The 121,896-nt window shown below is 39.8% G+C and overlaps 5 protein-coding genes across 13 annotated transcripts in view; 3 read left to right on the top strand and 2 right to left on the bottom strand.

The window, feature by feature from the left end:
- Nucleotides 1-1,563: 1,563 nt before the first annotated feature.
- Nucleotides 1,564-41,362, top strand: MTMR10 (myotubularin related protein 10). 3 transcript variants are annotated; one of them, XM_057399063.1, is made up of 16 exons: nucleotides 1,564-1,617; nucleotides 7,839-7,899; nucleotides 20,145-20,281; nucleotides 21,424-21,496; nucleotides 23,370-23,512; nucleotides 30,657-30,747; nucleotides 33,160-33,319; nucleotides 33,743-33,830; nucleotides 33,999-34,087; nucleotides 35,505-35,635; nucleotides 35,761-35,830; nucleotides 36,025-36,095; nucleotides 36,823-36,992; nucleotides 38,190-38,360; nucleotides 39,228-39,410; nucleotides 39,946-41,362. In XM_057399063.1, exons 1-16 carry the CDS (start codon nucleotides 1,564-1,566, stop codon nucleotides 40,543-40,545), a joined length of 2,292 nt encoding a protein of 763 aa, XP_057255046.1. In that variant the 3' UTR covers nucleotides 40,546-41,362. The 3 variants fall into 3 exon arrangements, with proteins under 3 accessions (XP_057255046.1, XP_057255032.1, XP_057255040.1); XM_057399049.1 differs by lacking the exon at nucleotides 1,564-1,617 and adding an exon at nucleotides 6,335-6,492; XM_057399057.1 differs by lacking the exons at nucleotides 1,564-1,617; nucleotides 7,839-7,899 and adding an exon at nucleotides 12,839-12,925.
- A 3,853-nt stretch (nucleotides 41,363-45,215) lies between these two features.
- FAN1 (FANCD2 and FANCI associated nuclease 1) lies at nucleotides 45,216-66,427 on the bottom strand. The gene is made up of 13 exons (XM_057399038.1): nucleotides 65,029-66,427; nucleotides 60,345-60,485; nucleotides 59,213-59,408; nucleotides 57,348-57,581; nucleotides 56,710-56,841; nucleotides 55,480-55,588; nucleotides 54,935-55,054; nucleotides 53,846-54,010; nucleotides 52,699-52,867; nucleotides 47,793-47,896; nucleotides 46,766-46,960; nucleotides 46,290-46,418; nucleotides 45,216-45,457 (listed from the first exon to the last, which is right to left on the bottom strand). Exons 1-13 carry the CDS (start codon nucleotides 66,308-66,310, stop codon nucleotides 45,320-45,322), a joined length of 3,114 nt encoding a protein of 1,037 aa, XP_057255021.1. The 5' UTR covers nucleotides 66,311-66,427; the 3' UTR covers nucleotides 45,216-45,319.
- Nucleotides 66,428-67,223: 796 nt separating this feature from the next.
- Nucleotides 67,224-74,624, bottom strand: MPHOSPH10 (M-phase phosphoprotein 10). 2 transcript variants are annotated; one of them, XM_057399018.1, is made up of 12 exons: nucleotides 74,491-74,624; nucleotides 73,178-73,820; nucleotides 72,253-72,395; nucleotides 71,672-71,846; nucleotides 71,247-71,388; nucleotides 70,765-70,832; nucleotides 69,940-70,077; nucleotides 69,650-69,760; nucleotides 69,308-69,415; nucleotides 68,535-68,765; nucleotides 67,660-67,805; nucleotides 67,224-67,357 (listed from the first exon to the last, which is right to left on the bottom strand). In XM_057399018.1, exons 1-12 carry the CDS (start codon nucleotides 74,565-74,567, stop codon nucleotides 67,339-67,341), a joined length of 2,001 nt encoding a protein of 666 aa, XP_057255001.1. In that variant the 5' UTR covers nucleotides 74,568-74,624; the 3' UTR covers nucleotides 67,224-67,338. The 2 variants fall into 2 exon arrangements, with proteins under 2 accessions (XP_057255001.1, XP_057255010.1); XM_057399027.1 differs by lacking the exon at nucleotides 67,224-67,357 and having other exon boundaries at nucleotides 67,602-67,805.
- Nucleotides 74,625-76,104: 1,480 nt separating this feature from the next.
- MCEE (methylmalonyl-CoA epimerase) lies at nucleotides 76,105-84,714 on the top strand. 3 transcript variants are annotated; one of them, XR_008970856.1, is made up of 4 exons: nucleotides 76,105-76,249; nucleotides 80,896-81,236; nucleotides 81,623-81,760; nucleotides 84,518-84,714. XR_008970856.1 is itself a non-coding variant. In XM_057399000.1 (3 exons), exons 1-3 carry the CDS (start codon nucleotides 76,219-76,221, stop codon nucleotides 84,668-84,670), a joined length of 525 nt encoding a protein of 174 aa, XP_057254983.1. In that variant the 5' UTR covers nucleotides 76,105-76,218; the 3' UTR covers nucleotides 84,671-84,714. The 3 variants fall into 3 exon arrangements, 1 of the variants encoding a protein (XP_057254983.1); XR_008970857.1 differs by having other exon boundaries at nucleotides 81,623-81,766; XM_057399000.1 differs by lacking the exon at nucleotides 81,623-81,760.
- Nucleotides 84,715-91,519: 6,805 nt separating this feature from the next.
- APBA2 (amyloid beta precursor protein binding family A member 2) overlaps nucleotides 91,520-121,896 on the top strand; it is an 87,583-nt gene continuing 57,206 nt past the window's right edge. For 2 of the 4 annotated variants that reach the window (XM_057398958.1, XM_057398947.1), the window contains exon 1: nucleotides 91,585-91,711. Coding sequence is in view for 1 of the 4 variants with exons in the window: in XM_057398967.1 (XP_057254950.1) it covers nucleotides 91,535-91,711 (177 nt within the window). In the remaining 3 variants the exon portion in view is untranslated. Of the gene's footprint in view, nucleotides 91,712-121,896 lie in introns of all 4 variants that reach the window. The other 2 variants (XM_057398967.1, XM_057398953.1) reach the window with 2 other exon arrangements.

Below are 121,896 nucleotides of genomic sequence, written 5' to 3'. Positions count from 1 at the left end.
CATGAGTTACACTTTTTTTATGTTGCATTATTCTGGAACTAGCCTGACATTGCTCTTACAAGCCTTTGCTATTGCATAATCATTCTTTCCATTTTAGACATTGGCTTTTGATACTTGAGAACCAAGAAAGTCCATTTTCCATATTATTAATGACTTAAAGTAGCCATTGAAACCTTCCAAGTATGGTTTCTCCATACTGCTTCTTTGGGTGCTTTCCGAGGTTCTGGGCTTGGCTATCATCTTTGGCAAAATGTCTATCTGTCCTTCTAAATAAAAAATTAAAATAACACAAATATCTGAAAGGCCTGCAGAAAACAGAAACATAAGCAAGGTGCATGACCAAGGATTATTTCATTAAACCTGCAATATCCACGAGACTGTTCCATTAGGGGAGTTGTGGGTCGTGAACCCACTGAAACAAAGCGAGTTTGCAGCTGAGCACTAGCTATGGAGGAGGTAAGTTTTCACGGTGTCAGCAGCACATGGACACATTGCTGGTGTCCCTTCTAGTAGTGCCATTACCAGCACAGCACTTCTTTACCACTGTCCTTTCTAGTCACTTGTAGTTGAACTAATATTACACTTAAAAGCTTGTTATGAGCAAAAAGGAGACACATCTTGTATGTAAAATTCAGGAATTTATTGTTAGTGTAACATTTTAACAGTCTAACATATGAATTATTGTTAGTTTAGATCTAATTACAAGAGAGGAGAGACGAGAGGACACTACAGCTACACTGCTACAGGAAAAAAAAAACAAATCCCAACAAGGTAAAATGAATCTATGCACACTTCCTACTATTTACCCCCTTTTTTTTAATGTTATGCTCACATTTGCACTGATACTCCAGGTCTAATGGTCAACGGCTGCAATGGGGGTAGTGAGGAAGTTCTGCCAGCCATCAACATCCCAAATCCCTCACTAGGATGAGCATGATGTTGTTGTTTTCTTTTTCCTTATTTTTCTTTTCTTGGGGACATTTTTATGTTTGCTACCAACTTTCTATCTTGTTTTTCTTTATGGGCCTTCAAATCCTACAATTACACCTGAATTTCCTAGTCATTATAAAAACTGCTTTCACAGCTAAACAAAGGGACAGCTCAAGGCAGATTAAGGCAAGTTCAAACAAAGCAATCCTGACAAGCCTCAGCCCTGAGGTATCACAAAATCAGCATAAAGCCTGCTGCCTGTTACTGCTCTATTCTAGGCTACCTGACTACGTTACCCCTACAGGTGTTTTCCTCTCACTACAGCCACATGCTCTGCTGTGTCACCTGAGCTGAGTATTTTAGCCTAATTGTGGATTTTGATCTCCCATTAGGATCCAGCATCAGACAGAAAGTCAAAACAGATTTAAGGACCTGGCTGATAATAGCCATTTAATGCCCATTTCAGCTGGTGGCAGGGTCTAGGGGGCTTATGTAGTTAAAAACCAGTACACAGCAGGCTGACAAAGCATAAGCCTTGGGAGAAGTGAGACAAGAACTACAGTTTTCCTTAAAACCCCAGTCTTATTTTGCTTTTTTCAACTTTTAGCCTTATCTGCAGAAACAAAGTGTGATATGGTAAATTGGTGCTTTATGGTTGATGCCCTGTATCCTTACAATGGATGTAAGGTATGTCTTGATAATAGGCTTCAAATTATTCTTTGCAGTTGTTCAGCCAAAATATTAAGTGCCTGTACCCACCTTCCCCTTGGTGTTAATGGAAAAGGAGTTGTCTAATTTCCTCTGCCTGCTCTTCTTTTGTCTCTTCAACATTCAAATCCCTGTGAAGCCACAGTGTTTCATCCTGCATGATTGTAGATGCACGCATATCCCTTTTCTTGCACTAAGTGGACTGCTGTGCTCAGCAAGCTATTATCTGAGCAGGCCAATGGCCCTCAAAATGGCCATGAGAAAGTACTGGATTCTGGTTTAGGAGCACTGGTAGTCTAAAAGTCATTGTCAGAATACCTATGTAAAATAGCCCAAGCTGAGGTGAAACATTGTACCAATGAATAGCTCCAAATAACTCTAAAGAAGTAATATCTACATATTGATTAACAAAAAAAGTACCTTTAGGCAACATCATTAAATTCCCACACAGCGAATATGACCTCCACTCCTTGAAAAGGAGGCTTTTTCTGACATACCGCAAAAAAACTAAAACCTTTGCATAGCTTAACTTCTTCAAATCTTTGGCCAAGACTATCGTAGTTGCTGTTTTATGTAAATAACCACATTTTAAATATTTCTGCTGTATTTTCATCAAGGACACTCAGGAAAGACATTTTTCTTTCCAACTACTTAATAAATATAAGGCATAATGTTTCTCTTCAATAAGAGGTAAACTGGCTTTCTCAGAAGTCCCACATTTCTGAGTGCAGTCTGAGGCAACTTGGGTGCACAAACTATTGAGCGCACAAGCAGGGAGGTGTCCAGGTAAAGCTAAATGAACTGTAATGCCTTCAGTGAGAAACAACAGACTTTCATGGGTGAATCCCTGATTTGCAGACTTGCCACATACTTGATGTGCTCTGGGCACATAGCTGTGAAATCGGACATGAATGACTTTTGTGTGTTGGAGTTCAAACCATTAATTGAACTATTTTTCAGAAAGCTATGAAAACATATAGTTACCATAGAAATACGAGGCTGGAAGAGATCATCTACACTGAAGCACTTTTAGCTATGTTGATAGCATCAGTGACAGATGGTGGTCTAACCTATTCTTGAACATGCCTAATGAAAGCTATTCTCTTATTTGCTGAGAGATCAAAAGGGATCATTATGAAAATGTGTTCTGATTTAACTCCAGTCCTCGTGCCTTGCACAAGTCAGTGGTTCCCCAGCCACAGAGCTGTCTTCTGAGGTTATACCAGAACTCTTAGGAAGATACCTGATCTGACTGCAGTCAGTATGGTAGGTTATGCGCCATGGCTCAGCAGATCATTATCTCCACTGTTACAATCTGCATTGTGTGTAAAAAGAGGCCCCAGCATGTGTGGGGAGGTGATAGCAGCAGGAGAGCAGGCCAAGCAGGTTCTGGAGGGCCAGGCAGTGGACAGTGTAAGGATCCTGGTCAGTCTAACACATGGGAGGTATCACTGAATAACTTGTCAACAACTTGTCAACTAATAAATGTCAAGGCAAGGAAAAAACTGCATTGAGTAAAAAGTTGTATTTTTAAAATTAATGAGAATCAAAATAGACATCTGCAGTCTTTCCAATTCAGCTGCCTTCGTTGCAGGCTGTTCCCTTGTTGCTTCGTTCCCACTGTTCTTTCAAGACTTTTCATAGAACAAAGTCATTGTTCTATGTTCTGCTTTAGCAGAACTGTTTGAAAACAGTGCACAAGTGAGGCAAGCTGGGGTGGCTGGAGATGGGCAGGAGGTTGGGTGCATTGCCAAAAAGGAGTCAGTGGATCCAAAGGATTTCCCTGCTCATCGTGCCGGCCCTACCACTCCCCACCCTTAGCCTCCTCTCCTGCCTGCTCTCTTCCCTTGTCTGCCCTGCCCTGCCCGCCTGCCCTGCCCTGCCCGCCTACCCTGCCCCACTTGCCTGCCCTGCTCTGCCTGTCTGTGCTGCTTGCTTGTATCCCACTGCAGGTTGTGACAGAATTCATTCGCTCCTCCAGAATATTTACGTCAATTCTGCTTTCTCCTCCCACTGACAGAAAACTCTTCCAGTGGCAACCTGTGGCTAGTTCCTTGTGATTTTATATTCACTGAGAGCTTAGTTTTGATAGTGTTCGTTCCCTTTCGGACAAGCACTGCAATTTATATGTGTCAGTGCAGTTCTTACTGATAATTTGTGCTATCCTGTGCTCATTCCCTGAAGAGCGAAATTGGATTTACAGCCTCTACTCAGAAGGCTCTGTGCTGATGCAGAAACACTCCTGTATTCTGATCTAGTACAAGTAATTGTCAGGTTTAATATCTCAGGCAAATTTGTTACATGCAATTTCAAACCTAGCTGATCTGGGCAGTTTCTGCCTTCCTCGCCCCCTTGCCGTCTCTTTCCCCTTTTCTGATTTTAATTTCCTTTCAGCAATGTCCTGAATATGAACAAAAAAAACTTTAATGATGAGGGCAAGTCCTGCACTATTTCTCACTTCTGAAACATTCATGGGATTTACCTTGTGAAAGGGCTAAGTCACCAGCAGGAGAGGTGCTGTGGCTTGCTCTCAACAGCACTGCTGGGCACTCAGCATTACACCACCAGCAGCTGCTGCAGCACAGTGCAGTCTAAAATGGGCATGGGTTGAGCCTGAGACAATGCCAGGCTGAATAATGCCACTTAGATAATGTTGTCTGCAGCATAAAATAAAAACCTTGTATGTGGAAATACGGGATAAAGGGACAGGAACTGTCAGTCAACACCAAGTAAGATTGGACCCTTGTGCAAGGAGGGGCACTGGTTTTAAACAGACTACACAGTGGGGTTGTTATCTTCTCCACCTGCAAGTCCAAGAGTAGTGCACTGTTATGGAGGTGTTTGCTCATGTTCTCCCCTGGGCTGTAGAATAGCTTTAAACATATGGCCTCATATTTAAACCTAGGCAGGTGCCAGGGGGTTGTTTCACTCCTCACTGTTCAAATCTCCCTCCCTGCTGGCGTGAATGGGGCATCTCATCTGAGTTGGAGAATCCTGATTGTGCCCTGAAGTCTGTTCTTTCATTGAGCATTCACCCTCTGACTTCACAGGAAAATCCCAGGGGCCATAGTGCAATGTAATGTGCTTCCTATTAATGATAGTAAGCGAAGATCCTGACCCTGCAGATGATGCTGGGTGCTGCATGTTTCATTTTGTGCCTAAAAATGTGTTGTTTTTCTGGACTTTTGTAGTTCTTTGGTATCTTTATGTCATGGTGATATTACAACACCACTGTGCTGTAGAAAGCCTTTACTGATGTTATCTTGCATGTGACCTGTTATGGAAAAATGACAGTATGCTGACCAAAACTGTGCTTTTTAATAAGCTGAGGCTGCAGCACCCAAATGCTAGCTGTTAGTTTGGCAGGTCCTGGCCTTCAACTCTTGCCCCTAAACCATGGGCCTTGCAGTGAACTGTGCTTGGCTCATAACTGGGACCATCACTGCCGTGCACCAGCCAGCACAGAAACCAGCAGCCCTTCTTACCATACTTGACCACCAGACTGGGCCACAAACTCTGGAGGGGCCTGGCTGGTTTTACCCATTTCTTTTGTGCAGTGGCCACCAGCAGGAGAACCAGACTCTCCCCCCTTTTGTTGGTCTCACAGGCAGTGGACCTGTGCGGTCTCACTTTAGGGCTCTCGATTAAATTGCATTTCCTTCCAAACTGTTGTTTCTCACAGGTGTTCCTGCAGTGGAGGCCAGACCACATTCATTGTGGTCAGTACTCCCATCTGCAGTGTGGAGCTTTAGGGTTGCCAAGGGCCACTAAACAGACATAAGCTGTTAGTCAGTTTCTTCCTCACTAAAGGAGAGAGAGAGCAGTGTTCGATTTGGTAGTTTAGGTGGGTAGCTGCTTTATTTCCATGTTCTAGAGAAGCTCGAGGGAGTGAACCAGGAGTGCCTGGAAAGATGAAGGAAAAAGGGAATTACTGGGATGTTGGATCTGCATCCACCTCCAGCAGGCGGTAGTTAGACAACCACAAGGGTGGCCATGCACAGCTGTAAGGTGACAGGCCTTGTGTAACAGGTGACAGCACCGCTCGGCAGCAGGAGCATGTTCATGCCGGAGCTGGTGCACGGCAGCCCCGGGCGCAGTGAAGACCTGCCGCTGCAGACCCCGAGCGGGCTTTCACAGTCCGCCTGCGGCCCAGGACTGCAGACATCCCGCGCTGCAGTGCCCGTCCCGGTACCCCGGAGCGCCGCCGCTGTCGGTGTCGAGCCTGGGGGCCGGGCCCTGGCCCGCCCTTGGGGCGGCGGGGCCGAGCGAGGTCTCCGGTTCCCTGCCCCCGCGGTGGGTCCGCTGGGCAATAGCTGTGCTGGCGGTAACAGCCGCTAAAAGCGGACAAAGCGCGAGCTGCCGGCCACACGGGGCCGCGGCCCCTGTGCTCTCTGCGCCGCCGCACGAGGCCGCTCCCCCTCAAACATGGCCGCCCCGGCAAACCCCGCCTCACTTCGCTGCCGGCCGGCGCTGCCGCCTCCCGGCCGCCACCGGCGGTAGAGAGGTGCTGGGCCGCGGGCGGGCGCGCTCGCGGGGAGGCGGAGGGAGCCGCGGGGGGCCCATGAGGGGCCGCGGCAGCCGCAGGCCGGGCCAGCCCAGGCGGCTGACTCCTCCCTGGGGGCAGGAGGGTGCGCTGGGGCCGCCTCCGCCGGGGCCGCCGCCGTGTGACTGGAAGCGCGCAGCCCTGAGCTGCCGCGGGGCGTCGGCACCCTGCCCCCGCGGGACGGGGCCTGCTGGGCCCGGCCCGGCCTGCCGCTCCCTCCCCGCCCGCCGGGGTCCCCGCCGGCAGCGACGATGTTTTCTCTCAAGCAGCCCAAACCCACCTTCAAGTCCTACCTTCTGCCGCTGCCTCAGGTAACAGCCTTTTCCTTCCATTACTGACCTGCTCGGCTCTCCCCGCCCTGGCCTTGACCCTGCGCGCTGTGCCTCCGCTGGGGCTTGCCCTCCAGCGCGGCGGCTGGGCCGGTTCGGGCCGGAGGGTGCGCCCAGCGCTGGGCCCGGACCTTCTCCGCGCTCGGCTCGGGGTCCGTGGCTGGTGGCGGCACGCCAGCCCCTGTAGCCTCGGGAACCCTCCGCCGCTCGGGGAGACAAAAGCCGGGCAGCGGGTGAAGTCGCACACAAACATTGGGTGAGCAAACGCTGGTGACAGGGCCAGGCTTCGCTCGAGGAGCAGAGCTAACTCAAAATGAGCTCTTGTGCTGGTTAAAACCAGCCAGCGTGAGATTATATCGGAAAGTTCCGAATAATGCCTCAGGTGCTCACGTTCCTTTGGGTGGGATCGGCGTTACCCGCGGTCGCGCTGTGCAGTAGTTTGGGAAGAGAACAGGAGCGTGCCTGTTGCGCAGAGCTGAATTCTCACCGGCGGTGGTTTCACGTTTAAAACACCGCTGATTGCATGAGTACGAAAATCAAGTGTCTATAGCAGAATGCTCTATGTAGTGTGTATCCCATCAAGAGTATCTGATAGAGCTACCAGGGCTTCTTGGTGTGGTCCGTGTGTGCACTTGACAGAATGATTTTAATTGATGTATTTGAGACCAGGCAGAACCTTTTCTAAGCAGCGTGTTTGACATGTTGACTCACGGTTACTTTTTCAGTTTCTTGGTAAAAGTGAAATGTTGATGCAACATACTTCTGGATGTTCCTTGTCATGGGAAATAGCAGTATCACTCTCAATGTAGGAACCATAGGCATTAAGGTTATTCACTGCAGATTCCAGTCTTTCTAAAGAAGTATTTTTATTTTTAAGGTTTGACATTAGATATAAGAAGGCATGTATGTGTTCTAGGCCTTGGGTTTGGGGAGATTTTTCCTGTGCCGGAAAGTCATGCATATGAAAAGTTGAGAGTTTTGTGCAAACTGGAGCATCTGCGTCAGTGTAGATCTTGTTGTAGGACCTGGGTCTCCCTGGAATGTCAGTCCAAATTGGTTTTCATTTGACCGGAGGGGGGGGGGTTATAGCCTAGGTTATACAGTTAAACATTAGCAGTTACATACATTATTCTTCTGGTGAAAAGCTGAATGTACACAAAAAAATGTTAATACCTTCACAGAAAAATGTTGCTATGATTGGATCCTAGTTTTTTTAAGATCAGCTTTCTGAGTTAGAAGAACTTTCTTTGTTGCCCAAGCAGATCAGACTTGTGTCTGGATGTAAAGTTCTGATTCTGAAGTAAATCATCTTTTTCTTTTACCTTCAGGCTGAAGACCATATAGCATCAGAACCAAGGATTAAAAAACTGGAACCAGTACTTCTGCCAGGTAGGCATAAATCAGGAATTTGACAGATACCTCAACAAGGGTATATTTAAGCCAATTGTTTATTGTAATAGAATTGATAAAATGTAATTAAGTTTTCCCTGTCTTACTGTGATTATTGACTTTGGCGTATCTTAACCTTAGTGCAATCCTTCAGGAAATAAAATGTCCAAGTAGGAAAATCCAGTGATGTTTGTGTCTGTAGAAGATTGTTTGAACCTGCCTGAAACACTAAATAAATAAATCGGCAGTTTTTCAGTGCTTTAGTATGTGCAGGATAATGTCTTGGTTTTGTTGTCAGTGTTTGCAATGAAGCCACTGTAAGTTTTATAGCATTTATTGAATACCTTTTGGAAGGCTACTGATCAGATAGACAGACCTTTACCTGCGTGCAGAACCCACTGCTATATGTGGTAATCTTCCTTTATTTTAAAGGCAAATAGTCATAGAATTTCAAGTAGGTAGGTACGATTGACTTGTGTATTGGAAAACCTCTGGTGGCATCGGAAAATGCCACCTTTAGTCACTTACTCGTATTGAAGGTGCAGCTGTTAAGTAATTTTGGAATTTTTAGGTGGCTTTAAGCCTATGCAGAATAACCTTTTCAGTGTGTAGATGAGAAAAACAATGTTTTTATTATTGATCATAATTACATATTTATTCAAATGTAAGATACTCATGTCTTCCATATTTTAAATAAGAAATAATCTTTGGTAAATGACACTTTGATCAATGAGAATTTCTAAAAGCCTTTTTCAGATACAGCAGGAATAATCTACTGTGCTCAAGATTACTTTTGTTGCAAACTCTGCATCACAGTAATAAATTTGTTTTGACCTTTCTAGAGGTAATTTTGAGTTTTAAACAGTGGTATGCTGCATTTTTTTTTGTTAGCATTAAGATTGTATGTCAGCAAACAAGAATTTACACACGTACTAATGCAGGAAGCTATTGCTATCATGTGGACTAAGTTGATAAAACATGTTAACTTTCAAAGTGATCCACAAAATAAGTTGCTGTTAAAAATCATTTCTGTTACTGTTTCATGTGGGACTTTTATTAATTAAGTAGGACTAATTGATACATGATATGGTCGCGTGAGGTACCTTAAGCTTAAGAGGCTGAAATATTGTGGAAGAGGTTCAGCTGAAAGAGTAAATAACAACTGACTGACGCTCTGTGTGAGACAAAATAATACAGGTTTTGCTTGAGGCATAAATACCTTAAAATGCATTGCTGAGTTTGCTTGGTATTTGAAATACAGATATATCTTTAAGCTTGCAAAACTTGTACTTGCCACTTGGCATCTCATTGGTTATGTTGCAGTTGATACTCATCCAAGGTCTTTGACTCACAAGGAAGTGACTGCATGTTCTCTGAGACATTCCACAGAAAATGCAAGGCAGAATGGGATTGTTTTTCTCAGAGTGTAACACATCTTGCCTTTGCTGTGAGACGTGTGCATGAGCAGTTACAGAAAACAACTTCTGTGCAGTAACTTTTTGCAATGTGATTGGTGCTTTATTTGTGAAACTCCAAAGTACACTGAAAATGGTGCTGACTGGGTCTTTTTTTTTCCTCAACTGGCTTATATTTATCCTGTGTTTGCATCATTTCCCTTTTCTGTGCTATCTTTGAAATTAGCATTTGGTGGCTTTTGAGATGTTTGTAGTAAGTTGCCTCAGGATGCATAGAAACCAAGTGAGAGAGTATGACAGCAGAGAATTCAAATTTCCACCTCCATATCATTCTAAGGTGTTATTTTGAACTGCTTCATAATAAAACTCACTGCTTTGTACAGTCACGGAGTAGGTCTGACAATCTCTTCATTTTTGTGAGCATCAGTCAGTATGAGGGTGGGGTGGAGTTTAGAAGTGACTTATTTTAAATTACTTAAATGCAGCTCTTCTTGTTTAAAGTTAAGCACTGGCCTAAAAACTTGTGGTTTTTTCTGCCATCAAATGGTGCAGCAGCAAAGTGTATAAACAAGTACACATTGTACTGTTGGATAGACTGGCTTTGGATTTGTCATAACCCAAGTTTCTGGCCAAATTCCAACTCAATTATATTAAGGCTGACTTGTACTCCCTTGCAAGAACAGTTTGACTGTGGTATTTCTAACATTCTATCCTTAACAGTTGTATAAAATTGCCTTTGCTCTCAGGAGCAGAGTTAATCCCGAGTGGCTGAATGTTTATTATGCTGGTCTAATTGGTAGAGTTTTTAAGGAGTTCTTTTGGAATTGAATTATGTTAGTAGAAGCTTTAAAAATTGCAAATAGGTGTATTAAGCTTTTGATTCCTAAAACATAGTCACTTTGAGGGAGTGACTAATTTTTGACCCTAATACCATACTACGTAACTGTGCAGTGCAGGTTAGGAGAGGGAGTTCCAGACCTAGAAATAATGCCAGGTTACAAAATGGTAGGGGTTTATTTTGTGGGGCAATAGGCACAGGGGAGCATGGGGGGAATTTACATTGGAATTGACTTTTAATTTGTAGAGTTTGTCTTTAAAGTTTCCACTGGTGCCCAGAGGAATGGAGATGCATCTCTTCACATTTTGGAACAAAAGCCTGTATTTTCATGGAGCTGTGTGCTCTGCGGACAGTGATATATTAGGAAAAGAGCAAACATCATTTTAAGGAAGTAAAAGTCTTGGTTGTAAGTGGCAACACTGATAATGCTGTAGGGAAAACCAAATAATTTTCTAGAACTTGGTTTATTTTCATTCTAAAGCACATGGTATGGTTTCAAGATGGACTTATAAAAATGTTTTCTTTTTCTTTCTGCAGTTCTGTTCTCCTAGAGTAGCTCTTCGATGAAGAGTTTTTGCAGTTAGTTGAAGAGCTGGCCTGAGGAACAGTTTCACTTATTTTAGCTTTGTTTCCATGCATAGCTTGTTCTATAAGCATGTCAAAGAGGAAATACAGAGAAACAGCAGGTAGGCTACCAGTCAGTCTGTTAAAGTGCCCTACCTGGCTAGTGGGAAGTCAGCTTGTGTGCTTGAGGGAGAATGAAGTTGTTAAACTTGAAGTTGTGTTTTGTTCTGGTAATCAATTGTAGCTTGTGTCCACAATAATGTCTGTGGCATTTTTGAGACATCAACTTAAGCATTCCAGAAAAACTGTACAACAGAACTGGGGTGTAATGCAGTGTATGCTTTCATGATGTGATTGGCAATGCAGTGTGCAGGGAGGTGTGTAAGGAGCCAGTGCAGTGCCTGTGCTGTAAGCAGTGCTGTGCCATAGTTTAGGAAGGGTCGGACAGAAAGGTCCTTCCTCCCTGTTGCTCACCAGGATATTCTGCAGGAGATATGTAACTAATGGAACATCTGATGAAGCGTGAGAAAACGATTGTTCCTCCTGGATTGTAATACCCACTGGTAATTACTTTGAAGTGTTGCTCAGTATACTAATTTGCTAGTAGATTGAGTTAGTAGTTGTTACCTGTAAGTCGCCACAAACCAGTTATAATTCTAGAGGTATTATTATAAAATTATAGAAGTAAACTGAATTAGAATAGCATTTTTTTTTTTATCTTTCAGACTGGCTCACATTAAGGCAAGTTAAAAATGTGTGCTGCTGTTGCGAAGCAGTTACTCATGGCCTCTTGTGTCTGCATTATGTTACATGGGGAGTTCGTAGAAGTCAACTTCAGCACCACCATTGGTGTGCAGTCACACCCATGGTGAGTTTATAATGTACGGGTCATAAGTATTGTTGGACTGGGTCAGATGTCACCTCTTTGCTAGCATGTAGGAAGACGAAAGAACAGGACAAGGAGTCCTCCCAGCTGCTTGTTCTGCCCCCCCCCGCCCCAGCTTCCTTCAGCATGTGGTATGGGGACTTCCCTCTGAGAGTACTGTAATGGGGGGAGATCCAGGTGACGAGTTACAGAGCATCATAGAGACAATGCTGTCATACTTAATTTCTCTTGCTGGATTTTTCTTACATGACTTTGGCTTTGTCCATGTCCATGTAAACATCAATCGCCCACAGCTTCATCTAGTAATAAGTTCAGCAATCTAATTGTATGCTGTTACTGACTGCCTTTTTTTGTTCTGGACTTAACTACCATCTAGTTTCTGTGGATAAATCCTAGTTCTTGTATGACACAGCAAACGAAACGTCACGCCATATTCACCCATTCCATGTGATTTGTGATTTTTCAGACTTGTGTCATATGTCCACTCTGTTTTGCTTCCCTCTAGCTTAGTTGTCTTGGTCCTAAGAGGGAAGCTTTCTATTACTTTAATCATCCTTTTGCCTCTGGACCTTTTCCAGTTGTGCCGTATTCTTGCTGAGGTGGAATATTGTGTTCGAGACTTCTGCCATTGGATATATTGGGGGTTTATCTATTAATGACAGCTTGATTGAATTTACAGCCTGCTTTTGGGGGTTGGTTAATTTTTTTCTTTTGTATATATGCGCCCTTAGATAGGCAAATGACTGTAGGAATCGACCTGTGAGAGGTTTTAACACTGTACGCAGTCTTAGAGCAGTCATATAAGCCTGTCCTATAGCAGTGTCTGATTCTCTCGTGAGTTAGCTTCCAGCTCTTTTTCTACAGGCTTTTTTTCTCCACTGTCTGCAAGTCGTTCGTCCATGAAGTCATGTGTTCCAGAGCAGCTGCCACGCGTGATAAGGGGAGGAAAGCACACTTTTTGACGAGGCACCCTTGTACATTAGGACTTCAGGTGTCTTCACACCTGCCTGATTTGAACCCCTGTATTTCTTGGCATTTTGTTTTGGTTTGTGGTATCCCCGAGCAGAACAGAGGTCATGGTGCTGTGAGTGCATGATGCCAGCACTGGGGTGGCTGTCTGTAAGAAACAGGGACCAAGTCCAGGAGTTAATGTGTAACCCCAGAGGCTTGTCAGGTCTGCCTTTCTTGTGTATTAGGAATCATTTTGGTTTAACACCTCAAAGGGGAGACTGGGATTGTTCCATTGCTTGGCACCAGTAGTAATGCTGTCACTGTCAGTGCCTTTTTCCATCTGTGTTTCTGGGAGGAATTGTCGATACCCAAGTAGGTATTGCTTGATCTGTTAAGAATGCTCATTTGTTGATAGTGAGTAGGGATAGCCCGTCAGTTGTAATAATAGAGTAGAACTTGGATAGAAGTTGGTTTTGGATTGTTTACAAAGCCTGTTCAGTTGCTGGGTCTCATTCCCCATGTTGTGGTGTGCCAGCCAAGGCGCTCTTACTGATTGCACAGTGGATTGAGACATCATATTGCAGGGTATGGGTTTCTTCCCTGCATCAAGTTTCCTACTTGAAATTGAAATGTTACTGTAAAAACTTGTTTGTTTTTAAAGTTAGTTTGTGAGACTAGACAAGTAAGCCTGGGCAGAGAAAAGATTCAGAGCAGCCCTGTGGAGAAGGACTTGGGGGTGTTGGTTGATGAGAAAATGAACATGAGCCAGCAGTGTGCGCTTGCAGCCCAGAAAGCCAACTGTATCCTGGGCTGCATCAAAAGGAGCGTGACCAGCAGGTCAAAGGAGGTGATCCTGCCCCTCTACTCTGCTCTTGTGAGACCTCACCTGGAGTATTGTGTGCAGTTCTGGTGTCCTCAACATAAAAAGGACATGGAACTGTTGGAACAAGTCCAGAGGAGGGCCACGAGGATGATCAGGGGACTGGAGCACCTCCCATATGAAGACAGGCTGAGGAAGTTGGGGCTGTTCAGCCTGGAGAAGAGAAGGCTGCGTGGAGACCTCATAGCAGCCTTCCAGTATCTGAAGGGGGTTTATAGGGATGCTGGAGAGGAACTCTTCATTAGAGACTGTAGGGATACAACAAGGGGTAACAAGTTAAAACTTAAACAGGGGAAGTTTAGATTGGATATAAGAAGAAAATTCTTTCCTGTTAGGGTGGTGAGGCACTGGAATGGGTTGCCCAGGGAGGTTGTGAATGCTCCAATGCTGGCAGTGTTCAAAGCCAGGTTGGACGAGGCCTTGGGTGATATGATTTAGCGTAAGGTGTCCCTGCCCACGGCAGGGGGGTTGGAACTAGATGATCTTAAGGTCCTTTCCAACCCTAACGATTCTATGATTCTGTGATTCTATGTGACTAACAAAGTCTTACACAAATGGCAGTGCCAGCACAAGGTTGATGTGGGAATGAATGATGGCCATGGTTTCCATTTTTTGGGGTAATACCAGGTGCTAGATTAAAGCAACTCCGTAAGCGTGGTCAGCTTTTTAATCTACTACAGTACTTTGTTTTGGATGCAGTGGGTAATGAGAGCCTTGCTCATGATGGATGTTCTCTTCTTGCCGTGAGACCTACCAGTTGCTTGCTCCACGTTCTTGAGTCCTTCACTGTGTTTCTGGGGTGTGGGAGAAGCTTTTGCGGAGCATCCCTTCCTAGTTCAGAAAAGCTGTCATCTTTCTATGTGCCTCTTGGGGTCAATTTCTTTTGCAGGGTTCACGATTAGCCGTTACTGGACAAATACTGATTCTAATCTTGTTATTGTGCATGGGAAAATAATAGTTGTTCTACTGTTGTTTACTTCTTTGCTATTTTTTTTTCTTACTGAGCACTTCTAAAATGTAGCTAAGCTCTTGTCATGCTCTTTCTCTTTTTCTGTTTGTTGGCACACTAGAAAAACTGTACAGTATTGATATCTGAAAATTTAGTGGCCATTTTTTTCGATCAGATTGGCAAAACAAGCTCTTTTGGTACTGTGCATTTAAAGCATCCCACTCTCCGAGCAGTGGTTAGAGTTGTTCTTTTTTGACAGATATGCCAGGTTCTTCTATTAAAAATTAATGCAAATGGAACATATCCAAATTGTTTTTCATTCCCCATTCAATTTCAAGGTATTAAGTTGTCCTTTTGGAACAATATTTTTACTTTGTTTTTAGTTTTGTCCTTTCTGCAGATGTACAGAAGACTGAATGTAGTCCTTCCTTTAACTAATTGTCAAAGTTTTGCAAAATAATTGAGGGGGAAAAACCGATGGGTGCAGCTTTTTTTGCCTTCACATACCTGAATACATTGTGCAGCACAAGGAGATCAGAAAAGAGATAAGAAAGTTAATTTATGAGCTTACAAATACTTCTAAGTTTGGAAGTGGCTGAGCACACTTGAACAGAAGATTCATTTAGAAGTGGGTTAGAGACGTTTACACCTAAATGCTTGGTGCATACTAATAAAGTCATACAATTTTGGTATTCTCTCTAGGAGAGAACAGCTAAGAAAAGGCAGCTAAATGGGTGAGGATGTTCTGGATTTCAGTTACTTATTAACAAAGGTTTTTTTTAAATTCTCACTCAGAAATTTACAGAAGTTAGTTATTTGCCAGTCATTTTGGAGCAGTTTTAGACTTAGACCTTTCTAAATGCAGGTGAACTCACTAATGTACATTTTTAGATGGTTAAATGGCTACTTGAATTAATTTAGCTTTTCTGTTGTGAACTTTTTAGACTTTCACACAAGCTGTTTTTCTGTTGGATAATCACTATCAGCATTATAAGTGATTACCCAATGTTTTTCATTGAGTAATCGCTGTCAGCATTATAAATGAGGAGCAGGGGTTTAGTTTCCTAGAGTGTATTCAGGTGCTATTATTTTATGAATTTAGGTAGCAATTATGTGACTGCGTAAAGTATTTGATACTCTGTTGTCTTTATTAGACCTTGAACAAACACTTAAACATATTCAGATTTTAATTTAGAACTTCAGTGCTCGTTCGAGAAAGTTTATACTAATAAATCTATTCCTTTGCTTTAGTACAGCATTGAGATACTTCCCTTAGCAATATGTAGGGTACCTTCAAACTTCTTGAGCCTGTAGGGTTTGCATTATTCATTTATGGAGTCTGATTTCAGTCAGAAAATTGCCTCTAGCAAGTATCAGGTTCTTAATGTACTGTATGTTAGCATTTTAACACACATTTAGTACGTGTGCATGTGTTCTCCCTGTGTGTACCAATATGCATGTGTATATAAACAGTACAGCATAAATGTCTTCTTGTAAACTGCCCGGTTACTTTATTTCATTTGTGCAGCATTGTTGTATTCAATTGGCATTTTTGGAAATGGTTCGGTTCAGGCTGGAAATGGAATCGACCTTCTTCCCTGAAAACTAAGGCATTAAGATAGACCCTTGTGCTGTCTCCCTCCTATGCTCATAGGCAGCAAAACTGTGCAAGAAACACTTCTGGCTGGAGGCATTTGGCAAATGCATCAGTGAGCAACTGAAAACCTGGAAATTACTTGAGCTTTCTGTGTTTCTTGAATTTTAAGCTAAGATAATACAGAATCTTAAAATAGCAAACGTGAACTGTCTGTACAGGTGAAAAAGGGTTGTTTATGCATTTCCTACTGCTGCAGAGAATCCAGACCCTTGTCTCCAGAGAAGATGCAGAAATTTCCAGTTAGAAGTTCTAATGCAGTGCTAATTCTAGCAATTCTTGCTTAGTTTTTCAGATCTGTCAAATTTACTTATTGTCTGATTGCCCTATTATTGATAACAAATGGTTATAAAAGGGACACACAATACACACAAGAGCTAAGAAAACTTTCAAGATATTTTTTGTGATCTGCATGTGTGCAGGTTATCAGATCCAGCATTTGTAAGTTACAAATTATTACCTTCATAAGAGAAACAAATTAAACTTGATCCTGTAGGGCATGGCACCAAAACTTGCAAAGGAATTGTTCAGTAGCAAGCAAAATGGTGCAGAGCATCCTTTATTTTAGGATGCCACTGATTTGGGATTGCCTTTTCAGATTTTGCTGAAATCAGTTGCCCTATTGCCCAGACCAGACTCACTTGGTGTGTCTGCATGCTGGGGAGACAAAGCTGGTGCTGTTGCTCAGCAGCTGTGCTCCCTGTTGATCCCTTGCTTTGCCCATCACTGAATTCAGCATTTTCAGCTGTGCTGCTGTTGTCGCCAGTTCCCCCATGTGCCTGCTCTGCCTTCTGAACTTCGTTTGGATTGTAGCAGGTTATGCTACATATTATGGTGCACTAGATACATGCCGTGAATTCTCTTAATGCCCAAAATATGAGACAGTCAAATTGCATGTGTCTGGGGGAGATTTAGCAGAATTTTTCTGACGTTTACCAGTTTCTGAGGCTGTGTGTGAAGTGGAAGGTGTATTAGCTAGATAGATTCTTCAGTCTCTCGTGTTATTTTTATGATTCATGTTTTTTTTTATGTAGAAATTTTTTTATTAAATGTTCGGCTTTGTATTTAAGGGTGGCAACCTTCAATTTTTCTTCTGGTTTCCTGTCAGAGTTTAAACAAGCTGCTCTTGTCTCCTGAGATCATTCTTTGACTGCTTACGTCACATGGAAGTGCTGACTGCTGTTCCATGTCTGGAACAGCTTGTGACTGTTTACTGGAAAAAAGCAGCAGCTACGCTGTAAAAATGTGCAATGTAATATCTCTGAATAGCTCTGTTGTTGACACTTGTATAGAAAAATCACCTACTCAACTACAAATGCAAGAAGGTTCATTGTGCAAGACCAACACATACTAGTCAGATTGTTTATCTACTCTCCTAAATGTGGAAGGTTTGAACCTTTTCATATTACTCATAGACATCCAAATGAGGTATAAAAGCCAGGTCAATAGGAAATTCCAAACCTGCATTAAAAAGAAAAAAACAGTTCAGTTTATGCAAGCTTTTGAAAACTGCCTCTCTTATATTTGCATTGCAAACTTTACCATGCTTCACTGTAAATGTTCGAACCTTGCTGCTGAAGTAGGCATGCATGCACCCTGCCTTGACATACTGTAGCACTCAGATTCAAAACTGACACTTCTGTTAGGCCTGTAAACTTGAGTGCAAAGGAGAAGCTAGGCCAAAAAACCCGGAATGTATGTGCTGGATGAAATGAGAATACATGAAGCTACTCTAAAATAGGGTTAGTATTGACTTGTTATAGTGCAGCCACACAAGTATGAGGAATGTAGGAGAGAAGTAAAATGACTGCCTTGTTTAAAGAGAGTGATGTAGCAGCATGTCTTAAGCTGTAGTAAGTTCAAACTGAAGAAGTTTGCATGCATCTCTTATTTCTCTGTCGTTCTGTAACATCACAGACATGAAATACTGAAATAGTTTGTGCTTATAGCAAGATTGTCTCCAGTGTGTTACTGAAAAATATTACACTTGCTGTCAGATCAGAGAATGGCATATGGGGAAAAAATATGCAAGTTACACTTCATTTAATGGTGTCTTTGGCTCTCCATATCTTTGTATTAGAAATGCAGGTCTTCAGAAAGGGAAGAATAAAAGCCATCTAAGTTTAGAACTAAGGTTAGACTTTGGAGAGGGGAAGCCTCACAGGCAGAATGTGACTGAGAACTTGACATCGAATAGTTGAAGATTAACACCAGTTGTAAGAAGGAATTACTTTAATACACAGTTTGGACTTTTGCAGTTGCTGAAGTCGACAGCTTAGTTAATAAAATGCTGGGCATTAAGAAGTTTCATGCTCTCCTAAAAGCATTGAAACGTTTTCATTACCGTGTTTGCAGAAGTAGGGCTTGTCATTCTCATTCTCTATCACAAGACATTGTTTTCAGTTGCTGTGGACTTGGCTGAATTTTAACAACTTGAAGCTGTCAGAATCAGAATTTTTTTTTTTTTTGGTTTGGAAGCTTATTTAACCACAGTTTGGTAGTGTTTGGGGAAAAAACTTTAAAGCTCCAGCGCATCTGTCCATAGAGCATTTTCACACTTCTGGCATAGATCATGTATGTATATGATAACCATGGGTCAATGAAACTTCTCCTCTTACCTCTTCAAATGGTCCTAGAACACTCAATTCTGGCACCTCAAGGATAAAGATGAGTCCAAGACACTTGTGTAGCTGTTTATGACAACTGAACTAAAAGTAGGGACTGTGCTGCTGCTTTAGTGACTTCCAGGCTGATGCCTGATCATACTGGGGCAAGAGAGCTAGTAGAGCAGCTTAGCTAAGTAATTTAGCTTGAGCATGTGCAGAGACTGGGTCTTGAGGATAGCAAAAGGTGCGTTTCTGCTCCAGTATTTGGAATGCTCAAAACAGTTCTTTGAATGTGTGGTTACGTGGGTGCAGTGATCACTACCTGAGGAAAATGCTGTCTCACAATGAGGAGACAGATGGGAGACTTTTTCAAAGCTGTGTCCATACTCACTGGGCATACAGGCAGCTGCTTACTGCTATTAGAGTCACCCAGAGAACCGTGTTCTTGCAGAGGGGACTCTGAGATAACATTTTGGGCAACTGAGTCTCAATATGCCCAAGCAATTAGAAGCAAAGAAGGCATTAGCAATCTTTAGTCCTTAGTCTTTTTGAAAACAAAACCCTCCAGCTAGTGTAAAATTACACTTTTCTTGAACACACATCCGCTCCCAAACTATTTATGGTGGATAGCAGCAGAGGGAGGTGGCTGATGTGGTGACAGAAGCAAAAGCCCTACACAAGAGTGGCATAAATAACCAAGTTCATTTCCTGAAGTATGAACAAAATTACTACTTAGATTTCAGAAACCGGTGTTGTGGAACTAAAAAGTAATATGTAGTGATTTTCTTTTTCTTTTTAAATGGTCCTCAGTCTCATTTGCCTGTATGCTTTTTATAGCATAGTCTAGCCCAGACGAATGAGCATAATTTTGTTTCTTCATTTGGATCTTCTGTTTTATGAAAGGAAATGGCTGGTCTCCTTTAGATGGTCGCAGTAGAAACTTTACAATGGTGAGAACTGTTTGGTATGTTTGTGTTCTGGTTTTTCTTTTATGAACTCACCTTTAAAATCTACTTATAAATGTGAAATCAGATGTGGACTGATTATCCTGAATTCCTGAAGTTCATAAAAGTCTCAAAAGTACTTAGCAATAGCAGTTTATTTTGTTTTTTAAAGTGAATACTAGCTGAAGTACACGAGGATATGCTTTTGTTTAAAGGACAGTGGTTTCCAAACACATCAATTTTCAATAGCGAAGAATTGCAGATTCTGTTCTTTGGCTCTAAGGAAAATGGCATGTGGGGGTTGTGATGGTGGGTGGTTTTTTGTGTTTTTTTTTAACTTATTATTATTTTTGTTTTTAACTGCTGCACCGTATTGTCTGCTTTGGGAAATGGTAGTTTTCTTTTCCCACCCCCAGGTGCTGTTGGTTAAACTCCAGGTTTACCCAGAAGAGGTGTATAGCATGAAACAGATAAAGGGTTAAGGAGGTTTTTTGGTACTACAGGTTTAGAATTGCTGTGCCTACAAGATTTATATAGGCTTCTCTCTTTCTGTTTTAGGTGAAATTGTGGTAAATGAAGTAAATTTTGTGAGAAAATGCATTGCGACTGATACAAGTCAGTATGACCTGTGGGGCAAACTGGTTTGCACTAACTTCAAGATTTCCTTCATTACGGATGACCCAATGCCATTACAGGTTTGTTATTACTCATATTGCTACATCATGACAGCAAATGTGATGGATGAAATGGATTGAATTAGAACACAGTGAATCTGTCTCATATCTGATATAAATACGATGTCTTCTAAAAGAAAGCAGGGTAAAGGATGTGGTTTCACTGTCTTGTTCTGAAGGTGTTGCTATTCCATTCCTTCATTGAGGGTATCAGAACAGTGCAAGTTTGGTATGGAAGTACAGCCAGCTGGTTTTGCCTTCATTTATATGGAGGCTTCATCGGGAAGTGGTTTTACAAAAGGCAAAGCAGAAATTGCCTTCTTCGAGGAGGAACATGTTTTTATAGGGCAGATGTTCCTGTGACTAGACAAGCATCATATCAGCAAAGCATTTAATGAGTCCAAGTTCCATTGGCATTACTGACAGTGGACAAAATAACCATGAAATGAGTTTTCATTTTAGATGAAGCAACGAGAACAGGAGAGAAACAAACCAAGCCTTTGTCAAGGCAGAACACATTCCATTCAAACCCCCCTCAATCAGCTATGGAACAGCACAACATACAGTGCTGTTTGGATTTCCAAGTTGTGAGCTGTATGGTATTTTCAGTAGAGTTTTCACTTTCATTTGGGGCTTTTAAAAGAACCACTCCGTTAACTAGGCATGTGTAAAGCTCTAAAAGTAGATAGGTACTTACTAAGTAATGCTTAGTAACTATGACCAAATCTACTTAAAAAATTAACTTTTAACATGAAATAGTTGATAAACATGACTGAAAGCTGAATTACTGTTTGTTTGTTTGTTTATTTAAATTCCTTTGGTTACAGTAAGAGATTTTCTTATATTTTATATATATTTTTTACACTTCAGTTTGTATTGAATTTCTACCAGCAATTTTTGAGACTTTGCTAGCCTCAGTTCAGTGCAGGTCGTGGGGTTATTTTGCATATCCCATTGGGGTTCCTGACCAGTTTGGTGTGCAATTCACCAGCACAAGAATGCTGTTTACACAACCTGTAACTGCCTGCAAATGGGCAAGGGTGGTACATGTCAGTAAAGTCTAGGCATGCCTGATTTTTATCATAATTTATTCAAAGTTGTGCTGTATATCTGGTTGTCAACTGAAGAACTGCAATTAATAGCTCTGAGTTCATATATTTCAGAAATTCCATTATAAAAACCTCCTCCTTGGTGAACATGATGTCCCACTAACATGCATCGAGCAGATTGTCACAGGTATGTCAAAAATAATTAAGTATAATGCAGGCTCCAAACTTAGTTCAAAGCTGTTAACTGCTTGTTAGGTTGTGCAGAATTGTTGATGCTTAAGGCTTTATGTCATTAATTTTCCCTGATTTGAAGAATTTGGTTTATCCAAAATTAGGATTGAAGCCTTAGATGAATAAAACTTGAGGTGCCGTGCAGGAGACATTTATTTGGGTTTTTATATTGGTTTTAAATTTAACTACAGTACTGAGTTAACAAGTGTTGTAGTGTAGGCACTTGTTATAGCTGTACAAAATTTTGTTAGCAACTTTTTAATATTCAAGAATCTGACTTAAGTACACTAGATTGCAAGAAGCACATCACTTACACAATTCACACATAGCTGGAATATCTGGCAACGTAAGTGCTTGAGTTTTTAATCTTGCCTAGTTCTTAGCAAGCTAGTAGCTAGTGGTCCTCAAAAATAATACAGATCTGCAAATCACAGTAGACCTCTTAATCTGAAGAAATAACTTATAAAATACTTATTTTGAGGAACCAGTTTTTGGTGGATACTTTAGGCTCACCTGTTTGTTAGAAAGAATATGTTAATATCGTAATTGAAGAGTTTCATGTAACTGATAATTTTTCAAGTCTTGATTATGGCATGGGCTGTTAACTATTTGGTTTTCTGACTAGATAATTTAATCCTTTACTGATAAATTTTCAGTGGCCAAAGTTATCCAGTAATCTGTTCCCACCCTGGTAGCTGGTTTTAATCACTAGGAAAAGATTCATGTGTATCTGAGGAAGCACATTCTGAAGAAACGCCTTTTTCTAAATGAAGAGATATTAATTATGTCTTCTCTCACATGATATGTGTTGTTCCTAAATGGGAAAGGACTACAGACAGCTTTTACTTTGAAACTCAAGGGCTGCCAGATTGGGAAAACATGCACGAAAGAGTAATCTACAAACTCTCAAATAGCATGAGTACCTGCAGTTTCATAGAAGAATGGTGGAAGTTCTCTAGGAACCCTTTCTATTTAGCTTTTCCAGGGAGAGTGCAGTGTTTCCTGCCACACACTTGAGATTATTCTTTGTTCCTCTGTTATGCAGGTTTACTCTAAATTTAGTGGAGCATAAGCTTTTACTAACAGGAATTAAGGAGAGGTTTTTACCCACACTGGAGAAGAGGCTGCTCAGTGGCTGTTATATTGAAGGTGAATTCTTGGAGGGGACCTAAAACGCTTGTCTTGAGTTCAGTGGAAGTAGTTCAGTTTAACCCAAGATACCTGCAACCAGGCAGCTATGTTAGTTAGTCACTCAAATAGGGCTATGTGCCCCAGTTCTTCGAGTTACCACATATAAAATCTGTGTGGCTTCTGTGATGCTTACATTTTCTAACTTAACTTTCTCTGTTTGGAAAGGAGATACAGAGGCCAAGAGACACAGGCTGTCTATGCAGGTCTAGACCAGCTGGCAATTTGCTATACTTACATTCTTGAGTTTTGTGTAAGAAATAGGGAGTTAATCGCAGTTGTAACTCCATTTATACATGCGAGTAAAACAAAAAAATCCGCGTATGTGTCAATTACTGTGCATCAGAAGGGCACTGCAGCATACCCAGTTAACTGGCTGAGAGCTCTTGGAAATACTGCATATTCCCTGTTTGTGAAGTTGTTGAAAGACAGAAGTAATCTGGGCATACAGGAAACAGTAATTCAGCCACTTGTTTGAAAGGAGGTTGATCAACAGGAGGATCTATAGATTTTTTCTACCTTAATATAAATATACTATTAAATGAAAAACTGCTGGTAACAGCATTATTGTATCTTTTTGAGCCAGTCTTGTGTTGTATGCTTACAAAACACAACCCAATAACTTTGTCTTTTCTTTGCAGTGAATGACACCAAGAGGAAGCAGAAGGTCCTTGGTCCCAACCAGAAACTTAAATTTAATCCAACTGAATTAATAATTTATTGCAAAGACTTCCGAATTGTCAGATTTCGTTTTGATGAAGCAGGTCCTGAAAGCGCAAAAAAGGTATTGTGTCTTCTTATGAAATCTTGCCACATGCAATGACTAAAGGCAACAGCTGTGCTAATAACATTTTGGTTTATGTTTTGATAGAGAAGTAGGAGGGAAGAATTGCAAATTAATCACATTCTGCTAGGAGAATATCTAGATCTTGAGTCAAAACAATTAGGTATAAAGTGTAGTGTGATGTGTTAACGGTTTCTGTGCATGTAAGATAAACATTTCTTGTAGTATCTGTTATGCTTTTAAAAACTAATAATTTCTGAAACAAATCTTTTTAAAGACTACATTGCAGTTGTGCAACAGATGGGTACATGTTTATGGAAAATGTTTGAAGCATTATACATTTTTCTGAAAGTCGTAAGCTTAATGTACCCACAGGTGAAGTGTACTATCTTATATATGCCCTTTTTTACTTCACAAGGCAAGTTCTCCAGAAGCTCTCCAATGACCAGTTTGTTTAATCTGCATAAAACTATGTGCTCTTTCTCAGAAAAGACTTACAGACCTCTGGACAAGTGGAATTACTTCTGTCTGTACATTCCTAGAAATGTCATTCCTTCCCCAGTTCTAACACTTGCTATTGTAAATCTCAATAAAATTGTACAGTATTATTTAACCTGGTAAAATCTAGGTAAGTTTGTGCTAACTGGAGATGGTTAGTCTGTATAACATTAGCTCACCAGGTTCCTGGTTGTTCTGGGTCAGTGCTGTTGGTTATTTGAGTAACAGCTCCTCTGATCCCCATGGCACCAGGAGAGGGCCAGGCACAGCACAGCAGTCATTTTGTAAGGAATGACCCAGTCTGCTTACAGAGCTTAAGAATTCCCCTTCTCAGTAGGATAAAGTTTGAGCTTAACTCTGTAAGTTCTAAGAACCATCTGCCCAGACATAAATCTGTTTGCAGTTATCATCTGAGTAACTATAACTGAAGCAGTTCATCACTACTTCACCTTTTACCCTCTGGTAGAGGTCCATGGGCTGAAGCCAGGTAATAAAGCAGACTGTTTTTTCCTTGCTGCTTTTCTAGGTTCCCTCCTGCCTGCTGCCTTTACTGTTTATAACCTTTCACTTTTGGCAATCTTTCAGCAGTCAGTTCCCCTTTCACAGCTCCTCTGAAATCTCCCTGGAGCAGCCTGTCTACTGCAATATCTTTATAGCAACTGTTTCTAATTGGCTGTCACAGCTAAGAAGAGTGATTAGCCTGGAGGAGGAAAGCATAAACTCAGCATCTCATTAACACTTTGTGCTGCATTTACTTAGGCAAGAGCAAAAAGTGAAACCTTTTTCTGAAGGTGCTTGCTTCATGCATTTATAATTACATGGTCAAACGTGATTTCTTTTGAAAGGAAGAATGGCTAGATCTAGAGATCCAGAGGATCTGAATCTGTCTGGTTATAAAGATAGTGCTTGTGGTGACCAAGAGTTGCTGTTATCGCATAGCAGAATGCACTCACCAAAGGAGTGGAAAAAAAACCCCTTGTACAAAAAAAAACCCTTGTACAAATTATCCTGTCAGCTGTGTGGCTGCTGTTGCAGTTTTGATGTGTCAAGTAGGTTACTGCAGCTTTGTGGGAGTGTATCACAGAGCACACTTGTACTGAAGGGAAATAATGTTACGTTAACCTGATGTTTCCAAAATAACATTGTTCTGCTAGCACTAAAGTATGAGTGTCTAACACCATGAGGTCCTTAGATCAGGTTTTATCTGTCTGGATTATGCTTAAATTATTTTCTGATGCTGGTGAACACAACTAGAATGGTCTTACACAGTATATTGACTGGATTTAATTTGTTCTTTCTGGCATTTAAATGGAATGCCAGCACCACACTCTTGAAAGATTTTATCTAGTTTCAGTTTCTGCCCTTCAGTACATATTAGCGAGGCTGTCCTGATGTCTAAAACCAAAGGAAGGTGGTCAGGCCTCCTGAGTTCTGATGGGAGGGAATCCCTGCTCTTCTCTTGGCTGAGTGTGCTAGCATAGTGTCCTGACCAAGAGTATATTGTAGTTTTTTCACTTGTTGTTTTTACAGTAAGCAGAAGGGAAGGTGACGTTACAGAGAGCACTACAGTCTGTTCTGTAATGCAAGAGACCTGCATTTTAGTTCTTTATAAATCATAAATGGCTTCCTTTAACTTCACATAAACACACGCAGCTATACCCATTGGAGCAGGGAGATTTCTAATTAAATGTCCTAGTAATGCAGAGGAGTATCATCCTGTGAATGTAGCACTGATAGGTCAAAATGAAATAGCTACCTACTAAAATAGACACTTCAAACTACGGGTATATAAATGTCTCTGACTTGTTGCCAGTTGCTAGCAAATGTTCTATTTCGAGCAAAGATTAAAGAAATAAAAACTGTACACTTTAATTACTATTTTAAAATGAGTTTTAAAATGTATGGAATAGTTTTGACAAATGCTAACTTTATACAGTTTTTTGTTTTATTTAGAGTTCCTTGAATGTAATGGAAATACTCAGCAGCAGTTACATAAATTGTGTTGGCAGAGAAAACATAACTTGTTCCTAAGGAGGTGTCTGTATTTGCTTAAGAGGTCATAAGGGGGAATAAGCCCTTATTAATTAAGCTTTCTTACCAGAACAGAGAGTGTTCTGAGTCTCTTTTTGGTAGTGGGTACAAAAAGAAGGATCCAGGTTTGAGAGCAGTCAGGCTTTGGATGTGGACAGCCTGATGTGATGACATACAGGCATGATGCATGGGTGATATTGGTAGAACTTTCACAGGTGTTTTTCACTATCTTTAAGCAGAAACAAATTGGAAGAACACATTGATATTTGGGGTGAATTAGTTTGTTTTGAGGTAAACTATTATGGAGAGGCTTAAAAATCAGTTCTGTTGGAAGAAATACCTTCGACATTAGTTGCAGCCAATACATGCTGATAAAATAATGTCTCAAAGTTAATCAGTCAATCATTTTTTTCCTTGTTTTTATTAATGGATATTTGGGAGGCAAGAGTTAAGGAATAGCAGAGGGAATGGAAAATTGCTCTCATCACTACTTAGCAGTTTAATTCTGTTTTGTCTCTGAAATAAAGCTATAGAGTCTCCAAAGGAAGGAAAGCCAGATGGGTGTGGGAGGAAGTGGAAAATGGTCTTCTTCCAGTGAGTTCATAGGCCAGGTAGCCTGGCTTAGGGAAGGAGGTGAAGTGCAGGGCTGTGCTAACTTAGCGCATCTTAAATATGACTGTTCAGAACTCTTTTCCAAGGGCATTAGCAATATTTTGAAGCTCTTGGCCTATGTGAAAATTCCTATTGGAGAAGAGGAGGGCTTGCCCTGAAAGTACAATTTATTTTTCTCAGACTGGGGTTGAACAGGGGACACTGACACAGGAAAATGGCCTTTGTACTATGAAATAATTACAGCCATTGTGTTTTCTGCTTCTAATAAATGAACTTTCCAACAAGCAGCCTATTCTCTTGTTATTTGACTGAGCCTAAATATCTTCAGCTTTACACAATTGCAAATTGGCAAGAATACCAAACATTTTTCAGTTTGATATGAGAACATTTCCTGTAAAACGTGTTTGTCTTCCAGTTTAAGAGCTTTCTACTTACGGTGATAATCTGCTGCGATCTGTGGAATGTGTACTTGTCTTTTGAAAGTTTCAGTCAATAAAACTACGGATTTAGTGAGTAATAAACTGAAAATCAGTATGTCTTTAATACTTGTGTAGTGTATATATGAGTGGAATTTGTCTAAAAGGGAGAAATGAGGACAGTAGCAGGGTAACTATGTAATTTTATTTTTTTTTTTAGTAACAGAAATAGAGGTGCTGTGTCTGTACTGTAATCTACAGGTGGATTGTTCCAGCCATGCAATACCTGGTGTTGGGTAAATGTCTGCGCTGTGGAACACGTAGGAGCGTTTTTCAGCTGCTGGGCTCAAAAGCACAGCCCTGGTCTCATGCCTTTTGGGAACTGACTGCTTACCATTTTCAACCCAATTTTACTCTCAACACAGCACACACATACTCTCTGTCAAATGTGGCAAGCAAATGAAATAGATTTCAGCTGGTGCTTTTAGAAATAGGTTATACTATATTTCTGTTGTGCTACTTGGCAGCACAACAGAATTTTTTAACATCTTGTGGTTCATCTTCAAGCCTTGAGAGTAGATTAGTAAAAGGCTCTCATCCTTCACTCCCACAAATGAAGGTGAGGAGTAACTCTGTTACTCTAGTGAAAAGTTATGTAGAAACATTGAAGTCAAAATGTGTATGTACACAGATTTCCATTTTGTTTCCTTGTGAACGATAGGCAAAAGTAGTCTGTTAGAAGCAGTGAGTATTTTGGAATAGCTGGCTTTTGGTGCACAGCGCACTGAAATCACAAGATGTAGTAAAATGTGCATAGCTTCCAATTACTCCATGGTACTTATGAAAAGTTTTACCAGATCTTAGAACTGAGCTTATAACTGTTCATTTGAGAAGCCATTCTAGACTGTTTCCCAGTGACAGGTTTACTGTTTGAGTTGTCTGGGGGGTGTTGTCCCACCCCTGGAAATGTCCTGTCCTCTCTTTTCCTTTGTACTTTCATTGTAGAACTGAAAGTGGGAGAAAAGTTAAAGCAACTGTTCTTCTAAGACTCGGTAGGATTTTTTTTTTTGTTGGGGAGTGCTTGTGAAAAAACCCTTTCAACTCAAATGAGTCCACAGTCATCACTGGGCTTATAAATAGTGAGGAATGTCCACATCAAAAGCCAAAGTAAATAAAAATATGGCAAAAGTTCCATAATGCCATATATGTTGTATACAAGCTAGCAAAAGTGCAATAACTTTATCCATGCGGAACTTGGCCTAAATGAGCTCTCAACTTTCTTCGCTGTGGCACAGTGCTGCCAGTGGTAGTGTTCCTTCAGCTGTGTGTCATGCAAGTCTTCCTTTTATGTCCATGGCAACAAGAAAACTTTCCTTCACTGACAGACAACAATTTTGTCTAAAAAAATAAATACCCCAAACTGCTCAGCAGTGAATAAATGGTGTCAGCATGTTGCCAAGTATAAAAAGTCAGAGAGTTGAAGGGAATGAAAAAAATGGAAAAATGTAGGAGGTGCTAATGTGAACTTGTGCTGTGGCTTTGTCCCTAATTAAAAACTTTGTCTCATGGAATTTCTGCATCTGAACAAGTAGAATAGAATTTTACATTTTGTAACCTCCTTTTTATTAAATACTTCTTTTCGAGATAGGGCAGGTGTATTGTAGTAAGAATGGAAAGTCCTGACAGTTTAAGTGCCAATCTCTACTTGAAAGTTGGGGATTTTTTTTCTCCCAGAATTTGAGTCATTTAGATACTGTAGTTGGGTTTTTTTGTCAGATCTTTTGTATTTGTTAGTCAATATCCACAATTAAAGAGACAAAGGTTAGCAAATTTGACTGTGTTTGAAGTATAGTATCTAATCCTAAACCGTGTGCTGCACTCTTAATAATCTTAGGATTCTTACCAAAATGAGCAATTTATATGGGTAGAAAGCCAGATGCTTGTGTGGTGCTGGTCCTGAGACCACTGCAAAGAATACGAAGACTTAGGCAAGACTCTTCCTTGTGTCCCAAGTTAATCTCTGCTGTTCTGAGGCTGCATCTCTCTCTCATTTTACCTCTCTGCTGAATTTCTCTTCCCAGGGCAGGGCTTGTGACTCAGCCTGGTTAAACCTGATTAATGTGTCAGATTGCCAGAGACAGTGTTGGAGCTTGCTGTAAGCCTGTAGGCATCTAGAAGTTAGGGATGGGTTTCTTTTGTGGATGAAATCCAGTCATCTGGGACAGAACCTGCAAGGGCTAGGCCAAAATGTGACCAAGCTGACGTCTACCTACCCTCGGAAAGTTTGGCAGATGTTTCAGTTCTCCAGATCAGCTGGGGGCTTGGAAGGGGGTGATTACTGGCATGTTTAATTAACCGTAGATCCTCCACACTTGACAAAAGGAACCCTGAAACTTGCCTTCTATTGAAGTTGAACTTTGACGGAGAATCTTTAGCTTGTCATTCAGCTGTCAAACGGACTACAACTGTATATCAAGAAAACATTTCCCACTGTGAATAACTCATTTCCAAGTGACTTTGGGGAAATGCTGTTTGTTATTACCAGACAAGTTTCTTTTCATTTATATTCATCAATGCCCATCATAATTTTGGAATAGAACTTAATGAGATGCAGGATTGACATAGGTTCTAGAAATCTTCCTGAGAACAACCAACCTCTTGTCCCTTCCCAGGACAGGAGGTTTTGAAGGTTGAGTTTTGGTAGCACAGACTGGTAACCCTGATGCCTATGTGGAGCAATGGGTGCAAAAGATTCAAAACCAATAATTAGATACAAATTTTGGTTAAATATGATACTTTAGGGAAGAACCAGCAGGGCTTTTGTAAAGAGAAGTTGCACTTCAAAAATCTCTTGGTTCAGCTGACAGCTTTGTAGAAGACCTATCTGTCTAATACTGTTGAATACTGATACCAGATGTTAGTTCAGGAGGTGCTTGAACTCTGATGGACCATTGAAAAACATTCTGGTAAAATGCCATTATATGCTTTCTCTGTTTTTTCCCTCTGAGGGTAAGAAATTGCTCAGGGACTAAGCATCAATTGCTGGCTGCTGTCAGGAAGAGTGCTAAGTTGGGCCTCCTGAACTGATTCAGTATGGCCATTCTTAAGTACTTTTAATTAAAAATAAAGAAAAAATATCAAAGGATAAACTACAAATGAGGTTTTGCAGCACTGTGCTTACCTCCTCTGTGTTGTGCTCCTTTCTTTTTTCTGTTCTCCTCCTTATTTCTCTGTGCAGGTGGGCAGGCACAGCACAGTAGCTCCAAGTCCTTGCTTGTCTCAGCTGATACAGAATCATGTTTAGGGATGCCTGTTAACAGTCTGACCTTTCTTGCAAAAACTTAGTCCACCCTCATCAGTTAATCACTCTTGATAGATGGTCATGAGCTTGCCTACTATGACTACAGTAATGGTCTCTTGACAAATATGAGTATGCTTAACTATAGAATTCACTCCTCAAATAAAATACAGAAATAAAGCATCAAAAGACTGATTTTTAACATTTATTTTGCATATTTCATGCTGTCACAATTAAGGACAGTGAATTTTATGTCTGTAAATAACAGTAATAAATACTTCTGTCCTAGGTGTGCCTTGCAATAGCCCATTATTCTCAGCCAACAGATCTTCAGCTTCTCTTTGCATTTGAGTATGTTGGAGAAATATATCACAATCCAGGTAAGTATGAAAATATTTTGATAATATTTTTCCTATATCATGATATAGAACTTAAGTCAGACTTTCATCTAGAAGCAGTGGCAAAAAGCATATGAGGCTTTCTCCAGGGGTAATAGAATTGGCTTGTCCTGCACCCAAACTCTTACTTCTGGTTATAAGTCACTCACTGCGATAGACATTAATGACCAAATTCAAAAGAAATGTCTTTCCTGCCTGAAACAAAACCAAACTCCCTATGTCAGCACTTATATCAGCATGAATACTCATATTTCTCAATTCACACTTCGATCCTCCTATTGTATGTCTATATTGGTACTCTAGGTACCTAGCTAATCTCCCATCAGGCAGGCTTGTTCACCTGCCCTTCTTTTGGGAATAAGTTTCTCTTCTGGTGGTATTGCAGGAGGATTTGTGCAACTTGGGACTCCATACCTTCTTTCCTAGAGGCTTACTAGGCAGTTCTTACCACTCAAAACCTCCACCACCCCTGCTGAGTTGGAGCACACCCTCTCTGCTCAAGGCCAATCTCCAACTGAACCTTGTCAGTTAGGTAAGCGTGAAAAAGATGCCTTTGGAACTTGATTTCTAGTGTAATGCTGTGCGGTCACTGCTTAGTGTTCCCCAGCCAATACACAGCTGAAAACCATCAATTCTAGTGTAACAAGCCTCCAAATAGTGTAAGTGCCATTGATGGAGTTCTGTGGTGCTGAAATACTTCCTCAGCGCTGGCATTAGAAATAGCTCATCTGCCTGTTACAAAATTTGAGTGTTGTGGAATTATGAGCTCAGGCCTTCAAATTTGCACAGAAATGCATGTTTTTCATGCAGGTGCCTAGATGACTGCCCTGTGCATGCACAAGACTAAGTGTGCATGTGGCTATGTTGCACACATAATTACTTACACTATTTCTTACCTGATAGAACTTGGGCGGTTATCAAGGTCCATATACTTTAGCGTTACAAGGTACTAGGGAGGAAGCCCATCTGCAGATGAAATTATAATAAAATGTGAAAGTGGAGTGTGAACAAAACGTTAGCCTGTCACGAAGCTGCCTTTGCCCCGTCCTTAAAACACCATTTGCTGTATGGAAAAATACCTAGTGGAAGAATGACATAAGGTGGGTAAAAAACACTGTTCCTCTGGAGCAGCAGACTGGAATGGCAAAAGATAGTTGTTCTGCTGTGCTGTGGTTGCTGGAGAAAAGAGTTTGAAATACTTTTGGTTTGGCTTGTTTTTTTTTTGTTGTTGTTAACCCTGGTGTTTGTAGCATAGACCTCTGGCTCTACTCTCACAATTCCAGCACTGCTTTTTTGACTCTATCCCTGCTAGTCCCAGTACAGTAAAAGTTGAAATACTGTCTTTGTGCTTCTCGAAGAGCAGGAAGAGCCTGTATTGCTCTGGTGTGTATGTACATAATTTTTTTTCCAGGCTATATTTTATAATTGTATACCCTGCCACTGAGCAATGAAATTACAACATTTTGGGGCAATTGTCAAATTTCTCTGTATGCTGTCTTTGAACAACTACTTCAGTTTGACTTCAGTTTTCTTCTGAAAAACACAATAGTCTGAGTACTGGTGCAAGGATTAGGTTGATAGATAAAGAAAGTAGAAACCACACCATCATTGAGGTGACAGTAAAGCCATAAAGCCATATTCTGCTTTGTTTGGTCAGGCACTTACATCTGTACAGGCTCTTGCTGAAGCTTGGAGCTTTCATGGGAGGTAGTACGGTTGAGTCTCAGTTTATTTCACTTTTATCTAAAACTTACTTCCAAGTGTCAAGTTACAGGCTGCCTCCTTGGCACATAAAGAATGACCAGCAAAGGAGACCCTTCAGTATTAGCAACAGTCTATAGAATTTTCTTGGGCCTTAGCCACAACATGGTAGGCCATCTTTCCGTGTGGATAAATGCATATATATGTATGTATGTATGTTTCTAAACCCACATATATATTTTAACCTGGCCTTCCAATGATTTTACTTGATGTTAATGCAGCATTCCTTTAAAGCTGTTGAAATGGTACAGTTTTTATTTTGCTTTCCTCACAAGGTCCCTCATTACAGGTTAGCCTATAAAGGGTTCATGTTTTTAAAACCTTGCTAATTTTGGCATATTGAAGAGAGAAATCCTGTGACTGAAGATACCAGTTGTTCCCGAGTGTATGTCTTGCCCTCTATCAAGCAGCACAGCATACCAGTTTTATGTTGCTTCTCTGTTGAAAGTGCAGGCAAAAGCCTTATGTCTTCGTGGATCACCAAGTGTCATTCAGTCACTGATCTGTTGCACACAAGTAGGTAACAGTAGTTCTGATGCTGGTGCCTCGTTCTTGTCAGTAGGAAGGTGAAGAGTTTGATAATTTCTTCTTCTCTTTTTTTTAAATGCGCATTGATGAATTTTCTTTTCCTAGCCAAGAAGGTGAATGGAATAGATCCAGGAGGTGGTGGTGCCAGTGGTCAGCAGACACCTTTGTTTGAAACTTACTCTGACTGGGATAGAGAAATCAAAAGGACAGGTGCATCAGAGTGGAGAGTTTGTTCAGTCAATGAAGGTTATATGATATCTACTTGGTAAGTTTCTTTTATAACACAAGTAGAAGAAAAGAAGGCAATTACACTGTCTTTTCCTGTCTCCTCTACCAAACTTTCCATTCTACCTAACTGTGCACTTCACTCCTTGAATGTGCCATTCTCTGGAGAGGCCCTTAGTTGGAAGATCCTTCTTACTTGCAGTGCTGTCACTGAAGGAAATGGCCTATTTTGGTATCTGTTGCTTTCATGCTTTTGTACTTCCCTCTGAAGCATGTACATTTCTGAACAGGTAGATCTGAGCTGTAGGATCATGCAGACACGTGGGACAGCCAGTTAGCACTGTGGCGTTAGGGGCTGGTATGTTACAGTTTACCAGAGTTGGTAAGACAGCATTGCCACAAGAGAAAAACTGATAAAATACACAGGGAAAAGTAACCTTTTGTATCCTGTTTTTCCCTCAAGCCTTCCAGAATATTTTGTGGTTCCATCTTCCTTAGCAGATCAAGACCTTAAGCTATACTCCTACTCTTTTATTGGGAGACGAATGCCAGTAAGTATAGTCTTTATTCTGTTACTGTCCTTGGTTGATGTACAATATTATCTTACATGTCTGCCAGTTAACATAGCTTTATGTTAAGTGTTAAGAAAACAATGTCTATGGAATAACACTAACCTGCATTGTTTTGTTATTTCTTTTCTGTTTTTTTCCCCATATTAGTTGTGGTCCTGGAATCACCCTAATGGGAGTGCCCTCGTTAGGATGGCCAACATTAAAGATGTCTTACAACAAAGAAGAATTGATCAAAGGTAATAGTTATGTTATTCTTTAATCAGATGTGTAACAACACAAGTGGTCACTCTAACACACAACAGCAATTAGCAATTGAGGGGATACTTGCTTCATAATGTTGTAGTGCATTAGCTTTTGAGAAATTTCTCTGAATATAGTTCTGGCACAATTCCTGTTTAAGTCCTGCCACTTCAGTGTCAAATCCTGTGTAATTTTTGAAATTGTAAGGGATGTTTAGTTTTTAGGCAGCTGGTCATTTAAGTGACAAAATTTACTGATAAAAGGGTCAGACAGTCTTTTCTGTTGATGTTACTGTAATACGACTTAGGTTGGTGCAGATGGCAGACTTAGGTTGGTGCAGATGATAAGGGGCTGGAGCACCTCTCATATAAACATAGGCTGAGAAATTTAGAGCTGTTCAGCCTGGAGAAGAGGAGCTGTGTGGAGACCTCAGAGCAGCCTTCCAGTATCTGAAGGGGCCTACAGAAATGCTGGAGAGGGACTCTTCATCAGGGGCTGTAGAGATAGCACAAGGGGGAATGGGTTAAAACTAAAACAGGGGAAGTTCAGGTTGGATATAAGGTAGAAGTTCTTTACTGTGAGGGTGGTGAGGCACTGGAACAGGTTGCCAAAAAAAGTGGTACACGCTTCATCCCTGGCAGTATTCAAGGTCAAGCTGGACAGAGCCTTGAGTGACATGGTTTAGTGTGAGGTGTCCCTGCCTATGGCAGGGGGTTGGAACTGGATGATGTTAAGGTCCTTTCCAACCCAAACCATTCTGTGATTCTAAGATACAGTAGAAACTATTCAGTTCATTTTTGGCATTGGGAAATACAATTTTATAGATTTAGTGCCACAAAGCACAGAGTATTTCTGGGAGATATTTGTCATGCACTGTCCTTGATGAAAGGTGAATGCATCTAGAACCTTTCATAAGTAGTGTACTAACTGGGTATTCTTTGTCCTTTAGTTTAATTTGTAAGATGACTTTTTGTAGTAGACAAATGCTTGCATTGTGTGTGTTAGGCTGGAGCAATGAGTTTATTTGAAGCCCTGTCAGATTTCATGGCTTTATAAACTTTATACTGTTCTGTTTCTATAGCATACCTAAGTCTTACTAAAAATTGTGGAAAATTAAAACTTAAATAGAGCTATTTAACTGTGAGTCAGCATCAGATTTTCATTTCCCAAACATGTTGTTTTAATGACCCAGCATTTCTATTTTTTTGTTCTATAACTAGCAGATACCAAAAATATGTGAGTCAAAAGCTTTGTGGCAGGAGCAATGTACCTCCTGAATATAAACGAGAAGATAAATCAGGTGCATGTTTTATGTGGTTTCAGTTGTTTGCAGCTAGAGGCTGTGGCATGTTTCTTGAAAGATGGTTTATTTCCTCTCCAATACAAAATGCCTGATTCTTTTTTCTTACTTAGGATTTGTAATGCGATAACTCGAAGCCATCCCCTTAGAAGTGACGTTTATAAATCTGATCTGGACAAGAGTCTCCCCAACATCCAGGAGATCCAGGCTGCACATGTCAAACTCAAACAGCTGTGTGTTAATGGTATGCAGGACTGTCCTCCTTTCATGATGGTTCTTTTCCTGAAATACAACAAATTCTAATAGGTCTGGCTCACAGGAATGGATGTTTGAAGTTATTCTGCAGTGTAATTATTTTCCTTGTTGCAGAGCCCTTTGAAGAAACTGAAGAGAAGTGGCTGTCCTCACTGGAAAATACTCGCTGGTTAGAGTATATTAGGTATGTACCATTAATAGATTGATGATGGTTAACAAGATGTGAAAAACTTTCACCAGTGTAAATAAGTAGTGAATCAGTTGAAGGATTCTCTGAGTTAACATATGAGTGTGGTAGATCTGGATATCCCAGATTTTTTTTCCTTTAGAGTGTGACTCATTGTGTTAACTGTTGTATCACTTTCTTTTTCTGTCTAGATCCTTTCTGAAACATTCTGCTGAGCTTGTATATATGATGGAGTGCAAGCATGTTTCTGTAGTTCTACAAGGTAACACAACCATGGCATGCTGTAATTGTTTGCATTAGTACAATAATGTAGATAAACGTGCTAAGCATCACTTCTAAGTGGTTTAGGCATTTGAGAAACTAGAAAGGAAAAGAGTTTTGTTGTGCATCTGAACTATAGTATAGTCCATAGCATCGAAGGAATGTGTCATTTCGTATTTTTTTAGTCTGATATCAAAACTTTAGGATGAACTTTTGTTCTCTGTTAATTGGGCTCATGCTCCCTGCATAAGCAGTATCAGTTTCACTCAGAGGACCTATATACAGGAGTATTTCTCTGAGAGTGGCTGCTGTTGGGTAAGTATGAACATGTTCCAGAAGAGGCTTCCTCCTGCGGTGATCAGAAAACTCTGATTCCTGTCATTTTCACAAGAGCCGCTCAGCTGGTGTCGCTCACTCTGCCCACAGAACGGCCTTCCAAAACCTGCTTCAGGGGGGAAAATCTGTTGACAGTTTCCAGCAACATGAGCACCCTCCTTGTCAGCGCATCTTGGTTTAAGTACTAGGCATTTGGTGGGTTTTTTGTTCCTGATGAAATCCCTGCTGTGCTGGATGCTGCAGGATCCAATTACAGCAGCACAAAGCATGTTTTGAAAGAAATTCAAAGAAAAACGCTGGAACTAGTTGCCACTTTTTGCTGTTTGAGATCTAATCGTGTGTACATGTATCTATACCTTATGTATTTCATGCACTGTGTACGTTATTCACAGAGGAAGAGGGCCGGGACCTGAGCTGTCTTGCTGCTTCACTCATTCAAGTCATGCTGGATCCCTATTTTCGAACAATTGTTGGATTTCAAAGCCTAATCCAGAAGGAATGGGTCATGGCAGGGTATCAGTTTTTGGACAGGTGTAACCACTTAAAGAGATCTGACAAAGAGGTAAAAAGGAATTGTGTTTGTATGTGATAACAGTACCTGGTTAATACTGGCTTGAACGTTTATTCATGCAAAAAGCTAAAGTAAAAGTATTTTTTAATTATTTCAGATCTCATGAAACTGATGTCAGAGAAAATGAGTCTTTGTTCAGGATAGAGATCTATTTTCTTTATCCTCTGTAGCCAAGTGAGAACCAACACAGCATCCAGTGTTGCTGGGTTTTTATGTTTTCGGTGTTACTTGTGAAGAGGTCCCACTGTTACAAATGCTAGCACAGCGTTTCAAATTGAAATAGAAGGGGGTAAGGAGTGGGGTTGGAGGTGGTGGTTTGCTTTGTTTTACCAAGCAGAGGAAAAGAGGGTAGCATCATGCTTGATTTTCAGTATTTCCAGCTAATCGTATTTGGCCTCTTCATTGCAAAGGAGAAGCTTGTAATTGTAATTGGAAGACTAGAGGAGCCCAGGTCAGCAGCCCTCTTCAGGGACAGTGCCCGAGGGAAAAAATGATAAGCGGTATCCGCAGAGTGGAGCCAACAGAGAGACTGAGGACACAGCACTAAGCAGAGAAAACAAATGAAGGGATGAAGAAACTGAAATACCAAGGGGGGGAGGATAACGAGGAAGCAGGTGTTTTGACCCTAGGAAAGGATATACAGGAGAGTGAAATGGGGAAGAGGAGAATATTTCTAAAGCGTTATGTAAATGGTAGCTTAGGCTTCTGCCATTCATGGGCCACAGGGGAAAGAGTTACAAAGTGTAGTAAGAAACTAACATGGTTGAAACGTAAGGTCTCCAGTCATGTCAAACAAGAAGGAAGTATATACATTGAGTAAGGAGGGCCCATACAGCACTAATGTGGAAACTGAGGGATTAAAGCAAATGGCAGAAAACATTTTTGCAGCTGCTTGGGCAGGAAGAGAGCCCAGGAAAGAACTGACAGGCTTCTTAGAGGCTTCTTGTTGGAAGGTAAGCCTGAGGGAGCCAGATGACACAGTTGCTTGTGAAAGTGGCTAAACAGAAATACAGGGTATTACAGGTGCATAAAATCCTAAGAAATGCAAGACTCCAACTAGTTTACTGTGTTGAGGAATGTACCAGAGGAATAGCTGAATACCCTAATGGAGCACTGACTGCAGAGAAATCAGTGTGCCTTGGGAAAAGCTTCAGCCAAATCTAACAGTTCTCTCTTCTCTTTTCCCAGTCTCCTTTGTTCTTGATGTTTCTTGACTGTGTTTGGCAGCTGCTAGAACAATACCCAGCAGCCTTCGAGTTCTCTGAAATTTACTTGACTGTACTGTACGACAGCGCACGTGTATCACTGTTTGGCACTTTCCTCTTCAACTGCCCTCATCAGCGAGTAAAGGAGAGCACTGTGAGTAGGAAGCATTGCACCTCCTTTTGAACCAGGGGACTTCAGCATGCCCCTCTGGAAATAACATCCCCTCTAACTGCTATTCCTGTGCCTTTTCCAAAATGTCAGACTGTTCGGGGCAGAATACTCAGCTCCCCAGGTGAATATGCTGAGAGTGAACTTTCAGGTGATCTTTGCATAGACTAATGCATAGACTAACTATCGAAGAAGAAAGTCTGCAGAAGTTTTTTTACTCTTTACCAGAAAAGCATGGTTGTAGTACATCATTATTTGTACTTCCCTAGGAAACAGATTTGTGTCTGGGACTGATGAAGTAGAACAATATGCAATAAATAGCATTTCATGCTTCAGGTGGACTTTGAAACCTCTTGACATAATTGTTTCAATGGTTGAAAAAGACCGTGTGAAGCTCAAATAATAATGCACATTGAAGGTGTGTGGAAAACTGAACACTTTGTTTTGAAAACTGGCGTTTATCAGAGCTGCATGTAGAAAACATTTGATGTTGATAAAATGAAAACTTAGTTATTTTATTCACTGTTTTCCCTTGAGAGTTTTAAGTAGCTGCCTTACAAAGAAATAGAGCACTGGGGGGGCTGCTAGTGTTTGTCTCAAAACAAGAGTTTGTGTGGTTCAGAGTAAACAAACAATTAAGTATCATTGAAAAGTAAATTGTGCTCAGCGAGCATTCCCTGCCTCTGCATTGCTCAAATGAAACCCAGGGTACAGCCGTTTTCTCCAGCAGCCACCTCTACATTATATCCCTGCTCTTCTTTGCCCAGTAATTATGCCCTGCTTTGTAATGAAGATCTGTGAATAAGCCTCTTTTCTTTGATTTTAACATGCCTGAATGTTAACTTCTTGCAGGAGTTTGCCATAAGCAAAAATATTCAGCTGGGTGATGAGAAAGGCCTCAGATTTCCTTGTGTTTGGGACTGGTCTCTTCAGTTTACACACAGGGATCGCCTGCTCTTCCACAACCCTCTGTACATTGGAAAGAGTGCACCCTATGTACAGAATGGAGCCGTGAAGACTTTTAAACGCTCAAAGGTAACTATAGTGATGTCTGCCTTTGACTGGAGTGTTTCTGTGCTTAACCATAATACTCTAACATTTACAGTTCCATGGTGTTGCAAACCCTTAGTTTAGCACTAGGAACACTAATTCTCTTAGCTTCCCAGCCTAAAGAAATGATTTTCTGCGGAAGTAAAGATGTAAATTGTTGAGCTGTGTGTTCCAGGACGTGTTCTGATACAGCTGAGCTCATTGCCAATATCTGCATTCTTTCACCTGTGGAAAAGTGCTGATGTGCCACTTTTTTCCCCCAGGGTTGTCAGTTTTTTTCAGTGAACACTGATCAATTCAGTGATCCAGTGTTTTAGAAAGTCTAGAAAACAGATGTATTTCTATGCAGAGGCCACTGGTGGCCCCAGTGCTTGCCCCATGAGCTGTGCAGTAGTGACTCAGGCTCAGAACTGTGGAAAGGTCACATCATTTCTCTGGATGGCGCATCCTAGCAGCTCAGGGAAATCTGCTGTCCTGGAGACCATAAACCTGGAGAATTACCAGTGTTTATTTTCTGCAGAAAAACTACAGCTCCACATTGCGAGGGGTACCCCCAGCACTAAAGAACGGAATCATCAGTGAGCAAGAGTTCCTTCCAAGAAGAAACTCTCTGATACTAAAACTGAAACCGGACTTTCTCCAGCACACAGAGAGTCCGACTGGCAGTATGGAACAGTACTTCAGAGACTGGTTTGCAAAGCCTGTTGATTTGCACGGTGTGATCCTACCCCGTGTCTCTGGAACGCAAATAAAACTGTGGAAACTCTGCTACTTCCGCTGGGTTCCTGAGGCCCAGATTAATCGTGGTGGTTCCATCACTGCTTTCCACAAAGTGTCTTTGCTGGCAGATGAGGTAGACATGTTAAACCGGAGTCTTCGGCAGTACAAAAGCAACTCTTCTTTGCACAGCAGCTGCTTGGAACTGGATCAAAGCAGGATGTACTTCAGAGCAAATGGTTTAAATGACACCTCTGGGGCCCCAGACTTTCTCTCCTCCTCATTCCCATTTTCTCCTGTAGGGAACCTCTGCAGACGGAGCATTCTGGGAACACCTTTAAGCAAATTTTTAAGTGGTGCCAAAATCTGGCTATCCACTGAGACGCTTGCAAACGAAGACTGAGATGTTGTGATGGTTTAAAGTTGTAGGGAAAATAGAGCCTATCACTTTGTCTTTTCTAAGTTAACACTGCTAAATGCGGCATTGAAAGCTGTAATAATTTTTCTATACAAACATTACGTAAGTTTTGCACAGATATTTAAAAGCAAAGCAGTCATGCTTCAGATCGCACACATTCATCTTCAGTAGTTGTCACCTGCTAGGGCTGCTGGTCCCGAATTCCTCCGTGGTTTTGTGGTTTGCCTCATTCTAAGCGGTGGAGCACTTCATTAGCTAACTGAAGGGCTTGGTATGGTCATGCATGAGGGTTCTGCTCAACAGATCTATTTTCTCAGATAGTGACTGATGTGACCGTAGTGTCAACAGCTCGGCAGGTCAGAGAGTTCAGTGCAGGGGTGCAGGGGACACAGACTGACAGCTGAAACCTGGGAATAGACTGTTTTATCAGACTGCCTCTTCAGGAAGAACACTTCCATGTGGACATACATACATATCCACTAATGTTCTGTGACTTGGTCACCCTACATAGGTGTTGATGCAGTGCGTATCCAGGGATTGTGCACTCTTTTCTTTCTCCCCCCAAAATGTATTCATTAACAATCACTCACATTTGTGGTCTTTCTCATGAGCTTGACTTTAGATTATAAGAATCAACTTCAGGGCGATGCACTGTTAACCTTAAAACATTTACTGTAGAGATGGTATTGTAGTAGCTTTAGAAGTGCCTTTAATTGGGAGGAGACAGCAGCAAGGTTACTCTAATGCAGCTGACACACCCCCAACTTTTTACAGTAGGTTGATAAGGTAAGTTTTTGTTCCATCCCCCTCCCCTTTTCTGGAAATACCAGAAGGGCAGATTCTCCAGCAAGATTTTCCTCTTAAAGGTTAAGCTCTTTTTCTGTATAAGCACCTCCAATACTCAACAATAAATCCCTGCCGACCCTCTCCTCATTCTGTAGTAGGACAGATATGCTTTCAGCAGGATTCATACTGAAGCTGTGCTGGGTTCCAGGCAGGCTCCAAGTGGAGCTGTTGTCACTTGTAAGCAGGTGCTGGAGGAAGAGTGATTAGTGGTGCCTTCTTTTTGCATACATGCATGTCCATATGGACAAAGCAATGGGCAAGCACTGTTTGAGGAAATTAAGTCCAACAGCCTCCCTCTGCTTAATGCAGCAGCCTCGTCTTTGCTCCAAAACCTTTTACATGATACCTCCCCCCTGGATGCGATGTCAGAAGACCCCTCAAGTTTCACAGGGAGAAAATCAAGAGTGTAAAGTATACTGGGGGTGGGGGGGGTGTGTGTGGACCAGCAGTGCTGTATTTTCTGTACCTGATTTCTGTGTAAAACACAAATGCTATTGAACCAACACTGAGCCACCATTCAGATGCTGACTCACAAGTTAAGGCACTGAGGACCTTACGTGGTGAGCTAGAAGCTGTTCTCAGCTATCAGGGGAAACAAAGAGGCTGTATGATGATAATGCACAGTATGTTAGAGTTAAAAAAAGGCAGGAAGGGGTAGGATGTGGAGCTCTTCCTTCGTACAACCAGGCTGGTCTGCAGCACAGCCTAAATTGCAGTGTAGGGTTTTGACATCTAAGATTGCTCAAGTCCTATTTTAGAGGATGTGCATCCGGAGTGGCCTCAGAGGTGCAAGCTTTGTGCTAGAGGAGCCCAGTGCCTGCAGGACCCTGCTTCCCCAGGCTTCATGCCTGCCCTTGCAGAGCTGCAAGGGCACCAGGTTTGGCAGGGGGTGAACGGCAGGTTCATGGGGGAGGGGGTGACTTCCTTTTTAACCAACCCCCCAAATTTGTTCTCTATGCAAAGCAGCCTTGTGTGCACGTCTGCGCGTGGACTCACACATGTATGTTACAACAACGCCAGGTTGGTTCTGATCAACTGCTTGCGAGGAAAAACCATGTATTCGCCTCAGTTGCCTGCTATGCTGCAAGATGGTCTGAGCATGTGAAATGGTCCACAAACCAGTTGTTCATTTACAAGCTTGCTGGAGCAGACATCTGCTTGTTCAAGTCATTATTCAACTGTTGATATTAGTTTGCTTTTGTGATTTCTTTTTCCCCCATTAGCTTCGTGCATTCCCTGGCCTGATACTTGACTAAAAGACCTCAATGTGTGTGCTCAGTGGCTTTTGGTACCAAATTTTTCCTTTTTAAAATTACAGTCAAAAATATGGAGTCTTTATTTTTTTCCCTCCTCCTTAAAACTTTGGTTTAAAGGTACCAAAACTGTGTAAATAAACTGCTCCTCACAAGCAGCTGGTGGAATACAAAAGTAGAATGAATGTTTGTAGGCTAGTACCTTTTGGGGGGAAATGGGTACTGTATTGAAACAGGACTGTCTTTTGTAAGAGATTTCAGACATTTTTACATTTCAGTTCTAAGATGTGTGCAGATGCTGCAGATGGTCTGTGTATTTTATATAGAGTATGGGAGTGGGATGAAAATAATATGCCTTTAAAATAAAACCTGTCTAAATATCAATTTACCAAACAGACTTACAAAGAAATTTTACACAGTTCAAAAAGAGGAGTTGGAGGAGCAGAGGCCATGATGGCCACACACTGCGGGGGGACAGGGAGGATGGGGAGCTGTCTGCCTTGCCTTGGGAATGGGCACCAGATCCTGCTTCCCAGAGTCTGAGGCACTGCCCGTGCCTCTGTGTGTGGTTCTCCTCTGAAGTTATTGACTTGTTTGAATTTACTTTTTGAAAGACAGGTACTAGATGTTAATTCTCCAATCTGCACAGTTGCCTTATCAATAGTCAGTAGGACTGCTCTGAACCGGTCTTTGGTCACTTTCAAAAGCAATTTTGGGGTGTGAGTATGTATGTTTAACTTCTCTGTACAGAGTAATGACACACAAATGTATATGTATGTGTGTGTGTATATATGTACACATGTTCAAACTTTAATTTCTATTCACCATTTAAAGCAACATCCTGTTAATGCCATCCTGGTGTTGCAAGAGTAGAACAACTACCAAGAAGCTTCTTTCTTTTGTCTGTGTCTAGAACACGTGCACTATTTTGGCTGTTACTGGCTGTTCTATCATGACTTTTGTACTACACTGTAAATCACATGGGGGGGACACGGAACACTGATTAAGGTGTCCCTCCAGTGTCATTAATTACTGCAAGATAGAGCTAATTGTAGACTGCATCCTCATGGTAGTGCAGCTATTTTCACCATGTTCTGCCATGCATCAGAGACACTGCTTTCATTCCAGAAATGCGTTGAAAAGTGTGTGTTGGTGTATGTATGCCCAGGCCTGCATGTGTGTTCACTGTGCACTGCCTGCAATACCACTCTGAAATCAAATGCCTTGTATCTTTAATGAAAATGTAGCAAGGGGGGCAAAGGTTTTGGCAAACTCTCAGATGGGAAGACATTTAAGACCAAAAAATTTCTAACTCATATTTAAGCAAAGGACAAAATCTTAAATTTGCCTCTAACAAAGAGACAGAAATCTGTACCTCAACTCACTCTAGGCAGTAGGTTCTAATGCTGTTGCTGTGATGGTTTAGAGTTCACTATTTCAACTGAAAACTAAAACCTTTGTGCCTGATAATGATTTATTGAGTAAAGTAGCAGTACCAGGAAGATTATAAAATCCTGATGCTGACTTGTGAATGTGAATTAAATTAGACTAAATAAAAGTTCATACCTTTCCACAGTGAACTTCAGGCCATTTTTTTACTTCCTCTAACAAAAAAACAGTTGGGGGGTGTTTTCTTTTTCCAAGAAAAGCAGGAACACCGTGCCCTAGGAAGAGGATTCATAGAAAGTGCAAAATTAAGATCATTTGCACAGCTTATGTTCTATTACAATGTCTGCTGTTTGTGTGGTAAGCAGAATTTCTGCTACCAGGAAAACTTACTCAGTATGAGAATGAAGACTGCACAGAGTTGGCCGTGTGTTAAAACTGAGACAAACCCACAGGATTTTGGTGTCTTAAAAGAGAACTGATCCTTTTAGTTGCTGACTGGCTTATTTCTGAATGAGGAAACACAGCAATTCATGTGGGGCAAAACTGACTGTAACCAATACCATGATGTACAGGGGTGCAGTGGTCTTGCACTGAACAACTCCTGTCTACTACCGGAAATATTTCCCCTTTCCACAGGAACTACAGATGTTCATGGCAGAAGGGGCTGTTAAATACATTATCCTTTCATACAGAGCAGCACATTAAAACAGCGTTTAAGAAAATAACCCAGGGTTATGCTTTACTCCATGCCATCACTGACCAGCTCTGTTTTTTATATTAAACTGACAAATTGAAATGCAGAATACAAATCAGGGACAGCTGGAGAACAATGCTGGTCCCGAAAATCCTGGAAAGGCAACTTGCACCTTGCAAGGGAACTTGGACAACATGATGAACTCAGGCTCCACAGGTGATCAGGACTTGATGAAGCCCAAGTTTTGTTGTGGAGGATGTTCTTGGTGTGTGACTGCAGCTGGTTTTCTTGTTCCTGGGCAAACCCCCAGGTTACAAAGTTAGTTCTTAATAGTGAATAGAAGAGAAAGGCTTTGCTCCTCTGACCACAGTGACATAAGTGGTAATACCTACAGTAAGTCACACTGACGGTCTTTGCCATTTCTAGAATGTGTTGTACTAAACCCAACTACAGGAATGTTGCAAGAAACCAGATTTTCAGAAGAAACTACTTTTAATAAGCAGCAGCCAGTGGTGCGTGTGTGATGCCAGGTCCTTTAAAATCACCCAAGTTACCCAAGTGCTCCAGAGCTCTGTTACTACCCAAGGCATTTACTCTTGCCTCCAGTGGCTTGCACATGACACACTTCTACTGTCGCACCCAGCTTCTTCAGTTCACTCAGCCATATTATCTGCTTGTGGGACAGGCGATCATTGGGCCCCTTCACTTCCACCAGCTACAAAGGAATATGGATGATTGGTTAGTAGTGTGCCTGTGGAGGAACTAAAAGATCGTTAGCTCCTGCAGGCTTATGTAAGTATTCTTTTATGGCTGTTATTTGCAACAAAAATAATATAGATTTGGCACAACAGAAATCCTTGTGAGGGCTAAACTAACTATTAACCCATGTTCCAAAGTTTAACTGTAAGAATGGAATTTATATGGTAAATATCTGCCAAAACAAAGGCAAAGGCACTAGTGAATGAAGACAGATACCACATGTTCAAAAACTTATCCTCTGCAACCTCACCTGTTCCAGCTGGTACTGACAAGCAGCATAGATGTTCTAGAGAACTAATTCCAGCTACTCAGCTCTGGCTTACAAATCCATGACAAGTTGCTCCAGCAGCTGAGATGCACAGTAGTCTTCTGGTACCTGTTCCACTACCAGGCCAGACACAATCCATGACTGGTTGCTCAATTTCTGTGGCAGAGACACAGTTGTAGTCTCATATATTCAAGATTCTATGTAAGTGGAGGCATGAGTACCCCTTGTTAACAGCACCCAGAACATTACAACTGATGGGTACAGCTGCTTTCAGCAATTTTAATTAGACTTATTCTACAACAATACCTTGCCACCTCGTGTTGTTTCTCATTACGCCCATTAAAGTTACAGCAAAATGTGATGACATGGCAGATAAACAAGCACCCACTGTGTGCCACAGCTACTGGGCAGATGAGCAGCAGGTTCAACTCCACCACAACAGGATAATACAGTTTGGATGGGTCCAGGTTTTACACCTGAGGTAAGATCACGGACACGGTGCTCAGCTGATCTGCCATACCTTGAAGTGCTGGGTGTGAGTGCTCCACACGACCAGGTCAGGCAGCCCCGCGCGGCAGTGCCGCAGATCCCTGCACAGTCGCCGGAAAACACCGCTCAGAAACCTTCCCCCGAGGCAGGAGACGAGGCTCTGTAAGAGAAGTGCTGGACGCTGCCTTACTTTTAACTTTACTTTCCTGTACAGCCACTTCCCGACACTCTCAAGAACATTCTAGGGCCCATCTCAGCTTTTTGTTTAGTCTTGTGTGACAAGAGGCTTAAGTAGATCATATCTACAGCAACTTCCCTCCTCTGTTCCCAGCTACTGTTGCAGGAAAAGTGACTGACATATCAGAAAAGTCACAGTATTGTGCTTACGTCCCCAAGCAAGTCCTCCCTTTCCCCATCAGTCATGGCTCAGTGCCTTGCTATAAACTGTGAATTAACAGCGAGCCCAATCAAGTGACTGAGTGCCCATTCTGGACCACAGTTCCTCACCTGAACTTGCTGGAGGGAACTAAAACGCCCCCAGCTAACCAGTGCTGCTGCTTTTCCCTCCTGTGCCGTCCAGACGTCAGCAATCAGCTTTGCCAGTGTCTCTGAGGAAGCTGTCTGCAGCTGATGAAGGCTGGCCTCAATGACATCCCTCCTGTTCTCGTAGAAGCTGTCAGTGTATAAATCCAGGGGGAAAGTCTGTATAAAAAGGTGAGCACATCTCTGAGGAGCTGCCAGCGAAGCAGTGACTCCAAGAATGACAATGCCCTACTTCGTAGTTTCCTTAACTACAAATTCACTCTAACAACCACTGACTCAATTTAACGTCAACATGGCCACCACATAACCTTTATTAAATGGGAAAACATTTGCATTTATTTTACCATCCAGTGCCCCTGCAACAAACGCTGGCCACATCCTAGCCCCGTGCGCTGCTGGATTTTAGTTAAAAGAAGCCGCAAGTCTTTTGCGGCTTTTGGAATCATGAACCTGACGGTACACGACAGGGAGCTGCTGGGGTGAATGCAGTGCTATTTGCTTGCTTGGGTCATTGACAAAAAAGGAGGGAAGACCCCAAAAGCATGAAGGTGCTGGGGTGGTGCAGGAGGGATGCAAACAAACCTGAGCTCAAAAATGGGAATTCCCCTCAGAGGCTCCTGAGAAGATGATAGGTATGTTTTTTCTTTTTTTTTTTTAATGAAATACATCATCCTCAAATGAGCTGAGCAACGCTCAGGTACAGCAGTATTCTTCTACTGGAAGCTCTGCCTAGGGACTTCAGATACAGGACACAGGCATTTAGCCAGATGCATCCCACCCTGACAGTCAATCTGGACCCACAGAGCAATTAGTTCCCAAGGAGCCCTTCAGCAACAAGCCCAATATAACAAATAATAAAACCAAGCAAACACGAAGATCTGCCCGCAAAGACCTTCAGAATAAAATGTTAATCTAAGCCCAAATACAATTTCCACATGGTTTCAGTCTTTAGCAATGGGTAAAGAAATTCTCTAAAGAAAGCTTTACAAACCTGATAGGAATTTCTGAAAACATCGGGTATGCCATCCATGAAAATGATATCCCACATTAGAATACCATAGAGTGTGATAAACGTTGAGCCTTCTCCATGAATACCTAAAGGACAAAATTTAATAACAATGGAAACATTAATTTCTACAGCAGTCTCATAGAAAGAGGCACTAAATCATCATGATCCAAACACAAACATACCAAGCTCAGCTGCACACACACCTGAAGTCGATACATCCTAATGTTACAGCATCAAGTTCCAAATGCACTTTATTACTCCACAATTTGCTAATGCTTTATATTTCCAGGCTAGTGCCCTTCCCTGACAGGATGAAATTACTGTGCCCTGTCACAAATACAGTTTAACAATTTTTAATACACAATTTAAAACATTTACACTAAAAAGTAATATATTAGTAACAAAATGTTTATATGAATCTGTTTTATACATAAACAAATGCATGCATACATACATGGAGCTGTACATACATCTATACATGTATGTGCTGCAAAAAGCAATCACTCACTGCCAGGAGACCAATGCCCAGCCAGTGTACTAAAAACGTAATACATTAGTAAAAAACTGGTTGTATACATAAAAACATTTTCTAATAAACCTACATATATAATACATGTACATGTATTCCTGTATGTGTACTTACACATATATATGCTTACCTGTGTGTATTGTACGTGTAATACAAATATTTATTTATAAGCGCTTCAGTAACACTGGCTGAGCATTGCTCTGCTGGTGGTGAGTGACAGCTTCTGCACCATCTCTATTTTTAACCCTGTTACTTAGTAAATTGTCTGTATATCAGCCCATTTTTTTAAAATGTATACAATTAACTAATTTATATATGTGTACAGATATACACACCTATATATATATACATACATATATAAATGTAATTCACATATGTATATGTACATCCGTGTGTATGTACATGAACATACATAGGTATCTGTACATATGTATACGTGTATATAGCCACATATACATGTAAATGTATACATATACACACATATAAAAATTAATTATATACATAATATATAAACATGCATATAATGTGTATTAACTAATTTTTTTTTAATATACTTATGTGTGTATATGTATATAAACTATGTATATAGTTTAGTGTGTGGTGTCCCTGTCCACGGCAGGGGGGTTGGAACTAGATGATCTTAAGGTCCTTTCCAACCCTAACTATTCTGTGATTCTATGTGGCATATATATAGGTGTGTGTAGATATACACAAGTGCGTATATAGAAACACATATATAAATTAAATACATTTGCATATATACATATGTATATGGAATATTTATTATATAATAACATATATGTACATGTATATATATACATTATAATACATATGTACATAAATGTATATATAATATATACATACATATATAGAAAAATAATCTATAACCAATATATTAACTAATTTATACATGTATATATACATATTTTTATATACATATGTAAGTTAATACACATTATATTGGAACAAACAAGAGGAATTAGAGATGTGGGCACGTCTACGGGGGTATGATATAATAGACATCGCAGAAACGTGGTGGGATGGCTCCTACGACTGGAGTGTTGGAATGGAAGGTTACAGGCTCTTTAGGAAGGACAGGCCTGGCAGGCGGGCAGAGGGAGTTGCCCTTTATGTTAGGGATAGGCTGGAGAGTATGCAACTCTGTCTGGGGACAGGTGAGCAGTCCACAGAGAGTTTGTGGGTCAGGGTTAAAGGGAATATAACTATGGGAGACATTACTGTGGGCATCTGTTACAGACCGCCTGATCAAGGAGAACCCGCGGATGAAGCACTCCATAGACAGATAGGAAAAGCCTCACACTCGCAGACCCTTGTTCTCATGGGTGACTTCAACCACCCTGACATCTGTTGGAAGGACGGTACGGCCCGGCACAAGCAATCCAGGAGGTTCCTCGATTGTGTAGAAGACAACTTCCTTCTGCAAGTAATAGAGGAGCCGACAAGGAGAGGTGCCGTGCTTGACCTCGTGCTCGCCAACAGGGAAGGGCTCGTTGGAAATGTGATGCTCCAGGGCAGCCTTGGATGCAGCAATCACGAGATGGTCGAATTTGAGATCCTCAGGACAGTGAGAAGAGCGTGCAGCAAGCTCACTGCCCTGGACTTCAAAAGAGCAGACTTTGGCCTCTTCAGGAACCTGCTACGGAAGGTTCCATGGGATACAGCCCTAGAGGGCAGAGGGGCCCAACACTGTTGGCTCAATGTCCAGCTGGAGACCAGTAATGAGTGGTGTCCCTCAGGGATCAGTGTTGGGACCGGTCTTGTTCAGCATCTTTGTTGCTGACATGGACAGTGGGATTGAGTGCGCCCTCAGCAAGTTTGCCGATGACCCCAAGCTGTGTGGTTCAGTTGATACGCTGGAGGGAAGGAATGCCATCCAGAGGGACCTCAACACGCTTGTGAGGTGGGCTGATGCCAACCTCATGAAGTTTAACCATGCCAAGTGCAAGGTCCTACACCTGGGTCAGAGCAATCCCAGGCACAGCTGCAGGTTGGGCAGAGAAGAGATTCAGAGCAGCCCTGCGGAGAAGGACTTGGGGGTGTTGGTTGATGAGAAAATGAACATGAGCCAGCAGTGTGTGCTTGCAGCCCAGAAAGCCAACTGTATCCTGGGCTGCATCAAAAGGAGTGTGACCAGCAGGTCGAAGGAGGTGATCCTGCCCCTCTACTCTGCTCTTGTGAGACCTCACCTGAAGTATTGTGTGCAGTTCTGGTGTCCTCAGCATAAAAAGGACATGGAACTGTTGGAACAAGTCCAGAGGAGGCCACGAGGATGATCAGGGGACTGGAGCACCTCCCCTATGAAGACAGGCTGAGAAAGTTGGGGCTGTTCAGCCTGGAGAAGAGAAGGCTGCGTGGAGACCTCATAGCAGCCTTCCAGTATCTGAAGGGGGCCTATAGGGATGCTGGGGAGGGACTCTTCATTAGAGACTGTAGTGATAGGACAAGGGATAACAGGTTAAAAGTTAAACAAGGGAAGTTTAGATTGGATATAAGAAGGAAATTCTTTCCTGTTAGGGTGGTGAGGCACTGGAATGGGTTGCCCAGGGAGGTTGTGAATGCTCCATCCCTGGCAGTGTTCAAGGCCAGGTTGGACGAGGCCTTGGGTGATATGATTTAGCGTAAGGTGTCCCTGCCCACGGCAGGGGGGTTGGAACTAGATGATCTTAAGGTCCTTTCCAACCCTAACGATTCTATGATTCTATGATTCTATATCTCACGTCATGTATTATGTGTTACAGATTAGATTACATATCTTCTATATTACCATATGCTACAATTATGTATTAGTAATGATATAGCAAAACCAGAACACATTTATAACATATAAATACATCTTGCATATTACCTATATATTATTATGTATATTATTGTGTTATATTTATTGTGTGTATATATATATATAATTATATATTATAGTAGATTATTTGTAATATTACTTAAAACATTTAACATGTATGTGAATGTACATATATAAGTATGTTGGTATAAACATATATGTATATATATATATACACACATATAGCCATATACAGACATTTATAGACATATATGTGTATACATATACACACACACACACACGTGTATATATACCATATACAGTCTCTGTGTGTGTGTGCTTATATACACACAGACACACTCCAAGGAGGTTGTGGAGATCCTCAAAAGCTGCACACATCCCTCAGCAACGGGCTCTGGGTGCCCTTGCTCAAGCAGGGAGTCGGACAGTGTGACCTCCAGAGCTCCCTGCTAACCTCAACCACTCTGTGACATATGTTTAGTATAATATATGATTTATATGTACTGTTACACATAGATAATACAATATATGCTACATGTTTGTTATTATACTATATAGAATATATAGTATGGGGGGAGAGGGCGCATACACATGTGTGTGGTTAATGTGCACAGTGCTGGAACAGGCATGCCATTCCCGTAGGCCTACCACTAAATCACATGGGGCCACTGTGCGCTCCAAATGTGTACTGAGCCACTGAGCCTGGATGACTGATGGTGAGTGGGTGGGAGTGAGGCATCGAATGGGGACTTCAGGACAATTCTCCCAAAGTCTAAATACTGTCACCTTCCCATTTATCCTTTTCTGATATGGCCACTTTTCCTGCAACAGTATTTGGGAACCTATCAGTCATACAAAATCACACTAAAATATTTCATCTAAAAATACAAATTTTCTCTAAAAAAAAAAAATAAAAATAACCTGCCTACCTTTTTGTATTTTGCCTTTTTCCTATACAACAACAGACTTATATATTCAGGAGCTATATATATATATGAAATATATGAACAACTACATACATAAACAATATATATGTGTAAAAATCTACATTTTATACATAGTAAAATATATATACGTATATATTGGATGAAAAACATATATATTTTGATATACAGATATGAAAATACATGAACAACTACTTATAAAGCTAAAAACCATGCCTTTTCAAACGAAGTTGCTAAGTAAGTGTCTTGCTATGGTGTACCTTTCCTTAATGACACTCCTTAAATGACATTGCTACCCTAACAAATAAAATAGCAGTTCACTGATAAGAAAGGCAAAGTGAGTGCTTTTCTATGGAGATACAGAAGAAACACTGGGGCTTTTTTTTTTTTGAAGCATTTCAAAACCACCTTAGGTACATGAAGGCAGCAAGTAAAGACCAGAAAGCAGGTTAGGTTGAAAATACGTATTAGAACAGAATCAGATTAAAAACTAGTCCAATGGAATCAGCTAGAACTGGTCTATTAACTGAATTGCTTCGTAAATTGCACTGTACTGCCACACTTATTTCTCTGGAAAAACAAAAAAGTTACTCTTACCCTGATCATAACCATTCTGCCTGTAATGAGTTAATGCCAACTCCTCAACTGAACACATGACTGTGGATACACTGATGCCTTTGCCTCCTTCTTCGTCATCGATATCCTCCATTAGAAATACAGATTTTCCCATTCCCGTCTGAGGGCACATCTTTCCTTTGATTGTAACCTGAACATGTTAAAAGAGCTAGTTACTTTCCAGCATCACATTTAAAAAGCTTTGGCCTAGGTAGTTGAATCCCTCCTAAAATACTCTCCTCCTTTTCAGTTTTCTTAAAATCAGAACTAGACTTGTTTCCAACTGTCAACTGAACAAAATTCAACCTGCCAGTCCTTTGAAATCGTTGTTTAGTGGTAAGAAACTGGCAAATATTTCAGGAAAAAAAGTGTAGCAAAAATGATGAGCAGATGGAAATATAGTACTGTGATATGTAGGACCAGGAAAGAACAACACAGATGATGGAGGAGACTCATGCTGGACTGCGAAAAAGAAGGGCTATAGGGAGATATGTGATGACAAGGCCAAGACAGTGAGGCTCTGCTCTGACTTTGCCCAGAGACAATTATCTTTGCAACAGGAGGGAAAAGAATGAGTTCAAAAACCCCCATTCCAATACCATGCAAGTGCATAATTTTGTGTATTTGCATCGTATATATTTAGAGTGCACAACTCCCAAAGGCAAACTTTGCATTTTTTGAGCCATTACACTCATGATGACAACATGCTCAGGTTACTATTACTTTTTCTAAAACATACAAAACCCTTGGCCTGAAGACACCACAGGCAGTGCACTGATTTGACCAGACTGTTCATACAGAAAAGTTCTGAGTGTTACTGGTAAATTAGTAGAGTTTAGAGCTGATCAGATTCATAACACATATTCAGTAAAGCAACGCAAATTACATCACTGTACAGCTGACTAACTCCAGCTAAGAAGCTGACCGTTTATTAATGAAGTACAACTATTTGTTTACAAGAGGCTTTTGTTTTAGAAACACATTTGTATTCATTTTCCTGCAGCACAAATAAGTCAGAGACTGGTACACAGCACGTTAACAACAGTCTCTCAGATAATTTTTTACTGTCAGGAGAAAAAAAGACCTCATGAATTGTTATTTCTTAGAAACTACCAGCAACTGCACTTACGTGTGTCACATCCTGCACGGGTATGGCTGGTAGATCATGGAGCAGGCATCTGAACTGCTTGCAGCTTGGTGAGTCTCTGATTCTTAGGCCCCGCTGGTAGAGAGACAGCCGATGCCCAGTACGTACAAATGGGTCTGCCAGGCCATTTCTGATGCAGTCAATGGCCTAGCAAAGAGCAACGTAACAAGCAATTATTTAGAAAGACCTATGCACATCTATCTGTCCTTACTAAGCCCGAAAGACAAAACTGATTTAAGAAGCACAAAAATGTGAAAGTAAGAACCAGCATATAAGACAGTGCCCCCTTTTTTATGTAGGAATTTCTAACTAACATTTTGCAATAGCAGGCTTCTGGATTCACATTTGCACTGGTACAGTAAAAAAGGAATTACTACCTACTTGTACTGATCAATGTAAGATTAAGGAAATGTAAATTCTACATAAGTGACCAGAAAAAGACAGTTGGTTCTAAGATAAATTAGTTTAATATTTTTAAGCCAGTTCCCTAACAGCACATAATATGGAATCAGAAGGACCAGATCAGTTGGGTATGTACATAACGAACAAATTTTAGACCAATACACTACTGCACTGAAGAAAATCTGGGGTTAAATATGGACTCCAAAAATTAATTCAAATCATGGTTCTGACGTACTCTCTGTGACTTGAGGAAAGCACTTTGTCCCAGTTTGTAAATAAGGAATGAGTCCTTCCTTTGTACAAATTCTAATTCCAAAATTGTAAAAAAACTTGACATGGGGCTGTAAGATGCAGAAGAGGCAACTGCAGACACTTGACAGCTTATGGTATTATTTCCTCTTAACAGACGTAGAGAATTAAAATGCAAAGCAAAATACAAGCATTTTAATAGTTCCCTCGCATACTTCTGTGCAGGCCAATCAAGGATGAGGGTAAACTCAATATTCAACTTCTTAGGAGAAACTGGTTGCCTGACCTTGGAATTCCTACCAGTACCTGCATTTTTAGGAGAGCCCACCCTTCTGTTCTTCTCATACAAAGTATTTTTAAAACTGTTTCAGACAATGACTGCAGTGTCTCCAGCTTTACAGCATGCAGTTGGGAAGGTACCTTCTTAGTGTTCTTCAAGTGCTGATGTAAATTCAGAGCTAGGCGATCCCACCACCGCCCTCTGCTGTCAGTGCAATACACATCCTGAGACAGAAGAGACCGCAGCTCCTCCACCGCTTCCTGCAGCGACAAGACTGTATCTTTATTAACGGAGTCAGAAAACCAAGTTGCAGTGTCATTACGTAATTAGCTTACCCCTCTCCCTTCTAATTACTGGATACTGTAAAACTTTATCTCTGCACAATTCAAACCCCATTTTTACTTCAGCACTCACTGTATTCAGGTGCATGGATATATCTTAAAAACTCTAGATTATGTAAACGTAAAGGTTAGCTGCCAAAAAGACAATCTTTTTGTCCTTTCCCCTATTTCTTACTGTATATGAAAAAGACTGGAATATTAATTGTTGCCTTTGCAGGGGCAAACCAAGTCCTGATTTCAGGTGTAACAGTTATTTTTTATTCCTAGTAGCTGGTACATCATCAATATAAACAGCTGAACCATGCTACATTAAACACATATTCCTATTCACTTCACCACTTTACCTTATACATATGAAGTCTCTGCAAAATTTCAACACCTTGAGAAAGGATTCTTGTATACACCCAGCCAACTGTGAAATGTCTCAAGTACTCAGGTAAAACTCTGTGATAGCTGAAAGGTAAGAGCAGCTCAGATCAATTTAATGATGTCAATTTAAACTCTTAAAATTCTCTTACTAAGAATGCTTATACCTAAAGGATTTACAAGAATTAAATGCCTTATATACTACAATTGAACTGCAATGAGTATCGCAGCTCCCATGTCAAGAACCCAAAGGTAAGAAAATAGTTTAGCTAAGGTAGCAGGTGCAAGCTGCACCTGCTCAGCTTATTTTGGTTTCAAAAGCAGTGGAATTATCAGTAAGTTCTACATCAAACAATAACCTATTACACCGTGTTCTGTTAGTGCCAACTTTTCTCGTAAGTCAGATGGCTAACCTCAGAAACACAACTGAACAAAAGAAAAAAGCTAGAACAGGAGTTTTCTGCTAAAAAATGAATAACATCTTTTGAGGTGGCACCTCTACATTTCAAGACAGTCTTTTGAATGTTTTACTGAAATCAAAATAAGGTTTTCCAATGTCTTTAGTGTGAAATGGAACAGGCCTCCAATTGACCTTCTATGAATATTATTTTTAATCAGTTGCCATGAAAATGAACATAATGCCAAAGTGTATCATACTAAAAGTAAAACATACTTTTAGTGTATCATTAAACCAGAAAACAAAATAATTGACAGAAAAACTGATGAAGAACATTTAAAAACAATACACATTATTTCAGTTCTCAGATCTTTAGTAACATTTCCTGAATGACACCCACCTGGAAGCCTGAAGAGATGAATAACCCAGTATATTTTTCCGTATCATTTGCAACATCCTTTTATTCACAGTGTATTTTAAATTCTGATTATTGCTATTCTATTCTATTTGTCTAAAAGCCAAAAAAGAAACCGTAACAAGGGAAAAATAAGGCTCTTGTTCTCCTGCACTGGCACGAAGAACAGAAATGCTTTAGTGCTTTATCCATGCTTACCAATTCATTCCCAAGGCTTTATGAAGAAAGCCTTTTCATACCATAACTTAAAAGCTAAACAACCAGGAAGTTCAAAGCTTTCAAAAACATTAAAGCTTCTAAATTTATCAGGCTTAAATATGAGCCTCTCTCAAAAGTACCAAAAGTAAGAAAATACACTTAATAGTTTCACATGAACACTAGTTTCCAACTTAGTACCTCAAAGAAGGGTGATTTTTCAGCTTGTTCCAGGTTTCTTTCGCGCACATATACAGATGATTAGCTTCTTCCCAGTTCCCATTTACCATTGCAGTGGCTATATCATTTGACAGATGAGCAGCAGTTGCATACCTAAAGGAAAAAAACATAGTAACTGTAATAGGCTCAAAAAAAAATTTATAGCTAAAAGAAGAAATCAATTCCTCCATACAGTAGCTTTTAAAAACACCCTTTCAGTCTCCAAAGACAATGAATCATGCAGCCAGTATTCTTAGTCTCATAGGATCAGTAGGGTTTACAACAGCCACGTACATCATGTTTCAAATTACTTATAAACTAGAGAATGTATTATTTTTGTTTGGTCTATTCTAATAATCATCACAACAAATGAAGAAACAACTTTCATCAGCAGATGATCACAAAGCAAATACATATGCTATTTTGGTTCAAAAGGTAAGCCTCTGCGAATTATGAGTCCCACCTGGGTACAAAACTGCATTTAAAATAATTGCAGAAGTGCACTCCTACATATTTACAGCTGAGGTTCTGCATGACGAATCTTTATTTGCCTACAGAAGTACTGCAGTAAAGCTTTTCTAGAAATAAACAGTTTTCCAAACTTCCAAAGCTCCCCCTACCTGATAAGATCTTCTCTGTCCTGGAAGACCTGGGTTTTCCTATTTACAGTGTAACTGGGGAATACCATACGCCCCATGTTTACCATAAGGACTGTGAAGAGCTGTCCTTGACCAGCGCTACCAGCTTCTTCATCCTCCATTGACTCAGACAGTGAAAATAGCAGCAGAATTCGAGAAAAGACATCTCGAGGGCCTTTACAGACCCTGACAGATTTTCCAGCCAGGTCCTTCACCCTGGAAGGACAATTATCATAACAAACTGGTTTTTACCATCACTTATAAAAATTCAAATATACTGAAGTATAAGAGCAATATTGGTTTTGAGCCAGTTAATGCGTAAACTTGATTTTCCTTGACAGCAGCAGCTTGAGAAAGTATTTAGTATATGTAACCTCGAGTGAAAAGCCGAAGAAATGCATCTTAAGTAATAAAAGGTTTAAGGGCCAAAATTCAGGCTCAATAAAATTGGAACTATCTGTTCTTTGGGTGCAGCCACTCTTATTGCTATGCCAGGTAGTACCAACAACGTGCAGTTTGCTGTTAGGGCGATGTTTACGGACCACAATTTGAGATTCCTTATTTTAGGGTATCTCCATTAGCACATCTTCATCCAGCCTTTTCATACAAGAGAACATTTCTGTTACTTTTCTACAGGACAGTACGGATTTAAAACAGGATCTTCGCTGATCTCAGTGCGTAACCAGTATTTCAGCTGTCTGCTACATCAAAGAACATCACATTCCTAAAGCATTAGCCCTCTCTTTTGGCATAAGAAGACCTTGCTGACTCACGCAACAGTAATTTTTAATGGAGGGATGATTCGCCTTCCAATACTAGGCCCCTCTGAATACAACAAATTTTGTGGGGAATCACATGATAGGCTTCAGGGTGGGAGTATCTGTCCAATAAACATAGCTATGCAAAACTTGACAAAGCTTTACATCTCTCTCATTTGAAAAAGAACACCACAGGAAAGATAAATGATGTTACTGAAGCAAATGCAGCACATACTGTATCTGTCAGCCTTCTACCCAACCTGCATTTTGTAAAGAAAGCATTTCACAGTTCCTCAGTTCAGACCCCAGTTCTCCAGCCTACCACACAAGCTAACTGCTAGAGAAGCAAACTTTGTTTATATGCACTATTATTCTGCTACTTTTTGGTAGGTACTAACAGAGGCAACTGTGTAAGTCAAGAACGGACTTGTACTCTAGCACTAGTACGCTGGCAATTCACTTCACATTCCTGGACTTTTTGTGGATGTTCTAGCTACAGATCCAACTCCAAATATCAAGAATGGTAATGCTGTAATCACTCCTATTAGGGCAGAATGACATCTTAAACCCGAAATCTGCACCCCAGAAGATGACGTGGAAGTCAAGGGCATCTGATAAACACAGCTGTGACAGCCACAGTGAAAAAATTCACATGACAGAAAGAACACTTTGTCAAGTAAACAAGCTTTTTGCTTTAAAAATACTGCTGAAAAAGAGGCTTTATGCTGATGTACGAGCTCAATCACAGTGATCGTTATTGCTCCCTTCTAATTCTACTAAAAGAGCTCACCCAGCAAACAAACATCAGTTGCTTTAACAGTCAACAACTTTCCCTGTTTCATCCTAGACGTTTCTCTGTATCACTGAATAACTTTGGCGATAACCATGCCCACAGCTGAAAAACATGACATAGTTAAAAAAAAAGCCAAACATTTCCCCTTATGTTTGACCCACTGCGAACCAAAATTTATTGCTGCCCTTTTTATTCATGAATTTACTAAATGCGTTTGTCTCTTCCAAAGGCATCTGGATTGAGTCTTTCGAAACACAACTTACATTCACCTGCAAAATCTAACTACAAAGAGTTACCTTTTTAAAATCACTGTCCCAATACCAGCCTGGCTCCTGCTGAAGACTGAACGTTGTTTAGCCAAACTCAGAAAATCATCCACAAGTTGCTGTTTCTGACCATTTGTGTTAGGCAAATGAAAGATCTTTGCCAATGTTTTTAGCTCAGGGGCTGAAAGCAAATCCAACCCTTCACACAGGTCTTCCAGTTCAGATTCTGAAAGTAAAATGACCCACGTATAGTCATTAGGGGCTATACATATACACTAAAGCAACAACTCACATAACCTAGTAGTAATCTCACGTCTAAAGATTATTCAAACATGTATTACAGGTGCTAGCTGGTTCAGCTTGAAATTAATTCTCTTCATAGGTCCAATGTGAAGGAATAACCAGAAAAAATATCCCTGCAACTTCAAAACAAAATCAAACATGAAGGAATTCTGCCAAGGTACAGTAAAATGCTGTTCAGAAAAACTTGTCTTCCTCATGATTAAACTTTGCCCAAAGCAAAAAAAAAACCCACCAAAAAAGTGCTGCCAGGGAGCAGCAAGAGCAGAGCTGCTGGGCAAGGGGGAATGAGCCAGGAATCAAGAGTGACCACAGCACCGGCAGTGTCCTCACCAACCCTGGTGCAGTTCCACCATAAATGGTCAGAGAAAAGGTCCTGACAGCAGATTCCACTGGCAGCCACTGAAAAGCCTGAATGATGAGTCAGGTCCAGGGGCAATCTGAGAGACAAGCCAGACATAAGAGACAAGACTGGAAACAAACAGCTGCAGCACTGGTTGGAGGTCTAACCAGCCAGGGTGTGTAAGGCCTGAGACAAGATTCCTGCAGGATACCTCAGGGCAGTTACGAAGGATGTCGAGTAGAGCTCCTGGACCAACATGCAGAAGCTGTGCAGGTCAGGGTCTGAGGTGAGGCTGGTGAGGGCAAGTCAGGCCTAATGCTGTACTTACAGCCCTGAGATTTATTTACCTCTACCTGTTACCCCATTTGCACTAATTGCTTTTATCATTAAGGTAACACGTCTACCTGAAACCTTTATTATTCTCTAATTCTCAAGGCACAGTAATGCATCAAGATCTAAAATGACACAACAGCAGATTTTATTTGTAATATTTTTAAAATTTATTAATGCTGGCCATACCTGTTTGTAGAAATCTGGCTTCAGCCAGTTCTTCAATTATTGGTGATAGATCCATACTTATCTCTCCATACTCTATCTTGTTCACCTTTAACCAGTTCAGCTTGCGTTGAAAAAGTCTCACATATAACTTCTGCCCTCCAACTGCAGATTTCATTTAAAATGGGGAAGGATAAAAAGAAAATTAAATTCTGAAATACAGTACTATGCATATTCACTAATTTAACTAGAAAAATTACTTCAGTGCAGATATCCTCTAAACCACGTTTTAAATCGGCTTATGTTCTACAAGCGGACTTGGTAAACAACAGAACTTTCAAGTAATTATTGCTCATTAGAACCTTTAAGTTTTGTAGGCAGAAAATTATTACAATAAGTTTGTAGGTAACGAACGTTACTAAAATGTATGTGGACATGCATTCCCTTTAGGAAATAACTTGTTTTCTAGGAAAAGACAACTTCATTTTTCAAACTTTGCATACTGTGATGTTAATTAGGTTTTTATTTCTTTACCACTCATTCAACAACCATCTATTTGATGGTGAGGAACAAAAGAAGCTCTTATCTCACAGAATACCTCTTTGTTTAGTATTCAGGTTCTTATTTTTTGAAGAATATGTTTAATTTTATTAATGTATCTACTGAAAACACGGAAAAAAAAATCCTATCAATTTGATATCAGGGACATGCTCTCTTAAACAACCTTTTAAAAATCCTTTAAAAATACTAACAATGCTGAAATTCAACAGAATAGCTCATTAAATCTTAGCTGAAAATAGCCAAGCTATTGTTACTACATCCAGCATCCTTTTGAATACTGTATTCATCCCTCATTAACTTCTACTTTCTTGTGTCTGCTGCTCCTTAACTGAAACTGAATTAATAAATCAATAAAAACAGACATCGAGACATTCCCAGATCTAAATATATCTAAGAAATGGCAGTTAACTTTTTTACACGCTTATTTAATTATTCTCCTGTCCTTGAAGATACTTGTTCAGCCATCTTTTTTTAACAGATTTTTTTTCCAGGATCAATTCACTGACAGAATTACATTCAGACACATAAGCTTGTCATTTTCTCTGCGGGGTTATGACTTCTTTCAAGTCTGTCTCCAGCTTTTACAACTCAGGAAAAAGGCTGAACACCTGGACATCCTTTCTTCAGCCCATATAAACTCACCAAACTAGGGCTGCAATCCAGTAAAGGCATGCGAGTATGGCTTTCTGTCAAAAAGATTGTAATGACAAACAGAATAAGAAAGCATGGCACAAGTAATTAAATGCTTCTTAAGCATGCTAGTCTGCAGCATATTACCTTTGAAAATGTGGAGCATTTAGCTTTTTTTTTTTATTTTAAAGTTCTTAAGACAGCTTCAGGTGTATCACTGAAATGACAAAACTGCTCTAAGATGAAACATTGTCAGCAAACAGAAAAACATTACATTATTTTTTCTTCTTCAGTTTTTTACCTCAGTTCCACTGGTAATTCTCCCAGCTGCAGCATGCAGTGACATTAAACATGGACCATTACACCTGAGTTCAGACAGATCTCAGCTTGCATACAAAGCCTGACACTGCACTGCAGATCGCTCCTGATGGAGACATCTCTGCTTTTCCCTATTTTGATTTACTGTTTCCAGTACTTAAAAGATTGGCAGTGCCCTACATCCAACATAAAGGCCATCCACTTCTGAGAAAACTGGGCAGGAAGAAAGGACTGCTTCAAATTCAATCCTTTTAAAAGCATCATTCCTTTCATAACAAGCTTTAGAGAAAACTCACTGGAGAACGGTAGACATTTTAGCAGAAAATAATTAAATACTGGAGAATACCTATGTTCAAGCAACTTTATAGTATAAAACGCATAGGATTTTTGTATTATGATAACTGAAAGACAACACTTGCTTAGGTAGAAATTTCTAATGTGGAACAGGTAACTCATCTACCTGAGCTTTTGAAGTATTCTGATTTCCTGAAGGTAAAATCATCCGTCACTGGTCTATAATTCATTATCTATTGATCTAATGCTATCTGATCACTGTGTTTCTCCTAACCTGCAAAGAGAGATTGTTTTATTTGCGACTCCACAGTCAGTGCAGACATAGATTTATCAATCAGCACCACTCTACAATAATTCTTCCTGTATTCTGAACTCTTGTAAGAGGGGTATACTGACATCACACTTCTGAAAGAGAAACCAAGCACTTCTTTTTTAACAGAACAAGCTTCTATCACTGGTGTGCTGTACTAACAAAGAGAAGGGAGTGTGGAAATAAGTAAGTTGTACCCTGAGCATCTCTTGTCAAAGTAGTTGTCAAAGTAGCCAAAGCCTACAACCACTAATGACCTGTCACCTTATTCCCAGATCTTCTTTGGATGTAAATAATACACATCTACTGCTTGCCTCAGAGAGCCACTAACAACAGTTTTGTTGCTTATATTCCATTCTTTCTTTATATATTCCCATTTTAACTATCACAGCATAAACAAGGCATTATCAAGATGTCCATGTATACACATTTAGTTGAAGAAAGTTAATTGCTGTAATATTCTTACGGTCTTGAGTGCACCAATAGGTTCTGCAATGCCATCCACTCAGGTTTGGCTGCTTGTGTTCAATGTCAGCTCTGACAAGGTGCAGCTGGGAAATGTTGGGTGAGGCTTTGTCACGGCCTCCTATTTGCTGGGGAGCTGTACTTCAGCTCAGGCTGGTAGCCTGGGCTATTTTCTAAGCTCTGCCACTGTGTGCCAGTGGCCAGTAGACTCCTGCCTTGTCACTATGGACTTGCCTGAAGACCTGCCACCACTGGAGCACAGCTAAATGCAGTACTGGATTCCCTTTGCTCCTCTTCTTTGAGCAGTGTGGGCTTGTACCCCTGCAGGTGAGATGAGGATGTGGCCCCTGCCTGTCCTGCTGTCCCCTTTGGCTCCTGCCCCGTCTTCCTGTGCAGAAGAGTCTGTTCTTGCTGCTCCCTGACAAACACAGTCCTGTGTTATAAGAATACTGTAACCAAGATGGGATCACAATTTATTAGTATCTTAACTAGTAGTATTCTTTAATTTTTCAAATATTTGGTGTTATTGGGTAATTGTAATTATTACAATTTAATCTGCAATAGCTTAATTGTGATCAGGTAACCACTGCAGAAATACCTGTGTGAGTTCAGAGCCCTTGCTTCCTCCTCTGGAGTTTCTTAACCTTTTTTAGCAACCATCTCTTATGGTGGTTTGAGCCAGCTAACTTTTCAACTAGGGCAACTTAATGTTCACCAGGTCCTTTCAAGCTGTTTAACTTTGGAAGAAGTTTTAGATTCTGAAGGTGTTGTTCCCCCCACTTTAAGTACCTCCTAAAGAAACAGATACATACTGACTCAATTTTTTTTAAGGAATTACTTATCACAGTTACATTTCTTCCCAAAAAGCTCAAGCCAATGCTTCTCCATTTTTGTCATTCTGTATCCTGTATTAAAAAACCTTGTGATGTCATATACCTAGCCTCATTCTATTATTCTCCATATCTATGTAAGTTATTAGGAAAACATTTACTGAAAGCCTTCTATTAGCCTTGGAAAAGTTTCACACAATTGCTAATAACAAGAGGTGACCTTGCTAGTCTCTTTCGTAATGCATTGTGGTATAAGTCCACAATACCAGTTGGAACTTAAATAATCATAGAAACAAACATTAAGGGACTAAGCACTCCGAATGGCTAGAACAGTTTTTTTCCACTTTGCAATGGGGAGAGTCTAAAGATTGTTGTACTCTAATACAGAAAAAACTAATATAATTTACAGAGAGGAAAAATACCAAAGTAAGTTTCATACAGGGAAATGTGTGCTAAACTTTACAGCCTGCTAATTAAGCCAGACTGAATGAGCACATTAATAAGTGCAGCCTGCTGCTGAATATTTTTACCAGCAGGGATGTATGCAACTGTCACTTTTGCATATCCAGCTCAGATGCATAAACTGAGCTTGTATGAACATGTATCTAAAAATTCTTTGTCAGGCAGCTGTATACTGCTATAGTGGCTTAAAACCATATATAAATGGTTATGTCTGCAATAATTCCAAATACAGTTTTTCCTGTGGAAGTTGTTATAAGCTTATTGTGATGCTCAAAGTTTGCAGCACAAGTGCTGGTGAAACTACTCTTAATTACAGTTTAAGACAAGTTATACAGAGAACTTGGAGGGTTAGTTTTACCTTGCATCACTTTTTCCATGCTTTTACTGTTAACTTATGAATATAGGATTGATACGTTTGCTTTCTTATGTAAATATGGATGGCTTAAAACTCCAACATTCTGGCTCCTACTGAAACTAAGGAAAGTTATGTACTAAGCTACATACAAGAAAATTACTGTTAATAACTAGCATTCTAAACACTGGATAATAATCATACAGGTAACCATGGATCCACACCAAGCACAAAAAATATCTGTAAATGTGCTGAAGCAAAGTTCACAAATGCCACTTCAAATTTCTTTTTCCAAGGTCTATGTATCCAGCACAGGCCTCTTCATAACCCCATTTTGTAGAACTCTCGTAATGTATTAATCGTTGAAAGCTTGGTGTTAACTGATATTCTTTTTCTGTGCTATGGGATTTCTTCCTTGGAAACATGTTTAAATGAAGCAGGAAGCTGACTTAAGATTCTAAAAAACAGAACAGTAAAAAACCATACCTGATAACTTGCAGAACTTGGTTATAATGTTCATATCTTGGTCATTGAACAGTCTGACATCATCTTCATTCTCCAAGACTGCTCGCACCACCACTAAAAAATTCTGGAGGTAATATGGGTGACCAGAAGAGCAAATGTCATTTATCTGGTCTAAAATGTCCCCAGTGGAATTTTGAAATTCTACCTCTTTCACAGTTTCTGACAAAGTATTATTAATCTCATTCTTAAGGTCTTCATGAACTTCCACAGGAAGTACATGTTTATCACCTCTGCTAAAGCAATTTTGTGTACCAGAGTTCACTTCCTTCTTGGAAGAAGGAATATGCTGAGAATGAGGCTGAGTCTTGACTTCCAAACTACTGAGCAGCTCTGCTGAAGTAGAAATAGCTGGATGTGTTTCGAATTTGTCAGGACTATGTATCACACCTTCAGACCTTCTTTCTGTTTTGGTGCTCCCTGTACCAACAGGTAACCTTTGACCATTAATGTTAGCAGCTGGTGATGATACCTCAACAATATCCACAAGGTCTTCTCCATTATATTTGTTTATTTCTTGTAATTTGGGTTCCTTTGATACATTTTGTTCCTGGTGCTCTGTCTGAGCAAGTTGATTTTCTTTCTGAGAACTATTCCCAGCATAAATCTCATCATCACCATTCTGTGCTGCAGCACTTTTGCACATACTGTGAACCGCTGGAGGTGAAGAGTTGATCTCTTTATACGTGATCTGTTTTCCTCCCTGGATACGTCTTCTGGACAGTTTAGATGACAAGCTTCCCAAAGAGACTATTCTAACTATTTCAGCCTGTGGTTCACTGTTGACACTACAAAGTGAACTACTATTGCTAAAATAAGGACTTACTTGTGCTGTACTTGCTTCTGTTTTCAATGAACTGCTTTTGGAAGGACTTGTTTCTAGATTTAAGGGGTTTTCTGAAAAGTACAAGCTGGAATTATTGTTCACATTTGCAGCTGGGGGGCTCCCATTCCTAACAGAGCTGAGTGTTGAATCATTGACACCAGTCTTGCCATGATTTCTCTGACATGTTTCATCCATGTGCTCATTAATTCTGTACATCGGCACCACTTGCCCACACATGGAACAGGTAATTTTGGCAGGGGGAGCATTGTTAAAAAGGGAAATAATAGAGGAGGATGCTGGAGGTATAGATGGTATTCCTTTACCTTCCACTTTTTTTGTTGTTCCTCTTTTCCTTTTATTTTTACCAAGTGACAAACTTGTTCCAGGCCTTTTAACCCCTGAAGACCCAGCTTCTGCCATGACAAAATTTCAAAGCCTTTAGAAGGCAGAGGCAACTTCATTCAGGCCATATTTCCTTATTCTAAGCCTTTACTTGGCTTCGCATTCTCCACCTGTAATCCTCTGACGTGCCTTCAACAATAACAAAACAAAAAAAAAAGATAAGGAATGCAGGATTTTTTGAGGTACCAAACGCAACGCAGATGAACGCTGAAGAACCCAAGCCCTGGAGGCGGACACGTCCAGCGACCCTAAACTGCTGCAGTGCAACCGCCCCTTCCCCCCCAGCACCACACAAGCAAGAGCACCACGGCTGCCCTACGAGCACCGCTGGCCTCAGGCCTGAAAGATGGCAGCGCCCCGTGCACTCGCGCCATCCAAGCACCGCGTTCACATACTGATGCACAGGGAAGGCGGAGATGGAGTTCAACCCAAGAACGCCCAGCCCCTATAAACGCTGCCGTGCTGCTCGCTTACCGGCACACCGCTTCCCGGCGCCATCCGCCCGCTCTCACAACCGCGTTCCCGCGCGGAGTGACGCGGCCCGCGCGCGGTCTCGGGACTCCGGGCGCAGCTACCGCTGCCTCCGGGCCGCCCGCCCCTCCTTCCGCGCCGGGACACGTGCGGCCGGCCCCAGCACCGCCCTCCCGCACCGCACTGCGTCCCTGGGCCGCGAAAGGCCTCAACGCCTCGCCCCGCCGCCAGGCCAGCCAATCCATCGCCGATGGCGGCCCGGAGGCCTGGGCAGCAGAGCGCGGATGCCGGGTAGCGCCCGTCGGGAAAGCCCCATCAACCGACATCTTATCCTCTCTAAATCCAACGTTTCCTTCGAACAGCGAAGGGTGAACACCTTCCTTTAGAAAGGGGAAGTAGGGGCACGAGCTGGAAGCGCAAATACTGACATATATCCACCCTGAGAAACATCTTGTGACACCGTTTGCTTACTCGAGTTACTGCAGAGGTAAGAAGCTTCCATGTCCTCCCTCCCGGTAATCACAATTTCAAAATATCATTTCCAATTTATAGCACCTGGATACATCTTAAGTTCTTCAATAAATGTAGTTATTCCTGCAATAGATACAGAGCTATTACAACAGCAGACAGAAAAGCTATGGCCCAAACCGAACTCTACAACCAAGTGTTCCACATGTGTTTGGCCGTGGCAAGAAGCTTTGTTTTTGGAATAAAAAGACATAATCAGACCTCTCTATTAGAAAATAAAAGTAAAACCTAAAGAAAAGTCTCTACCACGCTGCAGAAGTTCACAGAACATTAGAGGACTGACAGAACAAAACCTACTCAAAAATGAGAATTTATGTAGAAACCTTTTAATATATACAAAATGCAACATATCTAAAAAGGTAAATTACAATTTCAGTTTATGAACAGAGGTTGCTGTCTGCTTCTTCTGTTTCTTCTTTAACTTGCTTGCATCTTTGATTTGCATTTTTACTTGATCTTGCAGTTGAGAGAAGAAGGCCTGGGATGATTTCAACACCTTGTCTTTACCTTCATCCTATCAACAAACAATACATTCATTATAACACCACATTTACAAACAGTATCATTATACTACTTACTCACATATAATGGTATTCAACTTAAAAAAAATAATCTGATAATTGTTTTTCAAAGGATGTTTTTCACTGCTTTCTTATACCACTCCTGCCATGTAAAATAAAGAGCTCCCTTTCTAATGAGCAGTTAGCATGGTAGGTTAAGAACAGGCAGCAGGAATGAATCCTTGCACAACATGAGCTACAACATATCTGCATTTCATGTTACACTCTCCTTTGAAAAGTAAGCACTTTCTAGAAGTATTCAAGAATATTCTAGCAGTAATCAAGTTATTCTTCCTATTAGTTTCTAATACCTTAAAATTTCAGAATTAAAAAAATAATTTATAAAGGCATCATAGGTGGTACACAATTTTAATGTTTTATAGTATAGTTTGCATATACACTATGGATACTGTATATGCAAACCAAGATCTGGTGAGATTACCACCAAGGTTTGAGTAGTAAGCAAATACCACCTGTCTACAAGAATTTTTGAGGCAATGGAGAGAGATTAGGAGATGTAGTGCCACAAGGGATGGGAAGGAAAGAAACCCTGACCTTCGTAATTCTTTATCACAAAGTTCCCTTTTCCCTTTCTCTAACTAAATATTACCGATCCTTGGGATTTTAATATTGTTTAGCTGGGAAAGCCCCAAGTTATACAGGACTGCTTAAGAGAGCCCTACCTTGAGCAGAGAGACTTTGCCTTCTTTTGTCAGCCTTTTTAATGTTGCTGCAGCAGCTTTTTTGCTAAGTTTTGTGCCTTGTTCTGGTTTCATCTTTTCAAGAAGCTTTTGACGTTTCTCCTTTTCTCTTTGCTTCATGCGTTTACGAAGCTTCTTCTTTCTTCGTTCTCGTTTTTTGTCCGTGGGAGTCTTTTCTGCATCTGTTTTTACATCACCAGCTTTGTTCTTTTCCTAAAGAGAGGAAGATCTCCAGATCCATAAGTGTGCAAAAGAAAAGGCTCACTTCGCAATACTCAAATCTTAGTTTTCCGTTATTTCAAGCATTCAGCCAGCTCAGGGCAATGCTGCATTGAGGTAAAGGCCAAAAACCAGCAAAAGTTGGGAAGTGAGTTATACAATTGATCAAAGACACGCCAGTTGCTCCTCCCTATTGTTATTTAGCTTTCCCTTTCAAATACCTATATACATGTGAGAAAATAGTTATCATCATGTAATAGTCAAGAACAAAAACACAATGATCTTAAAGGTCTTTTCCAACCTAGCTGATGTCTAGGGTAGACCTCCTTCCAGTTATCAAAAACCAAATCAAACCAAAAAACCCTGCAACAAAATACATCCCCCCAAAGAAAACCACAACCACTACTAAAATGCAAAGCTGGAAGTTCCACAGGCTGAAAGGGGGCAGATTCCTCCCACTGATCTGACAGCCAGTACACCTTTCTACCAACAACAGATCCCCTCCCAATTCTTAAGTGATTTTTATTGATATTTACCTTGATCTCCTCTGGTGCTAAGAGAGCAGCATCACTAACAGCAACAGGTGCTACTTCTTCCATACTTACAGCTGGAAGGTTTGAAACTATTTTAACTTCTGGCACAGGCTAGAAATAAGGAAACATATTCAGAACTCAGAACATCATCTCACAGCAGCTTACAGCTAACTGAAGATACTATATATCTGCATTTATTTAGAGGCAATTACACCACATTTAATATGAAATAAAAACAACCACAGTAACACTCAGTGCTTATTTTACTTTCCATTTCCCTTTATTTATTTAAAGTATCCCATCTCGAAGTGGGGGAACCCAACTTTATGAAACTTATGTACTCACAGGTTTGGGTGTGAAGTGGAAGTTACAAAGTGCATCCAGCTTCTGAAAGAGTGAATCCATCATTTCCTGAATTTCTTTGTGTTCAGGATTTTCCTCCTCTTCAGTCTTTTGCTGCATTAATAACGCAACATTACTGCGATGTCATTCATAAAGCTATTTTACTTAAGTAAGACTGCTAACAACACAATATACAATGCAGAACAATTTTACTGGTGAACACTCAGAGAAAGATTGAAGTGCTTCCACAAACCTGAACTTCAAATCAAAAGGAAAGACACTGCTTATGTTACCTGGTGAAGTTTCATGTATTCTTGCTCATAGATCTCAGCGAGACTCAGTTTACTCTTTTCAGCATCCAAAGTGATTCGTTTCTTGTATTCAAAAGCATCCTCTTTTGGTTTTTCTTTTGGTACTACATCATCCCATGCCTGAGAAAGTTATGCAACTACAGTCAAATAACAGGTGCTACAGCTTATTTAGAACATTTTTCATATTACTTATGTGACATATCAACTAGTTTATGCATGTAGCTTCCCAGGAACACATTGTATCACACTTTCATTTGAAGGGAAAAAAAAAACCAAACAGACAGCTCAGACAGCTCTAGCTTGTGTACTTTTCTTTAGTGCACTGGGGTAAAAATTGTGTAAGAAATAATGAATGCGTCATGTTCTTAAATACTCTCACCCATATGTACCTTCTTTTTTTTTTCCTGTTTAACTAACAAGCCTCAACAAGCTGTGGGATACAAATCTTCTATCAGTAGCTTTTAAGAAAAATTAAGTAAACAATGGAGTTTGGGTTAGTGTTCAGAATGCTCGGAGCATGACAGTTAAGGTAAAAGACAAAATTTACAGACTGACTTTATATTCCAAATAAACTCCTCACAGTTTTATCTGCAAACACTCATTTTTAATGAAGCACGTAAAATCCAAGCATGTAACAGACAAGTAAAAACAGAGCTCCTTAGAAATACGGAAAAAAAAATATAACAACTAGTTGCAGAAATTAAGATAACACCTAACAGTTTAAGAGCTTCAAACTCATGCTTCAGATGTGCCCTGTGAATCAATCTGTGAACAAAATAGGGAGAAACCAAGTAGGAAAATACTAACCTCATCCAATATTCTCTGTTTAATGATATCTTCAAGCTGAAAAGTAGTTTCTTCCGTTATCACAGGTGCTGAGAGGAGAAAGAGAAGTATTTGAAGATTAATGTTTCTCCAGCAAGAAATACTTTTTGTTCCACAAAGCATAAGCAACAGAAAGTAAAGCCTTCACAAAAATGTGGCAACTGAAGGCAAAGTAAGTAATGTTTTCCTCTATCCTGAAGAGACTATTATGCAAGGCTTCTAAATTACTAAATCTGCTACCGAATTAACAAATGTTCTGTTCAGTTAAAAACGAATAAAAAATATTACAGTTTCACCACAAAAATGCACAACCTCAAAAACACACCAAGAGGTTTAATTTAGTGTTTTGTTATCCTGCGCTTGAGTCCCTGAGTCACAAATGTTTTCAGCAAAGTCAGAGGGTTTCAAGAAAACCCAACACAGCATGCAACACGATTTCAGGAAAGCCCTTACTCAGTACTTACCCATTCGGACTGCATGGTCAAAAAGTACCGTTTCCTCCAAAAGACTGTTTTCAGGTCGTTTTTGTCCAGTCACTTCTCCTTTAAGCTGCCAAGGTTTCTCCTCTAACAACTCGTCTTCTAAACTTTTTATTTTTTTGCTCATCTGAAAAACATAATTTCCTAAGAAGTTTAAAACACAAAGCTCTCAACTAAACTTAAGGCAGGAACTTAATAGTTATTTCAGGTACTTTAACTCCTCCTCACATCAGGATAGGGAACACATGGTTGCATCTATATCTGGTATAGAGAAGCCACTTTTCTTTTTCCCTTAATTTGTGAATAGCCTCTTCATATTTGCCAGAGACTGAACACACTATATGATAAATAAGAAAAAAAAAAAAAATTGGCCAGTTTTGAAGTATTAGCAAAATAAAGGAAATGATTACCTTTTCCTGTCTCTTCTCAAAAGATGACTTTATTTCACTGGGATTGCTGCCCTTCTCTGACTGCATATAAGTAATATCTTCTGTTTCACTGTCATCTGGCAAACTAAAAGTAACTTTTTTGGAAGCTTCTTTACTTCTCATATTCTCCACCATCATTTCATTCATATCCTCAACCCTGTAATATCAGAATTTAATATAAAATAAAGGTTGAAAAGCCTCTATAATTTTTTACATGAAGTTATTTCAGCCATTAGAAGTTTACCTGTTAAACTGATGCACACATAAGAAATACGAAGGCAGGAGACATTGGGAAAATTTGTATATATTAAAAACAACTTTCAAGAACTGAAGTTACAGCTATTAAATGACCTATTCAAATAAATGTCAAGAAACAATGCTCAAAAGATAAGCAAATGAACTACTTTTTAAATCATATGACAATGCAAATCATGACCATGCAACAAGTAACAGAGAATGGCAAACCATGACCAAAGTAAGCCTGTGATCACACTTCATTTTCTGCTTTATTTCAGTGTACAATTACAAGGATGTTCTTAACTGCAAATAATGCATATACTTACTCAGACATGTTTTCTTCATTCTGCTCTTCAATAGCACTGTCCCCTTCCTCTTCCTGATCATCTTCAACATCATTAGCTACTAAATCGTCATTGACCGGATCAAAGAAATCTTCATATGTCAAGTCTCTAGAACATTTAACTGGCTAAGAAGGGAAAAGAGAAAACAATTCAAACCAAACAAGAACTGTTAAGACTGACAGAAGTCTAACGGTATCCCTGTCTTAAAGGATTAAAGTCTTTAGCAAGTGGGGAATAGCACTACCTGTGTAAGAGTAATACATTTTAGTGAAATATTAACCTGTGTTAGGGCATCTAAGTAAAGCTAATCTCTTGTATAAGTATTTAAAATATTCTACCACTGAAATTCATTTCTAATTTCAACATATACAGAAGTCAAAGAGCAGTAGATTTGCCAACTACTTGTCAGAATGCGTACATGTTCCATTGTACCTTGGGCATAGCTCTTACTTGCTAGTGGAAGTGTCTGGTAACATTAAATAATAAAAGATTTATTTTCAAAACAAGTGCTAGGAAACTTAAATCAGTTACAAAACCAGTCACCTTAGAGATCTCCAGATACCAGATGTCAATGCTGAGTGACACATCTTTTTAATTTGCTGGGTTACCTATTCTGCAATTCTGCAAGGTCATTTACTTCTTGTGACATACTATACTATCTCTTCCTTTATTCATCTAAAAAACATGAGACTGATCTAAAGAGTATCTTCTTCTATACTAGGACATTTTGTCACCAGATATTCATGTTAAATAAAATGAAGCTTCTGAAGCTTCCATTAGTCATCTAATCAATGTTAACTTGGAATTTCCTACTCAAAGTCCAACAATTTATAGTCATCCTAACAAATACCAAGTTTTGAGTTAAAGGAAAATAGGTATCAGAAAGTTAATCTGCTGATATTCTTACTTTGACTGTAGCTTCTTCAGATTCTTCTTCCTCATCATCTGAGATGATGTCTTCGAAATAATTAATATCATCTTCTTCCTCCCTGTTTTCCTTCTCTGCGTGTTCTAAAAAAGCTTCCATCTCAGCCAGCTTGAAAAACTTGTCATCCACTATAGATTTTCTTCCCGTTTTTTTTAATGTGGTCTCCTTGGCTGTTTTAGTTTCTTGCTCCAATGCCTCAATATCAAAGTCAAGATCAGAATCCTCATCACTGCATTTCTGCATTTTGCTTTTTTTGAGTTTACTCTGCTTTTCTTTAGCTTTAGTTTTATCTTTTGTATTCTTCTGTTCAGTTTCTGCATCCATTATGGTGTCTTCGAACTCCCTGTCGCTGCTGGTCTCTGCATCGGAGTCAGTCTCTTCCTGATCTGAGAGAAGGCAAAGACCTTCATCCTTGGCATCCCTTGCAATGGACTTCTTGAAGAAATCGAGAACTCCATTGTTCTGGAGCTCTAGCTGCTGCCAAATCTGTTCTTCATCAAAGTTTTCTATCACCAGCTCTTTTAGAGGACCCCCACGAACTATATTACTTCCCAGAGCTTTATTCAAGTCATAGAGAATCTTTGTTAATGCTCTGAAGTCAGAGGACAATCCATCTTGCACACTGAAGTAGAAAAAAAATTAACAGAGCTTTTAAAAGGGCAAGTTAGCATTAATTTTTTATTTTCTATTTTGCAGAATTTACTAGCTTTCATTCATTTTGCATCTCCTATTAAGTTAATCACATAGTCATGCTGCAGCTCTTATATGCTTACGTATTTTGGCGCTACACAATAATACCTTTCAACAATTACTGCTGATGCTTACCTTCTACACATTTCTTCGGAGTACTACTAGTAAACATTCCTTGAAATAAAACAATTATAATTTCATTACAGCTTCATTACGATTAGTGTATAAAGTACCAACTGAAAAGAATATTCCACCCTTCTACGCAGTCGTATCTTACTGTATCTTGAATTTGGGGAAGTAAATCGTATAGCGTTAGACACCTCAGACAGCCACGATACGGTCCCTTGACTTTAAAAAGTCCCTATCCAAGACGCCGGGAAGTAATTTTCTTCTCTAAAACCACCCATGCTTCAGCATAGCCCGTAAAACCCACACCTCCGTCTCCCAGCTCCCGAACGCTGAAGGACGGACCCCGCAGGCCTCGCCGCTGTTAACACCCCCGCGGCCTCCCGCAGACCGCCGAGTCCCGCACACATGGCGGAGCAGCCCCCGCGCACGCACGGTTTGGCTCTCGGCCGCTGCAAGGCTGCATCCCGCAGTACCTGAGGAAGCGCTCGGGGCGCGCCGCGGCGGCGCCCGCCACCCTGAGGCACGTCTCCAGCCCCTTCACTGCCGCCATCTTCCCCCCCGCCGAGGCGCATGGAACAACCTGGCGGCACCGCCCCCTGGGGCGCGGGCTGTGCGCTCCGCACGAGTCCCGCGGCCAGCACCGAGGTTCCGCACACCGGAGTTCCGGCTCGGCTCCTCGCCGCTGCCACAGAGCCCCCTCGCTTGCTCGTGTCCCACCCGCTGCTTTCGGCGCGCCTGCTCGCCTTCGCATTGAACCGCCAGCAGGGTGCTGCACTCATTTACCGATGGCTGCTGCTTCCTCGCCTTGGAAGAGCGCGATACTGCTCTGGATTGGGGTGTTCATCAGCGCTGGAAACACTCCTCTAAATATAGTACCGCTACAGTCATCTTTGCAGTTGTCTCTCTGACCTAGATAGAAGGGCTATTTTGGAACCGCACATTTCCAGCTGATTCTGTGAGCAAAATGCCGACGTTACCTGTGTGTGCAAGCTCCCAGCTAGCTGGGCACCCATTCACATGCCTATTCCATTCACTTCCTAGCACTGCCCAGTGTTCAAGTGCTTTGTTACTTTATATCGCATAGCTTCCTCAAAGTTTATTTTGTGAAGTCAAATTAAGCACTGCACCCACAGACTTGTGAGGAAGCTGCAGCTGGGGGAGACAACCCATTCCATTCCTCTTCCATGCTGCAAAACACACCGACAGGGGCTGCACGCGTCTGCATTTACCCTGCTGCTCCTGGCCCCAGCCATCCACAGCCATTCGGTACCTCGATCCAAAACTGTGGCTGGCCTCTTAACTTTGTTCTTGTGACTGCCTCTGCCGTTCCTCTGCTGATTTCATGTTTCCTTCCTACCAACGGCAGAAGCCTTTTCAGCATAAGGAAAACAAAGCCCTGCTATGCAACTTCTGTGTGCCTTGTCACTGGCACTTTGCACCCTCAAAAAGCCTTTGTGTGGAGCAGTGCTCAGCCAGCAGAGGCCTGAGCGTGACCTGCACCAGAGCTTCTCTGATCAGCATAAGCATATCTGACACTTTACAACCTGGGTTGGAAGCAAAAAGCATCTTATCTTGGGACTTTTAAATACCCATTTTGACTACTGACTTTGATCTGCAGTTTTAATTATATCAGATTTGAAATGGCACAAGCTGGTTATGCATTCTGTATGTACCATAGCACCTGCCATGCCCCATACCCCTGACACGTCAGGGATGCAGCATCAGAAGACAGCCTGCTCATTGTCCCGAATCTCTTTTGCACAAGTGCTTTAGTCAGATAACTTAATCTCTCTACAGGTGTCCCTTGCTATCGCTGGCCCCTCTCGCACTTCAGCGCAGTAAAAGCCTGCGGATCCCCTGCACAGCCGCCTGCCCGCACTCAGACCGCACGCTGCCTGGCAATGGGCGCTCGAGGGAGCCCTCTTCTCCCGCGAAGGAACCGGGCAACTAAGGCCTCCAGCCCAGCGAGGGCTAACGAGCCCCTCTCCCTGACACTGCCATTGCCGCTGCCGGTGCCCCGGACCAAGGCGCTCCGGTGGCGCCGGTCCTGTAAACACAGCGCCGAAGAGGCCGCTTCTCGGGCGTGCTTCCAGCGCCGCGCGGCCGGGAGGCGGTGGCCGCTGCTATGGTGACGGTGGAAGGCGGCCGCTCCCCCGGAGAAGGCCCCGCCCGCCGCGGCCGAGCCCAGTGCGAGCGGTGAGATGGCGGCCTCCCTGGGGCGCGCGGTGGCCGGTAACGTGGGCGCCGGGCGGGCCGGGGCGGGCGGCGGGGCCAGTGACGGGCGGCCGCGGGTCTCGGTGCCTGCTCCGGCCTGGGAGGTCTGGCCCGCGGCGGCGGGCAGCCCGCTTCGCGCGGGGGCCTTGCGGGCCGTCAGGGCGGGACCGCGCCGCCCGTGCCTGCCGTGCGGTGCGGGAGCGGGTCCGAGGCTCCCCGTGACAGCCTTACAGGCCGCGACAAACCAGAACTGCTTTTATAAGTGAAAACAAGCCCTCATGATCCAGATGACAGACACGTTAACAACGAGCATTCTCAGGCTTAGAATAGGCTTATGCGACAAACTCCAAGCTTAATACTAGAGCCACAAGGAACAGCTTGTCTTTTTTAAGGTACAGCCTGGAGGTCAAATGCAGAATCATTTCCTGTTCATTATAATTATCTGGACTGTTAGCTGTCTTAATAGTAAGGGCAGGTTAAACTAACTGTATCTAAACCACACCATTTCACTCAGTAGACTTCCAGAGAAAAGTGAATAAAGAGAGTCAGTGCTTCAGTGATCGATCTGTGGGATACCAGGAATAAAAACACCTTTGTGGAATTGCACTTTGATGGAAGAAACCAGAGCTGCAGTAAAGTGATGCTCAATTTCTAGGAACTATGGAGCCCATCTAATTCCCAAAACCCATCTTCTGCACAGAGCAAATCATCACTTTGGATGGCCTAAGCCTTGTTGGCTGGCCAAGTTTCCAAAATGCTAACATCACCTTGAAATTGTTGGGATTTAAGAATGGGCAGACAGCCTCCATATACCAGATTCCTTGTGACCGTAACATCCTCTCCATTCTTGGCAATTTCTCTCAACTTCAGGTGGTTGACAACAGAGCAGTGCCCAGTGACAAGGTTCTCCTTACTGTGACCCACATTTGTATAACCTCCCCATAGAGAACATGACTGAATTCAGTTGGATTTGGCTTGTGTTTGATGACTTAGCCAATGATCACTGCCCCGCATAAGGAGCAACAAGCCTATGAATAAAAATTTGAAGAGGATCTTATTTTATGCGGTACTTCAGATTTGTTACTTCACATTCATAATTGCTCTGTTATAGAATGTAAGCCTCCACTGGTACAACTGTGCACGTTTAAACTCTGATGTGCATAATACTAGTAGATCAGTGAACCATTAATAGAATAAAGCCCAAATAAATAAATCTAAAAATATATTTCAAATGAAGCTGAAGAAGGTGACATAGATTCTGCTTTATCACTGAGACTAGGAAGCCAGCAATCGCGTAAGAGAGTAGGGTCAGATGAATCTTCTTTAAAGGACAAATTCAGATTTGGCTGTCAGTGTTTGGAAAATAAGTTCTTAAAAAAACCCTACAAGTAGGGCAAATGATGCATACACCTGGAGAAGCCACTGCATGTGTGAATTTAGTCAGCATATGCAAGTGTTTGAAGCAGGGCAGATACTTGGATAGATGCGTTAGTCAGAATATCCACTTGCTTCAAAAGAAGCAGAGAAAGTTGTTTTTTTTAACACTGGAGAAAGTTAAGAATTACTTGAATAATTCTGTAAGTCAGTTGAGAAATACTTTTGTCATTGAAGAATTTACCCATAACAGTTAATAGGAGTAGTTTTTGATATATGCACAAATATGTTTCTTTCCTGAAACATGGAAGTGATGGGGTTTCAGTCTGAAATTTTCCAAAAAGCTTTCTTTTTCACTGCAGGGTCATCTTTTGGTTATTGGATTAGAAGATGATGAAAATTTTAAGTAACTTCTACTAAATTTTAAGTAAATTTAGGTAATTTTTAAGTAAATTTTAATAATAATGTTACTAATCTGTATAATACAAGAAAAATGGGTTTTGTTTAATCTCAGACAATTCATACTGGTAATTATGGGTTTAAATTCAAAGCTCTGTATACATATGACTAGAGCTAGGGTAAATTCACAAGACTTCTAGAATAAAGAAAAAAAACCCCACCAAACCTGCAGAAAAGTCCACTGCCTCTACATACTCAGAGGAAAAATATATAGAGTTCTACCACCCAATCCATAATTAAGTGAGAAGAGAAAATAGATGCATAAATAATATTGTCATATGGGTGGGCATTTAAGTATCTTTGACTTTATAAGAATTCTAGAAATATACTTCACTTTTTCATTCTATTATCTTTCCAGATATCACACCACAAGAATCAAACATTTCTTAGGCAGAACACAACAGAAGTAGCATTTTCTATTCTTTTTAGCTATTGCTTCAGTAATAACTGAGTAACAGTCTGCCTCTCTAATTTCTGTTGATTTACAAAATGCAAATTAAAATATAATAGGTATGTAGTCATACACCCTAGGTGAAGTACAGCAAGAATTACAGATGGGAGATGTCAAAAAAGAAGGGAAAAATCCTAGCCTTTCCCATCCATACAGATTGTTTGAAAAATCTGTACTAGTAGTCATTTCCACTGAACTGTTGTCTGTCAATATTTGGAAGGAATGAAACAATAAAGGGCTCTAGGGAACACAACAAATTATATAGTAAGTGATTCTTATCTTTCAAAGGATATTTGTGTTTTGGAGAATACTGACCTGTAGGTGGAAGAGACTCTCTTGCTTCAGCAAGAGCTGAATCAGGATATTTCTGTGTAGAAGTTGCTAGGGTATTATTTTTTATCATTGAAAAGTACTTGGAAAAGTTTTTTCAGAAAAATAAAAAGTTGACAAATACTTGGAAATACTGCTTTACTATGCCATTATGATAGCCTAAAGGTAACCAGTGAAAAATGATTTTGTAGAACCTCGTCTGTAATGAAGGAGATGAAAGGATGTACTGTGTGAAGGCTGACAAAAAATACTCCAGGGCAGTCACTTGCAGAACTGGGCAAGTTTCTGGAAATACTTAAAGTAGGATGTTGATTTAGTATTCTCAAAAAATTCTGAAGAGACTTACTTTTGTGGTACTAAGTCTTTGGAAGTATGTACATTGCAGTTTTAAGTCTCAAACACACACAAACACTTCTTCCTTCATCAGCACAGTGCTCAGAAAGCTTTAAATTCAAGGACTGCATTAGTTGTCTTTGTGAAGAAAACTTAACTAATAGTTGTGGAGTCTTGAATTCCTGTGAAATGGTAGTTCCCATTTTCATTCAGTGAAGCTACCAGCTTAATTACAGCTACTAATAATCTTACAATTACTACTAACCTTACAGAGTACAAAGAGCCTGGGAAAATGCAAGCCAGGCTATCCTCACTGTATTGGCAAAGCATCAGAATCTCATTGCATGTTTGGCACAATCTCGTAGCAAAATAGCACATTTGTGACTTTAAAGCTAAGAATGACTCAGAGACTTCCAAAAATGCTGAGATGCCTCTAGCTTGGCTTTGAGGCACTGTGAACTCTGACATGGCCTAAAGCAAACTGGCATGAAATAAAAATGCAGGTTTTTTGAATATAGCCCTTCATCTAATTCTAATTCTGGTGCTAGAAACAACTGATATGATGACAATTTCTCCCCTAACCTCTCTACATTCTAGACTCAGATTCATTTTTAATGTAATTAATTTGTAAGTATCCTCATTTTATATCCTTTTCTCAGTGTTTTGTTTTTTTTTTTTAAACAAGGAACCCTATAACTATTTGTAAGCAACACGGCAATTTGACACATAGTGCAGAGTTCAGTACTGCCTTGTCAGAGCAGTCAGTGAAGAGTTCTGAAAATATCTAAGCAGTTTTTCATGACACTGAGTTTCTCCATAACTTCTCCATCTTTTGTCTACGTTAGCCCTTATCTTTGTGTCTTATTGTCATCCAATATTATAATTAGGTTTTCATTTATCATGAATCAAATCATATTCTTTTCCTTCTGTAAGTCATACTGTAGTCAGTGACACTTGTTACATTTAAAAGGCTATTATGATTTTAACCTTTAAGGATGATCTTCAAAATTATTATTGATCAGTTGGCCATAATATTGTTCACAGTACTTAGAACTGAAATATTTCTCAGCATCTTGAAACAGATCAGTGAAATAAGTATAAGACCTGTATGGCATGTGAAAGGTAAGAAGGGCAAATGACTTAATCATCTGAGAAAGTAAGAAATAGTGAGATTTTTTGATTCCTTAAGCTTCAGCTGCAACAAGACATTTCTTTCCTTGCTAGAGTTAGTTCTGACAGCTGGGAGCTGAAGTCCTTTCTTTACCTTCTGGATCTTGCAGTACCACTTCTGTCCAAGGTTTTGTCTAGGTTTTCTTACTTATTTGTTATGATCTGTAGATGAACAGGCATACATCATTTCTTTCTCTATTTTGTAAGAAGCTCTGAAGAAACCAGAAGTAACTTTTAAGTACATTATATAGTTGAACATTACATTTGGCCATGTATTCCTCTTTTTAACAGGCATGTGTAAGCATTTACACCAAATTTGTGTTTGGCTTTAGTTTTGTTTTTTATACTTCTGAATAATTTCAGTCCCTGAAAAAAAATTTAATTGAACTGTTAGCACTACAGTATAACTCTGTCCTTGGTCTCAGCTTTGCACACTGGTGTGCTTATGACATAGGAGTTATTGAGAGGGGATAGAGCAGAAAGGGGATAGAGCAGATACCAATACTTTGTCAAAAACACTGTATCTGTGCTGTTCACTTTTTTTCAGGACTTCTTACCAGATTACAGACTTCAGCTACCACTTCACGAACTCTATTACTATCCAGTTCCTGTTCTCAAAACATTCCAAGCTGTTTGTGGAAACTGGGCCGACTTAATCATGTAGCGATTGCAGTACCTGATTTGGAGAAAGCTCAATCCTTGTATAAAGATGTGTTAGGAGCACAGGTGAGCGAGACTGTTGCTCTTCCCGAACATGGTGTCTACACTGTTTTTGTGGAGTTGGGAAATACCAAGCTGGAACTTCTACATCCTTTAGGAGAGGAGAGCCCCATTGCAAGCTTTCTGCAAAAAAACAAGACTGGAGGAATGCATCATATCTGCATTGAGGTATTTTAACACAATATAACATGCAATAAGATAGAGACATATATGCATAAGTTTTTCATAGGTTTGACCTGTCAAGATCTGTCAAGAAAAATTTGTGAGAATTTATATTGCATAAGAAGAAGTCTTAAACATGACTTTTTCCATTTTGGAAATCACATGAGCTATGTGATATTTTTTTTCCTCTTCTAGGCTATAAAGATTAAATTGGGGAGGGGAGGGATAAATATCCAGTGTGGAAGGTGGACAAGCCCAAGGGCTTGTGAAGAATGTTTGACAGATGTGAGCTTCCTGACATAGAAAGGACACACTGGAAAAAGACATAGTTTTAAGTTTAAGCTAAGGCATAGGTTTAGATTTTCAGAAGTTTCTTTCTGTTTGATATTTAGTTGATAATTGTATACAGAAGTCAAAAAAGATTGACAGTTGTACTTACCAAACAGCAGTAAAGTCGCCAGAGTTCCTTCTGTCCTGTTCTTCCTTGTCCATCAAAGAGAGATTGGTCTGGGAGTACACAAGATGTAAAGGTGCTGGTAAAGTACTTATCTTATAAATATACTCATGTTTTAGTGTAGATGTTTGATGCAAAGTGTCATGCTGCTGCCTATGATATATGTTTTTAATATTTTACAGATCTGAGTCTTCCAAACTTTATTATTTCATGCAAAGTGTAATAATAAAAAGTAATGGGATTACTGATGTAAAAATTGTTTTCAGAATACATCTATTATGACCAGTGTTTGCAGTTGCATGCTTTCTTCGAGAATTGATAAATTTTGCATACACACAGGCATTGCATTTTTTCTTACATTGTTTGACTATTTGCAGATACTCAAGAATAAGAAAATGAATGCTGTTTAAATTGACCATAAATTGTATTGCTAGGCAGTTCTGCTTTAGAAATGTTTTGACCTCAACTGAACTTAGGAAATGGCGACTGTAGAAGAAAGAGGGAAGTGGCAGTAAGAAAAAAAAAAACCCTCCAGTCCTCTCTAAGACCAGTGGACTGACTTACAGGTACAGGGAAGGAAGTTGTAGGCATTTCTCAGCAAAACCAGGTCAAAACCCCCTAGGCTTTCAAGTATATGCAATCCCTTTTAAGATGTTTAAAGAAATACTTTTTACCAGCTGAAATAGTTCTATGTAGATTGGTATCTTGTATGAGAGATGATCTTGTTGCATATAAACCAAAGATGGCTGTCAAGAGAAGTCATACAGCTAGTTATGAAACTTGAGAAGAATGGAACACGCTAATTATACCACATTGGACAATGTAAAAGTGTTGTGTTAAAAAAGGAAATTTATAACTGTATACAATAGGTCAAGCAAGCCAGGGGTCATAATCTAGCAGTTCATTCCTGTTAATCGGGTGAGCTAGTGCTACTTGCAACCAGATTTTCCTAAATGAAGTCCTGTAAATCACTAACAGATAATTGGGGTGGAGAGGGAAAGATTGTCCTAAGTCCTTCAGGTTTGTCTCCATGTAAAAACAAATGGAAGATTGTAGACTAATTTACATAGAGAAAAAAGCTATCCATTGTTGACCTGCTGTTTACGTGGGACTGAAAACCACTGCCATAGTCAATCAAAAAGATATTAACCTCCCTCCTCCAATTGTCCATTCTTCTCACAATGGAAAACCTTACAATTTCAAAGATACGTTGTCTTCTGAAGCTGAGCAAAAACAGTTTTCAGAAAAACTGTGAAAGAACTTCCATGTTAGTTGACTGATCATCTGAAATAAAACAAGTATTTTGTAGAAATATCTCTCTAGGAACGATTTTATTGGAAAAAGCTGAATTGTAAAAATTCTTTCCATACTGCAAAGGAAGCCTGACAAGTTTATCAAAATGTGCTTTTACTTTCTTCCGTCTTACTATTCAAAGGAAAATTTCAGACAGAAGTTTTGATAGGGTATTTGTTTCAGACAAAATAAGCATTCTAAGAAGAAATTAGATTATTCCTGACCAGCTATAATTGAATTTAGTACCTGCAAAGAAAGCATGCTGGACACTTGTAGAGTAAGAGAGAAATCTGATCCTGATACTCTCCTAACATGGATGCACCAACAGGCTTTCCACTGTTTACTCTCTCTGCTTCCTCAGGATGCAGTAATTCATTCCAGCTGAGCCCAGACATAGTTCTTCTGGCCATCTCTGCAAGACAGGAGCAGCAGCTGCAGTAGCTTTTCTGCTTGGGGAAACAACCTGGAGGGGGCTGTGGCACACATGACATGTGCTGGTTTATTTTAGATGAAACTTGACAGTCACTTTATTTTTTTTAGCAGACTGGTAGTTCTGTGTAGGAAGAACTGTAGCGAGTTCAGAATTTTCATGAACAGAATTGGTGCAAATGAGTAGGAATAAACTGATGTCTATTCCTCTGAATTAAAGCTAGGTATTTCCTTCTTCCCTACAATGGCTTCATGCAAGTTTATTCACCAAGTTATGTCCAGACATCTGTCTTGAAAAATGGCAATGGTATTAATTCCAGCTTCTTATTGATTATTGAATCTTGGATTTGCCAAACTGAGTGCTAATTTAATTATTTCAAAGAACTAATGCAGTTATGGTCTGAGAAAATTCAAATTTCATCCGATGACATGACATCAGACTTCAGATCACATTATGCAGTGTAGACATGGTTTTGTTAATTACATATTTCTGCAGGAAACTGTACCGAAATATGTTAAAAGCTATGATCAGAATCAAGCTCAATAAGAAAACAGGTCATATTCTGGGTATGTTTCTGATAATTCTGAGGTTTTCTTAGTAAACTTTATGAAGCTTAACCTACTCAGAAGGAAGATACATACATGTAAAAGAGGTTTTCCTTTTACCCTCTACCTATCGCCCTCCCTTTTACCAGCATCTAATGAGTTCTGTCATCAATTAAGGAGGCATTCTTCTTTAGTTATTGATAGTTTGAAAGCAGTACGATCTCAGTAATAGTAGTGCAGACTTCAGATTAGTTATGGAGTCCTTATAAAGTAACAATATAAAATAAACAATGGGCTTTGTGCATGAGTGATTCTTTAATAATGTCTTAAATATAACACAGTCTATTTAAACAATATTTTATAAAATCTTCAAACAACAAATGCAAACCTTTGTAGGATTTTTAAGACTAGATGTTTTAAAACTTTCATAATTTATTTTCAAAATTATATTAAAATTTAGAAATAACTTTTAGTAAGGAATTACATTATTGCTCCTAATTGTAGAATCTGCATAATACAGTGTAACATGTATTAATTTGTGTGAACTGTATTTTTCTTTTATAAGGTTGATGACATAAAAGCGGCTATGACAGAACTGAAGAAAAAAAAGATACGAATATTGAGTGAAGAGCCAAAAATAGGTGCACATGGCAAACCTGTGATTTTTCTTCACCCTAAAGATTGCCATGGAGTCCTTGTGGAACTTGAGCAAGCTTGAGCTGTAATACTCATAAATAAAACAATAGATTAGTTGTGAATTTACTGAGCTGGTGCTGGGAATATTGATGTGATATTCACTCTTTACAAGTTCACTGTAGTTGCCGTGGATTAAGTACAGCTTTTGTGTACTGAAATTGTGCTACAGATTTAGGGTTCTTTTTTGTTGTTGTTGATCTGATTTTCAGAATTAGTATTTATATTTTTTAAATTCTCTATGATTCTAAAGACAAACACATAAGCCAAGTAGCAATTTATGTTCTGTTGCCTCATGTTTGCAGCATGATTTTACCTCTGTAACCACAGAAACTGTACAATTTCTAGGTCAACCCACATTATTTTGTTCTACATTTCAGAGCAGAGACCCACTTCTCAGTGACAACACTAAAGCTTAGCTATTCACCTTAGAAATAAAGGAAAAATGAACATTGTATTTTCTGTTTTCACCATTCACCATCTACGCTTCACCCTGATTGATTGGTTCATGCAATAAGAAAGAAATCCTTACATTATTGTATGGTTGCCTGCAATCAGTAAATAAGTTTTCTTTGGCATAACTACTGCCAAGGAAGTTACTATTCATACATCATCATTTAGTTGTTTTATGAACACTGTGGTTATGCAGACAATTCAAGAAAAGTACCTGAAAAATTACTTGCCTGAAATGTATTTCATACTGTAGTGTACTTTTCATTTTATTTCTTTTTCAAGTATTGAATATTTGTTTTTTAAGCTTTAGCCATATGAAGATATCTGGGACAGACCTGAACAAATAGTGATTAATCTTTTAACTTACTTTATAAATAAGGTTTTCTGTGCAAAACCACTTGCAAAATCAGTGGCAAACACAAGCCGCTTAAGTCTTGGTTACGAACACTGCCTTTAACATCAGAGAGCGTGCCAGTATGCTCATGTTTCTGACAGACTGCAGTCACAGTTTGTTGACTTATTCATGTGCAGTCTTCACTTTATTGGTGTACTATGCAAGCAGTGTTTGTCCTGATACTTTCTTTTATAGGTTTGCTTTGACATGTCAGCTGTAGAAATTGAAGACTTACTGTTTCTCTCTCTAGTTTTCTTAATCCCTACAAGTCATATTTTTTCCTAGCTAAACCACCATCTGGATTTTATATTTTCCTACATTTCTGCATGTACAGTGAATAGCTTCAGGTTGATATGAAGTTCATTTTAGTCTAAGAGAATTTTTACTTAATGGGAATGAAATTATTTGTGTTCTGTATCATGTTTGCTACAATAAAACACAAGTATAATGTTGACCTGAAATTTAAACAGGGCTTAAAAGACATTGATGCTCCCTCATGAATTTTACTTCTGAAAAAATCTCAACAAAGCCATCCATTTTTTAAAGAAGATAGTTTTGTACTCAAAACAAATACTCATTCTGCCATATTTTAAGAAAAATACGAAGTCTTTCACAGGGTTCCTGTGTTTCATCAAATCACTGTTTAGAGGGTAGTTTGTGATCTAAATTCTAAATTGTTTGAATTTAGAAATCCTAAGACTCATGATGGAAAAGCAGGGTGACTTGATATTCCTGAAATATGATTCTGCCATTCTAGGAGACATTCTACCAGCAAATCTGCTTTTATCTTTCTGTTTTTTTCAGAGATGGGGAGGCATCTTTTCTGCAAAAAATTTACAGGAATGCCAAGATTAGAAGCCTCACTAGTTACATGTCAAGATAATTGAACACAAGTCTTTCAACCTAATACCCTTAATTTCATGCAACAGAAAACAGGGCAGTTCTCCCTAGGTCATACTCCATTTCTTTGTCCTGGCTGAAGGAGGTGGAAATTTGTGTATAACATGTATCAATACGCTCACAGTAGTGGCTTGATATACTATGAGGGAATGGACATTTTGAGTAAACAATACTTCACTCGCTTCCTTGTGCTCCCCATTTTATTAACAGAAAGAGACTTGTAATGCTTTTTCCTGACTGCAGTGGGATTATTTAGTGCTGACTCAGCTGATGTATTCTGCTCACTGTAACTAAGTCAGGCTTCTATCTCACTCATAGTTTATAAATTTCATCTGACTCCTCCTAAGGTGGAAGTCAAGATACCAACAAAAAACAGCCCCCACAAAAAAGAGGGTTTATATCTGCAAAATTAATCAATGCCCAAAACTGGGGCATGCTTACTACAAGTTCATACCATTTGGTGGGATCAGATCCCATTATTTGTCTGGGTATGTACTACAATACATGAGAATTTTCACCTCTGGAGCTATAGACTTGTAAGGAACAGCCAAGAGAACTGGACAGCTGAAGAATCTGAAGATAGCTAAGATGCATTGAGAGAAGCTTCCTGTTCATAAACCTAACTCCACTAGACTTCAGTGGGAACAGGATGAGCCCCTAACAAACTTACAGTCCTTCACCTTAAACACAACAGCCTTCACAAGTCATTCTTTGCTCTGACTTTCTAAAGGATTGGGGGCGTTAGATATATGGGCCTTACCCTTGTTCACTCCCATGATTATAAGAGGGGAGTAAAATCAGTTAAATTCAGGGATGGAAACTGGAGCAATAGAGAACCATGATTTTTTCCAGTGGAGGAATACTTAGTGATATACCATTGTTCCATCGGTATACAGCTTCTGGCAAGAACAAGTGATTCAAATAACCAGATCCTGATTAGCTTGGAAGGCAGTTAGACTTTGACAATGGGTACTTGGTTCTTTGTTTGTTTGGTTGTTTTTTTTGTTGGTGTTTTTGTGTTTTGGTTTGGTTTGGGGTTTTTTTGCTTCTTCCCAACAGGTACAGTGAAACCTTTTTCTCTGACAATGTCAAATTTTCAGAGGATGAACTGTCAATATTTTGCCAGTTAATTTTCTCAGGGTTGTGTCATTTGTCAAGTGCATGTTCCCTATTCCAGTCTTTCCATGTGTCTTTTTTCCCTTCTGAGCACAAGCATGTTCCCATTTTATGCTGCCAAAGGCAGACAAGACACATTTTTCTGGACTCTATCAACATTATGCAGCAGCTAAAGGGCTCATAATTAAATCATGCAAAATGTCTTTTTTTACTTTATGCAACCCTCAAGATTCTCCTAGGTGGGAGGAGGACAACTGGCTGCAGAATGAATCCCATTCTATATGATGAGACAAACCTAGAAGCAAACTCAAAAAGCTAATGATGTGCCTTTTAAAAGCTAACCTCACAGTTTTGCAAAACCCCTGGTTCAGTTGCACTTGTACTGCATTAATTCACCTCAAGTGAAAAACAAACCAAAACCAAACCCAAACCACTGGGTATTTCATTCTGAATTCAATTGCTCTCTTTATTACCACATTTACCCAATTTATCACAAGTTTTGGAAGAATGTACTTTATCATAGTGCCACAGCAACAGTGCCTTAATACGGTTAACACAGCCTATAAATTCAAAAAGCTGTGAATGAATTACAAGAGGATGGCACTTGCTTCTGCGGACCATTTCCTGGGTGTATAATACTTCTGTGTTTAATGCTGAGATTAGAGTTTACTTTCTTAATGTACATGCAGAAGCATTGCTGACAGTTAATGACAGTCCTTGGATTTGGACTTTTTTGCTAAGATAAATGAATGGAAGTTAGTGTGACCAAGGAAGTCTCATAGAAAGATTAGGAAACATGGAGATGTTTGCAATATCTAGTTGAGGTACTTACAGTAGGTGTTCTGCATGATTTCCTTGGCATTTTATTTGATTCCTTCCTTACAAGAAATTCTTCCTGTAGTGACCTGACATGGTTTTTTTTTTTATTCAAGAACCCTTAATTAAGACAAACAGAGTTAATTGTGTCAATAAATACTTGATTCTTTTACCAAAGCAGTTCTCATGTTGGCCAAATGATTAGAGTGAAACAGAAGAAATCCCTAAAATGGTATCCCTGGTGCTTTTCATAAGAGTGCTGGGTGGCACTAGAGACAGAAAGGTAACAGTTTAAACTTGGACTATTGAATCATACGACAAGGTGATGTGCCTAGTGGATGAGGAAAAGGCTGTGGATGCTGTCTACCTAGACCTTATCTCTACAACTACCTGAAAGGAAGTTGCAGTGAGCTGGGGGTCGGTCTCTTGTCCCATGTAACAAGTGATAGGACAAAAGGAAACAGCCTCAAGTTGCACCAGGGAAGGGCTAGACTGGATATTAGGTAACATTTCTTCAGGGAAAGGGTTGTCAAGCACTGGAACAGACTGCCCAAGGCAGTGGTTGAGTCACCATCCCTGGAGTTACCTAAAAGGTGTGTAGATATGGCACTTAGGGACATGGTTTAGTGATGGACTTGGCAGTGCTGGGTTAACAGTTGGACTTGATGATCTTAAAGGTCTTTTCCAACCTAAATGATTCAATCATTCTATATAAGATTAATATGGAAATGGAAGCTAACAATGATGTATAAATTAATTGGCCCAATGCTATCATTTTAAAATGGAAGACTTCACCTGCTTAGGAATGCAAAATCTGTCACCTTTGATAAGCATTTTCAAACCAGTTTGAGCATTTAATGAAATGTAAATTTATCTTATCATGAAGGAGGGAGGTTTACCTCCAGGGATTGTATAATCCTTAAGCATCTATAAAATTATGTAATCTATCTAGTTTCATGTTCATTTGCACTGTCATGCACATTGTTAAGCATTTTAAAATAATGATTTCTTTTGAAGCACTTCATGACTTTTCTAGGTATAATCTAATCTTTTAATTGTTATGCTTTGCTAATATAAAAATAGCAATTAGATACTAAAATCTTTCATAAAATAGATACTAAAATCTTTCATAAAATAGGTCTTTAATGAAGATTTTTACTTTTAACTTTTTTTTTTTTCAGTAATAAAGATACATTTAAACAATGATTTAGAAAAAAAAGAAAAGTTCTGAAGTACCTAGTAACCCTGGGTATTCTGAAGACATATGTGACAATGCACAGTTTGTATTAGTTAGGGGCAATATCCTACTTCTGCATCTGTGGCTGGCTTGTATGAAAAAAGATTCCTTCTCAAAATTGAAGAGTAGCATAGAGGTGCATTGTTGGACTGATATCATGAACTGTATTTTTACCTTTCATTTTGGTATGTAATCTTCTATATCTGTCTCAGTCACTGTCTCCAAAATGAGGTGGAGGGAGAACATTTGTTAGGAACTCTAATTTCAGAACTTAAAAAATATATCCCACTCCCTTTGGGACCCCTGCAGTCTTTGAGAGGTCAGTTGTAGTACAATGCTTGCAGCTGCAGTAACTTCAAAAAGAAAACCCATATATGCCCTATCAAACTGCCTTTAGTATATTGATTGAGAAAGCAAAAACTTCCTTATGCATATGAGGCTATTTCATCAAGTTAATTCTGAGAATTAATAGTATGAATTAAAACATGATTTGCCAAATGTGTAAACAACCCACCTACAGATTACATACAATTTCCTTTAGTTCTGTGTAAAACATGCACGCATAACCATTTACGTAATGTTTGAGTTCTCTTTATCTTTGAAAGAGAATCAAAATCACTGAAGTAATTAGGATATAGAAAGCGACAGATGAGAAAAGTCACCATAGAAAGCCATGACAAAAAAAAAAAATCTCTTAGTAGCAAATGGCTACTCTGTAGTTAGTGAATCTTAATAGAAATTTTAACAACTGAATAAAACCCATGCATAATAATAAAATGAAAAACCACCACAAAATGGTGTTGCCATGAAGGGCCTTTGCATATACATGGAATTTGACTCAGTGCTAAGCAACTGGTATAGGTATCCCAAGGCAAACAAAAGCACACCAAGCTGAACACACAGCTATTATAATGAACATTGATATCTAGCTGATTGGAATGCAACATAATTACATTAGGACAGCTTTTCATTTTTTGCTGTCATAAGAAAGATTACTATTTACATTCACAAATCGCTACAAGTCTCAAATTTGCATATTTACATACAAGTCCTGCCATAATTAGCCTATGAGCACTTGATCGCATGTATGTTCCTTCAGCTACAACATAATCACCATCACCTACCTGCATGGAAAGATCTAGTAGTTTCTATAAATAAAGGGCCTGAGGAACCAACTATGCTTATCATTCACTGTAAGAAATGTTCTTGGAGAAGCCCTTCTCAGCGGACTTTTAAATACTACATCTTCCACTTTTAATCTTGGGAGGGGATCTATGTATTATCTGTATAAGTGCATAAAAATCATTAATAGATCTTATAAATCTGGCCATATAATGGAATGCGACTAAATCCAGTGTAGTCCTCTACTGAAATGTTCAAAACGTTGGTGTTTAGTTTGATTTTTGTTGGACTGAAGCACCTCAAGCAACAGGGAACCCCTGAGGTCATTAACCAGCGGGATTACACAGCCGGCATTCAGGAATGCGCTCCACAGGAAAACGGTGTAGCAGAGCCACAGGAAACAACACACGCTATGGCCCACCACCGAAGCTGAGCCACTGGGAGGGTACAGGCTTCGTCCAGGGTGGCCTCCTCAGCACCCGTATGTGGGCAAGCTCCTCACGGGGCAGGTATGAAGCTGGCGCTTCCAGCCTTCAGTATCCATGGAAGGACATACTTGACAGGTTAGCCCACATCACCGAGCCACCCACGTTTGTGCCATTTTGTGAGAAACTCGGGCGGACCCGGCATCACCTCACCTCTGCCAGGCACCTCAAGGAGTTCTGCCGTTGCCTCTTCCACCCTCGATGGGCGCAGGCCGAGCAGGACCCTGTGAGAGGGGAGCGACGCCCGCGCTCCGGAGCACGGAGACTGGCAGGCAGGCCGGGCGGTGAGGGCAGCGGGCCGGGAAGAGCGGGCTCCCCGCCGCGTCCCGCCAGCACGGCCCCTCGACGAGCCGCGGCGGTAGGGCTATGCGCCATGCAGGTTCCCGGGCGGCCGGCGGTATTCTCACACGCAGCTTCCCGGGCCCACCAGTCTCCTTGGTGTGTGGTGCTGAGGCAGGCACACAAAAGACCGACTGCGGCTGCCCCCTCGTCCCCGCCGCTGCGCCTCAGGGGTGGGCACCGGCTCCACCGCTATCAGCAGGGGTAAGGAGCGGGGACACAGGCCAGGCACCGGCAGCCAGTGCCGTCGGGGGGACTGGCGGCTCCGCCGGGGGTGGGGCGGCAGCATCGCTGCGGGTCCCCTCAGGGGCGCGGGGAGCCCTTGTGGCCGGGCAGGCGCTGAGGGGGCGTCACGACAGCGGGGGTTGCTCCCCTCGAAATCGGGTCTGGGGGCAGCCTGCCGCGAGGGGCTGTCCTCTCCTCTGCAGCACCTCCATCCACATCCCCATCCACATCCCCTGGCAACCGAGCGGCCCGCGAGGGTACGGGGGTCGGGGTGAACGAGAGCCCCCTCGGCATGGCGGCGCCGCCGGGGTGGTCGCGGTCGGTGGCGGGGGGGGGGGGCTCCAGCGCACAGGGTACCGCACGCCCACACGTCCCCGCTGTCGCGGAGCTGCTCCTCTGTCCGCTCCGGCGGGGCGGCACCGTCTCCTGTCAGCCGCTGGGGAGCTGGCAGCGGCCACCGGAGCCGGGCTGCCGCTGCGGGCGGCGGGCGCCTCCGCTGCCGGCTCGCCATCAGCTCGCGCTCGGCCCTGCCCGCCATCCCGACCGCCTCACCCCGGCCCTGCCCGCCATCCCGACCGCCTCACCCCGGCCCTGCCTCAGAGCCTGTCCTCGGTAATGCAGGGACCGACAATGCAACGCATGCACAATGCCGGTGTTCTGTGGGAGGGCGGGAGGCTTAAGAGTGTTTGCCTTACTAGGTTCAAAATAAATGCGAGAGGAGCCCTCGCCTAATGCAGCACCGCCAAGAGTTTGCATGTTTCTGATTTCATGCCTCCAAATGGATCAGAGCTTTTGATCCACTCTTTTTCCCATCCCCTTCATCATGAGATCCAGAGGGAAAAAGCTGCTCAGTTAAGAATACTTGATTTTTGTTGGGATAAGGTAGCATGAGACACTATAGCTTGGTCTGGTTTACCCTTTTTGAACAGCTTTTGAATATGTGGGGGTTTTGTATTGCCATAACAAAAGGCATGGGGGTGGGGAAGAGGAAGGGAATACTGCATTTGGAGCTGCGTCTTGGAAAGGCAAAGGCTGGCTTATTCTGCCTCAACTAGCAGCCTGTGCTTTCAGATTTACATACTTTGCATCCTCAATGTCATTTTGATGATGGCTGTTGCATGATAGTGACGGCATACAAGAAGTAAAAATAAGAATCACACAACATTCATAGTACAGAGATAACGTCCATTGCAGAAATGTTTAAGAGAAGTCTTAAATTACTGTGACCAGTTTGGGTACAAAAATGCAAGTAGTGTTTCAGTTGTGTTACCTGATCAAGGCCACCATGAAGGGGCTGGGAAATCTGTTTGCAGAAAAGGTATTTAATGTATTATGCCCGTTGCCCAAGAATCGCTCATTGCTTAACCAGTAGAACTGAAAACAGAAACAACTGCTACTTTAGTTTTATGTGACTGTGTGCCAGCAATGGTATTTACACGTAAAGGTACTTTTAAAGGAGAGGAATTTCAATGTAATTCCTTATTGCTACTTAAGTAAAAACACAGTGTTTATGCTGGTTAGCTCTGTGTTGGAAAGCATAAGGCTGAAGTTTATGTTACAGCATAAGGTTGGGCCCAGGTCAATTTATCGCTGTATAGTCCATGTTCTCCTCCATATGGGACAGACAAGGATGAAGGATTTTCTTTATATGTTGTTCTATGAATACTAAAGTACTAAAGGCGAAGCCGGTGTCCATACTCCACTTTGGGCTCATAGGGTTTCAGGCTGCAGACTTGTCCTTATAAACCTTGATTGTCAGGCTTCCTGAACCTAAATTCTCTGATAGTTTAGCCCTTATCTGCGCTTGGAAATATCTAAAGCTATTTTTAAAATTTCAGTGTTGCCTCTAATCAGCAGCTGCATTATTGCTTCCCCTTGATTCTCTGATCTTAAAGGAAAACTGTTATTGAAAAGGCCAGAGGTGTTCAGCTCTTTTGGTCAGTCTTACGATTCTAAGGAGGAATCCCGAAAAGCGCTTTTTTATGCAGTTATTTGGTCAATGCCAGTTCAGGTTGGAGACTGCACATGAATTTAAACAAGAGCTAGGTCTTTGAAAAGTGACCTTTGCTTAGGGCTGTGAACATGAGAAATCACTTCAAGAAGCATAATTTTACCATCTCTCTAGCTGTTGTGATAAGAACATTTGCTAAGAAATAATTTGTGAAAATGCCATGATTTAAACCTCATCCAGTTTACCTTGGTTGTAGCCTTTCAACACATCAGGTTTTAAGTGCTTTTTCAGACTGTTTATACCCATTCTCCTTGTAATCCGTTTAAACAAACAAGGTGATGCTTTCATGCTTTAAGTCATTGCAACCATAGAGGCAGGGGAGCAGCCTGCCAAGAAAGCCCAGAAATCCTGGCAGAAAGTAAGCCGCATGTGAACCGGCCATGTACCCTGTCAACAAAGATAGGCAGGAGAATCTTGGTCTGTATGAACAAGAGTGCAGCCAGTAGATCAAGGGCAGTAATTATCCTCCTCTAGTCATCATTCAGTAGACCCCAAATATAATACTGTGTCCAGTTTTGCCCCCCCCGGAAGATATTAATGAACTGGAGTTTTTAGGCCAGACTGGATAATGCTCTGAATGACCTGATCGGGCCTCACCGATGACCCTGGTTTGAGCACGATATTGGGTGAGAGACCTCCGATATTCTTTCCAACCTGAATTACTCTACAGTCCTATGAACAGTTGTATGTTTGTGCCTATCCATATGTGATACAAGAAGCAGATATGTTTCCAGAAGTCAGGTGTGTTTTTTAAGAATGAGCTAGAGCTTTCATTCTAGGGATAATCCATGCATCCCAGCAAAGATGGAATATAATATCAGTATGATACACTGGCGTCTGTTACGTGTGTAATACTACATTACTATTGGTACAAGTTAATACCTTTTTATAAGCCTCCCAAGGAAGAGAGATTTGCTTGAAATATTTTTATTTTAATGTAGATAAAAGGAAGAACAGTTTGACATCAAGAACCTTTCTACATAATATCTTTTGGTGCTCCAAAATGTTGCCTTTCAACATTATTGCAAGAGACATAATGGCAGTTCTTATGGCTGGAGAAAGTAAAGCACTGGTGCAGTCACATGCACTTCACAAGTTAAGAGGAAGAGCTGAAAGCAGAATCAGAATTAATTAGTTTTTAGACACTCCTCAAAACATGCAATCACTGGGTTCATTATAAGTGCTTTGGATGCTTGCAAATGCTTTCATTCTACTGGAGAAAACTTTGAAATGCAAGGTTTTTTTTGTTTGATTTTTTTTTTTTTTCTCTGAGGACCCATTTTCCCGTGAGGGCTGTGTGAAAACCACCATGTGCTTCTTGCAGTGTTCAGTGGTTTAGGCTTATGATGCCTTCAGGAGCTGAACATGGCAGCTCTTAGTGTTAGTCATGGCATCCACGAGAAGAGGGCTTTCATTCCAGTTCTCAGCTTTGTCTGAACTTAAGTCTCATCTTGGCTAATTATACTATTTTCTAGAAGAAAGGTCTCGCACAACTGGTAAAAACACATATGGAATGAGTTGTTTCTGATGCTGGTAGGTAAAGGCACTGTTTTTTGAATACATGACATTCCTTTCCTTTTTCATTGCAGTACTTACTGTCTTCATTCACCTGCTGCAGCAGAGGAAGGTGAATTGCACTTCAAGAGAAGTAAGTTAGAGCTGAGCAGACTGGTACAGAAAACTCTGGGATTAATAGGTACTCCCACCTACACAAAAGATGGAGAACTAGAAGCCCTGTAGGTGGGGACGACAAGGAGGAGGTGTTATTGTTCTCAGATAAGGTTGCATGAAATACTGCTGAAGATGCATACTCTGAAGTATGCAGGAAGGGATTATTTTCTTTTGAAATAGAAGTAAATGAAGAGGAATGGTAAGTTGGCAAAAAGGTGTACAAAAAGTCTTGCGATAGAGAAATACGTCAACTATTATCAGTGTGAGGTTTGGAGTCTAAATGAGGATTTTTAAATAGCAGTGCTTCTGCAGGTCAGACATCTGCTGATACCCTCCTGGACTACCAGTGGAAGCTTCACAGAAGAGTATCTTGGGATGGGTTTTCTAGTTTGAACTATTAAGATGATTTTTCCTTCAGAAAATAGCCCTTCTAATTACAGACTTAGGAATGAAGATTCAGCCACACAGGAATAACTTGCTCTTGTTTTATTACTTAAAAGGCAGGTTGAATATCTACATTCTATTAATTGAATGAAGTAGGTTTAGAACTTCATTTTATACACTGGTGTTAGGAATATTTGTGGACGTGTCATCAGATAGCATTATTTCCAGACTTCTGTCTTTCCTTTTACTTGATGAGACACCACCTCTCCTTCCTCCCGACCCCCTGTCAACTACAACCTTTGCAGAAGCTCCTCTTCCCAAGTCAATTGTATAGTAAGCCTGGTCATTTCAAAGAGTGAAATCTGCTGGTTTCATTCATAAAATGCTTCTACAAGAGAAAGGCCTGACCTTGCCAGTTTTTCTTTTTTGTGTCATCTATCTTTGTGTGTTAAGGATCCAATCCTTGAAGAATTCAGTGAAATTCTTTCACCTGAGTACAGTGGTTAGATTTTGCGAAGATTTTGTAATGTGGTTATAGCAGGCAAGTTACTTTTTACTGCCAGGAGTGTAGCAATATCTTCCATCAAACAAACAGCTGACAACCCAATATAATAGCTTTGTAACACTAACCATGAGTGGTAACACACTGTTCTGGTGGGTGTGCAGACCCTAGATGATTGATTCTGTAGTCCAGAATGCCAAGTGATGTTGTCTAATAGAGGAGAATAAGCTTCTGGTTTAATTTCCATTTTCCCCAGTAAGGTATTTTTCTTGCAGTGACTGTATAAGAGACATCTCTGCTTTTCCATTGTTCCACTTTGAATTTGTTGTGAGCGACAGCTAAGTGATTATCTTAGCATGACACTGCAGTGTTCTCCAGGGGATTTAGTGAGATAGTTAATTCCAGTAAAAACTGAACAGAAAATTCATATTTCGGCAGATAATCAGAGGTGGAGAATTTGCATTCTTATGTATAGACTTCTATCATTCCATCTCAAAGTGTTAAGGGCCTGAGTCCATAGAATGCAATTCATTCTGCTGGGATTTTAGGAATGACAACAGAATGATCCCCTGGGATTACTCTGTGGTCTGTTGCTCTGGATAAGCTGCTGAAGAAGGGAGCATGGGAATGAATGCAGAAGACCTTGCATGTCTTCAGGTTTTAACAGTTGATGTAAACCTCAGTTGCTCTACAAACTAGCAAGAAACAGCGGTGACAATGTCACCCCAATTCTCCTCATACATACTGTGCCCATCTGTGGGAGAATCACATGGACAGACCTCTTAAGGGCCTCTGGATGGTACTCCTTAAGCCTCCTGCATGCAAAAGGCCACTGGTCTCATGTGAAGTGATCCTGTAGCACCCAAGAATCCTTAATCACAGGGAAGATTAAGTCATGACAGCATTTCATACTAAGGAAGAAACAAAGTGCACCAAAAAACAGGTGGAACCAGCTTTTGCTCTCACAAAGCATTTGTGACAGTGCAGACACTGTTTTATTACTGTGGTAATAAAACTTGGAGAAAGCTCAGGAAGAGATCTAAGGTGCTGACTTGCTTTAGAAGCTCTGAACTGATAACGTAAATAAAACTAGCATATAGGAAAGCAAGAGAACATGGGAGGAAGGAAGGAAAAAAGGCGAAGAAACAAGACATCTGTAATGGTGGTGATAGTAGTATGTCTATATGTGAAAATTCCCTGAGGAGGAAGAGGAAGTGACAGGAAATTTGGAAGTGTGGGCTCCGAAAGAGTGAATATTTAGGTAGAAATAGGGAGCCTGAATAAAACATTAGCTACAATTTCAAAACTGATGAGATACCTGCCTCAAATTACATGAAACACAAGATGATGAAGTCATCAGTATCTTATCTGCAACAAAGCAAGATAAACAACTACCAAGAAACAAAAAATTCAGGCTGTATGTCTGTCTTTTTGGTGTTTCATTATTCCAAAAACATTTAGACAAGTATTTCTAAACAGCATTTCCCCCCCTTTCTACAAGCTGTAACAGAGTGAGAAGCCCAAGTTCCACAAGGACAGCACCTATCCGAAGAATGTTTTAAGAACCTCCCAGAGGAGTAGCTGTGTTTGGCATTCAGAGTGCAGTGAAACAGCTGATCTTTATGTGACAGAAAGAATCATAAAGGAAGTAAGATTGCCACACAACCCTCTGCATACTTACTGCCTTCATGCACCTGACAGAAACAATGGTACTTGTGTGAACTTTCTGTCACTCACTGTGCCCTTCAAAATCAGAAGATCGTCTGCTGTACTCCAGTGGCTAGTCTGTCTTTCTGGGGAGTCTCAGAGCTGCTAAGTAAGTTTGGCTTTTCTTTGTTCTATATGGTAATATATTCCTGAGTGCTTGGTTACTGAAGCAACTGAAGTGAAAAAGTGTTGCACAGACCAGACTCTATTCTGGAATGACATAGATTTTAGTTTTATTTTGCTTTATTTTCCCCTATCACCCGGAGTGAAATTACGTCAAAAAACTGAGGTTACTTTCTAGAATCATTGATACCGCAAAAATATCATTCCACTGCAAGGCCAAGGGCACACTTTTGGTTTAGTCAAATCTTAAAATAGGCCTCAAAACTTGTACTGTAAAAGCCAAGAGAGATCCCTTTTCAATGCATCAGGGAGGGTGCAAGGAGATCAAATTGCTTGTTTTTTGTTCAGAAGCAAGATTGCTTCAGAGCATCTACACACCTCATATCTGTATTGAATCTCTCCTGGGAGTGAAGTTTTGTATTAAACACTGTAATTAAGCATATGTGTTTTTTCATTTGTTTGTTCTAACCTGTAGCTTTTCTGTCTATTAAGGATGGCCATCCTGCCTGCCATCAGTTTTCACAGGGCTGCTGTGCTGTCTTGAGTTTCAAAGACTCCTACAACTGCCAATGTAGGAATAGTCATAAAGGCAATTACAAAAGAACACAAAGGTCCCTTCTAACCCAAACCATTCTCTGATTTTACTTTTCTAAACTGATCCATTACGGGAAAGAAGCAGACTTGCCTTGGTTCTATATTCTTACTATGCAGCATAGCATGTTGTTGCCATGCTACCAGAATTACTTGCCTTGATATTTAAATTAACCCGTAATAGATTTGTATTTAAAAAGCATGAATTGTTAATACATTTATACATTAAAGTATAAAATAACCTGACAAGACATAAGCCTCATCCCCAATTTTTTTATGTATTTTTGGCCTCTACTGATTTTCCTTCCTAAATAAACCATAATAACAAATCTCAGAGAGGAACAAAACAATGAAATATGGAAAGGTTCTGTTTGGTAGTGCAATAAAGGTTTATATCAGGGGAGGAACATAATTTAAGTTTAAATACTTAATGAAAATGTGCATCTTGTTTACTTGAATTAAGTACCTCTTGCCATCCTCCATAGACTGATTTAACACTACAAAGTGATTATATATTCTTTTTGTTGCTGGGTTGTGGAGGAGAAAGGAATGCTATATTTTATATGTATGTGTGTGTGTGTATATGTGTGTGTAATGTTCTTTAGGCACAAAATCTTGTGTTACTGGCAGACAGCTCTTGATTAGAGATAAGACAGCTTTAAAAAGAAACATCTCTGTGATATTCTTAGCCAGTCAATCAGTGTGGCTTTAATTATGTAGAAGTATTTGATGTATTACGGCCCAGGAGATAAGAGCTGTTGCATGCTGGATGATAGGAAGGAAAGGAATTCTGCTGGTGACTAGAAATTCCATCCTCAGTGCAGCATCAGAGGCATAAAAATGAGCACTGGAGGGAAACTCTTCCTAGTAAACAGATTTTCATAACATTTCTGATTCCAATATTATGAAAGTTGTTAGTGGCAGAATTCATCATTCCTGGTAAATAACTGCCTGCTTTCTTGATGAAAGACTTGCCTTTTTTTTTTTTTTATTTTTTTTTTTGTAATGATAAAGGGTTTTACTTTGTGTTTTCAGTGATAGGGGGAAATTTCCCTCTGCTTTTCCCCTAAGTAAAAGGCACAGAAGGTGTAATTTATATTGCTCTAGAATAATCTTGTGTCACTTTTATTACAGCATGAGACGTATACATTGGCACTGTAATTCTTTTGTACTATCATGCCAGGTAAGATTTAGCTTCTGAACTTCTTAATTGGAAATAAATTTGATGGCCCTGTTTTACAGGTAGGGACTCACTGAAATGACTTTCCCAGAATCATTCACCCTGCTGAGTGACTGAAACAGGAATAATACTAAGATCTCTGCAATAGCTGCCCAAAGGTCTATCCACAGTACTGTCTTAACCTGGTTCTTGCTTTGTACAGTAGCATTTAGTAGAATACAGTCAGCTGATCTGCTTGCTGTCATACAAACATCTTACCTTTTGGTACAAGAATGATTTACCTCATGAAAACGTACTTTATAAAAACCACAGTAAAGAACCTTAGTAATCTCTGCTTTGCTTCCTGAAGCCTGCAATGAGGGAAAACTGACTAGTGGAGCAGGGGAGCCCTTTGTGACAGCATTTTATTTTTTTTTTTTGCCTATCTCTATATTTATTTTGGAGGTTTTAAGTCACAAATTAGTAAAACCTCTGTTTCATTCTTGAGCCAACATTGATTTAGCTTAGATTTGTTAATGCTTTTTAGCGTTGGGAGTCTTAGGATATTTAATAGTTTAGTTAAGGCTCCAGCTGTTAGCGTGTGAGAATTGCAGCTTCAAGTTTCTATTCAAAACAGAGGCTCGAGGAAGAAAGGAACTGTGAATGTGTACTTTAAACATCTGCAGACAGCATGATAGCTTTAAATAATTTTGGCATTCTTCTGATTGGCAGTGGCATAGCAGTTGCAGGGAAAATAATTTCTTAATATTAACCAGTATCTGGTTTAATATTAACCAGTTACTGGTTTTCTTTCTAGATAATACTTAGCATTAATAACCATTCATAATAAATATAAACAAGCCAAATTTCAGAACCAGCTGTTTTATCATTAAATAGTTGATGGTGCTACACATTTTCATCTATGTATGATAATCCTAATTAAATTAATGTAGTGATTAAGGTAATGTTATAACTACTATAGCACTGGCAAATACCATTGCAAGGTTGGAAAACATGAAATCTGTGTATTGCTACTCAGATTTTCCTACCCACCCCATGCTCTGGAACAATGAATCTTGTCTTTTGACAGGAGGAAATCCACATTGACTCTAAGATGATCAAATGAGCTTGTGACTTTGGGCTGACAGCTGACTGGTTGGTTGACAACTTGCAACACATTGGTCCTATTGAAACAGTGACTGTCATCTCCTCATGCTGGATTTTGGGGTAGTAGTCCTTCCTCTTCATCTCTTCTTTAGACCACCCTGTGAGGCCTGTGAGGCCTGTGAGGCTCACCAGGATTGGTTTCTCCTGCTGAGCTGCATGCCAGACTTCCTATCCTCTGGTGTTTACTGAAGACTGTAGCAGCCCTTGCATGTCATAAAGACAAGAAATGGGGAAATTCAAGCAGGATTTTTTAAATAGTAAAGTTTGAAGTTTACCTTAGATGTGGAACTTAACTATACAACATAGTAGCATCCTGAATGAAATGGAAGTGCTAAAAAGAAAATTAAGTCTTTAGTTTATAGTAGCCTATGAGCCAATGAAGTATATAGAACCCATTTATGATAGGCATTCACATAGACAGTTGTATACAGCCATTGCTCAAAACACTGATCTATGTAAATAGACTCCACAGTTTGGTATCTTCTGATTACATTTATACGATAGAGGAAAATAATACTGCAAGAGTGTAATAACATAGTACAAAGCCAATATAACCTCGTATTATGGTAGAGATAGGGTGTAAACTACTGGATTGAACCAATAACACACAGACCAAACATTTACTGAAAACTTGGGATAATAGGTATGTCTGTAGTTATCGGTTAAAATAGCTTGTATGTTCTTCACTAGAAAAATATTACTTTGATTTTGCTATTTAGTTGAATTTTGCTCTTAACCTGGCTGGATTAAACTATGACACTGAAAATAGTTACCTTTATAAATGAATGTATCAAATCATCTGCCTATTGAAATATGAATAGCATGTGTCGTCTGCCATGGACACCATAAAAGGATGGCTTTGCAGTTATTACACTATTTCCATTGTTGTTCCTGATCAGTACTGTGTCAAGGTCTGAGTGTGTTTGGCTTTTAAGCGAACTCCCTGAAGTCGGCTTCATTCATCTCTCACCTGTAGACTTACTTACAGATTATTAAACTCTTTGTGGCAGGAATGCCTGCAGAATACTTAACATAATGAAATATTGGTTAATAGACTTTTCCACAACACACGTAATTTAGGATTTGTTTCCTCCAGCTGACAGTTGCTACAACAGCAAATACAAAAATGAAAAATTGAAAGAAAAATATTATGTGGCTGTTCAGGGCTTGAACATGATAAAGAGATATCAAAGGGCACAGAAGTTGATTATAGCCTTTCAGTACTACAGATGATTGTACAAAGTTGTATCCTGCAGGGAAGCCTTTTAAGTGCTTGCCAAAATCCATTGGGAAAGCCCAGGAAAGGTCTGCACAGTGTTAGGTAGTTGCTGTTGTGAGCAAGTTTTATTATTAAGGGATGGTGGCCTATCTTTGCAATTTAAGTGGAAGCTAACCTTTGATTTGAACTGAGTGCAGCTCAGCATTATTTCAAGACTTCAGTTTCGCTACAGGCGACAAGCTTCCCTGCAGTACTCTGGTATCCCAGAATGTCCTACCAGCCCCAGCGGGATACAGCTGCAAGTCTGTAACACTAGGAGGCTACCATGGTGTAGTTGTTCACACCATAGCAATTAACCATTGGAAGATGAAACCTATGGAAGATGAAACCTAGTTGACTTAATGATAGAAAAATAGGTTTGTGGGGTTTTTTTGGTTTTTTTTTTTTTTTTTTTTTTTTTTTTTTTGTTTTTTTTTTTGTTTTTTGTTTTTTTCCAATTTTGAGAGGAATTAGTCTACATTTGAATTTCCCAATGACCATGACAATTAAATAATATGTAGTATTCTTTAAGGATCGTATTCTGCCGTCTGTAAAACTTCATGCTGTAAATATATGTAACTGTAGGCAAGACATTGCTTATTCAAAACATGATACCAAAATCTGTATACATACTGTCTTGAGCATCAGTTGAAGATGAACCAATCTATTTATGAACAAATAATGAAAACACTGTAGAATAAGTATTAGCAAGACTCACATTACCATTTGCATTCTTGCCTTAGCCATTTCCTGCACATTTAATGATAAGAAGTACAGAGTACTTTACTGGAAAATTCACTGATAAATACAAAATGGACTGACCCATAATGTACCAATGTGATGTCTCAGGTAAGATGTTTTAGTTGTCTGACAACTATTCCATTTTGAAAGGAAAAACATTAATTCTTGAAACTGTTATCCAAATACAGAGCTACATTTATTGAGAACCTAGGAAACGTATTGTTTATTTAAATGCATTAAACAAAACAGAATTATGAAATAAATTCAGGAGAAATTCTTGTTTTCATACTAGCTTTTATATCTATCTACCTATCTATCTATCAATCTTTCTTTAAAGCTTCATTAATATTCCCCTAGTCCTTTGATAGCCAAGATGACACAAGTAAGGTAATAGATATGAAGCATGAAGCTTCCTGTGTGTAGGTGTCTTCTGTACTGCCCCATACTGGGGTACAGCAATCTTGCAGTGCAGGATTAATGCCTTTTATATGATAGTTCTTTTACATATGTTTTTCCATGTGATATCATTGTTTTACACGCTGTACTTAGGCCAACTGCAGTCCAGAGCAGATCTCTTGTTCAGGCCAACTGTAGATCTAAGTGACCCTAATTAAACTTTCAGTTACCATCATGAAGGTCTAAAGGAAAACGAATGATTCCTCAGGCTTTGTGTAGGCTGATGTTATATGCGGAACTATGCTTAGAAATGATGCATCTACTGAGGTTTCATCTCCCAGCTATAGACTTGTTTGATTTCATTTTTTTTTCCTTGAATCGTAAAGATTCCATTGTACTGCTACAGAAATCACAGAATATTGAGATGCCTTTTTCCAAAGATGGTCAGAGACTTTAATAAATATTCAATTCCTTCCTCTTCAATTTTCAACAACTTCTCCAACTAGACAACATACACATATCTCCCTTGTTCTTTATAAGCCATTAGAATCTGATGGGATGAGACTTGTGCATGAGACATGGCTCCTACGACTGGAGTGTTGGAATGGAAGGTTACAGGCTCTTTAGGAAGGACAGGCCTGGCAGGCGGGCAGAGGGAGTTGCCCTTTATGTTAGGGATAGGCTGGAGAGTATGCAACTCTGTCTGGGGACAGGTGAGCAGTCCACAGAGAGTTTGTGGGTCAGGGTTAAAGGGAATATAACTATGGGAGACATTACTGTGGGCATCTGTTACAGACCGCCTGATCAAGGAGAACCTGCGGATGAAGCACTCCATAGACAGATAGGAAAAGCCTCACACTCGCAGACCCTTGTTCTCATGGGTGACTTCATCCACCCTGACATCTGTTGGAAGGACGGTACGGCCCGGCACAAGCAATCCAGGAGGCTCCTCGATTGTGTAGAAGACAACTTCCTTCTGCAAGTAATAGAGGAGCCGACAAGGAGAGGTGCCGTGCTTGACCTCGTGCTCGCCAACAGGGAAGGGCTCGTTGGAAATATGATGCTCCAGGGCAGCCTTGGATGCAGCAATCACAAGATGCTCGAATTCGAGATCCTCAGGACAGTGAGAAGAGCGTGCAGCAAGCTCACTGCCCTGGACTTCAAAAGAGCAGACTTTGGCCTCTTCAGGAACCTGCTACAGAAGGTTCCATGGGATACAGCCCTAGAGGGCAGAGGGGCCCAAGACTGTTGGTTGATATTCAAGGATCACCTCCCATATGAAGACAGGCTGAGAAAGTTGGAGCTGTTCAGCCTGAAGAAGAGAAGGCTGCATGGAGACCTCATAGCAGCCTTCCAGTATCTGAAGGGGGGCTATAGGGATGCTGGAGAGGGATTCTTCATTAGAGACTGTAGTGATAGGACAAGGGATAACGGGTTAAAACTTAAACAGGGGAAGTTTAGATTGGATATAAGACAGAAGTTCTTTCCTGTTAGGGTGGTGAGGCACTGGAATGGGTTGCCCAGGGAGGTTGTGAATGCTCCAGTGCTGGCAGTGTTCAAGGCCAGGTTGGACGAGGCCTTGGGTGATATGATTTAGCGTAAGGTGTCCCTGCCCATGGCAGGGGGGTTTGGAACTAGATAATCTTAAGGTCCTTTCCAACCCTAACGATTCTATGATTCTATCAGAGCCTATGCAGCTAATGATGTCCGATTTCCAGGCTTTAAGCGGAGCCATTTAAGTAACAGAATTAATGCCTATAGTTTCAGCACAGAAAAGTTTGTTCAGTTAAGGATTTCACTTCAACTTTGTGTGTGGATTTCTTGAAAAATATCTTTCCACTTTTACTGAGAATGATTTCAAACTAGAGTAGCCAGTTAAGATAGCCAAAGTCACATTTTTTCAAAGAATCCTTTAACTTCAAGCTAATTGCATATTTTATTTCATCCACATGCATTGTGTATTGAGTTTGAAGGCAATGTTCCCTTATATCCTGAAGGATAAGAAATCCTTTTAAAAATTGTGCTTCACCCTGTATTTTTTTCATACCCTCCATTTTGAACCATTCATGAAGGGATTTCATTATTTAACAAACAACAGAGTGGTCTTTTGTAACAGTCACTAATATTTGCAGAGCACTTGAGTCATGAATTGTCTCTGAAACCTCAGGACTTTTCTAAAAATGGTATTTGGATCCGTCTCCTTACCAAAGATTACTGTCAGAATCCATAAAGCCCCACCAATTGTCCCTCTGCCCCTCCACTCAAGTTCACTGCTCCCCAAAGAGAAACAGTGGTATGTCTTAGAAATTATCAAGGACTTCAAAGTATGTATTCACCAAAATATAAATGTTGTTTGCTCTTTATGTCAGGATCAGAAAAGAAAAAAAGCTTTGAAACCTTCTGTTTGAGTAGTAAGGATATTGAATGAGACAAAAGAAAAATAAAACACAGCTCCATCCTCCAAAATAAAAGATCACTGTCTTTGTTACTGCAATTTCATGGGTAGAAATCTACATAGGGTAGTAATTTATCTGCTCAAAGCTTTTACATAATTGGCACTTTGTCATATTCTGTCTAAATTATAGGTAGTCACTGGTGAAGTATCTGAGTAACCGTAAAGGAGGTTAACTGCTTTGCATATATATGTAGCTACATACTTTGATCTATACAGATGTAGTGCATACATAAATATATTCATGTTTTTTCAACTAGATATCTGGAAAAAAAAGCCCTTAATGTCATATATCTGCTTCATATTTATACCAGAATCCACAAATAACAGGAAACTATCCTCCTTTAAAATGGAAAGACAGAAGGAGATTGATTTGGGAAAAAGATGTGAATACACAAATATAGATAAATCACATAAAAACAGATAGAGATTGTCACAAGCAACTAAGAATGAAATAGGCAAATTAAATACCAAATTTTGTGTCGTTTTTGACTGACTTGAAGACTTTGTCCAAATATCATTCTTTACATTGATATACAGTAGTAGAGACAGCTTGCATCTCAGAAAATTCAGTCTACATCAGCCCAATATGTATCTTTCCTAACATGATATTGTAGTAGCATTTGGAAATAAATCTTTAAATGGGATTGGGAACAGGCTTTCTGTAAATATGCACCTTATTAATTAACTCTTCCTGATAGAACTCTAAGATCCTGGTCCTTTGATGTACAGAGCATCTACAGCTGTGGTGGAAGATTTAAACATTTGTGTAAGTGCTTGATACTTTTTTGGGGAACTGAAAGATCTGTCTGACATTCATGCAGAGAACCAGAGTTCAAAGGAACTACAACATCCTAAATGTAGAACTCCACCTACTGTGGAGTTCTACATCACCTACATCTTCACTTATAAGATACTGGTTTCTGTGGATGATCCATCCATAACTGATTGGATTTTTTTTTAAAGGCATTAAATAATGTGCTGAAATTTGCATTGCAAATTGTAGGACTTTGGGCTGTTTTTCTGTACAACTAGATCAAGTAAATTCCACCAAGGTCCTCTGTATACAATAGCCCAGTAGTGAAGAACATTTTGGCCACCCTGGTTTTCATCCTTTGTTTGCTTAAATTATTTTCTATTGAGTGTAAGGGATGGATATTTTTGTAAATTCACTGTTAGGATTCACAGATGAAGGTTTAAGGAGATTATTTGTGCTTTAGGATTTATTATCTACCAACATGCTGTTCATTTGCCTGATCTCACTAGGGACTAGTTCTTTCATTTGCAATTTATAAATCCTTATCTTCAGACATTCAGGTTTTCAGATAGCTGAATGTTGGAAACATCCTGCAGTTATTAATATCGTGAATTTTCTCTCAAATGAACTAATAGTTTTTATTCTACTATTATTATATAAGCTTTATATATGATAGGTCCAGTTTAGATAACAGATAATGCTAACCTAGTGGCTTTTTGAGGAGTCACCTTGGAAGCTCTCTAGTTTTATGCATGTTAGGCGGGGAATGCTGTTTTCTTGTGCCCTCTACTGATACAATTGGTTATCAGCCTTCCAAAAGCACAGCAGCTGAAGCTCACAAGCGCATAAACTTCTTCCTTCCATAAACACTTCATCTGGAATGAAGAAGTCAGACTTGTGCTCTGTGTAACTAATGAGACCCCAAGCTTTGGCAAAGGTTGTAAACAAAGATGTGATTGAATCTTACATCAAAGCCTTATGATGCCCAAGATAAGTTACCGTAAATTGGTTGCAGTAGCTTATGAGGTCTTACACTCTGTGCAAGCAAACTATTCATATTCCTGTAGGGGCAGCTCCATGCACTATGCTTTGTTATATAAGTAGTTTATTCCCTGTAATAGTCTAGATTTAAGCTGTCAACTGATGAGATTCTGCCATTTCCCTTCTAAGCAATATTCTTCAGTTGCATAGGTCTAGCAGTCAGTGCTTGTAACTGTTTTTCACTGCCCCCATTTGTTGCTAAGCTTCACGTTGGCTCAGCTATTTCCTGTTAGGTTATACCAGGGACAGAACTGTCAGGTCCAGAGAGAACAGGAGCTGAAACTTGCCGTGCAATAAGTGATAACCTTCTCATAAAGCAGGATGCTTAAAACATTAAGATGCAAGAACAGACAGTGAAATCAAAATATGAGTCTTGCTTGAAATGTCTGAGTTAGCTAAATCTTTATTCTACTTTCAAAGTACACTGCCTGTTTAATTAAAGCTTGAAATTATTTTATGTATGCTGCATTGATTGATTTCAGAATGAGAGGAAATTTTTAAAATTCCTATGAGACAAAGCTTCATAATAATTAACCATATTATATTAGAAATTTGAAAATAACCTTGTTTCTTTCTCAGTGGTTTTCATCCTATTCTTGGCAAGCATTTTCCTATGCTGAATTTCCTGTACTATGACAGCAATTCTGAATTGCTGAAAGGCTTGAAACTCAAGCAGTTTGTAGTCAAATACCTAGATGCCTTGATTTGATCAGTATAGTCTGGGATGCTGTAAGCTACCAGAATGCAGTCTAGCATTTTATAGAGCGGCTGCAGTCCTCCCTGCAATGGCCTTACCAAGGGCTCATGCTGTATTCAGTTTTCTTTGGACTATGAAAAACAGAGAGGACAGAATTTCCCCTTTGAAGTTTTATTATGTTTTCAGTACTACTAAATCAGAAATGCATGTTCTGTTATACTGTAATTTTGTAATATAATACCATATTTTGGTACTGCCAAGTGGCACAAGATTATTAATATTTCATGGAATTTCCTTCCCCCGTATTAAAAAATAATACTGTCTTGTCTGACATTCAAAGACTAGAAAAATGCAGAGAAACCAGAAAGAAGACTATGGAAGAGACAAACAGTTATGTATCATTTCTGCACCTGCGCAAAGGTAATTTTCATGCACTAGAAAGCCATAAAATGCTGTGAGATGAAGCCTGTAGCATGTAAGGAATGATGAAACAGGTAAAGCCAGAAGCAGAACCTCTGGATCCATCTGCTATCCTCATGCATGTAGTGGGAAGCTTCAGTAGGTATGACAGAGCAACTGGGGAAAAAATAACCCTCTTCCGTCTACAACTAGCAAATTTTCCCATTACACAACACACATAAAGTGCTATACTCTGAGAATAAAATTTGACCTTGAAGAAGTCGAAGCGTTTGTCACAATACTAACCCTATGCATGGAAAGGTACTTGATTTTGTGCATTTAGAAGAGGAATTCATTCTTCCATGCAATGTCTAATTTCTTGTATTTCTCAGTCATGCTTACTAAAACTGCTGACACAGGTATCTCCAGTTTTTATATAGTTGCAGCTGTTCCTGGATAGATTTACTCTGTTTTGGTTTGTAGTTCTATTAAAACTATAAATGAGATCTGTTCATGAGGCATCTTGAACTACATACAGAAGTACCCGTAGGGTGTTGTATAAATTAATATTCCATCCATGAATGTAACTAGTAGTTTGTTTATAATTTGGTAGTGAGAAACAAGAGATTATGCTGAACAGAATGCTCACATGTATGCTGAAGTGAAAGATTAACGTACTAGTGATGGCTTTTTACAATCTATTTTAGTAGTTTTAAATGTAGTTTAAGAAACAGAACATGGTAAATAGCATCAATATTTTTAGTTTAGCTAATTACATTTTTATGACTGGCATAGAAGATTTGAGTTTATGGAATCTTCAGGCTTGGCATGGAGAAATCGAAGAATTCTTGAGCTGACTTTTGCTGTAACCTGTCATAACTTGTTATGCTGTTTCCGACTCTCTGATTTAAAACAGAACAAACTTATAATTTATTCTTCACTAGAAAAGAGAGGAAAGAGAGCCCAGAAACTGCACCTGAGCACATGTGAAATAATACCATGGTTGATGTCAGTGACTATTTAGAGCAATTGCATCCAACGATCATCTAAGAATAATTAGGTCTTGCCACCTGGGAAGATGCTACAGAAAAATACCATAAGGGAAATATTAATGAGCTAATATAATCACCTGATATATAGCTATGAAACAAATTCTAGATAAACATAAGAATATGGCCCCAGGTATAACTCCAGTCATATTTGTGAAAACATGGCTGCTCTGCATTAAAACTTGTTTTAGGTTTTATTTCAAACAATTTAAAATGAAAAATATCAGACCTTTCAGTGTTCCCAATGAATTCTTGTGCAGTGTCACAGGGCCATATATAGCCTGATGTGAAGTATGTCATCCTTAATTGATGTCTGTGGCAAAGATGTACAGTTGTGTTAAGGACAGCACTGGTTAGGATTGGCTGTTAGCTTCAGGATGAGGCATGGACAGGGACATTAGTTAATTCTAAAAACCTCTGTCAGACACTGTAGATCTAGCAGAGATCATGTCTGAAAAAACCCAAGTTTTTCACCCAGTTCTGTAATTCATTTTCACTGACACCATCTTTAGTCAGGACTATTCTTTAAATTTCCTACCTGTGCAAGAAGTGATATCAAGAAAGTTATAAAAAGCAGTGTATCAAATTATTTAGGATTTCAGTGATTTAGGGTTAAACTGAAACCTTATCCAGGTGAGCAGTGCTTGGAAAAGGAAGAGGCTCTGGGCATGCCCCATGTAATCTCAGGAGGGATGAAATGTCATAGTGGGTATTGATTTACAGAGCAGTGTGCACATTGAGCTTTTCTTTTGTCATTATTCCACCAGTTAGGATTTACTGTGTTGATCAGTGGATTCAGACTACCTATAAATGCTACAGCATTTAGTATGTTTGTTAAGGAAGCAGCTTTACATTTACATGGAAAGAGTCCTTTAGTTCTTTTCTGAGAGATGAGTGCTATAGAATCTCCCGCATGACTTTGCATCTCCCTTTACCTTAAATAAACTGCACATATTGCTTTGGAATGGGAACATTTTGATTATCATTAATGTTTAAAAGTGGACAACAGCTACCATCTTTTTCTTCCCAGTATTCTGACTACCTTTCGTTTACTGTATTTTTATTTTAAAAACACTGGTAATGTACGCTTTGATCTTACAGTAAGATAGGCGTTAGATGTCTGCAGTGTGTGCTTGTATTTTGGAATATATTTTTTCTATTTGGTTTCCACATTGGTACTTTGCCCTACTGGTTTTTAATATTGTATTTATCTTTTTGTGTCCTATTATTTTCTCTTTAGTCATCCTTGCTTTCTAATGCCACAAAACCCATTAATTCCTTAATTGAGCTGTTGCAAATATGTTACATAGTTATCTGACTTGGTTGTTCCTGATATGCTGCTTTATACATATGCACCATTTTTGTCTTTCTTCAATCAGATTCTCTCAGACTGCTTCCTTAAATTCACCTAGACCTTAGTGCTCCATGTAAATAAAATAGCTGTCATGCTAACAAGTGTCTTCACTGGGTTATTCAGCTAATTCCTCTGCATCATGTCAGGATTTCACTGCTAAAGAATTTTGAGAAAAAGACTTAAAGTCACTTGAGCTTAAATGAAAGGTGAAAAAGTACAGGGGGAAAAAGAAAATCTCGATTAGATGAGGTTTGTCCTGAACAAACAAAGATAAGCTGCCTAGAGGCTGCAGTTTTGCAAGAGTATAGTTGTAGTCTATTAGGCTGGTTGAGAATTGGAAAAAGCGTTCTCATTTGTCATGCAGCATAATCAAAGCTGATGCAGATCTGCAGACCTGCACAAGAGTGATAAGGCATCAACATTTTTATGCTGCATGAAGTGTAAACAGGAGTAGTCTGGGGTATAACATAGTGGATTTTTGCCAGTGTTCCATTTACTGTTTGTAACTAGTGACATGGAGTGATTTCCTATGGACAGCATAGAAAATAATTGTGTTTCTGGATGCAAAGAAAAGATTTCTCAGGATGGCAACTAACAATTCCAGAATAGAAATTACTGGGTTTGATAGATTAGGCCCTAGTTCAGTTGCTAATCCTCAGCCCTGAAAGCTATTTCGGAGCCTTCAGTTTTACTGCTTGTATAGTAACAGTGAAACTATCACACAATTAAGGTTTTACAGGATTGGGCTTTTTCATGACTGAAGCACTAATATTTACTTTTAAGAAGGTGCTTTAGTCCTTTTTTGCAGACATTGTTTGTTCTGAAGGCTGCTGCTTCACAGTTTACAGTGATATTTTTTGGTTTGCAGTCGGAGCAGAAGAGAAGAATGGAAATAAGCAAGAATAGATAGCTCTTGTCATTATGGTTTGAAATTGAACTGATGAAATAGAATTATCTTTGCCTAGCTGTTTAAAATCTGCAGTGACTACAGTAATATGGATTAGAGGCTAATAGGAACATTTTGGAAGGGATTTTGAGAGACATCTCATCATAATCCTAATAGGCTACAAAACAAGTGATGATGTAATTCAGAGCTACTTAGAATGGACAGAATTACATGTATTTGAGATTTTACAGTTTAATATCTATTTTCCACATAATGTACAAAGGGATCATTTACTTACTGACATTTGCATGACGTATGGGAAGGGTTAGGGTTAGAAACTACAACGGGACTTAATGAATGAGCTATATACTCATTCACTGTAAATTCAAATTAAGTCCAGGAATTTCAGTGATAATGTGGAGAAAATTAGTCTTCATCACCAAGGAAGATATGGTGGGATAAAGACAAACCCTTTCTAGGAACTATGTTATGTATCTGTAGCTTTTTTTTTAGGGGTCTTATTTTACTTTTCGGATTTTAAATGTTGTTTTTGCTGAAGTCCTGAGTGCTCTGGTATTGTACAGTCTGTTAATTTTATTCTCCATGCTACAGCTAACAAAACGGATGAAAGCATATGGTGATGATTAGACTAGGGGTTCTTCATCTTCACAGCACTGTACACATAATGGTTAATTAATCACCCCAGCACTGCTGCAAAAATATTTTCACTTTCTCTTATCTGAACATTTTATCATTTTTTTCTTAATTAAAAAAAAACAACAAAAAACAACAACAAAAAAAACCAAACCCCAACAATCAACCAAAAAAAAAACCAAACCACCACCAAACCCCAAAACCTATCAGAGAATACTTCAATTTTCCACAAGCAAAATGTTGATATTCTGTTTTATTTAGCATCTGGGACCTTGGAGTGCAGTACTTCATTGAAATCATCGTGTATTTGCATATAGCATATAAATTAAGCCAGTCTGGTATTCTGAGTTTCTCCAAACAGTTTCTTCAGAAATCAGAGAAACAAGTTGATGTTAAACTGCTGGCACAAGCAAGAAGTCTGTTCATGCCCCAGATCTGAGTAACTGAATGAAATCTGTCTGGTTTTACATAAAGGAGCTGAACAGAGTTTTAAGGTAATAATTACAAGACTTCAGCTCTTTCTTGAAGAAAAAAATCCTTTGAATTTAAGCTGGCATAAAACATTTCATGTCAAGTAAAACTAAATATATCAGCACTGTCAAACATATGTTTTTATAATGTAGATTGTATATGTACATGGACAAGTAATTTGCTAGCATATGATTTTAGTGGTTCATAGAGAATTACACTAAGGGAGGTTTTAGTCACTGCCAAAAACACAGAGCATTGTAAGGAAGAATAATTAATGTGCAATTTATAATGTAGCTTTGGACTACAGAGGAAGCATCATTTAAAATTCTGTAACTGGACAGAGGGTTAAAGGATGTCTTCACATTGCGTTATGTGCATTATCCCCAGCCTACATATAATTAGGGTAGAGCCTGTCTAGTTTATAAGGAAGAGTACATATCTCTGCTTACTGGAGACATCATTAAATACTTTCTTGAAGATAACATGACAGTACTTAAGGCATTTAGCTCTTTACATGATCAATGTAATTTATGTAGTACCAACCAGAATTCTATCAAGAGAAATTTTATTTAGTTCTCTTGATAATTCGTTTGAGAAAAAAAACCACATACTGCCCTAAGACAGATCTCCTGAAAACATATAAGTACTTCAAAATTAATTGGAATAGGGAAACAGATTTTTTTTTTGGTTTTTTTTTTTGTTGTTGTTGTTGTTTATTTGTTTATTTAGGAGGGGTATGAGAATATTCCAGGACTCCTGTAGTTTATAAGGTCTTAAAAGTATACTTTTTTAATGGTGATCAATCTATAAACTCCAGTGGACTAACTGATCAGAAATAAAATATCTGTTCTTTCCATAGAGTAACTAAGCAAGAAGTTATCTTTCCCTGAAGCCCTCTGCTTCCCAAATTACTCACAGTAATACACTCATAACTTATTAATAATTGTCAACTTGAGTTATATATTTGTTGTAGGAGTTCTAGGTCACTCAGGACTGCTGTAAAAGCTCTGAAGATTATTCCCCCACTGCCAAGGAAAAAATCCCACATAGTCATTATCCTTACTACCCACTAGGCACAGTTTTTTTAAGCCTTTGAGGAGAATGTCCTTTGTGCAACATGGTAGTCTCTGTTTACCCTCTGTTAGCCTCCTATTGGTAGGACTGTTAGTTCTCTGTTTTGGTGGTTCCTTTACAACTTCATGCCTCAACTTGAGGATAAACAGATCTTTTCTGCCAACATTATAGAGTACAGCATAAGCCCTTCCCATTCAAAAAAATAAGTTATTCCCTCCTTGACCTTTAAAATACATACTTGCTAAGCTTTGACTGAAATCTGTAGGGTTATTCTGCAGGTCAGATTTGCAAGGAAACCTGGCAGTGTTTTTGTAAATGTTTTCATTGTAATGCTGCTTATTAATTCAGAGTGCATACATGGTTCTGTGGGTTTGATTTAGGAAATTGCTGCAGTATGGTGCAGTGGTACATCAGCTCACTGCCACCTTTTGGCATTGATCCCAAGAGCTGAATCTTATCGTAGCCAAGTTTTGCAGTACTTGTAAGCCCCACTGTGTAAAGGACTTGAGAAAATGAACTGATCTCTTACTGTAGATCTTAAGGACATTACAATAAAATAATGTAGAAATATAATCATGTACAGTGAGGTATAAATTTCAGATTGTATAATCCTACTGTACAAAATATGCATCTCAATAAGCAGAGAGAATGTGTTTAGAGTGCTATGGAATGAAGTTATTACAGCAAGATCAATTAGAAGTGATTGACCTCAGAGGCCTATTTAAATTACTTCTGCAGGAAGCATTAGTATCTTGGGTACAGCCTCTAGGAAATGTGCTATATTAGCTGTAACTTTCACAGACTTTCAATAACAGAACAGATAATTTGCTGGGTATGTTATAAAAGACTGCCTATCTTAAAGCAAAATAATTAAATAGAATATTAACTTTAAACAAATTTCAGTTTTAGAAACAGCACTAGAATTTGTTTTGAGTCTAAAACCAAACCCCTTCCCCTAAAATTTTTTCGAATACTTTAATTTCTCATTTCTGTTGTTTAAAAACTCTTATTTGCATGATTGCAGTTGTAGAACACGAGGGAGACCAATACTACAAAATTTGGAGATAAGACAGACACACTGAAATACAGAGAACTTTTCTTTTGGTACTTCCTATTGCAATAATCTCAGCTATTTTTATTATAGAAAGTTCAGAATTAACTTCTCAAGTTGCCTGTAATGTGTAATAAGAGACAGAAGTAACAACATTTTCATGTATGTGTAGTTGCCCTATATAACACCTTTGTAGTCCAGTTTAACCAGTTTTTTGAGGACTGTTCTATTGCAAGAATAGCAAGGGAATGATGTGGGAGGATGGTGGAAAAGAAGCTTAAAAGGGTTCAACAGAGCTATAAAACAAGTTGGGAAAGGTTTCTGGTCATTAGTGAGAATTTCTATCTCAGCCATATAGTCTTGCTGCAGATCACCTCAGACATAGTCAAACACATCTGCAATACTGAAATGGTGGCTATAACTAGATCCTGTCATTGCTTAGTCACTTCCTCTAGTCAGTTAAGGCAACACCTATGTGCTAAAAAAGACTTATTAGACCACTAGTCTTTGTCCATGCTCACTCAGGGCTGGGAGAAATCCCACCCTTACTCAGCTAAGCAGAGCAGTAAGCTCTGGAAGCTCCCTGATCCTTTAGCTCTGTGTGCTACAGTGCCTGCAGTACTTCAGCAGGCACAAAAGTGGTTGCCAAACTAGGATTCTGAGAGCCCAGTTATGTCGCACTGGAGTAGCCCTAACCAATGCCATTATAAAACAATATACATGGTAGTAATTGCATGATTATTCACAAAGCACTTGGAATATTAATGATATCACTTACTCTAGGTGAAGTTTCTTCATGATCTTATCCAGTTTGTGCTGTGTTTTTCTGAACTGGAGTGTTTCCATTACCGTTCTTCAGAGATAATGTTTGTAGAGTCTGGTCTAAATCCTAAGAAAGAGGGGAAAAAGAAATATTCCAAATTAAGACATAATTCTTACTATAAAGTATTCAACTGCTAATCAAAAAGGGAACTATGTATGGAAAACTTAGATTGAAAGCAGCATTGCAAATAAAAGCAACCTAATTTCATCTACCAAACCACTTTATCACATCAGTTTATTTTTTGTATCATAATTAGATTCTGATTGGTTTGATGAGGATACTTGGTAGTTGTCATGGTTTAAACCCAGTCAGTAGCCACGCAGCCACTTGCTCACTAATGTATATATAACATGTACATTCTCTATGCCTCAAATGTGTATACTTACGCTTTAACCACATTGCCATATTTTACCATATACTTTTACCTAATATTAATATATTTAAATATGCATGTATTGGAACGAGCACATGGGGTTTTGATTCAGTAGAGCTGTATATAAGCTTATGTGTGGTTTTACTATTAAAGGATTGATTTGTGAGTTTTGCGCCAAAAATAAAGAATCAGTAACATAGAAGTTCTGTTGTCATTAATGTAGTGGGTGAAAACCCTTTTACAGGTCATTTTGCTTCTTATTTCAGTTCCAAATACAACTTTGTAAGACATTGTGATCTGAGAAATGGATACTGTTCCAAGAAATGCAATGTTAAGAGAAATAGATCTCAGTAACATCTTACAATGAACACACACCTTTTTATTTAATCAAGTGGGTTGTTTTTATTTCTTTTGGTACTTCTGTGTGTAGGAAAAACACTATTACACATTTTGTGGAAGAAATTAGATGTTACAGCATTTGCAGTGGCACATTGTAAGTACTAAAGAAGATATATATAAAAATTTAATGATATAGAAACCTTCCCTCCCTTCAAGCTCTATTCCTCTCTGTTCTTTGTGCTGGTAGGCTGAAATTCAGTCATCTTATGACATATGTAGAGCTGTTTTGTTTTGAGACTTTGGTGGTCAAAGGTCAAAACCATCACTCTGTTCTCAACAGTCCTTGACACTGCCACTATGATTTTGTTCTTGAAATTGTGCCCTTTCCTGTCAGTCTTTCATGGCTGTATTGTTTTCTGTGGCCCTAAATATTTTTTTCAAGATACCATCCCAAGGACTCTTCCTTTTCCTGTAGGAGTCTGTATGGTTCTGTTCATTGTTCTGGCTTCTTACCCTTTGTCTCAGTAACGTTAGACACAAATTCAGCTGCTCACTCCAGACTAAGAATTTACACCTGCACCTCTATTTCAGATGTTGTGTTCTGTTCAAGGTTTTAGATCCTTTCTCAATAGTCCTGAAACAGAAACATCGCAGCAACATACCTCTAAAACAGAAGTCTTTAAAATCTGTACTCCTGTTCCTTCCTTGGTCGTTGCAGACAACATCATGTTTTTACCTATAATTCATGCCTGCAAACAGCATATCCCTTTTTATGTGCCTTCTTAAATGTAGTATATTCTCCTGTATCATATCCACATAAGTAAACTTCTTTTACAAATTCTAATTAAGTCATGTTTGATTTCTGTAATGCTTTCTCTGACATCAGTGAATGCAATTTCTCTCTTCTTATATCCACTCAAGATTATTTTCTCTTATTATCTTTTTACAAAGATTATTTTCTCACATCTCTGGTGTGACCACGTCACCTATTCTTTTGTCAGCACTGCATCCTTTTCCATTACAGTAGTAATAATAATAGTAATAATAATTAAGAAAACAATCTGGTTGTTCAAATGAAAACCTTTAAAGTTCTTCCTCCCCTCTTATTTATGACTCAACAACCAACTAGAGAGGTGGAACCTTATTACTTATTTGTTAAATTTTCTAGTCAGCATATTAAGCCATGCTGGCTTTTGCATATAGGAGGTATTATGAAACAATTGAAATAATTTTTCCTGGAAATTAATTCTGAAAATTTTATTTTATTGTACTACTTACCCCCCACCCTCCAAGAAAAAAAAAAAAAAGCCAGAGGCAACTGGAGTGCTGATAGTGGTACTCACAGTGATTGACAGAATATTACTGTCTTTTATGTTCTCCTTTGCAGAGCCTATTGGTTTTTACTTTGTAACTGAACTATGAACTTCTTAGTATGTGGAAAAATCTTACTCTTTTGTATTTGACTCTCCACTGCAGCTACTATGTCTAGTACTTTGTAATATGGATAGCAAACCATACTAAACTCAGTTAATTTTCTGTGACTTAGCATACATGCCAGCACAGGAAGGAGGAATGTGCTGATTGCCCATCTTTCTCAGAAGAGAAGAAAGTGTGATATAGCTCTTTACCAAATCCATTTCAGGTCATTCTTCTCAGTTTCTATTATACTAATAATTTCTTTTGTCCAATACGATAACAGGCAACTTAAATTTAACTTGTCTCTTTCCCCAGTAAGAATTAGTAAAAATGTTTATAGAGTATAGGAAATGATCCCACTTCCTCTAGAAGGCAGCACAAATTAATTCCTTTTAGATAATACGCAGATAAGCTATAAAATAAATAGAGTAAGTAATTGGATTCTACTGCAAATTTTCAGCTTCTGTATGCATATCATGTCCATTGCCTTAACCTGTTTAAAATTTGCAGGTACGATCTCTAGGGAGAGGAATGAGAACTTCAGTCTTCTGAAGTTACTCAAGGCTTTTATTAGAAACATGGAAAGGAAATAAGTTGTGCCTAGAAGAGTGCCTGTGTTTCCTGGTGTGAGAAACCTTGCTTATTCTAAGTCTTAACAAATGAGATAGTTTCACATTATCTGAAACTTCCAGATTTTTTTTTACTAAAATTTTTCCTTTTTCTCAAATTTCCCCTCAGATATTACTCCAACTTTATTTATTACTTTTCTAAGGTCGTGACATCTACCTTGCTTACAGGCCTAGGAGATTTCTTGCCATTGTTCAGAAAAGGTTGATTTCCGTATGATTTCAATGTAAGGAGTATTCACAGGTGACACATCTATGTCAAAAGCGAGCAATTCAACCACAAATTAAAAGATTTTGGTATTGTCTGTACTTGAACAGATGGTGCCCTTATTCATTTTGTGAGCATAAATTACTACTAAGCTTAAAATAATTTATTCATTCCTTAGGACTGTAGCCAATAGCTTACTATCTAGCTACATGAGATTTCACATCCATCAGCTCAAACAGTGATATGAAAGCAAAACTCAGCTCTTGGAACATTATGTTCATTTTGTGACACTTCTGGGAGTACTTTAGGCCTCTGAATCAATGGATGAATACTCATTTCTTTCATTTGTGAAATAATACTATGGAGGATCATCTTACTATAGGAACTCAAGCATGATTCAATACGTATTACCAACATAAATTAAAATGAATCTACACTTGTGGAAGAACAGTGCAATAGAAATTGCTTAAGGCCACTTCCTATATATGTATTGTAATTTCAAGTAACTTACTGCTAGTTTAATTTTCTGATTTTTTAAAGTTCCTATAAAGCTGAGGATACATTTGAAGAAAATTACTTGTGTACTTTTGTTTTTCCTGTTCTTGGGTACATTTTGTGCTCAGCTGTTTGGACAAATTTCAGCTGAGGTGTGAAAACACAGTCAAAGAATGAGAAAATGCTGCTGAAGGATGACCGTAAGTAATACTAAAACCTTTCAAATCTTACAGGTACAGGATTTATAAGTATACAGAAGTAGAAGTGCCCTGAGGCCAAAACACAGTCAACAAACACATGAAAAATCAGTCTACTAATTGTATAAACCCTGTGAAAAAAGGAGCATGTTGATACCCTCTAAGTCCCTATCCCTTGTCTACATCAGCTTATCCTAATACATGCATTTTCTTCTATAGGGAATCCCTTGTGTACCCTTCACTTTGATTCCTGTGACCTTATCAGTTGAGCTCCAGAGAGGTGTGTCCAGCCAGGTCACAGCCTGCACTGCGAAGTCCTCACTGCTTTTGTGCAGATTCATCCTTAGTCTGAGCTGGTTGGTTGTTACTAGTCGGAGTCTATTGCAGCAGATTTGGTCTGACTTTTCTGTGGATGTTGAGTGGTTGTGTGATGGACTCATGTTCATTTGGCTATTGGGTTAAGTTAGAGAACAATATGTTGGTTCTGTTGGGGTGTTTTTTGGGGTTGGGGTGACCATCTATAAACCTTACCTTCCTTAAAAATGGGCAAACACTAATTTATTTTTTTTTTACATGGACATGTTACATGAGGTCCAAAAGCCCACTGAGTCACCTTATGCTAGGAATTGTCAAAATGTAATTAGAATAGTTGTCCTTAATACAGAAATATTTTTACTCACGGACTTTCACAGTTTTACTCTATTTTAAAAACTTTGTCCTAATCTGTAACTGTCCATATTTCTTCACTAAACAGTTCTTCTGCATATCAAGAATAAATCAAGCATAGCAGCAATATCTCTTTCCTCTAGCCACCTCTCTTTCCCCTGTTTGGTTCACGTGCAGCAGAACAAGAGACGCTGCAATTTAGCTGTCCCTGGGTCCACTTGCTCTGGGAACGCTGAGCTTGGCCATTAAGCTAGCTTTCCAGCTGCCACAAACCAGGCTACCAACAGGCTCAGGTTTCAAAGCCATTTTCAGTCCCTGCCTCTGTTGATTTCTTTGCAGAATAATTTCCTAAAAGTGCTCTGAATTCTTATAAGCTGTCTCTGGATACAGATGAATCAGTTTCAATATCCTATTCTGATATTATTTATGTTAATTTATTTCAAAATATTATAAATTAAAATACTGTAAATAATACATTTTTATTTAATCCATTAGGTTTTTTTTTTAACAAATAAGTACATATGTACTTCAGAGCTGACAAATACTTGCCTAGATAACACTTGACTGAAAGCAAACTAAATTTTTCTCCAATAAGCATGCTTTAAGAAAACTGCATAGTGAAACACAAAATTCTCTTAGATTTTCAACAGTAGTTTTTTAAATTTAGTTATGCTTTAATTTTCACTCTGGAATTAAGAGTTGTAATACAGTTTTTCTGGGCAGCTGGAGGCATCTGAAGTCTCTAATGTTATTGGGCAGCAGGAATGGAGATTATTACATTCTCAACAATAGGAGTCAATTACTTCTATTAGCTTAATATAAGGAGTACTTTTGATAAGAGAAGTCCATTGTGGGGAGGAGAAGAGCAGCAACAGCTATCCTCCAGGAGGCTTTGAACGCTGCCCCAAGCCCCTATCTTGCTAAATGGTCTTTCACAAACTTACCTGAGCATCAAGTCTTTCTATACTATGAGTATGTTTCAACTGAACAGTAATGATGGCAATGGAACATTTCAAATCCTATGACCAAACAGTGTTTTAACTACATTCCAGTCAGTGTATACCACAATAATAGTTTTGTTCTGCTTACTTCATTATCTCTGCTCTGGCTTTACTGCAGTGTTTACCCATTGATCTTGAATTGTGGCAACTCCGTTGCTATGAAGCTATGAAGTTTGCTCACAGGTAACCATGAGTGTTACATATTCTGTTGGTAATGATTACTCTGAAGAGAAATGCAGGTAATACCATGTCTCTCTTCACAAGGGAAATACTACTACGAACACGTTCTGAGGTGAATGGTAAGCCTCAATGCTCAACCTGAGATAGTCTGGCACTCTCTGCTATTAAGCCATCTGATTAGCTGGGACTCTTAGCTGCTTGTGGGAGCGCACTAAAAGTAAAATGCCTTTCTTGTCCTCTGTTTG

Source organism: Pezoporus wallicus, unplaced genomic scaffold (assembly GCF_028554395.1).
Source record: "Pezoporus wallicus isolate ANWC-B61680 ecotype Strahan unplaced genomic scaffold, APGP_CSIRO_Pwel_v1 contig_3952, whole genome shotgun sequence".
Classification (NCBI taxonomy): domain Eukaryota; kingdom Metazoa; phylum Chordata; class Aves; order Psittaciformes; family Psittacidae; genus Pezoporus; species Pezoporus wallicus.
This window is presented reverse-complemented; position numbering and strand designations above follow the sequence as displayed.

Excerpts from the sequence above, each read along its gene's own strand:
- MPHOSPH10 (XM_057399018.1), bottom strand. The coding sequence starts at position 74,567 with ATGGCGGCAGTGAAGGGGCTGGAGACGTGCCTCAGGGTGGCGGGCGCC. Across the intron at positions 70,078-70,764 it reads AACAGAGAATATTGGATGAG|GCATGGGATGATGTAGTACC; the intron begins GTTAGTATTTTC and ends TAACTTTCTCAG. Across the intron at positions 69,761-69,939 it reads AATACATGAAACTTCACCAG|CAAAAGACTGAAGAGGAGGA; the intron begins GTAACATAAGCA and ends TTATTAATGCAG.
- MTMR10 (XM_057399049.1), top strand. The coding sequence starts at position 6,433 with ATGTTTTCTCTCAAGCAGCCCAAACCCACCTTCAAGTCCTACCTTCTG. Across the intron at positions 7,900-20,144 it reads GGAACCAGTACTTCTGCCAG|GTGAAATTGTGGTAAATGAA; the intron begins GTAGGCATAAAT and ends TTTCTGTTTTAG. Across the intron at positions 36,096-36,822 it reads TGTTTCTGTAGTTCTACAAG|AGGAAGAGGGCCGGGACCTG; the intron begins GTAACACAACCA and ends CGTTATTCACAG.
- FAN1 (XM_057399038.1), bottom strand. The coding sequence starts at position 66,310 with ATGGCAGAAGCTGGGTCTTCAGGGGTTAAAAGGCCTGGAACAAGTTTG. Across the intron at positions 60,486-65,028 it reads CAAGTTCTGCAAGTTATCAG|TTGGAGGGCAGAAGTTATAT; the intron begins GTATGGTTTTTT and ends TGAAATCTGCAG. Across the intron at positions 46,961-47,792 it reads TTTTCAGAAATTCCTATCAG|ACTTTCCCCCTGGATTTATA; the intron begins GTTTGTAAAGCT and ends CTTTTTATACAG.
- MCEE (XM_057399000.1), top strand. The coding sequence starts at position 76,219 with ATGGCGGCCTCCCTGGGGCGCGCGGTGGCCG. Across the intron at positions 76,250-80,895 it reads CCTGGGGCGCGCGGTGGCCG|GACTTCTTACCAGATTACAG; the intron begins GTAACGTGGGCG and ends ACTTTTTTTCAG. Across the intron at positions 81,237-84,517 it reads TGCATCATATCTGCATTGAG|GTTGATGACATAAAAGCGGC; the intron begins GTATTTTAACAC and ends TTCTTTTATAAG.